The sequence below is a fragment of the Eretmochelys imbricata genome, chromosome 13 (assembly GCF_965152235.1).
Source record: "Eretmochelys imbricata isolate rEreImb1 chromosome 13, rEreImb1.hap1, whole genome shotgun sequence".
In the NCBI taxonomy this organism is placed as follows: domain Eukaryota; kingdom Metazoa; phylum Chordata; order Testudines; family Cheloniidae; genus Eretmochelys; species Eretmochelys imbricata.
Genome location: NC_135584.1, coordinates 20,649,362 through 20,776,595, shown reverse-complemented (window position 1 = coordinate 20,776,595; position 127,234 = coordinate 20,649,362). Strand labels below are relative to the sequence as shown.

The following is a 127,234-nucleotide window of genomic DNA, read 5'->3' as shown; positions in this document are numbered from 1 at the left end:
AATGGGAGAGAAATCACCCTGTGCAGCCTATATTTATAATACCCGACATACTTCACCTTGCAAGACAGCGGACTCGGCATGTCAGTGTCTTGGCATTGCATGGTATTTATCATATAAATACCCAATTAACAGCCACCGTCTCAACAAAGAAGCCTCTTCCAATGCCTGTCTCTGCCTGGAACGCTGTCCCAGCAAGTTGATTCCCTGCCTTTGGTGACTGATGGCCAGACTCTAGAGCCCATTTCCAGGAATGCTGCGGGTGATACAAATGCTGGCCTGGAATCCATAAACCCCTGCCTGTGAGCTGGGATCAGAACATACTTCCCTCTCGCCAGGCCCTTCCGCTCTCACCAGCCTCCTCTGGAGCATGTTTTACCCAGACGAGTCAGAGACCGGAAGCAGGGAGTGTGGGATTGTCCTAATTAGAACTGCTTGAACTACTTTGTTAGGAGCTGAGCTCTTTTTTCGGGCTAGTGATCCCAATCCTGATTTTCCTCTGAATGGATTTGCTCTTTGTAAATATTTGCCTGATAGTTTGCACAACTAACTTTCACCCTCTGAGGAGCTGTTTGGATTACAGGAGCACCTAGGGGCCCCAACTGAGATTGGCGCTCCTTTGCATCAAGTGCTGTATAAACACAGTGAGAGACAGTCCCTGCCCCAAAGAGCTTATAGGCTAAATAGACAAGATGGACAAAGGGTCGGAGGGGGTAAAGGAGGCCCTGGTAAGTAGAGTGATTCACCCAAGGTCACAGGCAGAATTAGGAAGGTGTCCTGGGTTCTAGCGCATAAGCCTAGCATCTGCCAACACACTACTTGTGTTGTGCAGTTGGTCATCTTAGTTGCATAGTATGTGGTTCTCCTCCCGTAATGGATGACTGCAACACCTGACACGAGAAAACAAGTAACATATTTCTGGAGCGATAACATTCCATGTGGACAAGGGGATCTGGTGGATATAGTGTATTTAGATTTTTAGAAAGCCTTTGACAAGGTCTCTCACCAAAGGCAGTATGGGCAGGGATGGTGTCCCTAGCCTCTGTTTGCCAGAAGCTGGGAATGGGTGACAGGGGACGGATCACTTGATGATTACCTGTTCTGTTCATTCCCTCTGGGGCACCTGGCATTGGCCACTGTCGGCAGACAGGATACTGGGCTGGATGGACCTTTGGTCTGACCCAGTATGGCCGTTCTTATGAATGTTTCAGGATAGGTGAACACTTTCATGATTGTTTAGCAGCTGTCTGGATACTTGGGAAGAGGAATAATCCAAGTCCATGGACCAAAGTGAACTGAACTCTGTGCTTTTATTTGTGGAAATTAGAGCTGGTAGAAAAATTTCCATCAAATCTTTTTTCCAGTGAAAAGTACCTTTGTGATCAAAATGAAAATGTTTGCAAAATGTTATCATTTGGATGGAAATTTGTTGTCAAAAATATTCCAAAATGGAAAAATGCTTAATTTTTTTTGAAGAAAACAAAAACAAAACTAATTAGGTGTCAATCACAGGTTGGGTAGAGCTGGGTGTGGCATTGGTGGGAATTCTGTGGGGGAAGTTGATTAGTTTAGTTACAATGTTGCTGGGTTATTTTATTTGATCAGAAGTAACTGACAGGTCTTTTTATGCACTTGTGCGTGTGTTTAATCTGTTGCCCAGGGCTCCGGAATACCAGATGGTTGCTATTTTATTGTAGTTTAGTAAAAATACAAATACATATTTATTTCTAGAGCTGTGAGCCTAGACAACAGCCGGCAAAGTGCATAAGAAGCCACGGTCCTGACTTCAGAAGCTTTCAGGCTCACTGGGACAGATCTCATATGGAGGGTATTCGTCCAAGACACAAGAGAGCCTGGAGTGATTGTCAGCAAGAAAATACAGGTAAGGAGCTGCTGTGAGTGAAAAGGGATCTGAAGAAGAACAAGGAGGGTGCATGGCACACGGGGAGGGGGAAGTTGTTCCAAGCAGAGGAATGAAGGAAGTTGCAGAGCTGTATGTAGAAAGAGACACAATGACCAGTGGGGAGCAGGAGGATTTGAGGAATGGGGCTATTCCTGTCTCTGCACTGGCATCTGCAGGAGGAGAGGATGCTGTGCCCTTTCCATGGGTGGAGCAGCAGCAGAGTTCCTCCTGCCCTCCGGGACATACTGTGCTAGGTCTGTCACAACTTCCTGCAGAGCTCCAACCGGGCTATACTCCTCTGTGCTGCCCACAACAGGCTGCAGCACCTACATGCCTCTGTCAAGCCCTAAATGGCTTGTTTATCACCTGCTTACAAATTCAGGGATAGACCCCAGGTCTCCTGTCCCTGTGCCATAGGCACAAAGGCATCCTTCCTCTCTTCCAGTGCCTGAAAGGATCAAACCGGCAGCAGGAGGCTGACAGTGAAGGAGAAGGAATCTAACTGCACATGGAAATGATAAGGGATGAGAGATGAAATGGAAATGCAAAATAATACCAAGGACCGTGTGGGCGAAGGAGAGTGAACCTCGAAGATTCATTGGAGAGTTGTGTGAACGGGATTGGTCCTGCTTCGAGCAGGGGCTTGGACTAGATGACCTCCTGAGGTCCCTTCCAACCCTGATATTCTATGATTCTATGATCCAGGTCTGCAAGGCCGGGCTGCATATCTGACCAGCACAGGCAGGTTTGTCTATCCCTAAGGACAGGCCATTGTTTCTACTGTTGATCATTGATGGAGTGCCATAAGTGCATGTGGCACTGCATAGACATGATCCCTGGGCCAAGGTGCCCAAAATTGAAATCTGAGAACACGGTGATGACACACAGCAGCGTTGGGTGTATTTGTGCTTTTGATAGACACAAAAGGGTGAAGATCCTCATGGACGAATTGTGTTTTAAGGAGCTATTTGACTGAGGAGAGGAAAGTTGTTTGGGGAAAAATGAGTAGGAAGGTATTCTGGGCATAGGATCTGATCTCTCTGCTATTGATGTTTGTTTATTATTGTAGTGTCTGAGTCCAAGTTATGAACCAGAACACATTGTAGCAGGTGCTGTGTAAACACAGAACACAAAGACAGTCCTTGCCCCAAAGTTAAGCCCCCACTGACTTCAGTGAGCGCCGAATCAGATTCCCAGGGAGCAGGATGGCACTATTAATTACTGTAAACAGTTCCTCAGCCTGCTTTCTGGTTTCCCAGTTTACAGCTGCTTACACTTCAAACCTGCAGGCTGGGTCAGCCTTCAGCACTGTTTCTATCTGTTGTTCTTTTGGAAGTGAAGCAGCTTGACCTAACTTTAGAACAGAACTGACTGTTGGCAAAAGAGGGGACTGAATCCACCTTCCAAAGAGGGGACTGAATCCACCTTCCAAAGAATTCTTGCCTCTTAGAAACCATCATGTCAGCCCCATGAAGACCCTCAGAATGCCAGGGAACCGAATCAGGGACTTACTCCTGTGGGACAGAATTATAAGGCTTTGGTTTTAGGTTTACACTGCTGTTTTCTGGAAGAAGCATGCCCCCCTCCCTGATACCCCAACATGAATCCTAAATTATATCCATCCACTTCTGATAAAGAAAATGAGGGTGATCTATACACTCCAAAAGGAGCGTTAGCACCCAAGTCTGGGACAGTGTCAATCAATGTTCTTTATATTATGAACAGCCAAACCACTGCGAGAGCATGGCAATGGGGTTGCATAAGTGCAACCAGGGGAGAATATAGCCCTTTGCTTTTCCCTTCCTTCCCGTTTGTATTCCTAGGGTAAGACACCCCGCCACACATGATTATCCCCACTTTCACTCTATATCCAGCTCCTCTTTTTTCAGTGCCAGGTGTTCCTCCAGACTGTTTTTATCCCTTTTGAAATTTTTATTCCGCACCTCTCTGACCCTATTAGTTTCTTAAAGAAGCTTTTTTGATTTTCCTTTTTCTCTCCTCATCTGTTTTTACCTTCCTTATCTTCTCTTTCCCCTCTCCACTCTTCCATTCTTTCTCTCTCTCTCTCTCATCCCTTCATTTCTGTCCCCTTGGTCCTCTCCCCTTTGATCTTTCTCCCACCCCATACACAAAGGATACTGAACCTGAAGTCCTGCTTGCCTTCACAAGTGTGGGCATTATTTCAGAGGGTGAACAGAAGAATGTTTAAGTTTCACACTCTGAACATGGCCAAGTTGACAGCCCTGGAGGGTTAATTTCACTTCTCTGCTTTCCATTCTAGCAGTGGGGGGCAGGGGAATTAATAAATTTTAAGATGAAAAGCATTTAATGTTATTGTAAAAGATAAAGCACAACACCCTCCCAACACCCCCTATGAAATTTCAATGTTGCAGTGTTTGTGAAAATACTGATGGATCGATTAGCTCGATCACTCCTTCTGTTCCTTACTGTGTCTGGGATACATGTCTAATCAGTCCTGAAAATACTGCTGTGGGGATGCAATGAAACCTTAATCACTCCTGCAGTCTGATAAGGTTGACTTTTATACCGTACTATCTTGCAATTAAAAGTACAAAGATATTTCCAATTGCTTCCTCTGCTATCCTGTAATTGGATTTGTGTTGCCCGTAAGTCTTTCAAATTTCTATTCATCCCTTTGGTTGGCTCAACTAAATAGTTATTAATGGATGAGTAAATTATTGGTTTTGTGGTGGCTTTCATCAATGTTGTAAGAGCAGGGAGCAGATTCTGTGCCTGGGCTCATAAATTTCCAAACTGTTTTGCAAAGCTGTTCTATAACATTACTTTGTAGATTTACATGTATCAGACACTTCAGTTACTAATAATTGTTTCAGTCTATAACTTAAGCTACAAAGCCCTTTGAGATTAGTACTGAGGCTGCTGATAAATGCCAAATCTGATTGTGTTTTAGTGTAATTGAATTGTCCCCAGTTTCCAAATAGCAAGTATCTTGTTAAAACACACATGCAAAGGATCAAACTTACCGTTCCTTGAGGAAATGGGATCTTTCCAGCTCTCTACGTGCTTTCCTTTCCCTGTTAAAAATACAGCTTCTTTCTCTCTCGCTCTCTTGATAGCTTTTGTTGCTTCAACGAACTGGACTGGGTTCCTTCCTCCTTAGTTCTTTACCTGTGCAGGGTCCCAGTGGACTGGGACCAAGACTTGTTCAGATGTCCCCAACTACCGTGGCAGTCGTCCTGCTGCGAGAGGTGCACCTTCTCTTTTTATACCTGTGCACCCTTAAGAGTTCTGTGGGCTTCTCAACGTCAGAGGATCAATTACCCTCCAGTTGTTCAAAGGGCTGTGTTTAGCATCCCCTCTTTTAGCGGATGAGGCTGCAAGCAGGGAGGTGGGAGGTAAGGGGGGGGTGTGTTATGCCTGCACTTTGAGGATGATTTGCATGCTTTCCCTTTATCTTACAGATATAGAATAACAACAATAATTTGGCACAATGAATGACCAATTAGCTTTACAAGGTAAACTTCTCTTCCCTTTAAAATGTCATTTTTCCTTGTAACCCACAATGGGGGAAGGTTAACCATTAATATTCTCTCCTGCTGCCTTTGTAGGAAGGTTTATCTCTTGGCCTTTTTCTTTTCCTCCCGATTATCAGGCTTTTCCTCCTTCTCCTTTGTTGTTGGCACCTGCTGTCGTTAGCAGGGCAGTTCATGCTTCAGTCCCTCGCAAACATCACAGCCTCACGCCAGGCAAGCAAAGCATCTTTCTGGAGAACCTTGCTCTGTGCATGTGCACTGTGAAAAATCAGAGGTCCTGCTCCATTTGCCATGTCCTCCCTCCATTTTGGTCTCCGGTGGCCTGTTCCATTCCTGTAGGAACTGTTAAGGAAATGCTTTTTATGAAGCCTCATTTTGGAGGGAACTGGATGGCTCTGGGAGCTGGTAACAAGACTTTCCTTCCTCCACGACCAGTGTGAACCCAGACTAGAAAAGTGTTACTACCAAAAGATTGGAAGGAATCTAACCCCTCCTTCTTCAGACCATAAGCCAACCTCCAGCTATTTTGGGTGTTAGGAGGAAACTTTCTATGGGGCAGGTTATCCCAGAGCTGCCTCCTGCAGAGTTTCTTGCACCTCTGGAGCAGCTGTGTTCTGGCTACTGTCAGACAGGATGCAGGACAAGATGTCCCACTTGGTCATCTCTGGTATGGAAGGAGGGGATTTTCAAAAGCATTCAGTGTTGGCCTAACTCTACTCAGTGGTCTCTTTCCTAGTGGCTCAGCAGCCTCCTCTCAAAACACACCATCCCAATAGACACTAATCCTCAGTCTTCTCTTGCAGCCATGGTAGAGGGAAAGGACTAAACTCCTCTGTCGCTCTTAGAGGTGGTCCCTCTGTCAGGGTTGATGCACATTGGCAGGGTGGTGTGAGGGAAGCTTGCATTGCCACTGCCTGGGCTGTACCTGCTCTGTAGATAAATATAATGCTTCCATTCCTACGACGGTCAAACCGATGACATGGGCCCAATCCAACTCCCAGTGAAATCAGTGAAAGGCTCCCATGGCCTAAACAGGATCTGTCCCTAAAGGGGATCTATGTAATATACTTGCACTTCTGTAAGGCTTTTGACTTGGTACTGCATGACTTTTTGATTAAAAAAAAAAACAAACTAGAAAGATACAAAATTAACATGGGATACATTAAATGGATTAAAAGCTGGCTGATAGGTCTCAAAATGTAACTGTAAATGGGGAATCATCATTGAAGGGGTGTTCCTAGTGGGGTCCTGCTGGGATCCCTTCCTGGCCCTAGGCTACTTAACATTTTATTAATGCCATAGAAGAAAAGTGGTAAATAATCAAGAGGACAGGTCACTGATTCAGAGCAATCTGGGTTGCTTGGTAAGCTGGGAGCACACAAACGGTGTTTTAATATGACTTAGTGTAAATGTCTACGTCTAGGAACAAAGAATGCAGGCCATACTTATAAGATGAGGGAGACTATCCTGAGAAACAGGGCCTCTGAAAAAGATTTGGGGGTTTGGTGAATAATCAGCTGAACACGAGCTCCCAGTGTGATGATGTGGCCAAAAGGACAAATGCGACCCTGATAATTAAACATGGGAATCTCGAGATGGAATAGAGAGTTTATTTTACCTCTGTATTTGGCATTGGTGCGACCGCTGCTGGAAACCAGTTCTGGTGTCCACAGTTCAAGAAAGATGTTGATAAATTGGAGAGGGTTCAGAGAAGAGCCATGAGAATGATTAAAGGATTAGAAAACATGCCCTGTAGTGATAAACTCAAGGAGCTCATTCTCTTTGTTAAGCTAAAGAAAAGGTTAAGTGGTGATTTGATTAGTCTGTAAGTAGCTATAAAGGAAACAAATATTTAACAATGGGCTCTTCAGTGTAGCAAAGAAAGGTCTAACATGATCCAATGGCTGGAAGTTGAAGATAAACAAATTCAGATAGGAAATAAGGCACACATTTTTTAAGTGAGAGTAATTAACCATTGGAACAATTTACCAGGGTATGTGGTGGACTCTCTATCCCTGACCATTTTTAAATCAAGACTGGATGGTTTTTCTAAAAGCTTTGCTCTAGGAATTATTTTGGGGAAGTTCTCTGGCCTGAGTTAGACAGGAGATCAGACCAGACTATCATCATGGTCCCTTCTGGCTTTGGGATCTATGAAAATAAAAATATTTCTTAAAATGTGATTCAGGTGCACAGCAACTGTGGGAAGAGCCCCAGGAAGAATTATTCTCTTTATTCCAGATCTGAGTTAAAGAAGTCTCCACTCAAACCTGTTCAGGAGGAAAAGGTCTGCTGTGCAAATCAGACATTTGGATATAGATATTCCTGTTGTCTTAACACCAAATAAGGGAAATGTTCTGAATACCACACAGCGGAGCTTTAAAAATCAATGTGCTGGGCCACACAGCTGTGTGCTGTCTTTCAGCACTGCAATGGGATCGTTCAGCTCTACCTTCATTGCCAGCGTTTCCGAAACACAACCTCCTGCTCTTTCATGGGTGAGACTGGTAGCACCAATTTTTCAGCACAAATTGTTTTTCCCCGGCTGTGAACTGGTGCTACGCATCCCTGCCCCTCCACGAATCACTATTTTGTTAAGCCCTGTACCACTCTGGAGCAGTTATCAGCTGTCTCAAGGTATTTATTTGTGCTTCTCAACCATTCTATTTTATGAGGGAGTTTCATATCAGCCTTGCCTATTGCCTGAGACCAAGCTGCTGCAGATAACTGACTTGTACACTGACCCTCTGCACAAGGAGAATCCATGCTTATGAAGGGTGTTATCTGTTTAACTGCCATACTATTAGTTATCCACCAAGCATTTCGGATTGGGGGCTTAGCCTCTGTTTTTATTTCAGATCCCAACTGCTTTCCAAGGAAGGTTTTAAAAATCCCATTGTCTTATTCTGCACAGCTGGACCCAGCTGGGAGCCCAAGTTAAGCAATAAGCAACCCCCTCAAGATTTCAGATTCATGTACAGGTTCCAAACAAAGTAAAACAAACATACAGGGTCTCTGAGCATGTTCCCTTCATGCCGTTTAGGCGTCTTTAAACAAACAATATAAAGGCAGTCGCTCTTATATTACCCGCACTTCCTGTCCCAGCTTGTACTCAGAATCCCTTCCATGTTCCCAGAACTGAAAGGAGTCAGCCTAAACACCCTTTCCTGAATCCTTGGTCTTACCCTCTGGCTAGACACTGCAGGCTGCAGTAGGTGCCTGGATACAACTGGCTGTGATCTGTATTGTTGCCTGAAGTTCTGGCTTTGCTCCTGAGCTGGGGCTTATCCAAACAGGGGCTTGGATCTCAAGGATCTGTGCATTTCGCCTTAATCCACCACAGCCTATGAAGGGGTGTGATCTGGTTCAGAGCCTGACCTGCATTCATCCCTGCTGCAGTCAGTGGACGTTCATCACTGAGAGCATTTTATGATCACTGTTTTAGTGTTTAACTAAAATAGTGGCAAAGGCGGATCTGGCACCGCACAGACCTATAGGAAAACCCCTGCTTTAAGGGGTTTAGGAATCAATCCTGCAAGCACTGAAGTCAACAGAAGCTTTTCCTTTTGTTTCAGTGGGTGAAAATTTGGCCATTAAATGTGACAGAGGTATTAATGTATTTTTTTCCTGATAAGTAGTTTTAGAGAAAGTTGTATGGTGTATGTCTGCAGTCGTATGATTTCATTTGTACCTAGAACTTTTCCCCTCTTGCCCCACCTCTCTCTTTCTCTTGATCTCCTTCATTTCATTAGAGTTACAGCCAACCCCAGAGCACAATGTAATTGATGTGGCAACTTACCTCCCATAATTCAGCAGTCAGGCTAGGTGGGTGTTACGGGATATATTACTTCCTGTACACAATGGGCCAGCTCAGCTGGTGTAAATTGGCTCAGGTCATAGAATCATAGAATATCAGGATTGGAAGGGACCTCAGGAGGTCATCTAGTCCAACCCCCTGCTCAAAGCAGGACAAATCCCCAATTTTCCCCATATCCCTAAATGGCCCCCTCAAGGATTAATGGTTCTACACCAGTTTACACTGGTAGAGGATCTGGTTCCCTTTCTGACTGAAATTCTGCTGAAGTTTGAAGTTGCATTTGCTTACACCCAGTCTGATTGTGGCCCACAGTGTGAGGCAGACACCTGCTGCAATTATGTTCTATTTCCTGTTCTTCATTGACAAAGGGCAGAGCCTGAAAATCCTGATGCAATTCCCTAGATATTGATTCCCTTTTAGCCTTGCCACCTACGTCCTTCATGCCATGTTTTTAAAAAATAGTTGCTGTTCACTCCCTATGTACCATATATGCTCCCAGATTATTTTACCTACATGGTAGATGACCCCCCTCCCCCCACTTAGTGATGTTAAAACTAACTCCATTGGGTATTCAGCTAAAAGGCCAGAAAAAACTTCCCTGGACCTTGTTGCTATCTCCAATTGTCCTAGCCTTTTCTCCAGCCTCCCCAAAGCTTTCCTGAATGTGGCAGTTGGCTCATGTCTCCTCTGATCCCCATTACCCCCTATGCAGCAGCTCAGGACTTTCCAAACCCCATGTGGTTTTTCTTTTCATCAGTTAGTGAGGCAATTAAGTTACCACAAATGACTTGTTAGCCTAAAAAGCACCCATTAAGCTGACTGGGAGACCTATTTTAGCATCCATTTCTCATCTTACATATGAGTACAAATGGTAGAGCTATTGCACATCATCAAGAATTTAATTATATTTCTAATGAATTGGTATTTATATACTACGTTTAATCCAAGGGAGTCTAAAGTTCTTCACAAGCCATTGGAATGTAGCAATGCGGCACTTCTTGGTGGGGGACGGGACATGGCAACAACCCAGCACACAAGAACAAAAGGAGGGAAAAGAAATATTGGTGAGGGCCATTGGGAAACATCCCCTGTTCTTCCAGAGGAGCCATAGAATCTGTAATGTCTAAGCACAGCAAGCAGGATGTATTTTTTTTAATTAAAAAAAATCCTTGGTAAATTGTACTGGACTCCGTTTCTCTACTTTGGAAGGATAAAGGGCCAGGATTTGGTGGCTGTGGATCCTTGGAATCTCCAGATTTGATGCTTAGAACACCAATATATTTCCCTTGATGAATTTGGGGCTGGAGCACAGTGAATACAAGTATTTAAGAAAATAATCTCCTTAGAAAAGGGTCACCATGGAAGAGAAGCAGCCAAGCTCTTGGCCATATACTTTGCGTTTGTAATCATGAATGTGAAACAATGTATCAGATTAAAACCTGACAGAATAAATTGGTGGCATGCAAAAAGTAAAAGAAGGGGCTAGCAAAATGAAGGACTGTCTCATACATTTAAAAGCCTGTTTGAAAAGCCTGCTTAATCTTCACATGTTAAGATATCACTTAGACCACAATAGAGCAAGTGGCACCAGCCTGCATGATGTGAATCTGTCAGGAGCCCTGATGTGGCAGTGTGAGCGAGATGCCATTTTTAGTGCTTGTGCCTGTCTGGTTCTGTTTATTTTCTGATGGAACCACAGAAATGTTTCACCAGCAGGTGGGTGAAATGCCCCCAGCATTGGCCAGCAGATGTCAGTATTCTACAGTCAGTTCTGTATTTCAGCCTTTCAAAATGACTCATTACATGCATCCTCTCCTCCTTAGGGAAGGAGAGAAAATTCAGGTCCTGGCAATGCTTCTCAGACGATCAAGAATTGTACTTGACTCTTCATTCTTATTGACAGGTTTCAGAGTAGCAGCCGTGTTAGTCTGTATTCGCAAAAAGAAAAGGAGGACTTGTGGCACCTTAGAGACTAACAAATTTATTTGAGCATAAGCTTTCGTGAGCTACAGCTCACTTCATCTCCCCACTGTATTTTCCACTGAATGCAGCTGATGAAGTGAGCTGTAGCTCACGAAAGCTTATGCTCAATAAATTTGTTAGTCTCTAAGGTGCCACTAGTACTCCTTTTCTTTTTTCATTCTTATTGCAATTTTGAGAGATAATTTTCCAAAAAGCTGACAGGTCCTAGTCCAGCACTGGACTGGGAGCTAGGAGATCTGAGCTCCTCTTGCTCTGTAACCTTGCCCATGTTTTCAAAACTGGCCTCTGATTTTGTGTTTCTCAGATTTTGGGAACCCAGATTGAAAGGCCTCGGATCGTGGTTTTCAGAGGCACTGACAACCTCATATACAAACTGAAAGTCAATGGGAGCTGTGGGTACTCAGCCTGTTTAAAAATCAGGCCCCAAAGGTCTCAGGCTAGGGAACCAGAAATAGAGCCCCCTCCCAAATCAAAGGCTGTTTTTCAAGATGTTGGCAGAACCGTGTTGTGCCTCAGTTTCCCCATCTCTAAAAATGCAGATCTGAATACCCATCTTTGGAAAGGTTTCAGAGTAGCAGCCGTGCTTTGAGAGCCTCAGATGAAAGGTGCTATTTAAGTGTCTGAAAAGTATCTGAAAAGTAAAAGTCAAGTTTATGGACAGAGAATCCTCTCAAATTTCCCAAGACTTTGCTAAGCCATCATTCACACAGTATATTCAATCTGATAAATGCCCTCCTTTTTCTATATTTTTAAAATACACTTCAATTGGTGGGTTCTATTCCATGTCTGGGTTTCTATTGAAGTGTCAGGCTGCTAGCTTACGGAGTGGATGGGGCCTTTCCAAAACCTGCAGCTGTTGTCTTGATATTTTGCCATGGCAAAATGCTGGGGGAGGAGAAGCAGACATTGGTATAAAGTGTGTAAGCTGTAATATAGCTGCCTCTGCTCAGAGATCTCCCTCTACAGGCATCTGAAATGCTGTTACCAGAGAGAGCTCTGATGGTATTAAGGTGATATGGGAACATGAAGATCCCATGGAAATTGTTAGGGCAGGAGATCCAGGTTAAAGTTTCTAAAAGTACCTAAGTGAATTTAGGAGCCTAAATCCTATTTCCAAAAGTGACTTAGGCCCAGATCCTCAATCAAAGGTATTTAGGTGTCTAACTCCCAGTTGAACTCAGTGGGGAGTCAGGTACCTAAATATCTTTGAGGAGCTGGCTGTTAGGTATTGAGGAGCCCAAGTCCTACTGACTTTTAATGAGATGTAGGGTCCTGTGGGCATAACTCACTTTTAAAAATGGGATTTAGGCCTTGAATAAACAAGTTCCTGTGCCGAGTTCTCCACTGGTAGAATTGGGATAATCATCTAGTTGTGAGTTTTAGTTTTTATGCGGCTTTCAAATCCTTGGATGAAAGGGATTATATAAATCCAGAGTGGTGATTCTTGTTATAAATGCAAGACCTGGAAAGGTAAACTTTGGTTTTCTGAGTCACGTTGACTTCCATTTGATATTTCAAAACATCTAGTTGAATTCTTTTTTGGAAAAAAGACCTTTTGCCTGTAGTACCTGTTTGCATCAGACTGAACATAAGCAAACAATAGTGTATTTTGCTCCCTTTAGCCAGAAATTTCTGATTCTGAGAGCCAGATTCTCAGGTGGTGTAAATCTGCAGAGCTCTATTGAATTCAATAGATTAGGTATCTTTACACCAGCTAACAACCTGACCCTGAGTCTTTTCTCAGTCAGGAATGTCATCTGGCCACCTTTGCCAGGACATTCCTTGATCTCCATTTCCACAGAATTATTGGTAAAAGGATTTCTCGGTCCCAGAGATAATTTTTTTTAATTCAGTGTTTTGGGTCAATAGTGGCAGATCTCACTGCCCTCCCCAGTTCAACTCTAAATGTAAGCAGCCATGGGTGATGTCAGTTCCCAGAATTGTTTCTAAGGTAGGGGTTTTTTTCCTGAATGTTTTTCACGTTATACATCCAGGTGTCCTATATACCCTTTTTAACATGGATATCTCTATGGAAAACCCGAGAACTAGTAGGACTATGACATCTCAGGTACCAAATAAGTGAAACCTGTTACATGAGGGAGGAAGTGATTTTTATTTGCCTGTTTTTACTAACACCTATTGAACTCAAAACACTTGACAAGCAGTCATTTATTACAGACTCAGTTGTCTGACCCTTCACAGGGCTCAGAAAACTCCCCACACCCATTTAGGATAGTCAGTGAGTTCTCAGAAGGAAAAAAAACCAAAACAAGGAAAACTAGATTTGACATTACTGATATTTCAAAGGTAAAAAATAGGGAGGAAAAGAAAAAATCTTTCAGACTTTTTATACGTGACAAAGAAGCGAAAAAGTTGTTGTTTTTTTTTCCCCTTACCTTTCATGATTGGGCCCTGAATCTGGGCAACTAAATGACAGAGAGATTCCTTGGACGCAGCACAGACTGATGTGCAATTCATAATGGTTGTGCCAAAGCACTTTAAGGAGACAAGCTCAGGAAAATTACAGGTAAAAAGAAGCCTGTGAAAAGGGAAAAGTCAGGTGATTGATCATAGATGGGAGGGTGGCCTGTGTTAATTATTCATATATATTTAGATAACACAACAATCTTGAGGGGAACATGTAGATTGAGGAGGCAGCACTGTACAAGATTTCTTCCTTAGGCAGTTTGTTGAATACAGACAACAGAATCACAAGCTATTTTGGACCTGGTATTTGGAAACATGCCCTTCTGGATGTTACTGCTCCACAGCTGGCCGCAATGTACAGCGTTCAGGCTGAATGCATGGTGGAAAAGAGAAGTCTTGAGATAGTGGTCCTATTTGAATGTGAAGAAGCAGAGGGACTTCAAAGTGACTTTACCTGCGTATTCAGAATTATGAAAGGGTTTGATATAAGACAGAGCCAGACTAGAAGGGGTTTCCAAAACCACCTGCTTTCTGAAAATCAGGAAAGTAGCATTAAACAGGGTGCCAATTATATACAGAACAAGACACATCTGGAATAAATTGCCTGAGGCCACTGAAGCAAACAGTAGAAATAAACTTAAATGACAGCTAAATATTTTGAGGGTGAGATAAGGGATTGCAGAAGCGGAACAATTGGGTGGAGATGATAAATCTAAAGGAGACAGGCTGCTGCATCACCTGAGCAAACCTATGAGAGGGAAGAAAGAGGAGGGACCAGGAATTAGGAGTAGGAAGAAAGAAAAATAACCCCAAAACGAAGGGAAGGGGGGGATAATTAGGACCCCACTTAGATTTCGCATAGTATGTTTATGGGACAGAGTTAAACCCTTTGTTCTATTCCGGTTCTCTGATGTCCTCCTCACCATAGTACAGGGGTGGCCAAACTTACTCACCCTCTGAGCCACATACGATAATCTGCGGAAGCTCGAGAGCTGGGTGCACCTGCCACGGCTCGAGACTTCAGCCCTGCGGGGAGCACCTGCTGCGGTTTGGGGCTTCAGCCCCACTTCTGCTGAAGCCCCGAGCCCCAGCAGGTGCCTGCCCTGGGGCTGAAGCCCCATGATCCTCCCCATCCCCACAGGGCAGAAGGCCTGAGCTCCACCTGCCCCAGTCTGATAGGTGGAGAATGGGGGGCAGTGGGATGGGGCTCCGCGAGCCCCACTTAAAGGAGCCACCCCTGCAACAGTGCCTGAGTCTGCGGGACGCCGAGGGCCAGGACAAGGGTGGAGGAGAGAGCAGGCTCAAATATCTCATTTTAAAACACCCCACTCTTGGAATAGCACTGGCGCACACAACCCCGCCCTTGCCCCCTGGGGGGCTGGCTGCAGGATCGGGGCCCCAGTTGAGTCCGACCCCTGTACGTGACACCCGGGGCTCGGGCTCTGAGCGCGGCAGCACGGGCCCAGCTCCACCCTGCAGACTCGGTCCGGGCACAGCAGCGCCGGGCCCGGGGTAAGGACCGGCCCGGGGCTGTGCGCTGAGCGCGCGGCCCCGCTCGCCGCTGGTGGCTGCGGGGTCACAAAGCAGTTAAACGCCAACAAGGCTCGCGGCGGGGGGCGGGTCACATGCGGCGCGGCGGGGTGTGGGACGACCCTAGCAACGCCGGACCGGAGCTGGTTGCTACGGGAGGGGAGGGAGGAAGCGCTTCCTGCGGCGCTGGGAGGAATCACTTCCCGGGCGGCGAGGCCTGGCCGCTGGCGCGGGAGGTGAGAGGCGCGGGGGTGGAGGATCGGGAGGGAGGGGGAGTGTGAAGGGGCTTAGAGGATGGGACGGGGGTCAGAGGATCGGGGTGGGAATGAGGGGAGGCTCAGAGGATGGGACGGGGGTCAGAGGATCGGGGTGGGAATGAGGGGAGGCTCAGAGGATGGGGTGGGGGTCAGAGGATCGGGGTGGGGATGAGGGGGGCTCAGAGGATGGGGCGGGGGTCAGAGGATCAGGGTAGGGATGAGGGGGACTCAGAGGATGGGACGGGGCTCAGAGGATGGGACGCGGGTCAGAGGATCAGGGTAGGGATGAAGGGGGGCTCAGACGATGGGGCGGGGGTCAGATGATCGGGGTGCGGATGAAGGGGGGCTCAGACGATGGGACGGGGGTCAGATGATTGGGGTGGGGATGAGGGGGGCTCAGACGATGGGGCGGGGGTCAGAGGATCGGGGTAGGGATGGGGGGGCTTAAAGGATCAGGGTAGGGATGAGGGGGGGCTCAGAGGATGGGACGGGGGTCAGAGGATCAGGGTAGGGATGAGGGGGGCTCAGAGGATGGGATGGGGCTCAGAGGATCGGGGTAGGAATGGGGGGGCTCAGAGGATCATGGTAGGGATGAGGGAGGCTCAGAGGATCGGGGTAGGGATGAGGGGGGCTCAGAGGATGGGACGGGGCTCAGAGGATCGGGGTAGGGATGAGGGGGGCTCAGAGGATGGGACGGGGCTCAGAGGATCGGGGTAGGGATGAGGGGGGCTCAGAGGATGGGACGGGGGTCAGAGGATCGGGGTAGGGATGAGGGGGGCTCAGAGGATGGGACGGGGCTCAGAGGATCGGGGTAGGGATGCGGGGGGCTCAGAGGATGGGACGGGGCTCAGAGGATAGGGGTAGGGATGAGGGGCTCAGAGGATGGGACGCGGGTCAGAGGATCAGGGTGGGGATGAGGGGGCTCAGAGGATGGGATGGGGGTCAGAGGATCAGGGTAGGAATGTAGGGATTGTGGGGGTGCTCAGGACAGGTTGGGAGGGTGAGATACAAATTCAGGATGCTCAGAAAGGTTTTTGTGCAGCTGGGGGTGCAGAGGAGAGCACTGTGCCTGGTAGGAGAACGGAATAAGGAAGGGGTCTGAGTCACCACAGCTAAATCAGGAAGTGATTTTTGTTTTTAAAGTAGGGATTGGGGGACTGGAAAATGTCTCCCCTTTGTTTATTATAGACAGGAGAAGTCTCATCAGGTTAATGGGAATCCTCCCGCCCACCCCGTGCATGGCTCACAATTGAAAACATGCACCAAATGAATCCCCTTGCTTCGTTTCTTCTTTATAATCTGCCTGGGACCAGGTGTCCTCTTAACCGACTTTATCAAAGACTGAATAGACACACCCTGAACGTGAAGGATGTCACTCAGCTACAAGGCTGCTTAGCTGTTTCCATTAAAGTCCCAGGCCAAAACTGTCAAACATGGGTACCTAAAGTTAGGCCCCTAAACCCATAGCTGTAAATAGAAGTGGTCTCATTTTCAGAAGAGCGGAGCACCTTGAAATCCCATGGAAGCCAATGGAAGCAGCTGGCTCCCAACACCCTTGAAATTCAGGCTGTTTCTATTGAGGGGCCTACTGACTAGCTTCAGATACCCAGATCTGGCCAGATCACTGGAAACATTCACCTTTTGCTCTGACACTGTCATTCTTTGTCTTTACCCATAGATGGATGTATGATGCATTGTTTCTTAGTGGTTTTGGTGTGCGTGGTGCTGTATAGCTATATTGTGGTAGGCCCCAAATGAGGGATTGTCCTCCTCCCCCTTATTTTAGGCACTATACAAACATCATAAAATGACAGTCAAATTCATTCCCTCCTCTGTAGAGCTCATAACCTGTGGTCCTGATTCTGAAAACTCTTAACCACTGGGCACAGGGCCTGATCCTGCACTCAGTGAAGTCAATTGTTACACCTTCCATTGACTTCAATGGATGCCAGATTAAGCCCATGGTATCCACTACTTCCAGTCCCCCAATCCCTACTTTAAAATCCACTATGTGTGACTAGTTCCTTGTTAGCTTCAGGGTTACAACTCTGTGCCTATGTCTTCGCTTCTACAAAAATAGTGTGTTTTTACATTGAGATAGCTAGCTTGATGTAAAATCCTAGTGGAGACAAGTTCATGGAGGATAGGTCCATCAATGGCTATTAGCCAGGATGGGCAGGGATGGTGTCCCTAGCCTCTGTTTGCCAGAGGCTGAGAATGGGCAACAGAGTGGATCGCTTGATGATGACCTGTTCTGTTCATTCCCTCTGGGGCACCTGGCATTGGCCAATGTCTGAAAACAGGATACTGGGCTAGATGGACCTTTGGTCTGACCGGTATGGCCATTCTTATGAGACAAGGCACAGCTAGTTTTTACCTTGATGTAGCTACTTGATGTAGCTAGTTGAAGTCAACCCCACGGCTCGCTAGGGTTTAGCTTGACTAGCGTTTTGAGATAAAAACTACTGTGCCTTGTCTTCACTAGGATTTTACACTGAGGTAAAGACTTGGTGTAAAGTAAAGGCTTTACATTTGGTGTAAAGACTCACTTTTTTTGCAGTGAAGACAAAGGGCTGGAAGTGTTCTGCCAAGCAGTAAGGCCCTGATCCTGCAAAGACTTATACGTGTATTTAACTTAGACCCTCTGGGAGTACTAATGTGTGTAAAGTTAAATGCATGTATAAACGTAAATGTTTGCAGGTTTGGGCTTTATGTTAGATGCAGGAGCCTTATCTACACTAGAAAACTTTTCTATGGTGGGATTTTTTTATTTTTTTAACTGTATAAATTAGATCTGCTGTGAGCAGATCTAGTGGCACAGTGCTTAAAATGGTGGTGGCAGCTGATATGCTTCCTACACTCGGGCTCCTGATGCTGCTAACACCCCGGGGAAATTTTTAGAAAACTTCCCTAAGCCACAATGAGATATGAAATAGATAAGTAGGGATGGAAGGGAGATTTGTGCTGTATGAGATCAGGAGTTCTCTATTTTCACACTGTATGTATCAGTTCCCTTTTTTGGTTTATTTTTGCACATATATTTTTGGTAGGTTGACGTATCAGTGGGGGTTAGTGGAAGTGTGTTTAAAAATAAAAAAAGTTATTGTTGTTTGTTGAAAGCTTGAGCAAAAACCCTTTTTGCTGTTTTTCAATTTGATGAGAAGGATGAGGGCAGGGAATACAAACTTTAAAAAAAAAAATAAGTTCTAACTTTTTTTTTCTTTTTTAAACAAAGCCAGATAACAAAATAACTGAAGTTTAAAATTTTCCCTGCCTCAGTTCTTCACTAAGAATTGCTGACTTTGCTTGGTTTGCGTGGTGATTTTAAAATAAGAAAGTTGAAAAAAATTACTTCTGAGCATGCTTGCTTGACACCACCTTGGACTTAGTCCTGCATTTGGATCTGCATAGGTGCCTGTGTAGAGCCCCATCAGCCCTGCTCTGAGGGCAGATCCAGCTGAAGGACTGGCCTCTTGTATTTTAAACAGAGTTTAAAGAAGCCATTTACTCTTTTGTCATATCTCTCCCAGTCAGACAAACACAGAGGTTGCTTTGGGGATAACTATCTAACTAAAACACACCTATAGCGAAATCCCGCAAACAAACTGCCTTAACATTGGGGACAGGAAAATGTTGTGTGCACAAGTCAATAAATCACCGGTCCTACTGTTTTAGACCCTGATCCTGCACATGTCTATGGACATGGGAACCTTTTAAGTTGACCTTGCCCCTTTAATGTTGTATGTCAGCATAACGGGATGTCGTTAAATCAGCTCTGCCGAGTAGAAATAGGAAAACTGTGAGCATGCCTCTCAGGGTGCTGATAGCATCTCATATCACTTAAGCTTCACTCTTGTGACTACCATGGCAGGTGCAGCCTCTGAATTTATCAAGCAATTCTGGCAAGAGACTTAATCATTATTATAGAAAGCTGTTTCCCTGATTCACAAAATGAATAGGCTTCTCCATTAACAAATGATTTGGAATAAAATTTAAGGAGAGGAAGAATGGTCTTGTGGTTTAAGCACCCAGCTGGGATTCAGGAGATCGATTCCCATCTCCACCACAATCTTCCTGTGTGACCTTGGACAAGTCACAGAGGTCTCAGTTCAGCCAAGCACTTAAGCATGTGAGTAGTCCCACTGACTTTATGGGTCAACTCACATGTTAAGTGCTTTGCTGGATCAGGGCCTATCTGTCAAATGGGGATAATAATACTCTGTGTTGTCTATTTAGCTAGTACGCTTTTCAGGGCATGGACTGTTTTGCTATGTGTATGTACAGAGTCTAGTACAATGGGGCTGTGTTCATGGTTGAGACCTGCACGCTCTCCTGTGTGCAAAATGTAAGTAGTAATAAATGTCCAATCACATGTTCCATTTCAGGGGTAAATATATACTTGCTCATTGCTTTCCCGCTATCACTGTATGGCCAGCACATACGTGGCAATTTGTTTAGCCTCCTCCCACCCATAAGCAAGCTATTCTGGTCATCGGAAGGCTATTCTGGTCAGCAGCTTGCAAAAGATTAAGGCGTCTGAAGTGTGAATTTCAGTCCCCTCCTTGTTATTGACTCTGAAGCATGACAATGCCTTTAGAGGCACCAACATCATTTATTCTGTGAGGTTGTTTTTTAATGGAAAATAAAATTGACTGAATTCTAGAAACTATGCCTCAAAGTAAACAATCTTCTGTCATTATTTCACTGTAGAAACTGACTTCTTGAGAGTATTCATGAAGGAGGAAGGAGCTTCTGCCATGGCTACCGAGCTGGATTTCTCTCCCCCTGAAGTCCCAGAGCCCACATTCATGGAGAACCTGCTGCGCTATGGACTCTTTTTTGGAGCCATTTTCCAGCTGATCTGTGTCCTGGCCATAATCTTCCCAATTTCAAAGTCCCATAAGACAGTAAGTTGCTCTCTACAGTGCCAGCATGAGTGGGCACAATCGAGTGGTGGTAGCCAGAACCTAATGGTTGATCAGTAATTCTGTAGTTCAGTGCATTTCCTGTCTTTTCTGCGAGGATCCCTTTCCCTCTCTTCCGCCTTAACAGTCCCACGTCACTGCGACCCACTCCCCAGCCACAGAAGGTGGGAACAGCTGAGCCTGCCAGGGCTTCTCTGAGCATCAGCACAAGGGAGCAGCACTTTTCATGTGGGCTAAGTGTCCTTGCCTCTGCATTGCTTCCAGTTTCTTCCAGCACACAGACAAAGGGGTGACTTCAGTCTCAAATCTACATTGCCATATTAGTATTGGTCTTGTCCATTCTTTACCCTGTTGGTCAAGAAGCCAATCAAGGCGTACCCTCAGTAGAGTCTGCCTTTTCATAATCCTTGATAAAGGGTAGCGCTGCATGTGATACAGCTGAATTTCCCGGTGTTTGCTGGCACCAGCAACACAGCTCTCAGGACTGACTCCCACCTCTGTGCAGACATGTGGAAGGCCACCTGGCTGTAGTCCGCACAAGTGGGGGATGATAATGTAAACTACAGGGCACAAAGCAAACGTGAGATGGAGTTAAAATGTAAAATATGGGCTAAACTGGAGTGATCAAAGTCCAACTGGCTGTTCTGATAGAACAAGATTCAAATGCACTTGGTAACCCATGTATTTGTAGGGTCTTTAGTCATTACACCAACTTTTCCTGATGGCAATCAGACCGCAATACATAGTGATTTTATGTATATGTATTTGTCTTGATGTGTAGGGTGGAGGCCAGTATTTACTGGAACAACTTAACTTGGGAAGTTTTGTTCTCTTTACTGCTGGTAATAGATTTGTTTAGAACAGGGGTCTGCAACCTGCGGCATGTGTGCCAAAGGTGGCATGCGAGCTGATTTTTAGTGGCACTCTGCTGCCAGCCGGGGTCCCGGTCGCCGGCCCCACTCAGCCCGCTGCCAGCCTGGATGGACGGAACCCAGAGTTGGCAGCGGGCTGAGCAGCTCAGTCTGCTGCCGATCTGGGGTTCTGTCTGCTGCCCCCACTGCCAGTCTGGGGTTCCATCTGCTGGCCCCGCTCAGCCCACTGCCAGTCTGGGGTTCCAGCCGCCGACCCCTGGCATGCAAAACCTTAGATTACAGTAAATAAATGGAGTACTTGTGGCACCTTAGAGACTAACCAATTTATTTGAGCAGGAGCTTTCGTGAGCTACAGCTCACTTCATCAGATGCACTTGTAGCTCACGAAAGCTCCTGCTCAAATAAATTGGTTAGTCTCTAAGGTGCCACAAGTACTCCTTTTCTTTTTGCGAATACAGACTAACACGGCTGTTACTCTGAAACCAGTAAATAAATGAAGACTTGGCACACCACTTCTCAAAGGTTGCCAACCCCTGGTTTAGAAAATCTGATTCTTGTTGTGAAAGGATGAGGGGTATCTTTATCACAATATTAACTCTACTTCGTGTGTCTGAAGCCTGGAACACCACAATAATGCATTGAATGTAAAGTATCTTTAGATATATTTCTAAGATGGAAGATGCCGAACCTGCTCAAGGTGTGTTTGTGTGTATGTATGTGAGAGCAAGCTGCAGCTTGAAGGGAGATGTGGTTTCTTTCATTTTCTTGATCCTGTTACGTTTGGGGGGGAACGTTTAATGGCCTGAACTTTGAAAGTGAACAATAAGGAGAGTTCACACTTTGTCATAAGGAGCTGAAAGCCAGGCACTGAATGAGAGTTGTAATGCTTAAGGAACCATCCCTTGGTGTGCACATGCTGTGTTTAAATTTTCAACACACATATGCTGCCCTCTTAGAGAAGCTGCATACAAGTCCCATATGATCAATTTACAAGCTAATAAACAAGAATAGATGTCTCTGGTCATGGGAGTGACACCAACTGCTTGAGTCTGTGTAGAATTCAGAACAGCCTCCTGCACTTGAGGAGGCTTCAGGCTTTGAAGACTACCTTGCTTTGAACATTAGAAGGCAGCAGTGATCATCGTATGGCAGCAGTGAACTCTGTGTCCCTGAATAGGAGCTGCATAGTGCTCTATTTCTCCACAGTATTGCTGTACTGTTTCCCAGCTCCCCATGCACCGATTACATCCTTCAGCAAGCCAGCCAAGACTCCTCCCTTGGAAGGCCACACAGATATGGATAGTAATAGCGCAGCAACTTAAGAACCATTTGAACCAAGCTCATTGTAACTTGAGAAACATTTGAACCAAGCTCATTGATCAAAAGGATACTGTCAGCTACTCCCCTCCCCCTGCATTATCTGTAACTCTCTCTTGGAAGCTTAAAACTAACACATCTTTCTCTGCCATTTTTGTGTGTCCTTTTCCAGTTGGCACATATTGATTGATAGAAACGTAGAAGCATAAGCAATATTTATGTCCAAACTCATCTAATGAAACGAGGCAATCTGCATGTGTGTGCCTTCTGGGATGAGACTGGCTCTGCTCCCTTGCATTTTTCCAAGATGACTAGAGTTTGGTTCCCATAATAGAAATGTTATCTATCATCTCCCTTGAAGGAAGAGATTGGGATGTCTCTAAGCTATCCTTCTTAGTCCAGGTGAAGAGAGCTTTGTCTCTAACTTCTCTCCTAGATCTGGGGGCTTGATTACAAACTCTGAGCTTTAAATTCCTGCTGCTGGTTTGTTTTTGTTTTTTTGGAGGAGTGGGGGTTGTCTGATGATGTATGATGCATGATGATGTTTTTCTTTTTGCAAAATCCCTGTTGAATGTTTCAGCACGTGTTCAGCTGATTTCAGAATTCTTTTTCTGTTCTTCCCATTTGGAATTTTTTTATTTTCACTTCTCTGTTTCCTGCCCTCTGTCCTTTTGTTCTTCCTCCTCCAAGTGTTCCCTAAAGGGTGTAACAAACTCACTGGTAATGGAATGTGGTTCTGCTTGGCTTCTGAGGTCTGGTCTATACCCAGAGTTGCATCAGTAACAGTGTATGATTTTAAACCAGTGTAAGAAACAAGATAGATACTCCTAAATCAAATTAAATCTGGATAACAAGGGGTTAGCTTGCATCAGTAATTTACAGACTGCATGTTTAAACCGATGTGACTAGGTTTAAACCAACAGGTGCAATGTGTGTGTTGACAAGGCCTTACATTAGTTGCTTGCTCCTTTTGGTATAGATACTCAGATTCTGAACTGGGATGAGATGTGAAATACAAATCTCATGCCTGAAAACATTACTGACTGTTCCTTTCTTAATTGACTGTTGTAGGACTCTGACAGTTTTGAGTCTAAAAGTTCAGAGGTGGTGAAGAAGCCAAAGGGGGCTGCTCCGCAGCTGAGCAAGAAACCCAAGAAGGAAACCAAGAAAAAGAGATAAAAGGCCTTGTAAAGGAGCATTAAAGACAAGTGGACTGCACACAGCCAGATGGTTAATTTAACTGTCCTAGTCAGCATGGATCATCTCACCTCCGATGGGGAGGGAAAGCTTACACTTGCATCTCCTCCCTGCTGGCTGGGATGTGAAGTGAGGGCATGGAATGGGGGGCATGTGTTGTGCCACTGAGGATACCTTTTTCTACGTCATTCTTTTAAAGACCGATGGATCAAGGACATCACACCACCCAGCTTTATATTCACTTGTATTGTTGTTACATCTAAAATACATCACTGCATTTTATGGCTTAGTAGTAATGGCTTTGTTACGTTTTTTTTAAAAAAAAATTCTCCTTAGGTAATAAGTCCCCTGAGTCCAGAGTCGCCCAGCTCAGGGCTTTCACTTGCCCCTATCGCTACCACTCTGGGACTGCTTTCTTCAGCCACTCTAGTCATGGAAACACCTTTCCCCTCTGCTTCCAACCTGAAAGAAAAAAATATGGAAACCTCAACTTTCTGTGGTCAGAAGGGCTGAAAAAATGCAAGGACTAGGTGATTACTGGGCTCTTAAAAATACAGAGATGTTCCATTATAGGAAGCAGCAGCAGAGAGGTTAGGAGTTTTGCAAACTGTCTGCCCACAACAAACAGAAACTCTATGTACCATGTTCTGCTGCTAGCAAAGCATGGAAATCATTCTATCAGACCTCCCATCTATAATGCTCTTGGGCAAATTTTGGGTGTGCATGCAGCTTTGCCTAGCATGGTATCCTGTGTCTCCTCTCACTGAACTCCTTCTGAAGTCAGCTATTATCCTGCCCTGGGGAAAGGAGGCAATGCAAAATCCACAGGACAATAAGCTCGCTATGAAACACAGCATAGATGATGATGTGTGTTGCTGTATAGCCATGTACCTCCAGGGTCTCACTTTGAGGCCAGAGACCTAATGTTAGATTTAAATGTGGCTGGAAAGGATTAGAAACATACATGGTGATACAGCAGCAGAGCCTCAATAGGGCAGCACTACCCCCTGATGAGAGCTCACATGCCAGCTTGTTTGATCACTGGTGGGTCATTAGTATGAGAACCACTGCTTAAATGCACTCAGAATTCAGAGCAGCACTAGGATCTGCTTTGAAGGAAAGTGTTCTATTGATTAATGCCTCAGTCCTGCAGTCAGATCCACGTGGGCAGATCCCTGCCACTATGCAGCATCTTAGTGATGTTAATGGACACAGGATGGATCCAGTTGCAGGACTGATGCCTGTGAGTGGGTATCAGATATTACACTGCATTTGGTCTACAACGTAAGCAAAACAATATGTTTGCACTTCTACAGATTACCACTGCTGAAGAGAGAGACTGAACCGTCTGTTCCTTTTTGTGTTTCTGGGGTTTTTTTGGACTCAGAGGGGTCTGACTCAAACTTCTGATCGCTTCTCAGCTGTGCTGTAGGTACTGTCCCAGATGCTCTGCCTCCCTGCTTACACAGAATGTCACTGTCATTGGTTGCTGGAAGCACATTAGTGGTGGTTAAAACCTGACTTGGAGAATCCTTCTGTGAATTCACTCTTCATTTGTTGTACAGACAGTTTTCAACAGAGTACCGAATGAAACACTAATAGACAAAAGAAGACCCCACCCACCCTCTACCCCAACTCCAGAGCTAGAATGATCTCTCGATGCAGCAAAGAAATGTTATGAAACAGACGATAGAGAACAGTGATCTTTGTAGGCCACAAGTTCCTTGTTTTGCTCCATATTCCTGCCCAGAGACTCCAAGGGAATGAAAATAATTGTTGCTGTCCCAGTGTAGGTGCAGTTAGGGTTTGCCATTCTTTTTAAAATGAGGACAGATCTGCCCAATGAAGCAGTCCCGCTTCTTGTGATTTGATGGGTTTTTTGATTTGTTATAACAGAAGCACAAAGTATTTGGTGGTAACATGCACATAGCTGGAAAGGCAGAGGCTGTGTTGCATCCTAAATAGCATGCTAGTTAATGGGGATTGTATGGCCATTGCCCTGAAATGACAGGCCTCCATGTCAACCCATCATTTTATTGCCAGTCCGAATTTTAGTCACTCTTTGGTAAACAGGAATCGTGAATATTTAGTTGGTTGTTTTTTAAAAATAGATGAGGTTCCAGTCTATTCCTTAGAGTAATGTAGTTCAGCCCTCTGATTAGCTAAACATATAGTCTCTGCTCACAGATGAGTAATACAATATGTGTTGTATTTTAACTTCTCTTGAACTGTGTATGTAATAAAGATAACTGGGAAAATGCAGTGACGGACTTTTTAGACTTTGCTGCCTCCTCTTGAGCATTCAGTGTGAAAATAGCCATTGATTTGGGAGTGAGTGGGTAGGGGCATAAATAATGTTCGTCATAAGAATGGTCTGACTGTTAGAAAAAAGCTGCTCAGATCCCCTCACCTGTAAGGAATTCGTTAATTGATACTGTAAGGTACTGTAGATGTTTGTGTTGAGCTCCTTTTGAAAGATGGCAAACGGTCCTTTAACCCCCCGAGAAAGGAAACGATACCATGACTAAATTAATTTGTGTCTCATGGGATATTTTTGCTCTGAGAGCTCTAGGGAAGGTGTAGTAATGATTAAAATACTGCTTGTTAATGATACTGACTGGGGATCGGATGGCTGAGTAGATTGATAATGGGGATTTTTGCCTCTAGGTCCCTGGTTTGAATCTAGACCAGTTTAATAGTGGCTGAAGTATAGTACTGGCTGATGGCGGTTCATTGAGTTGGATGGAAATAGGTAGTTCAGGCAAGGTTCTGGTGACCATCACCGCTCAAATCCTCAGCAGAAAAGCTAAGAGAAAGGGTACAAAGAACAACTGCATTTATGTGGTAAATCCTTTAATCCCTGAAGTCTTTCCTTGTGGTGGGTTTGTCGTTACCCTCCCAAAGAGAGCTGAAGACCTGACTAAGTCACTGTTGTTTTATGTAAAGGAAACTTTTAGAGCCTGCCTTCAGATAGGAATATTGGTCCAAAAGTCTGAATCCCAATATCGATCTCTGCGCAGAGCCCTAGTCAGCACCAGAGTGTCCTGGCAGCCCAAAGCCCAGGAAGTGGCAGCTGGATGCCCTCAGTTAATTGTGGTTGCTGAGTTCCCTTCACTCCATCGGGCAGGTCTGTGTTTTGTAGAAATACATTTGTGAGTTGGGATTGTTTTTTATTTGCCATTTGGTTGTATTAGAGCAAATCCATCCTAGCTTCCTCCCCTCATTTGAGAGCTGCAGCGGCTGCTGTCCCTTTGAACGCAGGTATTACACCCACAATACATCCTTGTACTTCTCCAGTACAAGTAGCACAATCCCTTGAGGCTGGCTAATAAGTAGCTCATGACCGAAGTCTCTGTTCGCACAGTTCAATTAAATCCCTATTAATCTTATTCAGACCTAATTTACTTTCATTTTAATGCACACACTTCTGTTCGCCTCAGATACACCCCGGTGAGCTTCCCCACTGATAGGAAATGAACTGCCTGGAGCCATCTTTGAAGAATACTGATGTCTGCCCAGATCCGCCCCCTTCCCTATCAAAAGGTATGGCCTGGGATTATTTCCCCGCCTACATTTCTGCTGCTAAGAATGTAAAAATATGACTCAAATGCTGGGATGTGCTAGGCCTGGAGGTGATACACATGAGGAAATGAGGAGACACAAGAAAGCAGACAGGGAAAAGACCAGGTTAGTGATCTTGTCTCTTCCAGGGGCCACTGCTGAATCATTCCCTATTGTACATTGCTAATATTTTGACCACCATCTAGACTGAAATGTCCCAAAAGTGATGGGGCTCCAAGTTCTTCCCTCAGGAGACTGTTTTACAGTCTAATACCTCCCACCAACTCAAAGTTTCCCTGATATTCGCCTCCATTTTGAGTCCCAGTTTCATGCCATTCCTCCTAGTTTAACCTTCCTTGCATTATCCTAATTAACTCCTCTCCCCCTCTTGATGTCTCCACCCATCCAATATATGTTAACTGTTACGTTCCCACTACCATCCTCCAACTCACGGTTATTGCTTAGCCAGAACTTTACTCTGAGAGCCAGATTGTGCCACCCCCATTCATGCTGAGTGGTACCTGAATTTGCAAGTAGTCCCATTGATCCTAAATGCCCTTATGATAACTAGCACTTTCCATTGTCAAAGTGCTGTCCAAATAGCTCATTAAGCCTCATGGCCCCACTGTGAGGGGGTATCAGCACCCCAGTTTCACTAACTGGGGCACAGGGAAGCTAAGTGACTTCATAGACTCATAGACATTAGAGCTGGAAGAGACCTTGAGAGGTCATCTAAACCAGTGTTTCTCAACCTTTTCATATCAGGGACTGGATTGCTGCCTTCCTAAACTGTCAAGGAGAGCTACAGGACCAATGCTGGTCCATGGACCCAGCGCTGAGAAATATTGATTCTAGTCCAGGTCCCTGCACTGATGAAGGACCAAGTACACCTAGACCATCCTTGACAGGTGTTTGTCTAACCTGTCCTTAAAAACGTTCAAAGATGGGAATTCCACAACCTCCCTTGGAAGCCTATTCCAGAGCTTAAACACCCTTGTAGTTAGAAGCTTTTTCCAAATATCTAACAGAAATTGTCTTTGCTGCAGATTAAGCTGATTACTTCGTGTCTTACCTTTAGTTGCCATGGAGAACAATTGATCACTGTCCTCTTTATAAAAGCCCTTAACATATTTACAGACTATCAGACCCCCTCTCCCCATCTTCTTTTCTCAAGACTAAACATGCCCAGTTCTTTTAAACCTTTTCTCATCAGTCAGGTTTTCTAAACCTTTCAGCATATTTGTTGCTCTCCTCTGGACTGTGTCCAATTTGTCCACCTCTTCTTAAAGTGTGTCCCAGAATTGGACATTGTACTCCAGCTGAGGCCTCATCAATGCCAAGTAGAGCGGGACAATTACCTCCTGTGTCTTCATACGACACTCCTGTTAATGCAGCCTAGAATGATATTCGCTGCTGCACCACATTGTTGGCTCATCTTCAATTTGTGACCCACTCTGACCCCCAGATCCTTCTCAGCAGTAGTGCCGCCTACCAGTTACTCCCTGTTTTACTGCTGTGCAGTTGATTTTTTTATCCTGAGCATAGCATTTTGCATTGTCTTTATTGAATTTCTTCTTGTTGCGTTCCGACCAATTCTCCAAGTTGTCAAAGTCATTTTGAATTCTAAGCCTGTCTTCCACTGTGCTTGCAAATCCTACCAGCTTCGTGGCATCCGCAAGTTTTAGAAGCATATTCTCCATTATCCAAGTCATTAATGAAAATACTGAATGGTACTGAACCCAGGACAGACTTCTGTGGGACCCCACTAGATACAGCCTCCCAGTTAGACAGCAAACCATTGATAAATACTCTTTGAGTACGGTCTTTCAACCAGTTTGGCACCCACCTTTTAGTAATTTAATCTAGACCATGTTTGCTTATGAGAATGTCATGTGAGACTGTGTCAAAAGCCTTACTAAAATCAAGCTATATGCCATCTCCTGCGTTCTCCCCATCAGTAACCTTGTCAAAGAAGGAAATTAGGATTTTCCCCCAATTGCAGAGTCATTGTCCAAGTGGGAATTAGCACCCAGGAGTTCCTGGCTCCAAGACTTGTGCCTAGGCCATGCCTCTCTCCTGCTTACATTACTACTGCCTTCTGGCTCCCAGCTGCTGTGAGGTCCATTCTAACCTCCTGTCTTACAACATACCCCTCAGTCTACCAGCAGAATTCAGTGCAATGAATCCTGTGAGATCACTGTGCAGTTAGAGTACAAAGCTGCTCCCTAACTCTGTGACTAGACTAATGCTGACTCAAGTCCTAAATTGGACAACTTCCTGTTGTTATTTGTGCACTTTGCTGGAGCTGGTTCAGTCACAGAGCTGAGTCTTGTATATGGGGCCTTTTATCACACATTTCTCCTCCTTTCAGAGGGCAACTGTTTAATCAGCTCATCTACTAATTGATGGATGTTATCGCAGCAAGGATCTACTGTTGCTATTGGGGTTTGTGTAGAGAAAGTTCCCTGAGGCTGTGTTCCCTGTGGCGCCGTTACTCCCAATCCCTTGGATCTGACTGGTTTGAGTGGCTGAAATACACGTCTGTTTGTCCCTTGATAAAAACTCTTGTGGGGAGATGCATGGATTATGCACCAGTTCAGATGTGTGATATTTGTGCTGGGTTCAGAAGAGCAATGGGGCAAAGCTGGAATGATATATTTCCTCCCTCCACCCCAAACTGTAGCTTAGATGAAAGTAGCCATGGATCCAAACCACACCTGGTTTCAATTTTACAGAACCAGAATCTAGTCTCCTCAACCCATCCCCAGCTCGAAGGAGCAATATACAATAGTTCTGGGACAACATCCTGCCTGTTCTGCATTTGGCACAATACCCAGCATGGGAGGGACGTTGGCTTTAACCCACTCTCTTGCTCCCTGACACGGCCACTACCATAACTTAGAGCAGCACTGTACTGATAGGAACCATGCCTTGGATGGCTCTGCTGTCTGAGGATTGCCGGAGCTCAGTGCACTCTAGACCACATCCATTATGCTGGAGGTGAAGGTCATGGAGGCTGGCTTCCCCATCTTTGTGCCACCCTGCAATTCCAGCACCAGAGGACTCCTGAGCCTCACTGTTCGCAAATCAGCCAGAAGGGGTGAAGATCTGGCCCATAACATTTCCTTGAGGCTTTGGTCTTGCTCTTCTCTAGCAATATTAAAGCTGGTCAAAATAAACAAATAAATAAATAAATAATAAAACTTCTGGCCCACAGGAAATTCTGACAGGTTCCAGAGTAGCAGCCGTGTTAGTCTGTATCTGCAAAAAGAAAAGGCGTGCTTGTGGCACCTTAGAGACTAACAAATTTATTAGAGCATAAACTTTCATGGGCTTGATTTTGTCTCAAATTAGGATAGAAAAAATCAAAATCTCTGAATTTTGTGCAAGCTGCAATATTTCATTTTGATCCGATGGAAATGTTTAGGTTTGACTATCATTTTGACATATATATGCTATTGTAATGTGTCAGGGAAAAGACCAGATTAATTGGTTTGGCCTTAGTGAAACAAAATGTTTTGATACTTTCCCATCAAAAAATGTGAGTGAAATCGACAGGCTCACAAAACATTTCGATTTTGTGGATTCAGGATTTTCTGATGGAAAATGTTCCACTGGAAAATTTTCCACCGGCTCTAATTGATATTGCAGGGGGAAACATCATTGTTGAGGGTAATGGCCCTTACTGCTTTCCCACCTGTAAGTACTGCTAATGACATTAGAAAGAGTACCGTGGGCTGTCATGCCACTGAAGCTCATGATAGCCTCCTTCATCCTATGCCTTCCGGACGTGCCCCACACAGCCACCGCCACCTCATCATTCACTTTGCTCTTAAAGACCCATTTCTACTGCAATGCCTGCAAGACAGCAGCAAACCAATAAAGGTGAAGTACAGGGTCATGGGGGATGCTTTATTTCTATATTATATACAAAAGTAAAAAGGGAACTAACAAGTGTATATCAACCATCTCCTTGAGCCCTTTGCTTCTGTGTTGTAATCCCTTGTCCTTTGTCTTTTTAAGCCCTCAGCCTGCAAACATAGCTCATGTCCATGTGAGGAAACTGAACAGAATAAGAGTTCACACTGAGAAATTGTGGAGCATGTTCCGCAGAAGCTAGTCCAGTCAATTTCCCATGTAGACAAACCCAGCTACTCACCAGCTCAGCTTGGCTTCAGTAGAACTACTCATGCGCTAAAAGTGAAGCATGTGCATGAGTCTTTGTAAGATCAGGGCTGTAGAGTGTAAACTCCTCGGAGCAAGAACTGCCCAGCATCTCGGACACTATCACACTCTAAATAATCATCACAATTTGTGCAGAGCTGTCTGGACTTTGCACTGAGCAAAACACAACCAGCCCAAGGGACTGGATCCACACTACCAAAGCTTTAAAATTTGCCAAGATGCTTAAAAATTAATCTGGCTCGAGTAGAATAGATGCACTGTGTAAATCCACAGCTATGGATTGAGAGCTCAGGACTCAGTGGGCTTCCTCTTACTCACTTTATACAATGAGTGAAGAAAGCTCGCATATCTATGCTCTCTAGTTCACTCCTGATCTTGAGGGCTCCTCCTGCATGGAAAGAGCATGGTTCTTAGGTGTAGTGTGTATAAGAGAGATGCTATGCACTTCAGGTCAAACAGAGGCCTTAAAAATAAGTGATGAAAACCTGTTTAGATGAATGTTAAATGGCCGTTTCACCTTGCCACTCAAATTTCTGTCGGAAAAATATATTCACCTACAATTAGTGGTTATAAGTAACACCTAGGAGGAGAAAACAGAAATACATTAGAATACATATATTTTTCTGTAGTTTTCTGCTTGTTTATTTTGTGCAGTTGACAGCACTTTGTGTATAGTCAGTTTCACTCTTCATCAGTTTCTCTCTTGGGGAAAAGACTTGTATAAACACCAGCAGGGGAGCAAAAAAACACTTACACATTTTTAAAAAAATTATTAACAAAAAAATCAGGACATGCTCTTATAAATGGGACCTGTCAGAAAGTGGAATTGTTTTCAATTAGATAGTCTGGTGGTTTGGTTTTTACATTCAAGTTGAAAGTGCCTCTTTTCTGTGTCAATTTAAACCTCTCGGTATGCCCAATTTCCCCTCCTTAGGCTTTCGCAACTGTGAATTTTATTGGCACCAGATAAAGGTGAACAGAAGAATCATTTGAGAATAAAAAAAGTTCAAATAAGAGTTGAGGGTCCCCAATTAGTAACAGAATCTATGTTTAGATTTTAAAAGGACCAAGAAAAACATTTTGAGCAGGATGGAAAGCAAACAAAAATGCTTGACATTTGGTGCTAGCAGGGGCATGAACAGCTCCAAGGGACAGCCACTGCTCTTGAGACTGATTCAGGAACGCACTGAAACACATGCTTAGCTTTAAGCACATGCTTAAGTTCCATTAATATCAATGCTTTGTGTTTAAGTGCTCTTGTGCCTATGTTGTGTTCCTGAATCGGAGCTTTAGCAAGTCAGAGAAGGAGGAGTGGATTGATTTCAGAATGTATATATTTGCAAATGTTTAAATCTACACGTCATCACCCTCATCATAATATAAACTGGGTTATTGCATGTTAAATGGGACAGAAGAACCCTTTGCTATTCTCCTTTGAGCAACACTGAACAGCTCCCAGAAGTGGAGAGTTTTGTGATGACAACACACCCTATAGTAACAGATTTGGCTACAAAAGAGAAAATAAAATTCATCTATCCAAAGGGCTCTCCATTACATTGGATCAGCATCCCTTAAAAGACCTGACTGTACAAACTCCACTTCATATTGGGCCTGAGGGTGAATCCCCCACTCTTGCTGATGAGCAGTTACTTGCTCCCATTGACTTCATTGGAACTACATGTCTGAGCAGTGAGAAGACGGGGACTCCCAATCTGGTCCTTAAAAATGGCCGGACTTAACCTACAGCCTTTTGTTACCAAAAATTCAGAAAGATGTGACGGGGAGATGAAAAGGAATCATAGCCACGGCTTATGCTGGAGGGAATGTGGAGAATGGAGAGCCTGCTATCACAATGGCATCTCTGCACCTGTATCCAAGATATTTAAAAACTGAAATGTATGTAGACAAAATCCTATCTAGCTTGGTATTTATATGGCCCTAATGATAATCACCATAGTGGTTAAGGGTTTATCATGGGAGGGGCATTGACAAGATACCAACACTCCCGATCCCAGCCAAGAATTCATCATTCAGATCTCACAGCACCTAACTTTCATACTTGCTAGTGGCACCATAGTAGCCTAACAGTCTGTCACCAAAAGATAAAGGAACCCCTGGTCATCAACTCCTGCATCAGTGAACTAGGGGAGGTGGTGGCTGGCATTAGCACAGCATATATGATCCTAGCCAAAAAAAACCCAACCCAAAACTCTTTATAAATCTGGTTGTTGGTTGGCTTTCAGGTAGCGAAGTAACAGTTGCTATCCAGTAATAAGCACACTTGTGCAGTGCTTCTCATGTTCAAATTGCTTTATGGCTCTGGTCCTCACAGCAACCCTGTGAACTAGGCAAATAACTAAATATTACCTGTGCATCAGTGCCTAGTAGACATCCAGGAATTAAAGGCCATGTAAGGGAGCCAGCCCTTGTCAGTGAAAAGGCGGGGGCCTGTCCTCGGTATGGCCATGATCAAAAACTATTAACTGAGATTGCAGACAGCGTGCTCCAATGATAAACTGATAAGGAACTTATCAAATGAACAGCTGCTCGTAGCTCCAAGTGACTATGTGCTGGGCACTCAGATAATGGAATTAGTTTTCGGTATGACTCCTTGTTCCTTGTGACTCACAGGCTTGTAAGCCTCCTGCTGTGTCACAGGAAATGCTTTTTCAATAAAGAAAAAGAAAAAAATCAGCCATGGAGGTATATGGAATGCTTTAACGTTTCCAACTTTCTCCAAGTGTCAGCTCCTGCCTGAAGTACTGTGATTTTTTAAAAATCAAACTACTTCAGAGTTCCATGGGATTTACGGACATGAGGTGCTGTTTGCTACAGACAACAGATTGTTTTATTCTGCCTTTGATTTAATGGTTCAAGAAAATCTACAAGTGTGGTTTAAGAACTGGACCCAATTTCTTCCTTGGATATGACAGGGAAAGATTGGAGGGAACTGTTGAAGGAGGGGTTAGTCAGCACTGTATAGATACTCATGCAGCAGGGACATGCTCAGTAAAGTAGGTAGATACCATCATTGTAATGTCAGTGCTTGAATTCAAAGAACTCCCAGGATCCTCAATAACAACAGTATGTCCGGGTCAGTAGCAAGGCACAAGGACAAGTTATCAGGGAAAAAGCTTACTCTCCTGAGCTGTATCTGTTCTTCTGTATAGAACGAGAGGAATCTGGACTCCTGCTCTGTCAATCCAAGTATCTTTCTCAAAGTGCATATAAATAATCGTTTGATGTGTCCATGTTTTGGCTTGTGTGGGAGACCTCATGGTTGCCAATACCCTCAGCTGGACAAATTTGCATCTATAAATTAGTGCCAATTAGTGACTGGGGTGAGATGCTGAAAAATTTCCCTCTTTGAGAAGATTGCATGGGCATTTAAAAGAGAAAAGGTATTAAGCTGTGTGGGTGGAATCCTATTTCAATTCCACTTCTGTTCTCACTGTACATTCAGCCCTGCACTTCCTCATGTTGATCTACTGAATGTTTCTGCCTGGCTCCAAAAAGGCCATTTCTCCAGGGCCAAGAGGAAGCTGGTTTGCCTGTCTGCAGGGGTCTTTCCCACCAGTGATTTACCAACCTCCCCAAACAGTGACCTGAAGGGGCCACGTGAGCAGAGAGGGGAATGCAGTCTCAGTGTTTACTCAAGCCTGTGAATTTGGTTATGGAGCAATTTATGATTTCCCCCTGTGGAGTCACAAAGATAGCTCGACCTTTAACTGATAGACCACAGCCTCCTGGGATGCAATGAGGTCTCCAGGTTCTTTAAATCCTGATCCCAGGTGAGTGGGGAAAGAGAATAAAGTGGAGACAGAGCGAGACTTACAAGACTATTAAAGCAGTGGTCTTAGAGATCACTCAGATATGTACCGTTACTACTGCTTCAAATATGGTGCGGTTAGACTCCCTGGCTACCTTAAAGGTAGCTGCAAAATAACATACAGTTAGGGCTGGTCTTCTTTTCCATTTCTCTATGTTGCATCAAGAAGGCCTGAAAGGTTGTTTATTTTTCCATGCTAGTTTCTAGAGGAGAGATTTTGTTTTTTACTTTAGAAATATCAGGAGCATCAAAGCTGGTTTTCCCTCTTTTGTTGAAGGTCTTTCTTGGAGGATGCAGACATGGCTTTAGATCTCTCTCAGTTCTTAACTGAAAGGGCTGGAGTAAGTAACAAAAGAGCTTTTCTTCCAACTGTTTTTTTGGTGTCAGAGTTAACTAATAAAATAAATAATAAAAACCAAGGAATTTTAAACAGACTGCATGAAAATCACTTCTCTTCTCCATTAATCAGGTTCCAGTTTTATGGGATATCCTCAACAGCGTAGTTCTCCAGTTGCCCTTCTGTGTTAAAAACCAGATACCATTTGGAATGCTAATGTAAAAGTCTAAGCAAAACCTCCACCCACACCCTTTTGGGGAACAGGTAGCTGAGGCCCTTTCAGGGGAGGTAGCATGATCTAGTAACTACATCATAGAACTGGGAGTTAGGAGTTCTAGCCCCGGTCTGCTGTGTGACCTTGGACAAGTCACTTTCCTTCTTTGTCCTCATTTCTCCTCCCTTGTCAGCCTTATATGTTTCAATTGCAAACTCTTAGAGGAAAGTACTGTCTCTAGACCCTAAACTTGTTTGAGACCTTATAATAACAATTCCAGGCCTTCTCATTACTGCTTGTGATGGGCTCAGCTGGGTGCCACAGAAAGCCCAGGAATACCCTCACAGGAAGCACTTCTGGGATACAGGATTACCTCAGTAATTACTTGGGTGCCCCTAGACACCTTAGGGAACGATAGGGACTCATCTGCAGGCAGGCTGGATTTTTTTTTTAAACACAACTCTTTATTTGTGCTCTAAAAGGCTACTTAGAGGCAAGCACATGGGCAAACACACAGGCCTCCTGCATGGGTTTAGTCTGGCACAGCTCATATTCACCAGGGAAGCTCTTTGGGGCAGGGACAGTCTTTTTGTTCTGTTTTTCCAGCTCTGAGTGCAATGAGGGCCCCGGTCCATGATGACGGGGTCTCCTAGTTGCTAGGGGAGTACAATAAATAAACAACAATAATACTTGCACTCCGGGGACCCTGGGAGGCGAGCAGTCCCGAGGTTTCCCTCCAGCCCTGGAGAGATGCAGCTGCGCTGGGGGCTGTGCAGAGCTCGCCCCAGCCCGGCGGGCTGTTCCGAGCCTCTTAGCCGCGGCAGCTCCAGCCCCGCCACCCATCTAGCTGCGGCGGGGGCTGGGGACGGGAGCTCCGTATTCTCCCCATAGAAAAGCGACGTCCAGCCCTGTCTTGCAAACATCGCCGCTTCGATCGGGACGTTGCCAGTTTCCAGCCGCTGGCAGAGCGCCCGGAGCCCTTTTTTTCCTTATTAAAAAAAGAAGAAGAAGAAGAAAATATCAAGGGGGAAGGGCTGGTTCTTTTTCCTTAATCTGTTTCCGGTTTGCTGCCATATTCCCCCTTTTGGGGTGGGTTGGGGGAGGGGAGCATTTGCAAATAAATAAGAATCGATGCTAACGTTTGGGGGTGGTAGCCGCAGAAGCAGCAGCGAGAGGAGGAGGAGGAGGGCCAGGGCCAGGGCCAGGAGCCGCCCCGGCCGTGAGAGCCCGAGCGGGGGGAGGGCTACAGCGGTGGCCTCGCCTGGCCCCCGATGCTAAATCCAAGCAGGCGGCGGCATGAATCACTGTGGGGAGAAGGTGTCTCAGCCGCAGGCGGGCGTGAACCGCTGCTGACATCACGGCTCCGAGTTACGAGCCGTCTCTCTGGCCATTTGCTAGCGCCGCAGCCGCACCGGGCAGGGGCTGGGGGACTGAGCAGCCGAGGGGGTTAATTCCGCCCCTTCCCCCGCCCCCCGAGAGAGACAAAGCCAGAGCCGGGTTTTTTGTGTCTGTCTGGGCGCGTCAACCATGAGCCGTGTGCCCCCGGCGCGGCTGCCCGGCTCTCGGCCGCTCCGCGATGGTGTCTCGCAGCGGCGCGGGCGAGTCCTGTAACCGCTGGGGCCTGGGAGCCTGCGAGCCGCCCAGGGCTTCGCATGCGGGGGGAAGGAGCGGAGCGGAGCGGAGCGAGGGAGCCGCCGGGCTCGGGGGGTTTTTTCCCGCGGAGAGACAAGGTAAGAAACCGCCCGGCTGCAGCCCGCTGTGCGGTAGCGGCTGCCCGGTGATCCGCTCGGGGATCTTGACTAACCCGGGGATGAAGCGGACCCGGAGCTTTGTTCAGCTCCCGCCTTGGTGGTATTTGCGGGGGGGGGGGGGGGTTTGCTGGGGTCGTGTAGGCGCGTTACACTTCGCCTCTGAACAACAAACCGCAGCGATTCCTGCCTGTGTGTGGCACCGGGGGGCTGCTTCCTTTCGGCTGAGGATGAACTAGCTGAAGCAGCTAAACGCGAAAGGTGTTGTCTGGTGGGGCTGGAAAGGGAGGGTGATGCGGCCGGGGTGTGTGTGTGTGTGACTTGTTCAGAGCCCCCTCACTTTCTTTTGTGGTGGTGGTGTAGGGCTGACTGAAACGTCGGGGCTTCTCTGTCTAGCTGAAGACTTTCTGTAGTTCATTTAATCAAATCACTGGGGGAAGCCGGGGGGGGGGGGGAGCAGGAGCTGTATGTAGGCCAAAATATGAAATATTAATACCTCGGTTGCTTTGATGTCTTCTGATCCATTTCGCGTTTACTATTTGTTAAATATTAATTTCAGTGGGATTTTTTTCTTTTTTAAACCACGCAGCTGCTCTTTGGGGGTTTGTGTGTTTACATCACTTCAGGGAGTGTAGGAGAAGCTCTGCTCCTCACTCTTTCTTTCTTTCTTTCTTTCTCCCTCTGTCCTTCTAACCTGGTCCTGTCTTAACTAGTGTTTATTTTGTGGAAGACTGGGAAGCCGTTTGTTACTTACCAGCCCTGTAACTTCTGCTTCTTCAGGTTGGTAGAACACCTATATAAAAAAGAAAGTAACACGCTAGGTTTTATAATTCAGACCATGTCTGTAGTAATCAGTTGCTGCCATGCTAACCACTGTAGTCCTAGGTACACAAGGTGGGGGAGGTAATATATTTTATTGGACCAACTTCTGTTGGCGAAAGAGATAAGCTTTCAAGCTCCACAGAGTCCTAGGTCCTTCTTCTGAAGCCAAACACCTGGGGTCAGAGCTGGCAAACTTCAATTGGCTTTTGTTGTTGTTTTACTCCCCAGCTATCCTGGGAGTATGGGATGTGGGTGGTGCACATGCTCTGCTTTATCATTCTGAGACACTGTAAGAATTCCAGCTGTGATCTTGGTTTGCTTATTTGTACCTGCTGGAAGAAGATGTGTTAGTGGACCCAATGGAAGGGGCAGTCAGGAGGTGCTTAATACATCTTGGCACTGGCAAGGCGTGAGGTGCCTCTTCTGTTGGATGTTCCTGGCACTGTGTGGTGTCTACCAGCAAACTTCTGTATGGCTTTCTGCAAAAAACGAATGAGAACCTGCTCCTGTCTCTTCCTGTGGATCACTCCCTTGGCTCCCCCATTTCTTCCCCTCCCCATCCCAGAGTACTTGTGCAATGACTTACCCTAGCTTTGTTGGGGGTATTTTTACCTAGAGACCAGCAGATGTTAAGCCCTCCCACATAGGTTTCCATTTTTATAAAACCTAGGGATTTAGAAGCCCATTTGTTAGTTTCTTGTCCTGTGGTGACTGACTGCCCTTGGGGGAATAGGCTGCATTGGGAACCCAGAATTGTCTCATACAGTCTCTTTGTACTAGAATAGACTAGGAACAGCCACCCAGTAGTCTACATTCATAAAGAAAGAAGAGGGTCAGTGATTGTGGGGTGTGTGTGTGTGTGAAGATGGTCAGTGATTGTGGGGGGTGTGTGTGTGTTCTCCTTCCCCAAAAGAGGTGGCTAACTATTTTACCTGTTCCTCAAAACAGCTAAACGGCAGATGACCCACCAGACCGTGAAGGGTATTTTAGGTCATCCCACAATGCAACAAATCCCTGGTAAAGTTTGCCTCTGCTGGCTTGAAGCAGGTAGCTGCTCTTGGCTCATGCGGCAGAATGCTCACCTGGAGGTGTGTGGGTTGGCTTTCTTTTTGGGCAGGCCTGTCTGCTGCCAGTGAGTGTTAGCTTTCTGAATGCTCCCCGGCATGCTGGGCTTGTGTGTGGGAGCTGCAGGGTGGAGAACTCAACCTGGCTGCTGTGCTTGGAAGTCTCCAGGATTCTAGCCCTACTTGCTATGGGATCATGGGTGAGGCACTTTGTGCCACCTACAAAGTGCTGCTGGTGGGGGCGATAACAAACCTGACCCACACTAGTAAAACAACTTGAGAACCCCCCCTCGCACCACCAACACATACACCTGTCCCAGTGTTTCCAAGTGTAGAAGCTGTAGCATGGACAGAATGCAGGCATGTCTTGCAGCTACTCTGTGAGCTAGATTAGGGGACATGATGGTGAAATGCCTGCATCCTGTCTACACCACAGCCTTCATGGTGGTCCATACCAGTGCAGGTAACCACTTACCAACTTCTTCAGTATAGAAGCAACCAAAGTTTTTGTTTTTTAATTTCTTTTCAAATACTGTATTGGAAAGCCATTCATGTCCTATCTGCCAAGCCTGGAGTTCCCCTTCAGCAGGTGATAGCTCTATAAATGTCTATGGCCCTCATTCATCAAAGCACTCAAGTACATTATGAAGTTCACCTTTGCTGAAGGGGGGCCCCCCAAAATTGTATGGGATGTCTGATGATCCCAGTGCCATTACCTGTGTTTGGGGGAGGTGCAGAAGAAGACAACAAAGCAGTGGCAATTAAATATAAATATGTCATGTTTAAGTTTGGGGACTTGGTCCTGAGAATTGCTCAGCACCGACAACTTGTTAGTCAATGGGCCGGATCCTTAGCTGATCTATAGTGACAGACTCACCAAGATCCCAAAAACAAGCAGGGCTAGAACCTTGGAGACATTGAAGTCAATGGAGCTATACCATTTTTCACCAACTGAGGATCCAGCCTGATGAGAGTTTTGGCTACTCTGCACTCAGGCCTTTAATGATTATGGATGTTAAACAAAAAGATGGCCTGAGCCAAACCGCTTTGAACTGTAGGCGGTTGGAGTTGGAATCTGCTTCCAAGTTGTGAGCAAGGGAGGCAGGTAAGGGAATTTCTCTTGCAGTTCCACTTAGTCTGTGGCTGCTGCTGAAATAGTGGATCAGCCTGACATTTTAGGAGGCTGATTTGTGTGTGGCCATGTGCCGGACTTAAGAGAAAGATATGGTATGCCCTGCCCATGGATTGCCTTACACTAGGCAGGCATGGTGGGCTTGCAAAATGCCAGGGTGCTGTGCAGAATCAGGAGAGTTACCTGGGCAGCTCATCAAGTTTTAGAGCTGCTTTTGAAGCATGCTGGTGGTGGGGGCCTAGCAAGTACCTAGATACACACCTGGAAGTTAAAGTTTCTCTTTTGAGACCTAGAAAGGGGGTATCAGTTAGAAATGACCAATGTGCATGGGAAGCGTGGCTGGTGAGACAAACCAGAGGAGCGGCTTCGTTAATTTCTGTAGCCTGGTTACACAGGAAGGGGTGTATGTTCAAAGGTCTAAGCGTGTGAAACGAAATCTGCGTTTAATAGGCACAGTCACCTCTCTTGTACTAAAGCGTGTGGTGGCCTTTGCTGGTGGACACGTGTTGAAATGTAATAGCATGTGAAAGTGATGCTGTTGTCGCTGCCACAGCAGCACTTGATGCCTGAAGCCTCGCTTGTTTCCAGGTGGGCCCGACCAGGCCTTAGTGGGCACTTGTCCACTTACCACAGTGGCTCCCCAGTTGGACTTGATTGAGCAGCCTCTGAATAGCAGAATGAAACCTGCTCCATGGCAGCTGGAGCTGGAGAAGCTGTGGCTGTTGCTGCCCATTTGTGTATTGGCAGAAGTGTGGCTGGAGGGGGATGGCTGAGAGCTGCCCAGTCTCTGATTGCACTGTTCCTGGCGGGAGCTAGGGCTAATGATGGGATTAAGCCTGGACTTTGAAGTCATTGGTAAAACTCTCTGAACATGATCTAGAATAGAACCACTGGGCCCAAGTGTCTCTTAACTACCCACAAATGCAAATAATGTTTTGAGTTTGGGGCGAACCATAGACTGAAGTGGACGACTTCAGTTCCTTAGTCTGCTTCCTCTGAGTGCTTAACACAAAAAGGCAGTGTCGTTTCTATAAAGGTCTGTATTTTTGGCATTCTGGGGATGTTTGAAAGCCTATCTAAAGCACTATTGTTTCCTGTACTGTCTGTCTTATGGCCTGATTTTTAACATGTTCCTTTTTATCTCATGGAACAATTTCCCATATGACCTCACTTCCTCAACATGCGGTGTCTCGTTTCATAGAACCCAGTTGGATATTCTTCCGATGCATTTCACTTACTCGGGTGCAGAACATCCCAGAGTGAAACAAGTTCTTCCCCGCCCCGCCTTGCCCGTTTTGCCACCCCAACCTTCCCCTCCGTGCTCAGTGAAGAAAGCACATGAGGTACCTCCACCCAAGTTGCTGTGTTGTTTGTGTTTGTTTGTTTTTAACAGGGAAGAGGCAGATTCATTTAAGTTGATGCTTGTAAATGAAATATGAGCTTAAATCACTTAACATGGAAATAACTGTCTCTGCTAATGCTATTCATGCTGCTCTAGTTAAAATTGTCAATGTTTCCATTCCAATAAAGCCCTGTTTTCTGAGACTTATAACGTTGGATCATTTAGCTAAACAAAACAAAACAAAAATCCCTCCAGGCTGAAATTCGCTAGCAAAAGTCTGCCTGGGAGCAAAAATTTTAAAGCATGTGGTGCTATTTAAACCAAACTTTACAAAAATAATTACTCTTGTCTTTAATTTTTTTAAATGGCACAGAACCACAAAATAACTAGAAGCCTCCAAGCTCTCCCTAGAAGAGAAGAGTAAGCCTGGGGCACTGTAGTAAAATCACATGTAGATTTCTTTCTTTTGTGCGGGAGGGAGAAATTAGTTGAGATTCAACTCTGAAATGCAGCTGCATGTCATCTAGTTGCTGCTCTTCACCGCATTTTCCCAGGGGTTTTACCTAGATGCCCAGACCTACATCAAGGCCCTAATCCTGCAATAGGCAGAGCTCCGTTACCTTCAGCTGAGACTGCACAGATGCAGCCGATGTGGTGAAGATCTTATTTCAGGATCGGGCCTTTACTCTGTGCCGCAAACTGACTGGGCTGCAGATTCTAATGTTCAAAATGTGGTTTGAAAACACATTCTGGGAGGTATTTTGAGAGAGCATGGTCTGAGCACAAGGCTGGGAAACAGAAACTCCTGGGGTGTAAATCCAGCTCTGCCACCAAATTCCCTTGAGGCCATTTATAACCTCTCTGCCTTCAGCTTCCCCATGAGTAATATGGGGATGATCCAGAGGCATGGTGAGACTTAATTCATTAATGTTTGTGAAGTGCTTTGCAGATAAAGGCTAAGGATGAATATCCCCTTTGGGAGAACCAGCTGGCCTGTGCTTGCTTCCTGTCTGGCTCTTGTTCCATTTGCCAAATCTCTTTAATTAAACCAGGCAGATTCCTGGCTCCCAGGGTGTGATGCTGCAAATGTTACTGTGTTTCTGGCTTAGCGTAAAGCAGGGATATGGCCACCCCATGTGATGGGGCCAATGCAGTGAACTGTGATTCTAGAAAGAGAAAAGCAGGTGTCCATTTTTATTGAGTCCTCTGCAGAATGGGGTCCCAATGCCCCAGGGAGCCAAGCTGCTTAGCACCCTCAGCTTCCACTGAAGTCAATGGGAGCAGAGCCCCTAGTTGGGAGGGTCCCAGTGCCCTGCAGGATCAGGCATTTAGGTGACCAGCTATCCTGTGACGGGACCTACAAAACATCGTGCTTGGGGAGACTTCTCCAAACGGGAGTCTGGTTAAACTAATCCTGCATGCAGGACATTGGTGCTCCTTCCTCTTCACCACTGGTCTTGGGGAGCCTGAGACCTATCCCAAGTGAGAGGCCAGAAACTGAGGAAGCCTGGAACTGGAATAGCCGTCCGTGACGATTGTTTGAGGTTGTTTCTTCGGACCAGTTGAGGACGGGGTTGCTGTGGGGCAACAGCATATGGAGAGGAAACACAATGCCATAGAGCATCTGGAGGAGAAAACACTGGGTCTCCAATTTGAAACCCGCCCCTTGAAGTCTGAGGGTCTGAATGTCTCAGCTCAGATCTCTCTTGGTTTCATGACAAGATGCACTGAGATAGCTGTAATTACCATTGCTCCTGTATGACCAGTCTTAGCCGACTAGTTCTTGCTGCTATTCCCACTCTGGGATGAATTGGGATAGAAGGCAGATGGAGATTCTGGGGCTTGAGGGGTTCTAAATCCTAACTGAACTGAAGATGAGGCCCTGATGTTATTTTGAGGGGAGGGAAGATGTTCCTTTCCCTGGTGCCATGTATGTTATGGGCAGGTTGGTTAGCTCCAGGGACTTGTTCAGTAAAGATTAGTCCAACTTGCTTCTATGCCCTAACCTTGCAGGTTACAAATTCCGTAATGTAAATGGTTCTCCCCAAGGCAAGTATGGTAGCTGGCTCCTGGTGTCCTGTCCAAGGGGAACTGCAAAGGAAAATGTCAGCTCTTCTCTCAATAAGAGGCATGCTAGTGCTCAGATATCCTTGTGGGAGGAGCTTGTTTTGGGTTTGACAAAGGTGGAAGTTCTGATCTCTTGTGATACTGAGTTTGTCTCCAGCTTAGGTTTTGCTGGGTCATTTTCTCTTCTTGCTTGTGACTTCAGTTGTGCAATATTTACTCCCTGATTTTCCTCTAGTACTGTAGGAAAATTCTGGAGGCTGGCTCTAAATTTCTCAGCCCTGTCTCATGTTTGACCTATTATGGTCTCATTTCCGTGACTGTAAACTTTACTGGCCCGAGGCTTGCTGTGCTGTGCAAACAAATGGGCGAAAACCTGACTGCACGCTACAGAAATAGCTTCCACACTGCATGTCTCCTTCTCAGCTTGTGGTTTCTCACTGACACTGCATGACTGCTGGTCTGTGGCTGGAATGTAGAAGCAATGAACTGAGGCAGCTGCAAATGAGTTTTACTTTGCATTTGTCAGACTCTGAAACTCTTGTGAATCAAAACGTGGGGAGTGCAGAAATGTGTCCTCGACGTCTGCAAACTGTGGAATCATTCTCTGTTCTGCTGTGCGTGGCTATGCCCTCTCCTCATGCGGGCCAGCATGAAACTGGGCCTGTACAACATGAAACATGCATTAGAAGTGAAACCCATGTGCCTCTGTCCCTGCCCTGCTTTATTCCTGTTCTCTCATGTTCGGCCCTGGGGTTTTCCTCCTTCCTCTGCAGCATGTGGCACAGGTGTAAATAGTGGATTCTGTGTAACTTGAAGTCTATAAACCATCGATTTGAGGATTTCAGTAACTCAGCCAGAGGTTAGGGATTTGGTATAGGAGTGGGTGGGCAAGGTTCTGTGGTCTGCAATGTGCAGAAGGTCAGAGTAGATGATCATGATGGTCCCTTCTGACCTTAAAGTCTGAGTACTGGGTGCTTTGAGCCCTGGCTGGCTGCGTGTCAGGGAAATGCAACAGGAAAAACTCTAATCAGCAGGAAACCAATTGACTTTATAGAAACAGCTACAGCCCTTGAGCATTTGTCTGTTGTAGAATTCCTACTGGTGGGCTTGAATCTCACTTCCCCCAGAAAATGATTGTAGGAAGATGGGACACTGGACCAGGAGACCTCGCTTCTAATTCCTGGCTATGTCACTGCTTGTGTTTGTGACTGTGGCCAAGTCACTTAACTTCACTTTGTGTCTCACTTCCCCATCTGTGAAATAAGGTTAGTACCTGCCATCTCAGAAGTACTTCGATGCCTACTGACGAAGCTCTAGAAATGCTTGGCATTGCATAGGGTGCTTCCATAACGTCTGTGCGGGGGATGGAATCTGTTCTACTCATGAGACCTGGGACTACAGCAAAGAATGAGTGAGGGTGGATAGTGGTACTGAGGTGACTGGGGCTAGAACACAGCCATGTGCAGTGTTGTCCTCCTCTGCCTATTCCAGCCTTGCACCAGGATCCTCTGTGCAACCCTCTGACGCTGCAGAAGCCCTGGAAGCCTCTGATGGCAAATGACAGCCCCAAGCAAGTGGGACTGAGGGTTTCCTGTGGGTACAGCCTGCTTGCTGCTTGTAGCCTTGTTCTACTACACCTCTCTGGAGCCAATCTGATTTATATGGACAGGCTGCTTCTCCTCCTCCCACCTCTTCCCCCCAGCAGAGCCTCAGACCGGTTTGACCAGACAAATGTCTGTGCTGGTGGCTGATGTCCAGCCTGGAGGGGGCTGAGCGAGTGTGTGGGGCTAGGAGAGCCCTTGTAAGCGGGATTAGGTTCATGCTCCAATGTCATGGGCAATTGAGTTCTAAAGCAGGCAGAGTGGAAATACAGGGCCCGGGAGGGGGCCCTCTCGCTGCCACTCTGGTTTGATAAATGTCTGATCGTTGGGTGAGATGAGCACAGGTGACGCAGCTGCCAAGGCATGTGACTTCAGAGCAGTGCGTGGAGTCAAAGAAGAAGGCATGTCCTGGCAGAGGTCTAGAGGGGGCCGACTTGCTGAGCCTTGGGAGATGGGAAGAAGTAACGCTGGGGAAGCTCTGTGACCTCTTCCTATGGCAGGGGACCCTGCCGCATGAGGGGAAATAGCTGTATGCTTCTCGGCCGGCTCCTGAGATTCAGAGCGTGCATCTCCCAGGCTGTGCTGCTCGGTTGCCTCTCTGTAAAGTCTGGTGCAGATCTGGCACTGTTCTTGCTGCGGAGTTGGGTACTAACAGCCACGTAAGGAGGGCAGGTTTGACCCTGTTTGCAGTGGCTGAGTAGACGTCTCTGTCTGCCTTTCATGTTGCACCCCTCCTCCCATCCCTGAGCCTTGAAGGGGATTGCAATAAGTTAGGCCCTTCCCTTAAGGAGAAATCCCCTTGATTTGTGATGGGGATTGAGATTGACCCAATAGGGCTCTACAGAAATGAGCCAGAACCATCCTGTGGACTCTGAGAAGAAACTGGATCCCGATTATAGGCTGGCTTAAAAATCCTATGCCCTTGTATAGACTTCTCCATAAGGGTTCATTTTAACTGCACTTTAGCAGTCTGACTGGGAAGCCCCACTGGCGTTAACGTTCGTTGTAGGTATTTGAGAAACGCCAGTGAACGCTGCTCTTTGTCTGCCCTGCACCAAAACAATCCTGGGTGCCCTTGTTCACCTTCAGCAGTGCTAGCGGCAAAGTGCTCTCATTAGAGCTCATCAGGGATACCAGGGCATAATCTAGGAGGGATGGGAATCTTAATGCATTCACAGCCCTCCCTCCGAGTGCTTGAGCAGCTCAACTCCTGGCCTGCCAGGACCCATTGTCATTCAGCTGCAGACTGGGGGGTGGGGGAAAGAACTGAGGCAGCAGTATTAACCCTTGGGAGACTGGCTGATATTGTGAGGTGTGCATGGGGGGAGGGAGTTTTCTCTCTTCAGAGAGCACAGTAGAGCTTCCAGGCTGTGGAGAGTGGCTGCAGAGGACGTGCATGGTGCTGCACAGAGATCAAAGAGCCAGTCCCGGCCCTGCGGTGCCTGCTTTGCCATAGCAAACAGGATGGGCGGTGGCCCTTCTCCTTGCACGGCTTCATGGGTCAGCAGGGGTTTTTTGGAAGCCCAAGAGGTGCAGGTGTGGCTGTGCTGGGCACAAAGGACACCATGAACGAAGGCAGCAGAAATGGAAGGAGACACAATGGAGGGAGTGGTCTAACAAACTCCTCACCCACGCGGTGCCCTGTTAGCCAGTGAGCGTGTCACAGCATGTCCCGATTAGTGCAGAAAGCCGTAAATACCGGGACTGTCAGGGAGAGAGGCCATGTCTGTAGCCTGTCACTGCAACTCTCATCACCCCACAGGTTCCAGCATGTTGCCAGCCCCTATGTAGCAAGCAGCTGCCATTGCCAGTTTGGTGAAAGCTGTCCTGGTTAAGTGATTGTTCACTTCACTTAGAGAAACCCTTTCCTCTCTTCGGTTCCAGGCAGCCCTGTGCTGCTGGAACCTCTGGATCTCCTGTAGGTCCTGCCACAGCATCTACTGGCTGACTCATGGCTGTGGCTGGCACGGTAGCCCTGAGTGTCTTGCGTTTGGGAAATTCATGGAGCTGACCTATCTTGGAGGAGGGGTGGGGTGGAAAAGAAACGAACTCTCAGCTTGTCCAACTGTCTCTTACTCTGAGGTTGGCCTGGTCACGCTCTGGTACAGCCTTCGCTGCCTTCTTGCCTCCCAAGGCTCTCTAAGCCAGAGCAGCTCCGAGGAATCTGATGCAACCAGGATGTTGATTTGCTCATCTTAGGAGCAACCATGATCTGCTAGAGATGCAGGTGCTGGTGGGCCAGGATGGCCTATGCACCTGAGCTTGTGCTGTCTCTTAACAAACAAACCGCCACCAGGGCCGGAAAGCTAGCTCAGACAAGTCCGTCTGTGCTATTGTTGCAATATATGAAAAGATCTCTCCCTGATACAGAGTCTGAGGGAGTAAATACTGCACATGTGGGGAAATACAGGCAACAAACACGATGCAAAACAGAGACTAGAGGCCCCAGCTAAGATCAGGTCTTCTATGCTTGGTGCTGTACAAATACATATGTGACAATCCCAAAGAGCGTACTGTCCAAATCAACAAGACAAGCAACGTAGAAGCAGCATCTGAGACAGGCCGAAGGTTGCACAGCTGGCTGGTGGCAGTACTGGGAATAAAACTTGGGTCTCCTTGCCCTACCTACTGGCTCATGCTGCTCCTCAAATTGATTTCACTAGCTCCAGCCTTGAAATAGGCAATCATTGTGTTGTCTGTGTTGTAATGTTACCTCCATATTACCATGAGATCAGGGGCAAGATGTTCACTTTTACCCAGCCACTTGCGTACCTAGAACCCCCTTGAAGTCTGCAGCCAGGGGATTCTTGGCTTATGTAGTTTTGTACACAAACACCCAGTGGTGCTGGAACAATTTGTACGGTGGGGGTGCTGAGAGCCATTGAACCAAACTGTAAACTCTGTATTTTTCCAGTCAGGGGATGCGGCAACGCCCCTAGTTCCAGCACCCCTGCAAACACCTAGATCTGATTCCCTTTCTCTCTCTCTCTGCATGTACAATATTGATTTGAAACTGGCTGGTTTATGCCTGTGTACCACTGCCCTGTACTGGGGTCTGAACTGGATATGTGAAGCTCTACCATAGACCTCACACTACCACCAGCTAGTGGAGATTCTCCTCCTTGTTTCAGTGGAAGAGGCCTGTCCTCTTGAAGGAGGAAGATCTGTGTTCTCTCTGCTATCACTATGCAAAGAGTCAGTGGCCACTTAAGGGTACTAGGTGGTCTCTGTGCTGCACTGCATTGCCATTCAAATCTTCACTGCACCCATATCAGTTGCCAGAATTGTCTGTTAATTACACTTGGGTATGATATTGGCTCCTCTGATGCGTTCTGGAGGCTAGGGATGTATAGGATAGAAGAGACACTGAAGAATCAGGCACTAGATGTAGATAAGAACGGCCATAGTGGGTCAGACGAGACCAATGGTCCATCTAGAGTCCAGTTTTGCCCAGGGTAAGGGGCAATATTGGCAGCTTGCCAGGGCCTAGAACCAAATGCAGCCATCCCATTCTTAGGGTGGTGATGTGGCCCATGGAGATGCAACACTATAGCTTGACCTGAGCAACCTAGCAACTGGAGTCTGATTTCTAGGCGGAGCGGCGTGGATTTCTGTTCCTGAGGCAGAAACTTCCTTCCAGTACTAACTAGTTCCCAGCTGTAGGAGAGAAGCAAATTCCACTTGCAGCTGCTTCGACAGAGCTGAGACCCACATGCTGGCAAGCTCTCTCCCAGAGTTAGTGACAGGAACCCACAGGGGAAGCATCTGCTTTCAGTCTGAGATGCCTTCCTACACCTGAGAGCTGTGGAGAGCACACACTCCGAATGAGGGCGGAAGTGACTCAGCCACAGTATTACCCGTGGGCAGCCAAAGTGCTGCTCTCTACCTGTTTGAGCAGAGGTGAAGCGCCAAGAGGGAATGACACACCAGAGATCATTGGAGCCACTTCGTATTCTTGAAAGCCTTGTGCCAGAGCAAGGATACCAGCTCAGCCAGGCAGGAGAATCCTTTGAGGGGGAGGAAGAACCCGGCCATGTCACTGCCCAAGCATTCCAATACCAGAAACCAACCAGGCCAGTCTGACAAGGAGAGGAACTCCTGCAGGCTTCAAAATCCTCTGCTGGCAACTCCAGCTCTTAGAGGCATGCATGCAGAGATGGGGGAGCACACACATCACAAGTGTGCTGATCCCTTATGGAAGGGCCCTATAGACTTTAATAGGGATTAAGACAATAGGGATCTATAGGACTTACTCTTCAAAACCTGATAGCGGAGATAAAGATGATCCCAAAAGGACATACGGTTATTGGCTATTCCATTCTATAGGGAAGTTGTTCTCGGAGCACTCTATCCTCTGTGTCATGTGGGTTTAATGCAAGTCACGTCTCTATTTGCCTCTCCTGCTGTGTGGCCTTGGCCCAGATAAGTGACCTCACTGCCTCAGTTTCCCCCTCTGTATAAGGATTACAAGGCCACCCATCAGCAGAAAGCACGCAAAGAATCTCAAAGGTGCTACGCTGCACATGCATCGCACTATGAGAGCGCTGCATTCGCCATTAGCAGGTGACCGATCCAAATAGAGGTCACCGCAGAGACAGGCGACTTCTGAACCCTACCAAATTCCCCACTAGGGCGTGAAGAACGTTTTCTGTTCATAGGGTCAAGATCTCACATCGCAGGTGCCAACTAGCAGGAATCAAAGGGAGCTCTGAGCAGCTTTGCGCTGACATGAGCAGAGCGAGAGCGGGCTCCAAACAGGAGTGATACACCTTGTCGCTGGCGGCCGCGGGGTGAGGAAGGGCGAGTCGCCAGCGGAAATACAACACAAGGGCAAGGGAACCCTGCTAGAGGCGCAGGAATGGGTGCAGCAGCACAGCTGCTCCTCACAGCAAACCGAAGAGAAACAGAAGGTGCCGGCTGCCAAGCAGGGCTAGTCAGCAAAGTGTCCCTCTGTGCATTGAGAGCTTTAATTTACCACTGACAGTCGAGCTCCATTTGCCTATGTAGCAGGTCAAGGTGAGCTCCAAGGGCGGATCCATTCCTGATCCGGCTCTCAGCAGCACCTCGCAGGCCCCTCCAGCCTTTCTGACCCTGTCTCCTGAGAGGGGAAGAGAGAAAGCGGATTCGGGGGTGGGGGGAGGGGAATCAAGCATTGGACTCTTCCGAGGCTGGAGCAAAGGGAGAGATGAATTTGTGCACAGGGCTCTAGCAAAGAGAACCATGAAATGCCCAAGGAGCAAGCGGCTAAATTGCTTTTGCACTAAGGAGCACAGGCCCCTTGGATCCTCCCTGTAGATTCCATAGGCTTTGGGGGAGGGGGAATATTGTTAGTTCAACTAGGGCTTTGGTCACCCAGCGGGTTCCCCATGGAAACGGGTGGGGGCCGAAGGGAATCGGGTGCCATAGCGATGGGTGTGCCATAAAAACCTAATGGAAAGAATGGAGTGAACCTCGAAAGACCCCAGGTTCAGGGATGGCTGGAGCTTCGAGGTGGCATTCTGTGAGGGAGCATAGTCCAGTGTTCGGAGCACAAGGCCGGGGCATGGAGAGTCGGGCTTCTTGTTCCAACGCTGCTGCTGGCTCAATATGGTCCATGGTGAGTCTCTGCAGGTGCTCAGCCCGGTCCTAAGCCAGGCCACAAACCTCTTCCCCCATCTGTGAAAGGAGGATGGTGCCGTATTCACCTGCCTCACAGGAGGGCTGCGAAGACCGTTTGTTTGCGAAGGGCTTTAAACATGCAGCATGCTAGAAGTACATGGGAGTTATTTATTTCAGCTGGCTAAGCATCAACTTGCTAGTGGAGATGCCCCCTTCAAGGAAGAGGCTAGCTTGCTCCATTAGGGCCCTTCCATCTCTTAATGACTCTGACTTGCTGGAAGTGAGCTGGTCAGAATTTTCCTGGGGTGCAACTGCACGGGGTGAGCTCACCATGCTGCTTTTGGTTGGCTTGCCAGGCCAGGCGAACGGGCTTGTGCTCTAGTCTCTCTGCCTTCCTGAGAGTGAGTGTAAACGGGGCTGTGCCAAGCCTGCTGGATGGGGGTTCCCTTAGGGGGTGGAGGAGGAGTTATGGGAACCCTTGCCAAGAAAGCAGCAATGATGGCTACCATTAATGGGGGAGAGGGGATCTCTAAGGTGGCATGAGTGAAATCTGGGTTTAGCTGAGCTGTGCACATTAGTAGCGTTATGGCCTGCCTTTCAATTCTGTATTCCAGCTCAGAGATCAAAGCCTGCATGCTGGGAGGAGGGGAAGGACAGAGTGGGTCCCCCCCCCCCCGCCTTTTCTTTTAATCTTCTGCAGTAAACAAGGGGAAAGAAAGCCCTATTGTCCGGCCCTTCAGCAAGAGGAGATGCTCCAGATTTGCTCACAGCAGGATTCCTCCACAGAGCTTGTCTATGAGGGCCTCAAAATATCAAGTGCAGCCTTCAAGGAGCTCTTTCCTGCCCTCTGAATGCATTCCACTCAACAAAAGCTTCATTAAAATGAAAGGGGAGGGATAAGAAGGCTTGAACTGGTGAATTAGAGAGAAGCTGCTCTGCCTGCACGGAGTAAATGAGGTCACTTTTTACTAGCGACAGAGAGTTACGCTCGTGTGTTGGATCAAGGTGATTCAGGGTTTGATTTCAATGTGTGGCTGGCTGCTATAAGCTCTCAGGCTTCGCAGTTCACACAGCTCCCTGGGAGGAGCAAAGGGGCAGAAGAGGTCTCTTCAATTGAACACCCCTCCTAGGGAGGGAATATTGTTACAGTACCACCAAGAGGCACTAACTGGGGATCGGAACCCCCTTGTGTCTGTACAGTACCTAGCACAGAACAAAAAGACCGTTTCTGCCCCCAAAGAGCTGACAGCCTGCGCCTAAGACGAGACAGCACCTGGATACAGATGGGGGGAGCACTAGAGTGCAGTGAGATGATTGTTATGCTAATCATCATCAGTGGACACCAGCAAAAATGATGTGGGTTGCATTGAATGGAGTTACTTCTCTTGGCTTTTCACACACATGTGAGATTCTTGCTTGGCATACTAGTGCCGCTGACAGAGAAGGGACTGCCATGGCCAGAAACTGAAAGTGCTTCTGTTTTATTTTGAAATCCCCAGGTCTGGTGGTGCAGCTGACTGAGCTGCAGTGCACACTTCCCTGTGCTGTCTTGCTTGCAGGTGGCCCCCTGACCTGAAGGACTGGGGAAGTGGCAGGAAGGAAAGGTCCCTGGATCTTGCATAACCCCATTTTGGCTGGTGAAGTTTGGGGGGGTATGGGGTGTCTGCTCTGGGCTGGGCTGAGATGACTGAACTCACTTTGCTTGGAACTTGCATCTGGATTTGCTCCCCAGCCCTCTCCCCACTTCAGGTGAATGTCTGTGACCTCACTCAAGCATGTAAAATACAGTCACAACTCATTGGGGCTTCAGCAGTTTCCCCATGTGCCATGAGGACCAGTATTCAACTCAAAGCTTGCACTGATGTTCTTCTTTCCTCTCTCGACCTTGAGTGGACAGACTTTCTAAAGGTGCCCTGGGCGTGGTTCCAGAGCCTGCTGATGGGCATGTTTACAGGGCTGGGAAAGCTCATGGGCCTGCTAGTGGAAAGTGCCAAAACCTAGGTCTGCTATCTGTGCCACTTCTCCGCTCTGGGGAGAGGGGGATGGGGCGCCTCACCAAGGAAGTGTGCTCTGTCTGGTGTGAATGGTGACCAGGAGATTCCTTCTTCTAAAACAGCTGTTCTCAGACTATGGGGTGGGCCTCTCAAGGGAGGCACTGGAATGTGTCCAGGGAGGCACTGGAATGTGTCCTCTCAAGGGAGGCATAAGGTGTGTGCATGGTTTTTTGTTTTTTTTTAGGAGCTCTGGGTGTCCGGGGTTTATACAGAAGGACTCTGTGCACCTGGGAGGCCAGGATACATGGGACAGCCAGAGCCCCACCGTCCCTCACCGGGAGGTGGAGGGGCTTCGGGTATCTGCCCCAGGGTGGCAGCAGCAGCGCAGAAGTAAGGGTGGCAACGGGGCGCTGGCATGGCACTGCCTTCAGAGCTGGGTGGGGGTATATGTACTTTGGGGGGAGGGGCTGAATGACTGCAGCCACAGGGGAGCCTGATCAAATAAGCTTGAGAACCACTTTTCTAAAGGGAACAGAGTGCCAAAATCTGAGTTCTGAGATCTGTGGTTTTCTCTTTGAACAGGTGCTGGGAGGGCTCCCTCCCCAGACACAACCCATCTGTGCACCTTAGCCCTGCCCTATAAGGAGTGCCTAGCGGAGAGGAAAGCCCCAAATCCAGAACCTAGCCTACCTGTGGCCTCTAACCCTGCCAACAAGAGTGCCCATTGGTATCTGAGAAAGAGGGGTGTCCTGTGTGCGGTGTGGACTACTCCTGGACTGCCCTAAGGACTCAGCTGCTCAGAATCTCAACAGTGCTGCAGTTCCCTAGGCCAAGGCTTGCAAGGACTTCCTTGGAAGGCTGTCCACTGCAGCTCTTGCACTGGGGGAATCCTTGCCTAGCCAGATCAGAGACTGTTTCAAGCCCACTGATGCTTCTCTAGCTCTTTCACCTAATGTGACAGGGTTGGAACTTGAAGCAGAGGTGAGACACCTCCTCTGTCCAAATCACCACCAACTGGGTATGAAAATCTCAGTTACAAAGGCTCTAAAGCCATCTGCCCTCAACCCTCCCCTCAGGCACTAGACTAATGACCTGCAGTAACCAACATGTCATTGGGGCTAAAGGTCCCAGGTCACATTTCCTGCTTTTCCTCTAGGTTTGTGTATGTTTTCCAGTCACACACTTGTTCTTCCTGGAAAACTTGTGGCACCCTTGGCATTACTGGCATGCACCATCTGCTTGAGGTGTGACAGGAGCTGGGTAGGCCCTGGAGGAGTGAAGACATGGGGAATGGGAGCTCATTATTAGGAAGGCAAAAACTGGGGAAAGGAAATGGCTAGAAGAGAAACAAGAACAAAATGGAGGTTTTTCTAAACATAGCTACATATTAGAGGATCCTGAGTGCAGGGCCCACTGCTTTTTGTCTGGCGTCTGTGCTCTCTGGTGGTCTGAATGGGCCGCTTCTGTTCCTGGCATTCCAGAGCTGCTCTTAGACAGGTTTATAGCTTCCCACTCCTGGCTGTTAAAGCCTGTCTCCTGAGATGATGCTCTTTAAAGATAGCTTTGCTGGCCCGTCAGCTGTTCCCAGGCAGCTGGGCTTTGCAGAGAGCCCTGCAAAATGTTTTCATAGTGAAATGCAAGAAACTGGGTCTGCTTTAAAATGTCGTGAGGCAGGTGAAACTCAGATCCTTGTGGATCACTGGGCAGGCTGGCAGATTTCACTTCAGACCCCTAAAACGACTCCTGGCTTGGCCAAAGTGGCTGAGTTTCACCTGGCTTTGTGCTGAAATTGTTCAGTTGTGTGTCCAGACCTGGAACTCTGAGCAAAGCTTGTGACTTTACAGCCTTCCTGGTTCAAGCCCAAAGACTGCTTGGCTTGATGATGGGGGAAATTCCCACTCCCCACCTTTCCTACCCTCCAAAAATCCATGCCTAGTAACTGTCTCACCCTGCAAAGACTCTTCTCTCTCCTCCCTCTATCTCGTCACCTACTCTTAATCTTCCTCACCTAGGTGGTATCTAGTTGTGTCTGGCTCACATATGTGGGTGTTGTGTGGGTTAGATTAGCTGGTGTCTGCAAAGAACTTGCATGGCTGCGTGCACTTCGCATATGTAACCCACACACATGCTGGTGTGGTGTACTGGCCCATGAGACCACTTAGAGAGAGAGAGTGAGTCTGCTATATAGCCTTAGCTAAGGGCCGTATGGCTTTTAGCTCATGTAGTAGAGGCTCATGCATATAGCTCCAGAGGTCCTAGGTTCGATCCCACCCGCTGACAACTGGGGTCTGTCAGTGTTACACATAGACTGCTTTGCCAGCACACAGCCCCCTGGAGGGAAACACAGTCTCTGGGAAACACCCAGGGGGCCGTTTCAGTGTAGCCTGGCAGTTTGCTGGGAAAATGCGTTAGTGTTGCCTGACCTGGTAGAATTGAAATCGGGCAGAGTTCATGGCTTCTTTCCCTGCAAACGCAGGAGCAAGGAGGCAGCTCTGTCTAGGCAACAGCCAGCTCCTTGGATTCCCTTTAGTGATCACTGACTCGATCCTCTACAGAGTATGAGGGGCTCAGTCTTGGCACCTTGGCACATAGAGACCTTAGGGGCCTCTCTTCCCCCTTCAAAAACCATTGCATCAAATCTTCCATCTTCAAGCCCCTTGTTAAGTGCACACAAAGAGCCATTGAGTGGCACAAGGGCCTAGCTTCCACTATTTCATTGCTCTTTAGCACCAGTGTTCCATCCATCTCTCTGAACTCTGTTGAAAGGAGAGAAATTCAACAGTAATAAGTCACCAGGACCAGGTGGGATTCACCCAAGAGTTCTGAAGGAACTCACATATGAAATTGCACAACTGCTGTAACCTATCACTTAAATCAGTCTCTGTACCAGATGATTGGAGGATAGCTAATGTAATATTGTGGGGGTGGTTTTGTTTTTGTTTTTTTTTTTTTTAAAGGCTCCAGAGGCGATCCTGGCAGTTACAAGCTGGTAAGCCTAACTTCAGTGCTAAACAAATTGACTGAAACTACAGTGAAAAACAGATTTATCAGGCACACAGATGAACATGTGTCGGAGGAGTCAACATGGCTTTTGTAAAGGGAAATTATGCATCACCAATCTATTAGAATTCTTTCAGGGAATCATCAAGCATGTGGACAAGGGTGATCCAGGGGATATAGCATACCTGAACTTTCAGAAAGCCCTACAAGGTTCCTCACCAAAGGCTCTTAAGCAAACTAAGCAGTCATGGGATAAGAGGGGAAGTCCTCTCACTAATCACCATCCAGTTAAAGACTGGAAACAAAGGGCAGGAATAAATGGTCAGTTTTCACAATGGAGAGGTAAATAGCAAAGTCCCCAAAGGATCTGTACTGGGACCAGTGCTGTTCACCATATTCACCCCTTTCCCAGACCATTTATGAACCGTGAGGTGGCAAAGTTATTCAAGATAGCCATGTCCAAAGTTGACTGTGAAGAGTTACAAAGGGATCTCACTAAAGTGGGAGACTGGGCGACAAAACGGCAGATGAAATTCAATGTTGATAAGTGCAAAGTAATACACATTGGGAAAACGTAATTCCAACTATACATACAAACTGATGGCGTCTAATTTAACTGTTACCGCTCAATAAAGAGACCTTGGAGTCACTGAGTGGATATTTTCAGAGAACTATCCACAATGTACAGTGGCAGTCAAACAAGCTAATCATGTTAGGAACCATTGGGAAAGGGATAGCTAATAAGACACAAAATATCATAATGCCACTGTGTAAATCCATGGTACACCCATATCATGAATATTGCATGTGTTTCTGGTTGCCCCATTTCAGAAAAATATATTGGAATTATTAAAGGTACAGAGAAGGGCAACAAATGACTTACTGGTATGGGACAGCTTCCCTGTGAGGAGAGATTAAAAAGACAGAGACTGTTCAGCTTGGAAAAGTGATAACTAAGGGGGTTGGGGTGGGGGGGGAAATATGATAGAGGTCTATAAAACCATGACTGGTGCAGAGAAAGTGAATAGGGAAGTGTTATTTACCCCTTCACATAACACAAGAACCAGGGGTCACCTGGTGAAATTAATAGGCAGCAGGCTTAAAACAAACATAAGGAAGTACTTCTCCTTGCAACACACAGTCAAACTGTGAAACTCATTGCCATGGAGTGTTATGAAGGCCAAAGGGCTCAAAAGAGAATTAGATAAGTTCACGGAGGATAGGTCCATCAATGGCTACTAGCCCAGATGCTCAGGGATTCAATCCCACAGTCTGAGCGTCTCTAGCCTCTGACTGCCAAAACTGGGACTGGATGATGGGATGGGTCACTCAATTGCCCTGTTCTGTTCATTCCCTCTGAAACATCTGGCATGAGCCTTTGTCAGAAGGCAGGATACTGAGCTAGAAGGACCATTGGTCCGACCAGCATGGTGGCTCTTATGAGGAGGGGGAGAGACTCTGTGACTGCTCTAAGTGAGGGTTGGAGGTACTTGGGTATGTTGGAAGCAATTCCAGGAAGGCTTGTTTTCTAACTGTCATGGAATCTCCTGTGGTCTCTAATCTGCATGTATGCACTAAACAGTGGCAAGAGGGCTGCTTCTAAAGGCGAGGGTGACTATTGACTGAGGCCTGGTCTACACTATGGGGTTAGGTCAAATTTAGCTGCGTTAGATCATTTAAAAATGACCCCGTCCACACAACCAACCCCGTTCCATCGACCTAAAGGGCTCTTAAAATCAACTTCTGTACATCTCCCTGATGAGGGGAGTAGCACTAAAATCGACCTTGCTGGGTCGAATTTGGGGTAGTGTGGACGCAAATCGATGGTATTGGCCTCCGGGAGCTATCCCAGAGTCCTCCATTGTGACCACTCTGGACAGCACTTTTGACTCCAATGCGCTAGCCAGGTGCACAGGAAAGCCCCGGGAACTTTTGAATTTCATTTCCTGTTTGGTCAGCATGGTGAACTCAGCAGCATAGGTGACCATGCAGTCCCAGAATCGCAAACTCGGTCCATGCTGGAGCTCAAGGGAGACACTGGATCTGATCGCTGTATGGGGAGAAGAATCCATGCAGGCAGAACTCTGATCCAAAAGAAGAAATGCAAATATATTTGCCAAAATCTCTCGGGGCGTGTTGGACAGAGGCTATAGCAGGGAGACACAGCAGTGCTGCGTGAAAGTTAAGGAGCTTGGGCAAGCCTACCAAAAGACAAAGGAGGCAAACGGTCGCTGCGGGTCAGAGGGAAGAACCATGGTTTGTGTGGTGACTATAAAGGACTGCAGAATATCGGTTTCTCTCCTTGAGTGGGACTGGATAAACAAGGCTGATACACTAGCCTTCTGCTTCTACAGATCTGAATTCAAATCCCTGAGTAAGACCAACATGAAAGGGAAGGCTTCCTTAGTGCATAGTGGTTCTCTGCCTCAAGCCAACCCCAGTGGCTTCATGCCCTGCCTGTGCTAGAAAAGTAGCTTGATGTTGACTGTTCATTAGCAAAGGCTCTCCTTGCGGGGGCTAGTGTGGATGGGCTCGATCTCTGTGCGCTCTTCAATGGACTTTGTGTGGCGGCGGCGGTGAATGCTCTCTGAGAACGGATTGGTTATGTCTACAGTAGCAATTTAGAGGCTGCTTTCAGCACCCGCCTGAGGGGATGGGTAAGCAGGGTGTCGGTGGCTGACAACCATTGTCCGCAGCACATAATTTTCCTAATGTAACTGGATCTCCAGTGTAGCAAGACTGGCTAGCTCTGCCCAGGGATGGGGATGGGCCCGTTACAAAGGTGTGTTGACAGAGCTGGGGTAGCATTAATGTCCGTCTGGCTTTCTCCACCACTGGGAATAATCTGGGGGTAGGGAGTGGTTCCCCTCTGCCCCAGAGTTTTGGGGTCAGTTGTATTTACCCACTATCTTTTTTTGACCCCTATGGCTGATTGCAGCATGAAGTACAAGGAGGAATCAGCAAGTCTGGGCAAGGCCTGTTTTTAAAAAGCTGGTGAGTCAGGTGTCTGAGGTGGGAATCAGCCACTCGTCACTCAAGATTATGTCTCAAACCTCAAGATGGTATGTAACGCTGTGTTTAACATAGGAGAAAGGCACAGGCATGCCAGGGTGTGTGCTCGGTGTTCGCCAATCCTGACAAGTTCTCTCGCCGAGCGTTCTGCTCCGAGTGTAGAAGTTGTGAGCTCTCCAAACAGCTGTGCACAGTACAGCAGCTTCCCTGGTTACGTGACCCTCCTTGGCACTTGTGGGGCTTATAACCCCTGGCCTAAATTTTCAAAAATTACTTTGGGGGCCCAACTTCAGGTTCCTTGTAAAGGGGCTTGATTTTTTTCAGACATAAAGGGCTTGGGTAGGGTTACTGTACATATGGGTTTTCCTGGACATTGCCTCTTTTTTGATCCTCTGGCTGGGTGGCTTTTTCAAATAAGAGGCAACGTCTGGGATTTTTGCAAGCAGACGTTGTGGCTCAGCAAGAGAGCCGATTGGTCCCTCCCCTGTATCTGCAGCTGCCAGATCCCTTCCCAGGGCTGGGAGCCAGGGGGGAAAGAAACAGAGGCACTGACAGACGGCTGTCACTGTAACCTGGGCCTGCGTCAGCTGCCCTGACACTGTGACAGGAAGCGATGCTGCCCCCTACCTCGAGTGAGAGGCTGAAGATATTTCTTCCCCTCTCCCCCAACTGTGGTTTTTTGGGGGGGGCAGGGAGGGAATGCGATGGCGGGGCTCCAGCTGTCCCCTTTATCCTTGCTTCCCAGGTGTGCACAGCCCTTCTGTGCAAGCCCCAGCCACCCAGAGCTCTTAAACACAAACAAACAAACAAACAAACAAACCAACAAAAAACACCCAGCTCCTGGAGTCATGGGATATGAGAATCTTGTATTCCTGCCTCTTCCCCCCGCCCCCAAACCCCTAAAAATTCTAGCCTGCATGGTTGTGGAGTAAAGCTCAAAACATAACCCTGGAACAAACTGCCTAGGGAAGTTATGGAAGCTCCTTCACTGGAGGTTTTCAAAAAGAGGCTGAATAGCCATCTGTCTTGAATGGTTTAGACACAACAAATCCTGCAACTTGGCAGGGGGTTAGACTAGATGCCCCTTGCCGTCCCTACTAGGATTCTAACCCCTAAGGGCTCAAAAAGCAGAAAGCATCCCCCAGATTTTTTAAATGTCATGACCTTTAGGGTCTGAGCTAATAATCTTTACTTGTATGGGCTTGGCAATATTGCATACAATAAAATTCCTATGAGCCCCTCAAAGCCCTTTCCTCTCCCTCTGAGTCTTACGCACCTGGCCCATGCTTTGAGACTCTCATTCCACAAATTCCTGCTGGGAAAGGAACCCTCCTCCAGACTAGGATAGTGCATGTTTCCCTGCCTCTTGTTTTCACTTGGGTCTCTGCCAATTGCAGTCAGTGCTGGGTGTTTACAGATAACTTACATGGAACCCTGCCTGCCTAGGCAAGTAGTTTCATAACTTACTTGACAAGCCAAAATAACTGCCAGGATTGGCCCAGAACCTACAAAGACGACACCTGCTCATGCAATAGAGGAAGATTCCAATCTGTTGCTGCCTGATTATGCAGATTTGTGTGTGTTTGTGCTCACGGTTTGCTTAGTCAGATAAAGCATCCAAAACTCTTGATTCAATCTTCAGTCTTATTTTTTTAAGGCATTTAATTCCTTCCCATTTCTGAATGTCCCTCTTTCTCCCTCTGTGGGGAAGGGGATAGAGTGAATTTGCTTGTTTAATTTTAATTATCCCTTTCCATAACCCATTGGCCCCTGCTAGGTTTGGCTATGTAGCTTTCATTAAGATGGTTTTAAATTTAACAGGAGCTGACAGGACTGGTGGGTGGGTCTGGGTCTTTAATACACTAGTCTGGGTCTTGTGGGAGGTGAGACAGCTCCAGGAGCGTAATTTACCATATTCCCCCACCCTGTCTATTTCTTTTATCTTGGAGAAATTTTAGCTGGATTAAGAGGGATGGGGGAGGAAAGCTGCATTGTCAGGAATGACTAATGAATGGAGTTCCTTCACTCGCATCTTCGCTGGGTAACTGCTGAACATTACCGAAAGCAGAGCTCTCGCTCCAGGCAGCAGCACAGGGAATGGTGGGGTTCATAAGGAAGCTGGCTGTTTAACTCCCTGTTGCCCACCTTTGCGGCTTTGTGAGCCTTGTAATGTTTGGTGTGTTCTTTAAGCCCTAGCTCCTGGAGTCAGCAGAGTCTCCCCGAATCACTTTGCATTTGAAAAATAAAGTTTCTAACCCGTTACGGTTTTGGAGAAAAGCTGGTATGTGCCCTGAGTGCCTTCGGGTCTGAGCCTGTAGCGAGCAAAGAGAAAGAAGCAATTTTTCCTCTAAACACCTTGTGGTATTTTGGGGCCTGACTCATGAATTTTTTGAATGCCTGGGGTTGGCCATACTGTGAACATCATGACGTGGTTTGTAATGTTTCTTGGCACAGATTTGCATCCCTGCCAGTCAGTTGACAAGGTCAGAGTGGAGTCTCATCAGCCCCGTGTGCCTAGTGAGGCAATGTGATCTTCTATCTATGGTACTTGCATGGCCTCTATCACCAAAGTAAGTGAGGGCCTCGCAATCTATAATGCAGTTATCCCCACAATACCCCTGGGAGGCAGGGCAGTGCTAGTCCTCCCCATTTTGGGAAACTGAGACACCGAGACTAAATGACTTGTCCAAGGCTACGTCGGAAGTCTGTCGTGGAGCAGGTAATTGAACCAGGTCTCCAAGACCCAGGCAGCAAATTAACTATTGGCCTATCCTTCCTGTTGGACTGAGCTAGCCATCATGATGATGCGCGAGAGGTTGGGAACAACCCACTCTACAGATGACTCTGGCATGAGAACCCTTTGACCTATCATGCGGTTTTGTCTCTTACTGTGATGGGGCTGGTGTGGCCCTTCCCCTGGTTATGGGCTGCAAAGTGTGGATCTAAACTTGCCCAAAGGTCTTGGCAGCAGCTTAGATACAAGCATTTAGTTGAGAACCATCCAATGTCTTTGACTCCAAGCACTCGGATGTCTTCATGGCAGGTGAGAGACCCTGAAATGTTAGGGACTGATGCTGAAAGCTGTTAACCCCAACTGCATTCTGGAACAGGATAGCAAGTTTCCAGTTGCAACACTTCCCCCTAACAAATGGCCTGCAAGACCAGAAGACCTAAAAATGTCTCTTGCCTTGGAGCCACTGCCTTGGATGTTGTAAGAGCTACACTGGGGGGATTGGCACCATGCCAACCTGTAATCGGAAATCCTGCCCTTTAATTACACACTGTCCACTTTGACAGGCTAGAGTTGCTCCAGGCAATTCTCTCTTCTGGCCTCTTCTGCGAAGACTGAGACCCAAACAGGCAAAAGTTCAAGATTTAGGGATGGAACAGAAGAGATCAGCCAAGCAACATCTGGAACTCTCTCTTGCATAGTTCTTGCATGCTGAGAGTGTGGGTGAGAAATACCATTCCCCCCGCCCTGCCCCCAATCTGTTGCCTCAGACTCTGACTTGTAAGACTTGTACTTTCACTCGCTCTTCCATGGAGACCTGGACTACACTTAAAATTTAGATCAACCTAGCTATGTCATTCCTTGGGGTGGGGAAATTCACACCCCAGAGAGCCAGAGCTATGCTACCCCGGGACCCCAGCATAGATGTGGCTAGATCAATGGAAGAATTCTTCCACTCATCTAGCCATGGCCACTGAGGGAGCTGGATTACTTACAGTGACAGTAAAAACCTCCTCCTGCGGTGTAGGAAATGTCTACATAGCGCTTGTAGTGTAACATAGCCATAGTCCCTTCTGTCCCTCTTGCCAGCCTAAAAACTCCCTTCTTAGTCTGGCATGAGGCAGATGCATTTATTAACCTCTGGTATTGCAAACCATTGAAGGGAAAGCCTGTCTCAGTTTGACTGTCTGTACTTGCCTTCAGAATTAGGCTCTGAACAGGACCTAGCTAGTAGTCATGCACACTGTTCTCTTTCCGCATCTCCCATCCCAGGGATGTGGAGACAGGGGGATGTAACTGCTCTAATTTTAGTATTACAGCATGTGACTTTAGCATTACAGCCATCTGATCAGTGCTCAAAACTTCCCAGACATCAGTTAACCAAAGAGCTGAAGCTGCTCCTATTAGCCAGAGCCTACTGTACAGGGGTAGAGCTGGGCTAGAAATTATTTTCCCATCCTGTGAACATCTTGAGATATCTGAAACCATTCAAATTTGAGACACAAACTCTCAACCTCACACTGAAAATCCAAAAATAAGCTTTTAATTTGGATCAATAAAAACATCTCTGCTTTTATTTTTTAGTCTAATTTACTGAAGTTTCAAAATGAAGTCATTCACTAGAAAACCAAGCTGTCAAAGCCTCCCATTCTGACGTTTTCCTTTCCAAAAAGTTTCCAAGTCACCTGATGGTTTGTTTGTGAAACAGGGTCAATTTCAGTGTGGAAGAATTGACACTTTTCAGTGAAGAGGAGTTTGTCAAATTCCCAGCCAGCTCTATCCAGAGGCAATCTCTGCCTTTGTGAGAAGTCTCTTTTCTCTCCATCCCCTCACAAAAAAGCTGTGGGCAAGAGGGAGATCCTCAGGGGTGAAAGTAAGTTAGAGGACTTACCGGTATGCCGGAGTCCTGAGCAGGGGGCGTGGCCTCAACCGGAAGAGGCAGGGCCTTAAATCCCCAGGCCCTTTAAATCTTGATTTAAAGGGCCAGGGCTCCAGCTGTGGTAGTGGTGGCTGGGAGCCCGGGGCCCTTTAAATCACCCCCAAGCTACCAGCTGCGGAGGCGGCTGGGAGCCCCGGGGCTCGGGGGCGATTTAAAGGGCCCAGGGCTCAGGCTGCCACTACCGCAGCGGCGCCCCGGGCCCTTTAAATCACTGAGAAGCCCTGGGGGCTCCCGGCTGCCACCGCTACCCCGGGGCTCTGGGCTCTGGCACAGCTTTAAAGGGCCTGGGGCTCTGCTGGAGCCCTGAGCCCTTTAAATCCCCGCCGGAGCCCTACTGCCCGAGCCTTGGGGTAGCGGCGGCGGGGGCTGGAGCTCCAGGGCCATTTAAATCCCTGCCACTGCTACCCCAGGGCTCGGGAAGCAGGGCTCAGGCGGGGATTTAAAGGGACCCGGTGGGGGAGGGTAGTGGGGGGCTGGAGCTCCGGGGCCTTTAAATCCCCGCCACAGCGCCGCTGCTACCCCAGGGCTTTAAACTGCCCTCTGGGAAAGACGGTCCCGGTACGGCGCACCGGCTCTTACCGGTACGCTGTGCTGGGGCATTCCGGCTTACTTTCACCTCTGGAGATGCTGCAGTTCTTACCAGGGTGCTGGCCCTGGACCCTGACTGGGGGCTCCATCCTCTTCGGGGCTAGCAAGTGTGTGCTAACTCAAAAACTTCCTCTCCGCCCACTGTCTCCCAACACCTGGAAAGGTTGAGGGTGGTCTCATTCCCTGATCTCCTCAGCACTGGGGAGGGCAGAGGGTTTCTCCATCTCTATTTCGCACTCCCTGGCTGCTGTAATAGGCAGTGTCTTTGCTAATACCGTGGCATTTTAGAGGTCATCTCCAGTGCCTGCTTTAGCTACTGCTGGGTGATTAGTTTCAAGTGGAACTGACCCTTTGCCTACAGGGTTCTTCTGAATAGCAGCCATGACAACAGCAAGGCATTGGTAAGGTTTCACTCTGCTGCTGCTCAGAGCTTTCCCAGGCTGCAGCAGAGGCACTTGAGCTGCTTATCTGCTGATTCAGGAAGGCAATGCTACATCCGTTCACACCTGGCTCCCATATATAAAGTGTCCCTGGCAACCCCTGGGGGCTAGAAACATGGACTTTTGGTTAGCAGAAAGCTTCAGTTCTGCATAGGCTGAAGGCACAGGTTGCACTTGCCAGTAATGAGGAGAGAGGATTTTCATGTTATGCATAGGATCCGCATACTAGTGCTAGGATTCACGCCCCCGGCCTCTTAGGTACAGTAAGCTTAGCTGCTTTAGGTACAGTACCCCAAAGGGAGGAGCATGATCCCATCCTTTATGGGGCCTAATCCCCACCATTCCTAGTGCTTTGGGACTTTTGCTTTGATGACACTATTTCCCAAGGCCTCTGCTTTCCTGTAAGAGAAACAAGAATGTGGTATCTCCAGATCTTGGTCTGGTAACATGGTCTGTCTATCTCTCTCTCTCTCTCTCTCTCTCCTCCTTAGCCCTTCTGGAAAGGAGACTGTTTCCCCTCCACCACCAGTCTGGAAAGCTGTAAAAGCCACACTGATACCACTCTGGCCTTGAGATATTTGGGTACAAGGAGCCTCTCTACTTGGGAGTGGTGGGCGGGCGAGTCTTTCTCAAGGAGACAGGCTGGCTTCAATGCAGCTGGATTTCCTCGGGCTGCAGCTGGTGAAGTGTGACTCTGCCAAGGGAGATGTAAGTCACTGGGGTCATTCTCTTGCCCCTTTTAAACTCCTGGGGTAGCAGCTCCAGGGGAAATTCAGGGCAGGAGATCCTGGGTCAGTATAAACTGCTGGGAGACTCTCCCTTTCATTGCTCCACCGTGGGGTGGCTCTCAACTTGTACGGGAAGTTCTCTCTTCCCTGTGGGCTCTGTAGGAGGCACCAGATGAGACCCGTAGGCACCTAGCCAGCCTCTCGCCCCATGATGAATACATGCTGTAGTGTGTGAGTGCAGACTGCTGCCCTCTTGACTGTGCCATAGGCCCCATTCTATTACCAGCTAGTGGAGATTCCCCTAGGTTCAGGTGGCAGGGGTACTGCTTTGGAGCAGGAAGCTTTGACCCCACTGGTGACCGTTATCCGCATGCTGCACACCAGAACTTCTAGGTTCCGCTGTGTCTGCATCCACCCGGGGTCTCTTGCAAGCTCTCTGGGGTGGAGACTGCCTTGTTCATGTTTGTGCAGGTCCTGGACCATGACTGAGGCTCCTAAGTGCTACCACAACACACCTAGCTAATGGCCATGGATTTGCTAGTGAGATCTTCACTTCAAAGTGCTCTTTTTCTCACCCTCTCCACCATTTCTCCTTCCTGGGGCTATAACCGTTGCTCCCATAGCCTGTCGGAGGGGAGCGCACAATACAGCTCAGTGCGTCCATCTCCTTGGTGGGAAGCTCCATGCCACGTGTACGGAATCTCTCTAGAACAAATGCGGTGATGGGCTTGCAGATGGGATGCAGAGCACAAACAGAAACGCCAGCCGCTCCGGGGCCTCTGGGCTGGCCGATCCAAAGGAGTGGAAGCAGCGCTGGCCAGGTCTGGAGGCGTTCCCGGACAGTTAATTTTTACTCTCCATATGCCAACGCTTTCTTTTCACGTCCTGTGGCTCATTCAATTAACAACCCCACAGCCTTCCAGATTTGCCATGGATGAAGCCAGGGGGAGGGCAGGAGGAAGTGCTGTCTAAGCACCATGATCTGAACCAAGCTGAACTACGCAGTGGAGTGCCTTGTTTTTAATTGCTTTTTTTTTGGGGGGTGGGGGGGCGTGGAGGCCATTTGCTAAGATCTGTCTTGGTCTGTCTCCTGAGGGCAGGAATTGCATGTCTCAGCTTATCCATTGCTTCCCCCTCCAGCTCCCTCCCCCCTGTTTGGTCTTAATCAGTGCCACAGCTTGGGGTGGGCGGAGGGTAGTGGATGGAGGGAAGAGCTGTGGTGAAAACCTGGAACTGGACGTTAGGCAAATGTTCCTCTTGGCTGCTGGAAAATGCTACAGAGCTCCAGGGAAAGGGCAATTCTCATGGATCACGAACTCCTTCGCTACTTGGTATCTCGCTTCCCTCCTGCTCCTCCAACAGTGTCTATGGGAGCTGGCCATTTTAAGCCTCTTGAATAGGGGATTGCAAGCTGCCACTGTTTGGCAGAGTAAAGATGGGCAGAGCAGGCTCTGATGTCTTAATGCCAGGCAGGGTGGTAGCATGGTTGTCTGTCTGGTTAGAGCACAAGACTCAAGTTGGGCTACTGCCTGTTCTAATCCCGGCGCCATCACTGCTTTACTGTGATATTGGGCAAGTCTCTTAACCTGTCTGTGCCTCAGTAGATTTCTGTGTAAAATGTGGATCGTGCTTAAACCTGGTGGTGGTGACTAATCCGCTAGTTTGAAGTGCTTAAGATCCTTGGGTGGAAGGTGCTAGGGACGTGCGTGCATTATTTGTTAGTATTGCTCTGCCTATCGACCATCCCTAATTAGAATGGAGGTCTTTCAAGTTCAGCATAGACCAACTTACATCTGTGGCATGGTCTGGTGGACAGCTGCTGGGCTGAATTCAAGGGCCGTGGGTGCTGATCTGAACCCAACTCTGCCATTGATGTAGTGTGTGAACTTGGGCAAGTCATTTCACTGCCTCTGTTTCCCCTTCTGTTTTTAAAAAAAAAGGGGGGAGGGGGAACTTTCCAGTGCTTTGAGATCTTGGGATGGGCTTTTGTCACTTGGCACCATAGATACACGAAGCAATATTCTGTACACTGGCTTCCTCTGAGCCTAAAGAAGAGTCCATAATTTCTCAAAATCCCCAGACAGGATGGTGCAAAAATTTGTTTCCACACCTCCAACCTGAACTGTAAAGAGTGGACAGTGCAATGCTAGTAAGAGGGAAATTCTGAAAAGGTGTTACCATCTGCCCTGGAGTGAGCCCACCTAACCCAGGAGTTAGAGGCACTAAGGATGTCCGCTTCCAGAACATGATTAGCCTGGTCTATGCTAGACAAACTTCGCAAACACTTCCCACTGTGGCTGATGCCAAACAAAGAGAGACCATGGAAAGCTAGTGTAGGCAATACTTATGTACTCGTATAGAGGCTTCAGCAGTGCTGGGGTGGGAGGTGTTGTACAGCTCGTCTAGGGTTTTCAATATTATCTACTGTAACTTCTTTCCTTCCTTTGCCATCCTCCCACCCTTAGTAATATTGTGTATCACAGGAGCACCTAGAGGCACTGAATGGACTTGGTGTGGGGCAGCCCCTGCCCCAAAGAGTTACCAATCCAGACAAGAGACACAGGGTAGGAGGGTATGAAACTGAGGGGAAGTAACTTGCAAAAGGTCACACAGCAGGTCAGTGGCAGAGATGGGTATAGAACCCAGGATGAAATCCTGGCCCAACTGACTTCAGTGGTGCTAGGACTTCACTCCAAATCTTTAGAGTCCTAGTCCAGTGCCTGAATTGTTACTACCTTGCCTATCTTCCCGACCAGACCTGTAATCCATCTCTTTTCCCATGGATGCTTTTTCTTCAGTGTCTTGGTGGAATTTTTTTAATATCGCCTCATTCACTGGTGGCACGTCATCAGATCCGACACGCTGATCAGCTCAAGCCATGAGGGTTTTTTGTAATGTGATTCAGACTAGTCAACCATCTTGCTAAATACAGTGAAACTGTAATACTGTCTTTAAAAATAAAATACTAAGCATCAGCCAAAAAAAAGTGCAACTAGGAAGTTTCCCTTTCCAGAACTTCACTGTGGCTCTAACGGAATCAGACAGAGCCAAGGGATGCAGCCTCCGAAGACCTGTCAACTGCAGTGGAGTATGGATGTGGGAAGGGAATCTTATTTGTATGTACTGCAATCCTGAGTTGAGACACTAACTTGAAATCCATGCATCCTGCTGTGCAATTATTTCTAGCAAATATTAGTCAAGTACAAATTACAAACTGTTCTGTCTTAGAGAGCTGTCAATCAAATGCTGCTTGTTATCCTAATCAACCTCACTAAAAATAGTGTCAAAACTTATTAGCAGGGAGAAGGGAGAGATATCAAACTGCACTGTAGAGCATCTACAGCATGTTAACCAATGTACTCAAACTGCCAGCCAAAATACCCCAGTGGGACTGGGAGGAGATGTTTGGTTGGCTGGGTCTGCATAGATCCTGGCAATAAAATCCATTTTTTTTTCATATCCACCCCAGTGCAACAGAATATTAAAAAACAAAAACAAAAATCCCACGACTTTAGCCTTTGCCATACCCCCTTGTCTTGGGATCCTTTTAATTCTCCAGCTAAGCGGGGGCTGGGTCAGGTCTTTTATGGAAGATCTCAAAGGCAATCTTAGATGCTCAGGATCACTGTGTGCTCTCATTTGGTCCTTGTCTACACTGATTCTTTCTAAAACCTTTGACCTGTGCAGCTCTGCTAGTGGGAGTTCCCAGGTAAAACATACAGGCAGCCACTGGTATTGAGCCCAGCTCTGAGCCAAGTTAAATACACCAGTGACTGATCTATTCTAGTGCACTCGCCATTGCTTCCTGGCTTTGTCTACACTAGTTTTTCTAATACAGGTTTTGTCATTTGGATGAAATGTGAAATCATGGGCCTGGCCATTTTCTCATGACAAAAGATCCCATAGCACTTTGAGTAAGGATGTTGCCCTAGCTAAACCCCAAATTCAGTAGTTATAGTCTGAGTTTCCCCTAAATTTTCATATAGGTAGTGTTGTTGTACCTCCACTAAGTTTTAAATTGTTGAGCGTTGTTATAGCTGCTGTGTTCACCCCAGAAGTGGCTGCATTTCAGGGTAGCTTAAATATTCTCTGTATATCCCCCCTCCTCTCCTGTGGATTGAAGATGTGTGTGGTGCTTTGAGATCTTCTGAACGCTGCTATAGAAGTACAAAATGAATGACTTGTGGATTTATTTATTTTTTTAACTCTTTGTGCCCCTGTTGGGGGGTGAGGGTTAGAGGAATAACTCTCTGAAAGTGGAACTCCAACTAATGACTACTCCAGGGAGTGACCTTTGTGGAAATGATGAGATTGGACACACACCATGTCTGTGAGAGTACTGGTGACACTTCTGAAAGGATTTGCTTTCAAACTAGAATAAATTCAGCCGAAAGGGGTCCAAGAGCCTGAGCATGGTCAACAAATGGAAGCTAGGTGGTAGAAACCAGTTAAGACCTGAGCCTCCAGTTTACCCAGGGGTTTTGGATGGCATATTGGGCATATCTGCTCTGCTGCTACCTGTGCTCTCTCTGGGGGCAGGACTTGCGGCATCTCTCACAGGCACTATGATGTCCTTGCCCAGCCTGCCCAGTAGGAAACCTGCATCCGTGCACAGGGCTGCTCTGGCTGCTCTGTGCAGGCTAGTTGCGGGGTGGGGTCGGATCTGTGTCTAAATGCTCTGAGATGAAACCCACAGTTCCTCTGAAGAGACCCAGCAGCTCTAGGTACTGCGCTGGCCCACCTAGCTCATGCAGGGAGCAGTTTCTTACACTGGTGACAATGCAGACACCCATTCAGGTAGACGCTCGCGTTGGGTAGCCCTGGGCTGCCACAGACAACCTCCCCTTCCTTACCCTGTTGATCTTGATGAAGTGGAGCGGAGAATCGTCCCCTCTTTACACATGACTGATCAGAGAGGCAGAAGTTGGCTGGCTGTCGTGGACTTCAGAGACCCACCAAGCTAGAAAGTTCTTGGGGAAGGTGAGGAGGGTGGAGATCACAGCCTCCCTGGCTTTGATTAGCCCTTCCCATAAGCTCCTCTTGGCCAGATGGGGAGGCTGATGGGAAGCCCCCCTTCATGGGAGGGCGGGGGTGAAGGGAGGAGGTGTGAAACTGATCTCAAGCTGGAGTACTGAAAGCTGCAAGCATGGGGCTATCTGTGCTGGGAAGGTGCCCAGGCAACATCACTGCCTATGGGGCATGCAGTAAGCAGCATGTTGAGAAGTCTGTGGTAACCTTTCATTTTATTTGTGTCTCAGATTCCTGAAGAGCTGAGGTGACTTCACATACAGCCACTCCACCCCTGTAGAAAGGCTGTAGCTGGACACATTGAGGTAAGACCCTTTTCCTTTTTGGGCAGAGGGGAGAAGAGGGTCTGAGAGTTCTGCAGTGACTATTCAACAGATCACAAAGTGAAAGCGAAATCTTCTACTTAGAGGCACTTAGATCCCGAGGCAATAGGCACCTTTAGCGGGGTGGACTTTAGCTAGGTCCCAGGTCAGGTACAGTGCAGCGTGCATGGGAATGACGCACATAACCCGGTCCTGCCAGAGTAATATGTGTGGTTCGGTGCCGAGTGCAATGGGCTGCTGCCCTATGGAAGCCATGTGGAGAAAAGTGCAGCTATTGGTTTGGTTTGTCTTCATATCAGCTGGTGCTTCCAGAGCAGACATGACTGACTGTGCTAAACTGGGCATGATGCTTTTAGTTCTAACTGGCCTGTTGGAGACACAGCTGAGGCCTTAAACTCATCCCACCAATGGCCTCAAACTCATCCATTGTGATTTCTTCCCTTGAGCTGAAATCATCAGAGAGCTCCAGCAGGCCTGAACTTGCCTTCTGTGCTAATCCAGCTGCGGAAAAGCCTGCCTTATTCTACCGTGTCTAATCAGCCAGGAGCAAGCGTTTGCGAATGCTGGCTGCTTTTGCACTTCACCTTTGTATGGAGAGGGGATGGGGGGCTTTCACATTAAAGATTCTGTGAGATCCTAATTGCTCACAAACCAGATGTGAACTGGAACCACAAATACATTTTTCCCCATGACAATGTAGCGCTACCATTGTTTTGTTTTTTTAAACTGGGGGAAATGATGTGAAAAGCAAGAGGGTTTTTGTTTTGGGGGAGGATGGGCGTGAGAGGCAGGAAATGTACAAGTCAACAGATTCTGGTCCCTCTCCTGAAAAGTGACAACACTTTGTTCCCTCTCTCCCCACACAATCTGCTTCTCTGTGTCCTTATTGTATGGCTCTGCACGTGGTTTGGAACCCATATGAGACAGGCTGTAATTCTCTGGGGTAGGAACCATCTTTTTTGTTCATATGTGGTACGGTGCAGTGTGCACTGGGCTCCTGCGTCAGGATTGGGACTCCAAGGTGCTACCACAATACAGGTAGGCTGTAGTAACGGCTTTGGGGATGATGATTTAGGCAGCTTCCTTCTTGCACCTGAAGCTTGGACCCATATTTGCAGCTTCCAGTTATCCAAGCAGATCTCCTTCGTAGCGTAGTGGGAGCCTGGAAAACTACTAGATACCAGTGCAGAGACCGTGGTGCTGTGCAGATGTTTGTCTCCTGCCATACTCACAAGGCAAAAGGCCTCTCTCATGAGGTGAAAGCAGCCATGTTTAGCTGCAACCACACTGAAGTTGGCACAGTTCTGATCTTGTGGCTAGGACTAAAGGCTCCCCAGGGAAGTGTCCAATATCTGTTTCCTGCTGGGGCTGATATTACAAGCTTCTCAGCTTGGTAGCTTCCTTTAAGCCCAGTAACTCATTTAACAAGGCTAGAAGAGCTGGAACTAGCTGTGGGAGGGAGCGGAGGAGCCAGCCTCCGGGAGGCTCTAGGCTAACCGGCAGTAGATTCAACTAGCTGTATTCTCTCCTTCCTCCCTGCAGCCTGTCTTTACTCCCTTCTCTTTCGTGGCTCATTCTTTCTCTCCCCCGCCTGGCAGAGTGTGTCTGATCTCTCCTTAACTCCGAGACCTTTGCACACAGCACATTCCCTGACAGGTCATTAATAACTCCTTTCCCCCAGGCCTCCCCTGTGCCACTCTTTTTAGCAATACAAATTCCTTTGCTAGACTAATGAATAGGCATTGACCCTCCTGGTTTTATCAGAAGGGGGTGGCTGGAGATCTCCTTGTACAGCTGGCTTTCACAACACTGCTGCTGCTTCCTCCTGGATTGTAGGCAGAGGTTGGAATTTTAACCCTGTCTTTGCCTGAGCGTGGAAGCGTGGCTACCTCCAGCTATTGGCAGTCAGGTTTCTGCCAGTGTGGCTTCTGATTGCCCACACCCAGCTCTTGGTGGGCCACCATTAGCTGGAGGGTGGGTGTTGCCTCTCGCTCTTTCAGAGGCACAGCTCTTTCTCCAAAGGTTGATTCGATGACTCAGCATGCCTTCTATTTCGCACAGGGAGGGAAGGAAGAAAAATGTTTTTGGCAGCATCTCCAGCAGGGAAGAGTGACGTTGGGGCACTACCTTACAGTGGGCACTGGGCCTGCTTAGAAGCCAGTGGGCATCCAAGGAATGTTGAGGCTCACTGTATCAGTTGCTGCTGGTACGTTGATCTGATGGCCCTTCCCTATCTATGCTGTGATCCTACAGAGTGTAACTGGTGGAGGTTTCCTGGGAGGAGAGGAATGGGGGATGGGAGGGTGGGCTAGCTGCCTGCCCCTCATATAGGACTTACAAATCGGGCATTATAAAAAGCACACCTGAGTGAACTTGCCATTCAGTCCTTCTCTCTGTCGCCCCTCCTCCTAGTTTGGGTTGCCAGTGGAGGCTGGGCTCCAAGAGAGGACCTGCTGTTGGATCGGTAGGGGTGGCCAGTGTAAGGGGAGCTGAGCTGGTGGCATGGGGGATGGGATCGAACACGGGGCAGAGGAGACCTTGGGAAGTATGTAGTGTAAGTAAAGGAAGAAGGACCCAGGACAGGTCTGAGCTGTTCACCTCTCCCCCACCACACCACTGAATTCTGCCCCACTCTGAGCCTGCTGTCTGACTGACTTTTCTTCTGTGCCTCCTGGCCAGTGGCCCCGTATGTGCCGTTGTTTCCCTCTCTCCAGCTGAGCAGTAGAACGAAAGACAGAGCCCTACGACACTTCCTTTTTTGGTCTGTGCGTCCTGTCTCTGCAGTCAAAGCCCACGTGAGCGCGAGGCCAAATTAGGCCTCATCAAAGCAGTGCCGGCTGTGGTTCAGCACGAGTCTGTGGGACCCCTTTTTCAAAGGGGTAAACCCGTGGAGGGATGGGGGTTTCCAGCACTCGGGACTCTCACAAGTGCACTGTTTGTGCCTTGGCTTAAAGGTGCTCGGGGTGGAGCCCTCCCTCTAGAGGCTAATTTGTGTCCTAGACTCTTGGCCTGGATAGTCCCTGACTTGGAGACGCCGGATACCCTTCTACACTGGCTAGTGTGCTGCAGCTAGCTTCTTGCTCTCCTAGGCAACTTCCCGACATAGGCTCCAAGGTACGCCAGCCCAGCATGGCGGCTTTCTCAGCTGGAGCCTGCCGGCGGGGCTCGTGACGTGGGGGCAGTGGTTCAAAGTGGGTGGGGGAAGGGAAAGTTCGGGGGGACTCTCTCCCAATGAAGTCCCTGAAGATAGACAAGGACTCTCTTGAGAGTAGGGTTGCTGTAGTGTGCCCCACTTGTGAATGGATGGGGTGGGGGAGAAACACCCCCAGGAGTCTGAAACAAGGGCATCAAAACTCCTGCTGCCTGTTTGGGGCCTAAGCAGATCAGAAAGTGTCTCCAGAGGTGACAAGTAACCGTGGGTCTAGCCGTGTCGGAGTGGCCATTGCTGGGTGCTTTAGACGAAGACCTGCCTCTTTCCCCTCTCCACGCCCCCCCCCCATACACCAGTTCTCTGACACAAGGTGTGGGGTTGGCTCCTGAAGCAAGGGGATGATTGGTCTTGTTCAACTGTATTTTAACTAGTGCAACTGCAGGGGCGGATCTTACTCATGTAAAAAGTCTGGCCCTTTTCTGAAGCCCATTTCAATGAGTTGTGGTGATGTTGTACCCATGAGCGCCTGTGGGGACCCAACTGCTGTGTGAGCAGTACAGTGTCAGTCCCACCTCCTACTCCCGTTGCCCATTGTCTTTCCCAGGAGTCATTCTCTCTGGGCCAAGTTCACAGCTAGTGTAAGTGATTTCAGCAGAGGAAGAAAGAATTTGGCCCATTGTCTGTCTTCTCCTCCCACTACACACTGATCTGGGGAAGTCCTAGTGAAATACTCTGACACTAGGCTCTTGTGGGACTCTGAAAAGGGACACTGCATTGCATTACGGCACGGTTAAGTTAGGCCCATTATGTCTGTCTTTCAGATGCTCGCTTGCTCGCTCACCAGGCCAAAAGAAAGTGACTCAGAATGATTAGGAAAAATCACTGCTCTTATGCACAGACCATGTTACGAGACTCTGTCTTTTTCCGTTTGGGGAAGTGTTGTTTCCAGGGGAAATTCTGAGCTGACTTGGGTACTGTGACTGCCCATGTAATGGTGGAAAACAAGCCGTGTGGTTAGTCCCTGTCCTGCATTGCGCGTGTCTCCTTCTCCCTTTGCGCATAGATGGAATTTAGCAGGGCAGAATCTAGTAACGGGAACACGTGGCGGGAGACCTGAATCACCTGGGACAAAGGTAGGAAAAAATAAAAGGCTGAACTGGGGGCAAGAGGGAATGTTTCTGTCTTTCCCTGTCCGATTGTTATTAACAAGTATTCCAGAGCATGAGGAACAGCAGTCTCCTAGATCATATTTTCTGTATTGCTCTTCTGCATGATTTATTTTTAAAAGACCCTTATTCCCTTGGTCTCTGGCTCCTGTTTTTCCTCCATGCACAGGCAAGCCATGACTTTGCCTCCCTTGTGAGATGCCATTGCCACGGAAGTCTCTTGGCCTGCCCAAGGATTCTGTTTTGTGTTCCTGTTGTGCCTTCAGCCTGAGGGGTCCAAGCACTTTGCACAGCTTAATGTTTGAAGTAAAGAAATGCTACCCTCACTTCCCAGATGGGGAGGAAAAACTGAGGAGAAGTGACCTGCCCAAGGTCTCCCAGGGTCCGAGTCCAAAAGAAAACTCTGGTCTCCTGACTCCTGGTTCTTTAGCTATGGATGAGGGCCCCGATCCTGCAAATGTTTACATGTACGCTCCACGTTACTACCCTGAGTAGCTCCATTGATTTCAATGGAGCTATTCAGGATAGTAAAGGTTAATAATGTGTAAGTGAGTGGTTTTTGGTTTTGTAGAAAAACAATTATGCTCCCTGGATCTAGAGGTTGGAAGTGAGCAGACGGCCTCAGCTTTTTCAGAAACAAAGGAGTTTATTTTGAAGACAAGATCTAATAATAAAGACATGGGGCTTACAGAAGCAGAACTCATTCCATTAGGAGGAAGGATTTTCCATTTAAGGGGTAGGTAGCTCCCTAAAGCAAAGGCCCATACACCCACGCCTATCTGATCCCACTTTGCAGAAATCATAAGTGGAGATGAGGTTCCTCAACTGGAACACTGTCTCAGAACCTCCTTGGCTCTGTATAGGTGTGTGGTGTATTCCAGACAGTGCTGGAATTGCAAGCTGTCCCTTTAAGAGAAGGGAGATGGACAGGGTTCCTGACCCTGCTTGCAGGTTAGGGAGCTCTGTAGCAAAGCATGTGACTGCAAAGGTGCAGCTGATTGGCATCAGTCTGTTTTAAAGGAAGGTGCAGTAAGTTGTGCGTGGCTACCTTGAGGGAGTAGCCCGTTTTCTCTGTTTAGGTTCTTGTGCGTTATTTCTGAATTCTAAGAAATAAAGTAGTGTTACGTTGCAACCTTCCAGCCAGAGTATTTTGTTTTTATCTAATTTCTCTGTCTTGACATGACCATCACAGTGTAGACTTGAACTTGTTGGCTCACACCCTTTAAGCTTCTGTCAGAGAGAAGTTTGCTCAGAAAAGATCATTCTGGGCTTCCAACCTGGCTCCGTGCATTTTGCAGAATCCCTTGCAACTTCCTCCTGCACTGCTTCATCTAACCTGCTCTCAGATTTCTGCCCCACACGTGTATCTGCCATCTTCTCTGGCCCTTGCACAACTGCTTAACTTATTAAGAACTGCCCCTCTCCCCCAAAATGAACTAGCCTAAATACTTCCTTCTGTAGCTTCAGGACATTGCTATGTATCCTGCCATCTTCAGAGACCAAAATAATTCCCTTCTTTCATGTATATCGCTATTTAGAACATATTTATAGAATGTGATCCTGAGTTGAAAAATGTTGTTTTTATTTATATATATATAATATATAATATCACACACAATATTATTTTTATATATATATATAATATATCACACACACACGGAGCTTAGCTACTAACTACCTAAAATGCTCAGAATCGGAACTCTGTGTGTGTTGCATAAGAATATAAGAATGGCCATACTGGGTCAGACCAAAGGTCCATCTAGCCTAGTATCCTGTCTTCTGACAGTGGCCAATGACAGGTGCCCCAGAGGGAATGAACAGAACAGGTAATCATCAAGTGATCCGTTCCTTGTTTCCCATACCCAGCTTCTGGCAAACAGAGGCTAGGGATACCATCCCTGCCCATCCTGGCTAATAGCCATTGATGGACCTATCCTCCATGAATTCATCTAGTTCTTTTTTGAACCCTGTTATAGTCTTGGCCTTCACAACATCCTCTGGCGAGGAGTTCCACAGGTTGACTGTACATTGTGTGAAAAAAATATTTCCTTTTGTTTGTTTTAAACCTACTGCTTATTAATTTTATTTGGTGACCCCTAGTTCTTGTGCTATGAGAAGGATTAAATAACTCTTCCTTATTTACTTTCTCCACACCAGTCATGATTTTATAGACCTCAAGCATATCCGCCCCCCAGTTGTCTCTCTTTTCCAAGCTGAAAAGTACCAGTCTTGTTAATCTCTCCTCATATGGCAGCTGTTCCATACCCCTAATCATTTTTGTTGCCCTTTTCTGAACCTTTTCCAATTCCAATATATCTTTGAGATGGGGCAACCACATCTGCATCCAGTGTGTGTGTTAATACTCAACTGTTGCATCCCATGGGCTACTTATGGGTAGTAGGGTGTCTCCCACAATTTTTCGGGATGTTTAAAATCCCATCTTTCCAGTGATGATCCAGCACTTGTGTCTGAACTTCTGATGTGGTTATAACTTGTGTAAGATGATCTGACTCCTCTCTTCCTGCTCATAGGTGCTGGAACAAAAAGCGCTGGGGGTGCTCCACACCCCCTGGCTTGAAGTGGTTTCCATCATATACAGGGTTTACAGTTTGGTTCCATGGCTCTCAGCACCCCCATCATACAAATTGTTCCAGCCTGCTCCTGCCTGTCCCCTAATAGGGACACTGAATGTAGCGTTTGTATGCAACAGTCTCCTGCTGGATGCAATTACTTCCCTTTGCTGTGTCCCACGTAACGTTTTTGTCGATCACAAGGCGGCTGTTGCAATGTGGGGTGGCTGTCGTCCTGGTGAAGTGCCAGTGACGCCCCCGTGGTCTTGTGAGTCCTGCTTTCAGAATGCTGGGCTGCCTCTCTGAAACGGAAACTTCCTTGCTGTTCGGACGACCTTTGTGGGAGAGGTTTCAGGGTAGCAGCCGTGTCAGTCTGTATTCGCAAAAAGAAAAGGAGGACCAGTGGCACCTTAGAGACTAACCAATTTGTTTGAGCATAAGCTTTCGTGAGCTACAGCTCGCTTCATCAAAAGCTTATGTTCAATTAAATTGGTTAGTCTCTAAGGTGCCACTAGTCCTCCTTTTCTTTTTGTGGGAGAGGAAAGTCAAAGGAGGATTATGGAAAAGGCTTATTTTGGAAGCCAATGGTAGTAGCACATCTTGAATGGCTCTAGGATTTAGAGACGCACCTCCCCAGTGCCTGTCTGGTACCCTATGAGCAATGGGCGCTGGCTATCCTACCTGCCCCCAAAGGAAATGGTGAACCTTAGACATCAGCTGAGCATTCTGAATCTGCTCCCAATGTCCAGTTTTCCCAAAGAGTAATGCACAGCCATGATGGGACCCGCAGGCCCTCTGCTGGGCGTGTGTATGAGGGGATGCACTCGGGAAAGTGGGCCCACAAGGGAGTTGGTGTCTGAACACTTCATGCTGAGTGGGGGTGGTCCGAGGGGAGCAGCAGAGTTCAGAGCTGTCTAATGTTGGAGCCCAGCACTTGTTTTTTCCCTTAGCTGAGCTAGGGCAGACGGTCTTCAGATCCTCTACCTGAGGTCCTGATTGCTTGTAGGCCTTAAATTTCCCATAGAATTCCTGCGGTGCCTAGTCCTATTATTGCACGGGCCAAATTTGAACTCTGGTAAGTACGTTCAGCTTAGTTGAAGTGCTTGCTGCAGTGTGAAATTGGATCTTCTGTAGCGTTCTTCTGTGTTTGCTGATGCATCATCCCCCCTAGAGATGGCTGCTTGGCAGTGTTGGGTGGAGAATGATCTCCATGTAGTACAGAGGAGTCGGAACGCTTCTGGACTCTGGACCTGATCTTTGTGGCTAGGCTAGTCTGTCTAGTTGGTTACTTGTGAAAGGCACGTGCTCTGCATAATTCATTCCACTGCAATGCTATTGAGTGTGCTTCTCTTTGGTACTTGAAATATCGCTTACTAAGTGCATTGAGTCTATTTCACTAGCTAATACAGGGAAGTGGGAGACTGTACCTGAATATAATGAGGTGGAGCCCATCCCCGGGTGGTCATGATGGGAGGTTTGCCAGCTGGACAGTGGTTGGTTGGCCAGTACACAAGGGGTCTGGAGGAGTCCGTCCAGACCCTAGCGGGTAGACGTTTGTGTCACCCTGACCACAGGGATCTGCTTAACCCCACTGTCTTCTCCTCCAGTTTTGGACCATGGGGAGCAGCAAGAGCAAACCCAAAGACCCCAGCCAGAGGAGACGCAGCCTGGAATCTGCTGAGAATGCCCACCATGGCGGCTACCCTTCCTCTCAAACACCCAGCAAGACGCCTGTCCCCGACCCCCATCGGACCCCCAACCGCTCCTTTGGGAGCATGGCTGCTGAGCCAAAGCTCTTTGGAGGCTTCAATACGTCCGACACAGTCACGTCCCCGCAGCGCTCGGGGGCTTTAGCTGGTCAGTATGATGTCAGCTCTGACCTGCCAGAGCGGGAGGAGCAGCTGGAGGTTCTGGGGGAGGGAGGCTGTTAGAAGGGAGCCATGTGCTAGATGAGGAAGAACTGTCTCGCGGGAGTGCTGGACCCTGAGCCTTAGGCTGGTGGGGGCCGTATGACGGGTTGGTGCCATTTTTGCCAGCTGTGAGGAAGGCTGCAGTGGAGAATCCAGCCTTGCAAATGCCATGAGGAAAGCAGAGGCTGTGCCGAGCATGGCTCATGGCTAATTGCCATGGGGGAGCAAATGCTTCCTGGAGCGGGAGTGTGGCTAACAGGATGAGTTTGGGTCTGTTTCAGGTGGAGTCACCACCTTTGTGGCCCTCTACGACTACGAGTCACGGACGGAAACAGACCTTTCCTTCAAGAAAGGGGAGCGCCTCCAAATTGTCAACAACACGTAAGTGTGTCTGCCTGCTCGCTGGGCTGGGGACACCTCTGCTGCTTGGGCTGGCATTTCCCTTGGAGAGGTTCCGACCCTTCCTGCTCAGGGGAGCCCCGCTGGTAACATTCCTGCCTCAAAACTGCTCTTCTCCCTCTTGCTTCTCCTCTTTCTTCTATGTTTAAGCCCCGACTGGTCATGACTGTTGCCTGGGGTTTGCACGTGGTTCCTCTGGGATCCTTCCCTTCCCAAAGCCTGGTAGTGTGGCTGTCTGCCTGTCCAGCTGCAGAGGGGTGGGCTGTGCCTCCTGTGCCAGCGAAGGGCCCCTGAGCTAGACCCAGGGGATTTATCAAGAGTACCACAAGCTGCTGTCCCTGCCTCTGGGGCTGCTGCCCGATAGGGAGCTTCGGGGCCATGGAGCAGCCCGTGCAGCACTAGGTGGTGAGGGGCAGCTAGGGGGATCCTCCAACTTGCCCCATTCAAGCAGCCTCCCTTCTTACCTCCCTAGCCCTCCGTCCCAGGACTGGGGAGGGCTGGGTATGGTTCCCTGCAGCGCTGCCCAGAGCGCTAGAGAGGCTCCAGTCCCTCCCTTCAAGGAGGTAGTGAAGGGAAGCTGACCTGCTCTAAGGAGCATACCTGTGACTGGAGTCATGTGGTGGGTTCTCCCCTGCTCTGTGACATAATGGTGCCGCCGGGTCTCAGTCCCCAGCGTCCTGCCCACCCCTTGAGGACTGGATGTGATGTGTATCTCGGGGCAGAGGCAGTGAATGCACCTCAGATGGTTTGACAGGCATCCTACGGTCCATGCAGAGGATCTTCCATGGAAGTGGGTAACGGACACCTGCTCGCCCTGCCGGAGGATCCACTGGGAAGATTGTGAAGCCCTCAGTGTCTTGATGTGACGCCTTCCGGGGTTTAGGTGCCAAGGGAACTGCATTTACCCAGGCAGCCTGCGCTGCGGGAGCTGGGCAGCAGAATGAGGCATTTGGGAAATCCTGGGGGTTACTGAGTTAGTCCCCCTCTCTTACTAGAGCTGGGTCCTGCATCTGGCCTGCTCTCCCCAGTGCTAGGGCGGGGTTGGTGTTCTGGAGCTAGAGGAGGCCTATCTTGAGCTGTGAGATGTTCAGGCAGTCTGAGCTCTGGGAAGGTCCAGGAGGGGAACAGCAAAAGGGTGCTGGGAAGCACCGGGAGGTGAGCAGCGAGCATGCAAAGGGCCCCCTGGTTGAATGCAAGTGGCGTCTCCCCTTAGAACTATCACTAAAGTCACTGCAGTCCCCTCAAAGCGAGACACACAGAGGTTAAGCGATGTGCCCAGGGCCACAGAGGGAGCAGGCGTCTGACTCGGGAGTCCCTGGCTCTGAGTTCTGTGCTTGGATCACTTCACAGTTCCCCTCCGTAAGCTAGGAAACGGCCCTCTGCTGTTGACGCTGTGGAGAGGGATTGTTGGTTGTTTCTCTGGCTGCTCGGAGCATCTAAGGTGTCTGTGGCAGAGCGAAAGGTTAGGTGCTTCCTGGGGTGAGCCAGACCTAGAGGTTCTTATTGAAAGATGCATCGTCAGGATCACCTTTAGTTTGACCTAGTGTTGGGGCCAGGCTCTAGGGTGAACCAGAGGGTTCTCTCTAGGGTGAACCTGCCCTACCACCACCACCACCACTCCCCAAAACAAACCCCCATTGGGAAGTATTGTCCTGTTACTCGTGGTGCCCCTTGGCTGCCAAATCTCTCCTCTGCCTAGTGGCATCAGCCTCCCCAGTCTTTAAATAAATCACACCTCTCAGGGGGTTTATTGTGCTTCCCTGCTTTTGGCTGACAGCCTCAGCTGAGGCCACAGGATCTCAAATCCCTTTTGATTGCCTTGTGAGATCTCTCCACGCACACTTCTTTCAGTTCAGCAGCACCAGCGCCCGTGCGGTACCTCTAATCTAAGCCCTGTCTCTTTCTCTCCTGCACAACATGCTTTCATTTAGGAGAAAAGTGGATGTCAGGTGTGTATCTGTTTTTACTTTTTTGTTTAAAGCCAGCTTCCTTCCCGGGTGGGCTAAAGGGCAGCTGGGGAGGGGGTTGCTTCGTGGTCCATTTATGGTCCCTGGTCACAGTTGCACTTGGATCCCTTTGTTTTGTTTTTCCCCCCAGTGGAGCTTTTATAGGCTCATCTTCTAACTACTAAATAGCCCTGCCTAGATCTGTGTGCCAATACTGCGGTGGTCTGAATTCAGTCCCCTCTTCTCATCCAGGTCTGGCACCTTCTTCCCCCATCCCTTCCCAACAAAGCACTTCCTACCTGTTTGTTTTCTCTCCCCCTTTTTTGTTTCTCCCATTCATCCAAGCCACCAGTGCACCAGTCTTTCTAATGGCAATGGGGGATGCAGGCAGGACAGAGTGGGGACTGCTTCCACCCTGCCTCTCTGAAATTCCTGGTGCTGCACCCCTTCATCTCCTCAGCTCCCCCAGTGGCATTCTTGCCAGCTCTTTACACTGCATGTCGCATGCAGTTGGAAGTAGGATAGTGCAAAGGGCTGCAGAAGGAGAGGTGTTGAATTTGTTCTTCGTTGGAACCAAGTGTGTGCTTTTTAATAAGTGTGCATACACTGACAAGCTTATCAGTAGATACATTTCAGAGCTCTTACGGTGCGCCGACCAAATAGCCATGCTTCAAGGAATGGGCATGCTCTTCTGGCAAAGGTTGTGCTGTGGGAGACACATCTGTCCGGGTTCTTACACTTTCCCCTGCCACTTTCTTAAAACTAAGGAAATTTAAAATGTGAAGGGAACGCTTAAAGATTGCAACATCAAGCACTGGCAGGTCCAATAACTCCCTGACTGTGAGGTTTCTACTGCTATGTTACTTGTGTGGTGTTGCCCAAATGGAACTTTTCAGTTCCCAACTCCTGTGTGTTTTTGGTTATTAACTCAAGCCATAAAATCTCTCTAATGTGTGAAGTGGCTAAGTTCAGTGTTGCAGAAGAAACCTCAACTTTGGGAGTTTCCTGACCCCTTTTTGAACGTTTGACTTTTGGAATCTTAATTTTGTACTAATGCTAGCTTTGGTTTCTAATGAGTACTCTAAAAGGAGGAATCTGCCTATTGGGGATTTTGGATTGTGCAAATGTCTGTGAGAGGTTCCCCCTACTCCCGTGCACAAAAGGCAACTCTGCTTTCCATCTGAATTACATTTGCTCACTATTCCAAAGTATGTGTGTCTCCTTTGTACATGCCGCAGGGACTCTGAGAACAAAATGGCTATCTCTGCAGGCCAGGTAGAGTGCTTGGAAATCCTAAGGTGCACTATGCAGGAGAAAAGATCTCCGTTTCAAGCTACATACCCCACAGTATCCAGTGTAACCGCATTGCTGTGACCTTCACTTTATCAGAGGAAAAAACCATCTTTAGAAAGCAGCTTCATGCAGTGCTGTTAGGGGAGTGACCGGGGTGAAAGTAACTGAGGACACTTACCAGTACAGCGCTGGGGTGGCTCTGGCCCCCAGAAGGGGCAGGGCCTCCAGCGGAAGGGGCTGCCTGGCCCATGCTGCCCAGGGCTCCCGTGTTGATTTAAAGGGCCCAGGGCTCCGGATGCCGCTGCCGCAGTAGCAGCGTCTGGAGCCCTGGGCCCTTTTAAATCGCCAGCCCCAGGGTAGCTGCTCCCTTTGGGGCCCCCCCCGCCCGTCGGTGGCCAGGGGGCAAAAGGGGCAGGGACGTTAAAGCGCTGCATGGCCCTTTGCCGTGGCAACGCTTTAATGTCCCTGCCACTTTTGCCTCCCCTGTCGGCGGCCCTGCCAGTACGGACACTACTGGCAGGGCTGCTGACAGGGTGGGGGAAGGGGCAGCGACATTAAAGCTTTAACATCGCTGCCCCTTCCCTCCCCCCTCCGCCTCCTACCAGCAGGGCCGCCGACAGGGGAGGCAAAAGGGCAGCACTTTAATGTGGTGCGGGTTCTTACCGGTACATAGTATCGGCCCGTACTGGCTCACTTTCACCCCTGGGAGTGACTAACCTACACGTGTTGAATGATTGAAAACACTTAATCTTCTGCCTAACACACTGAGATGTGCAGACATTCCTGGGATAACCACCCACCTTGTCATGCGTTCTCGCTGACCACGCAGTGGAGCTGGCATTCTAGCCACATGTTCTGAATGCAGTTAGCCCAAAACTAGTCATTTTGTTTTCCTTTTGCGAAGTATCATTAGAGAAATATGTGGCAGATGGAAAATCCTGCCTAGCGATACATCCAGGCCCTTTGGTATTGGAACTAGAGTCATGTAACCTCTCAGGAAATGCTTCTGGTTGAGGTAGGTTACAAACTCCCGCCCACGCCTGGTTTTGAGTCAATCTGAGTTGGTTTATGGGTTTGCTTCGAAACCACACAGAGCTCGGTGTCTTCAGCACTTTTTCTTCTGGAGTCGCTGATCTTGTTTCGACTCAGTTAAACTTGAGAAGGAGCCATAGGCTTGGAGTGAGAGAGAACTATTGCGTGGACCTCTGTGGAATGAAACAGCCAAGTGTCTCCCATCCTTCGGTTAAAGAGGAGGGACTCAGATGGCGAGCCAGGAGGTGACTACACCTTTGCAAAGCTGGGAAGGTGGTAAGTGGCAAGGCCTCTCCTCTGCCTCCTGAGCTTTGGTGGCCTATAGCCAAAGCTCATATAAAAGGTGTGCGGGTCTGTCAAAGTCACTGGGGAATAGCACAGCAACTTGGTAACGAGAGCTGCCCTGCTCCACTTCTCACACCCCAATGAGAGCCTAACGTCAGGGCTGACTGGACCATTTAAAATGCTCATGATACGCACCATAGAGATGGCCCCCAAACAACCCCCCACCCCCATATGAATAATTGGATCTCCCAAACTTGATGTGGTTAGAAATCCGCCCCGGTTCAGAACTGCCAGAATAATTTGTGTTCTCATAGCACCTAGGAGCCCTGTCCATGGACCTGTTGTGCTAGGTGCTGTACAAACACACAACAAACAAAGCCCCTGCCCCAAGGAGCTTCCAATCTAACTGTATAGTGAGCTAAACCTACCGATCAGGATCGCCAGCACCTCACAGTTCAGCTGCAGGTCTCTGAGACTCAGGCCCCATTCTGTACCATGGCTATAACTGATGACACTGTCATCCCTGACCTGGTTACAAGGCAGCTTAAATTAACAGGCCAAGATTTACAAAAGTGGCTAGGGACTTTGGCTGCCTCCATTTTTGGAGGGAGGGGGGAGGAAGACGTTTGTAAAGTTTTCAGAGGGTGGGAGCTCAGCACTTCCTGAAAAGTCACACCTCTGATCTGCCTCAGATATTGAGGCCTTCATGAGGAGAAGTCACTTCTAGGAATCTTGGCTGCAGCATACCCAAGGCGTAACCTGGGACAGGTTAAGGAACCTTGATACAGCTAGAATCACTTGACATCATTGTCTCCATGACAGACAGACAGCAAAGCTGGACTTTCCTGTCACATTGGCTAGGCTGGAAAGATTGAGGTTTACCCTGCTCATTTGTTAGAGCTGGTCAAAAATTTATCTGACGGAACAGTTCTCCATTGGAAAATGCTGAGTCGATGAAATCGAATCGCTCTTGCAAAATGTGGTTTTTTTTGTTAGTTTCCCTGTCAAAAAACATTATCTAAATATTTTATTTAGATTTAAACATTTTTACTCAAACTATCATATAATTGAAACAATAAAAAACATATTTCAACCTTTATCGAAATTAAACATTTTGGGATATTTTTGTTTCATGGGGAGTTAAAAATCAGATTTTGGGGTGGGTTGGTTTGTTTGTCCCAATGTGGGATGAAACCAGATTTTGAAAGCTCAGAATTTCCCGTCTCAGTTTCTCTTTTCAGCCAGCTCTTGTTCATCCTTGTTCCCCAGTGTCTGTCCCCTCTGTAATGGATTCAGTACAGCACGGACCCATGGCTGGCACATCAGCTTAGCACAGGGGGAGCTGTGGAATCCCTTGAGCTATTCCCCATGCCTTTCCATGGAGAGGGATCTCTCTTCAGAGTGGCCCACTGGCAGCATACCTACCTACTTAGGCAACAGTTTGGTAGGATGCCACCATCTGCCAACGTCCTAGTGTTACAGCGGAGACAGAATCCCGATCATGGGTATGTAAGCAGTTTGCCTGGGCCTCCCAGCTCTCTTTAGAAAGAGCTCCCAAAGTGCATTGTCCCCTGTCTTGCTCTACATGCATCTCCTAGAATCATAGAATATCAGGGTTGGAAGGGACCCCTGAAGGTCATCTAGTCCAACCCCCTGCTCGAAGCAGGACCAATTCCCAGTTAAATCATCCCAGCCAGGGCTTTGTCAAGCCTGACCTTAAAAACTTCCAAGGAAGGAGATTCCACCACCTCCCTAGGCAACGCATTCCAGTGTTTCACCACCCTCTTAGTGAAAAAGTTTTTCCTAATATCCAATCTAAACCTCCCCCACTGCAACTTGAGACCATTACTCCTCGTTCTGTCATCTGCTACCATTGAGAACAGTCTAGAGCCATCCTCTTTGGAACCCCCTTTCAGGTAGTTGAAAGCAGCTATCAAATCCCCCCTCATTCTTCTCTTCTGCAGGCTAAACAATCCCAGCTCCCTCAGCCTCTCCTCATAAGTCATGTGTTCTAGACCCCTAATCATTTTTGTTGCCCTTCGCTGGACTCTCTCCAATTTATCCACATCCTTCTTGTAGTGTGGGGCCCAAAACTGGACACAGTACTCCAGATGAGGCCTCACCAATGTCGAATAGAGGGGGACAATCACGTCCCTCGATCTGCTCGCTATGCCCCTACTTATACATCCCAAAATGCCATTGGCCTTCTTGGCAACAAGGGCACACTGCTGACTCATATCCAGCTTCTCGTCCACTGTCACCCCTAGGTCCTTTTCCGCAGAACTGCTGCCTAGCCATTCGGTCCCTAGTCTGTAGCGGTGCATTGGATTCTTCCATCCTAAGTGCAGGACCCTGCACTTATCCTTATTGAACCTCATCAGATTTCTTTTGGCCCAATCCTCCAATTTGTCTAGGTCCTTCTGTATCCTATCCCTCCCCTCCAGCGTATCTACCACTCCTCCCAGTTTAGTATCGTCCGCAAATTTGCTGAGAGTGCAATCCACACCATCCTCCAGATCATTTATGAAGATATTGAACAAAACCGGCCCCAGGACCGACCCCTGGGGCACTCCACTTGACACCGACTGCCAACTAGACATGGAGCCATTGATCACTACCCGTTGAGCCCGACAATCTAGCCAGCTTTCTACCCACCTTATAGTGCATTCATCCAGCCCATACTTCCTTAACTTGCTGACAAGAATACTGTGGGAGACCGTGTCAAAAGCTTTGCTAAAGTCAAGAAACAATACATCCACTGCTTTCCCTTCATCCACAGAACCAGTAATCTCATGATAAAAGGCGATTAGATTAGTCAGGCATGACCTTCCCTTGGTGAATCCATGCTGGCTGTTCCTGATCACTTTCCTCTCATGCAAGTACTTCAGGATTGATTCTTTGAGGACCTGCTCCATGATTTTTCCAGGGACTGAGGTGAGGCTGACTGGCCTGTAGTTCCCAGGATCCTCCTTCCTCTGGCACTGTAGCCTCTGCTGAGGCAGGATGGCATAGTTGACCTGAGTTTCCCAGAATGCACTGTTGGTATCTATCTTAGTTACTTATTTGGCCCCCATTCCAGTGTTATGTAAGCCCCTCACAATCTTCAGTGTATGTGTATGCCACACCCCTGAGAGACAGGGCAGTGCTAATCTCCCCATTTTGCAGGTGGGGCACAGAGAGAAAGTGACTTGCCCAAGATCTCATTGGGCAGCGTGCACTACATTGGCCTTCTAAATAGATGTGCTTGCTAATGGGGCAGTATTGGTGCATCTGCAGGTGCACAATATTTCCCCATTATACAGAGTGAAAACACCTGTAAAATGGGTCATGAGATGGCCTGAGCTACCAAAGGCTGAGGGATCTGGATCCAGGTTTTGGGTTAGGCCATTGTGCAGGGAGGGACTAGCAGGGGATCTGAATTTCCCCAGGGTTTGAGGCAGAGGGTTCAGATCTGGAAAGATGTGTGGTTGCGTGTCTTTTTGTTAAGCTCAGACCATCTCTTAAAATGTGCCTTTAAAAAACCCCTGAAGTTATCCATTTATTTGAAACTAAATATTTATTTATTTGTTCTGAAAATATGAATCCTCTGGTAAAGTATCTCAAGACCCTTATCAGGAATCTGCAGAGTTCTTTGTAGATTTGTTTATCCTGCAGTCACAGTAAATTAGATGCAGGCTCTTCCTTCCTCCCTCCCATCTGACTCTGACAGAACAGTCTCTGTAATATATGACTGCCATCTCCCATAGAACAAAACTTCCCCAGTCTTCGGGCATTCCTTTCTGCTTGTGACCCACTTACAAGAATCCCCCGGACACCCCAGTGAAAATCTGGGAACTGGTGCGACAAAGTCGTTGCCCTGGATTTGTTTTCTCACTTCACCAGTCTGCTTATCCCAAGAGATCGCTGCTAATGGAAATGACGGCCGTACTTTATTGTGACAAGATGGTGGGCTTGACTATCCCGTTATCCATCTCAGAGCCCCTAGATGTGCTTAGACCCTAAAGTGATGAACCAGAACAATCTATATAGACTCTTCTCAAATTCCAGCCTTGTAAAATTGTACTTGGGGCAAGTAACACTTTTGTGGGCATATTCATTGGATCCATCCTCCTGGTGCAGATGAGCAAGTATACTTTTTAAAATAGATTTTAACAACTTCTACATCTAGTCACTAAGCCTGTGTGCACTGTAGCAGTAATTGTACGTGTAAATGGCTATGCATAATCCCATGGGCAAATGATGCACTTTTGCCCATGCAGTTAGGAATATTTGAGCTTTGTGTCTGGATTGGAAAATTTTCCTGTCCATTTTCCAAGGCTGCCATGTGCCATCTGATCTGTGTATACACTGTGTTAGGGGTACACACACTCGTTCCTTTCAAAGTGCAGGGAGGTGGTCTTTTGCGGGAGTCTGAGACACCTCTGTTCTGAGGAAATGTATTCTCAAATCCACATGGAGGGTTTGCCAACCCAGCAGCCGTGGCTTCACTTGTGAAATTCTGCAAGATAAAGACATTCCAAACCACCTTGACATTTGGAGTGCTTTCAGGGTTAGCTCTTTAGAGAGAGAGGAGCGCGTACCACATGGAGCAGGAGCCTGCTCCTCACCTCTTCCCTCTTGCTCACTTCACATAAAGCTTAGGGTACTGCATCTCACCAGGGCTGCACCAGCAACTTGTGCACGGCCACATGAATAACTGAGCTCCGAGACAGCTTCTTAAGGTGACTCCTGGGATAACACCGCAGTAGCTCTGAGCTCCCCGTGCAGCCCAATACTGAAGCATGGATCCATAGGCACCGACTTTTACTTTTCCCCAGGGTTGCTCCAGCCCCTCCCACGAGGCCACATCCCCTGCTCCATCCCTGCCCTCGCTCCGCTTTTTCCTGGCCCCAGCTTGCTGTTCTCTGCCCTTCCCCAAGCTGCCAATCTTGTGCCAAACAGCTGTGGCTGGTGGGTGCTGAGCACCCTCTATTTTTTCCGTGGGTTCTCCCCACAGAACAGAGTCGGCACCTGTGCCTGGATCCACTTCTGCTGGGAGAGCCCCTCACCCAATCATGTAAGCGCCTCATACAGGATCAGTGATAGGGAGAGATTACATGAAACCTGACGCCAATCATGACCGTCCTTTCCCCACTGAATTCAAAAGGAGTTTTGCCGCCAAAATAAATGGCAGTGCCATTCAAGCCCTGCTAAGTGATGTTCATGCCTCAATCATTTATTTTTCACGCTCTGTCCCTCCCCTTTTTTCCTCTCTTCCTCCTTGTTGCTTTTATGTGATTTGCATATAACAAACAAGTCTCCTTTGTTTGGCCGTCTTTTCTGGCACACTTTTTTTTTATTATCACAGACATTCTGCTTTTTTCTTTTTCTTTTTCTTTTCCTTCTCTGCTTCCCTGTTCTTTCTGCTCTCTGGGATTTCCAATGCTTCACACTTCAGACAGAATTGGTTCAAATTCAGATGGCTCCAAAGGTATTTTCAATGGGTATCTGATGTGCCTTTTTAAGTAAGGAGTTTCCTTATTTAAAAGGCTATTACCTGTGGAGTGTGTATGTGAGAGTGATCGCACAGTGACCGTGGCCATCGCATGCCTTATGGGATCAACATGGTATCCGCACTGGAATCTCTGGTCAAATGGCATTTCTGAATTAACTTAGGGTGCCCTGATACCGGAGCAATTTGATCCTTGTTGCCAATATATTTCCTAGAGCACTTGGTGCCAAGGCTGTCATGATGGTCAGTGACTATATCTAAGCAAATGCTTAGATTCTTGTGGCTGTGGAGGGACAGACCCCTTTCCAAAGCTCTGCCTGTTGAGGGTTCTGCACTCTGCCTCTTGCTTCGTGCAGTAAATCCAAGCCCAAAAGAACAAGAGCCAAATCAAGGTGCTGAGCAACTGCCCGTGTTGATGGGAATTGCAGGTGCTCGGCACCATAGACTCAGCCCTTTGTGAGCAAAGCTCCGTTATTAGTTCCCCTGCCAGCTTGGCTATTGCCCCCAGGGGTTCTAATGGTCCCTTGGAGAGGGTACTTCAAGGTGAATTTCTAGTGACTGTTGTGGGGAGCAGTTGTAGTTGATGGTAAAAATAATATTGAGAGCAAAGAGTGATGCTTTCTGTGGCCTAACAAATTCCTGTGCTCATCTGTAATGTAGGGTTGCCAGTTTTGGTTGGATGTATTCCTGGAGGTTTCATCACACAACAATCTTTAATTAAAAAGATTCATCTTTAATTCCTGGAGACTCCAGGACAATCCTAGAGACTCGGCAACCCTACTAATGACCGCAGGAAACATGGGAAGGTGGACATATAGTAGGGCTCACAGCACCCAGCCCCCAACCTGAACTAACTCGCCCTGAACCTTCGAGAGCTTGTCCCTTGCCCTGTTGACTCTAAATCCAGTTTCAATCCAATCTGATTGTAGCTTTGGGTCTCTGAACATCTCCCAGTTCAGTAAAGCTGTGGGCACCCAACAGTGACCTAAGCAAAACAATCCAGAAGAACTAGCTTGGAAATAACCCTGGTGCCAGTGACCTCCCTGAAAGGGCTGGGTTGCCTGTTGGCAATACCTCCAGCCCAGGGAGTCCACTCTTGGTTGACAGATGCTAGAGAAGTTCCTCTTTTTGAATGTCTGTCTCTCTTTATTTCTCTTCCAGGGAAGGAGACTGGTGGCTGGCTCACTCCCTCACGACAGGACAAACGGGCTACATCCCCAGTAACTATGTCGCACCCTCAGACTCCATCCAGGCTGAAGAGTAATTGAAATCTTTTTAGACGGTTTAAAAGAACAATGCAAACAGCCTGCCAAGTATATTTTTTTCCGACATGTTTTGTAGCCTCCTAAAGGCCTTTGTGGGCTTTCTGAGGTTGCCACTCTGTTAAGCATTTTGTTGTTTTCCTCAGACATGCTCAAAGCCAAATGTTAAGACTAGATATGTTTTCGTGCCATATACAGTGAAATCCGTCTTGAGCAACTGCCCAGGGATGGCCTGTGTAGTAGATGTGGCCCTAAAGGATCTGATTTTTTTTTTTTTTCTAGACCAAATAGGCATTTAATTGCATATGCAAGATGTTGACTAATTTGCTTATGCAAATTAGGGGCAGCATGCCAATAGGCACATTTGCACCCGCAGTGGCCCTATTTGTGTATGCAATCACGCTCGTGGTCTGTGCAAGTTAGGCATGTGCAATTGGCTGCACCACTAATTTTTATGTAAATCTACCTTGACGGGTTGCACGCACCATGCTGGAAGGCTAGACAGGGCTAACCCCAAATCACACAGACTCCCATCTGAACACTGCTGCAGGCACTGCACTGTGCTGTGAAAATAACACCCGCTTTCTGCTCCACATGTGGCGGGGGGCAGAGTTCTGGGAGTAACACTGGGCTGGGATGCCTGGGGGACGCCTGAATTAAAAAAGACAAGTGACTGCCTATGACACAGAATTGCTCTGGAGGGGTGGGAGGGGAGAGGCTTTTGCTGTTTACCTAATTATATCTTTCCGAATAGATCCCTGGCTGTTGGGATTTGAGAACTCTGACGAATGCCTCTGGCTGTTAATGCAACCCTTGGTTCTAGCAATGAGTGCTGTGGGGGAGGGGATGTTGGGGCATCCCTCTTTAAAACGTGGTAGCACTAATGAAGAGGGTCTAAATCCAGGGGGTTTTCCTTGTGCTGATCTGTTGCTTGCTCTTCCAGGTGGTATTTTGGCAAGATCACTCGCCGGGAGTCGGAGCGGCTCCTGCTCAATTCTGAGAACCCCCGAGGAACCTTCCTGGTCAGGGAGAGTGAAACCACCAAAGGTAATTGGATCCCCGGCAGGCACTTAGGTCCATGATGAAGGTCTATAGGGTGGTTAAGTCTTGGAGAACCATCCCTATACGGTGCTCCTGTCAGGATCTGGAGGCACAAGGCAGTGGGGTGGCCAGTCTGCTGGGTCCAGGCGTCTCCCCAGGCTCTGCGCTTCCTCTCACAAAGATAGAATGAGGAGATGCTAGCTGGAGTTGCTGAGAGGTCCCCACTTCTCTGTGCGCACAACCCCTAAAGTGCCTCCTATCCTATGCCTGGAGGGGCAGCCTGTCTGCAGTACACCCAGAATCCTTGTCCTGTACCAAGGTGACCCTTAATCGGTGACCATCTTGCTTTTAACCCTTGCGCTTTTAATTTGTCCCTGCTCAGCCAGCCTGTTCCAATGGGCGGTTCCCCCGACTCTTTCCCCAGCCGATTGGCTGAGAGCTGGGTGGGATTGAAAAGTCTGGTGTAAACAGTCTCCGATCTTGTGCTCGCCTCTTTTATTTTTTTTCCCCTCCAGGAGAACTGTGCAGAAACTGGGTCACTGAGCTGGGAATAGCTGGGTAACCAATAGCAACGGGGAACTCTGCCGTTCCCTCCTTCCTATAGTGCCAGGGGCTGTTGAGCTTGAGCTGCTTCATGGAGACTGTGTGAGGACCTGGCTGCGGGGCGGAGCAGGCTAGCCTATATCCGGGCAGCAGTGGCCTCTGCATCGGCAGAGAGCCTGGCTGTGAATTACATCTGCCCTGCATGCTTGTGCTTGCTAAGATTTCATCAGCCTTGCTCTGACCTGGGTGCGCTCAGTGCAAGCAGCATAATTGCTCTGAGTCAGACAGAGATTGAGACTTGGGGGTGGGGTATTTAGTTAAGATAACTGGGGAGGGGGGGCTGAATGTTGTGTCTCTGACATGAGTGGATTCTGGTGCTGTCTCCAAGCTGGTTTGGAGCGTGCAATCCAAGGCCCCAAACAGCTCTCTGCATGCTGACGTGAGATGTTCTGAAGATGGTGGGTGGGATGGTGAAGTTTAGGACTGGTATAAAAGGGGTATATAGTAACTTACGTAGCAACCTCCCATCTAGATGGAGTCCCATGTGCTTCAGGTGTAGGCTCCGTCTGTGCTTGGAGCTGGGCGCGTCGACATGCTCACCCTGGCTCTCATTGAGCTAGTGCGCTAGAAGTAGTGTAGCCGTGGAAACACGGGCGAGCTGCCCTGAGTTCGTACCCATGGGGTCCGGAGCGGGTTTGTCCCCCTCGCAGCTAGCCCGTGCCACTGCTCATTGCTGCTTGTGCTACTGCAGCTAGCTCAGCGAGAGCTAGCGTGAGTCTACACAGAGAGTCTCAGAGCCTGGGTCAGACTCTGGCTCGTGGGGGGTCAGGTCACTGAATTAAAAATTAACTGTGTAGACGTGGCCTGGAGCTACCCCCATCCCTAGGCTTCAAAGCCCGATCTCCTGCCAGAGCTGCAACATCTCCATGGCTTTTCTTCGCGTCGTAGCCCAAGTCAGCCTATGTGTAGCAGGCTCCCTTCCCCCTCCTCCGTTGTGCACTCATCTCTGGGGTGGAAGGTGGCAATGCTACGCAGTCATCATGCTTGTAGTGCCTCGAGATCTTGCCCAAGCCTTGCACAAGGGCTGTGTGGCAGGCATTGTACAAACAACATGGGAAGGCTTTAGCCTTTAAAGAATTAGAAGAAGGGAGATTATCCCCATTTTGCAGAGTCAGAACTGAGGCCCAGGGAGTTGATCAAGGTCACATGAGATGTCTGCGGCAGCTCAGTTCCTGGCTCTGCATCTCCCAAGTTCCAGGAAAGCATGTTCAGGAGGGGAAGTTCAGACTAACTTCCCCCACTTCAACGACCGGGTGAACCTATGTGAACAGAGGGTCACCACCCAAATAAGGATTAGGCCAGGGCTCTAGGGCAGGGGTGGGCAAACTTTTTGGGCTGCGGGCCACATCTGGGTGGGGAAATCGTATGCAGATCCGGGGCAGGGGGTTGGGGTGCAGGAGGGAGTGCGGGGTGTGGGAAGGGGTGCAGTGTGCAGGCAAGGGATTGGGGCAGAGGAGGGGGCTCAGGGCAGGGGGTTGGGGTGCAGGGTGTGATGGGGCTCAGGGCAGAGAGTTGGGGTGCAGGGGAGGGCTCAGGGCAGGGTTGGGGTGCAGGAGGGGTGCAGTGGGGACTCAGGGCAGGGGGTTGGGGTGCAGGGTGCAGCAGGGGGCTTAGGGCAGGGCGTTGGGGGGGCAGGGTACAGGAGGGGTTCGGGCTCCAACCTGGCGCCACTTACCTAAAGCGGCTCCAGGTGGCAGCGGCACGCACCAGGGCCAGGGCAGGCTCCCTATCTGCCTGCCGGGGCCCCATGCTGTGCCGCTCCGCTCCGGGAGCCCCAGGGACCATGGGGGGCAATCCCACAGGCCAGATCCAAAGCCCTGAGGGGTCGGATCCGGCCCGTGGGCCGTAGTTTGCCCACCCCTGCTCTAGGGAGTCTGTCTGTCTGACTCTTGCTGCAAAAAATCCATTTAAACCAATAAAAAGAGGAAGCCTGGAACATTACACTGCTTGAGAGTCGTCTTGGTTTGGATTGTGTTGAGGCGGATTTTCGATGCTCCACAATGGCACAAGTTTGTTGAGCAGGTTGCCAGTAGCTCACTAGGTCATGCAAGTTGCGAATTTTATTTTTGTGTGTGGAGGCCTCTCTGCCCTGAAATGAGTCCTGTAAGCCAGCAGGGTCTCTTCCTATTCATACCGCATCCAGGAATCACACAGGGAGGCACCTTTTTCCTCTTACTCTCACTTCCACACAGGGAGTGATGGCAGGGCCAGCTGATCCTAGACACCTCACCAAAATAGTGTGCATCTCCCTGTACGTTCCACTGAAGAGCAATGTCCCCATTTCAAGGGAAGTGGCTGGTTTTTGTGCCTGCCCTTTTGTGTACTCCTCATTTTGGTGCTACTCATGTCACGTTTCTTCCCCTCCACTCTCATTTTGCTGCCTTGTTAAGCCAATCCACAAAGATTACGTGCTGTATGGGCCAGAGAAGTAGTCAGGGGTACACCTATATGAGTAGGTGTGATGGATACGTGTGATCTTGTGGAACTCTGGGGTGGAATGTGCTATCTGGGAACACCTTTCCTAAACTGCTGTATAGTACTGCTGGAAGTGAGGGAACAGTATCCAGGAGAAACTGCAGGGGGGAATTTAGGGACGTGGAATGTAAACACACGAATTGACACTTCTCCCAAGACACTGAGGGTGAATAACCCCATCTTATACTGCCGTTGGACCTCCTGTGATGGCGTAATGCCAGGTCTTATGTTTCATCCATGACATCTCTGACAAGCCCCACAGTGCATCCTAGCACCACGCTGGGAAACTGGCTTGGCACTGACAGGGCAGTAAATCACCAGCATCACTGCCTTAGTGTCTAGGTGTTCTGTGGCAGTCTCCCATCTCCAAGTATTCTCTTGATCCCACACTGGTTAGCTTATGGCGCTTGACAGCCTCACTGCATCAGCAAACATAACTGGAGGCCACAACTGGAGTTGGCCTTGCCTGCTGCTTTGTTCAAAGGACATGATGCCTCTACACTTTGATTTCCCCCAACCCTTCCCATGGTCCTGCTGTGAAGTTGCCGTCCTGTTGCACTGGCATGTCCAGAATCTCTTCCAGGGACACAGGATCAAGGCTTCCCAGCGGGATGGGACTGTACGCAAGGCTGTGTGTATTCCCATGCCCTGCGGCTGTACAGCTCCAGGGAGAAAGCAACGTGCAGCTGTAACAACCAATAGTTGTTTGCATTGGTTCTCCCCTTGTCTTACTCTGTCACACTGGCTACCTTAGAGTTGTTCAACTTGTCCCAGTCTTAGAATGACACATCAACCGAGTTACATCTCTAAAGAGCATGAGTGCCCCTGCCCAGGCCCCAACCCCACCATTCCCTTTCTATAAACCTCAGAGGAACGAGGCATGCGCTTCTAATGTACCCTACTCAGTCATTTTCCCGCTGCTCTTGGAGTGTTCCCTCAAGGGCCTGGGCATAACCAGGGCAGGAGGACTGAGGTGCACTTGCTCTCCCCACAGGTGCCTACTGCCTCTCCGTCTCTGACTTTGACAACGCCAAGGGGCTCAACGTGAAACACTACAAGATCCGCAAGCTGGACAGCGGTGGCTTCTACATCACCTCTCGCACGCAGTTCAACAACCTGCAGCAGCTGGTGGCGTATTACTCCAGTAGGTGTCGAGAGATCAGTATTTGCGCCCTGCATTTGTACAGAATGCAGCTGAACCCATTCCCTGCCCTGCATTCCTTTATGGCCTATGCAAAGTAAAGTGTAGCCAGGCCTGGGACAGGAAAACCAGGGCCTGTGGGTTAGTAATGATGGAGGAGAGGGTGTATTGCCCCAAGAGTTGGGTTTGAAGGAGGGGAGAGAGGCTGCTGGAGGTTAGGGCGAGTGTATGGGGCCTGTGGAACAGCCTGGTAAAAGCACAGCATTGAGAGTGGGAGAAGGAGATAGAGACATCCGAGGGGGGTGTACGGAGGTACAGAGATGTACGCCTTGATGTGAATTGAGGCTCTGTCTGCCTCCCTCTTGGCAATGGGGAGGGGGAGAAGATTGGTGCAGCTCCCTAAGTGGCTGCAGTGGTGGGACCCTAGTGTGGACAAGGCTCCTGCAGCTTCTGGTATTCAACACTGTGTCACTCTAGACTTGCTCTGATCAGGTTTTTTAGACCGGGCTGCTGATCTCTTCTATCTTAGTGCTTCCGTCCAAGCTACCACTGACGCAGCTGCACCATTGTTAGCAATGTTGGGTAACTTTGCCAATAAAAAAATCCCCAGTGTAGAAAGCCCCAGGGCTGCATAGTGGTAGGGGTGAGAGGCCTGGGCCTTCATTTTGGCAGGTCGAGCAATCAAAAAGAGAAGCCAAAGGTCTGTTTCCACTTCCCTGAAAACATACAGGATGCCAGGAGACTTGGTGATTTTAGATAGAATGAGTAAACGTGAGGCTCCCTCCTCTCTAGCCCTTGTCTCCTAAGGAGATGGCGCATCTCAGCAGGGGAGACGGATACTAGATGTTAGGAGGGAAATTATCAAGGAAGGAAGACCGTTTTCTCCCTCCCATCTGCAATGCAGAGAACAACCCCCTAGAGACCTATGGCCTAAATGCCTAGCAGGTAAGCAGTGAATGGCAGGCCCCATTTGAAGTGGGCAGGGGATGTTGTCTTCCACATGGATTGTAGCACTCTAGGCAAAAGGGTCCCAGGCACCCTTCCCACTGAAATAAAATGGAGAAGAGCCAAATAATGGGATTTTAAGTAAGAAGAAAAGGGATGATGATCAGAACAGACTCTGCAGCTTTTGAGGCTGGCAGGACTTCTGGTGAAGATGCCGTCTATCTAAACTCCCCCGATGCCTGTCTATCTTCCCCCTTGCCAGAACATGCTGATGGCTTGTGCCACCGTCTCACAAACGTGTGCCCAACTGCCAAGCCCCAAACTCAAGGACTTGCTAAGGATGCTTGGGAAATCCCCAGGGAGTCTCTGCGACTGGAGGTGAAACTGGGGCAAGGCTGCTTTGGAGAAGTGTGGATGGGTAAGGATTCCTCCAAACACACACGCCTACGGCACCGGCAGCAGGTGCCTGGGCCATGGAGTGTCTGCTCATCTTGACTTCTTAATGAGCCAGCTGGATTTCTGACAGCCAGGGCTGGATGAGAGAATAGGCATTTCAGCCTTCGTTATTCCTTGCAGCGATTTGAGTAATCTCTCCTTCCTGGCTGGTGTCTCCCACCTGGGTGGGAGTAGGGGTGCTCACTGGAGTGATGCAAAGCTTCCCCAGCGCTGAAAGTGCCCCCCAGGGCGCTCTGAGGGAGCATCTCTGCCCACCAAACAGGCCGTATAAATGGGATGGGAGGGAATAACTTCTAGCACCGGCAGAGACCCGTGGATTGTGGCCAGTGCACTGAGCATTGGCCAAGGAATGCTGATGTGTCAGAAAGTCGGGTGGGGCGCAGTGAAGTCCGCAGCTCTCCCTGTGCTAGTCAGGCTCATGCACTTGGGCTTCCACGCCTGGTGCAGCATCATCCCTGCACATCCTGTTGATAGTGTGTCATGGTATAATCCGGCTGTGCCGGGGTGACTGGGTGCTGGGCACCACGCCCCTGAAGGCGGGGTGCTAGGTGAGCGCCTGTAAAGGCAGCACCTAATCCGCCAGGGGCTGCTTCATAAACTGTCTCTGGCTTCTGCTCCAGGGACCTGGAATGGCACCACCCGGGTGGCCATAAAGACTCTGAAACCCGGCACCATGTCTCCAGAGGCATTTCTGCAGGAGGCCCAGGTGATGAAAAAACTCCGACATGAGAAGCTGGTTCAGCTGTATGCGGTGGTGTCAGAGGAGCCCATTTACATTGTAACGGAGTACATGAGCAAAGGTCAGTGCCTGGCACCCAGGGGATAGGGCTGGGGCAGTCATAGGCTGTGATAACTGAGGAACTGCTTCCTATTTGAAACTGAACCTACTGTGTGAGCAGAGAGAAGCGCGTAGGGCAGGCTGCACTGGCCACCAGCAGCAGCGAGATGCAGCCACCTGAGGGAGCTGGAAGGAATCTCTCCCCTAAAACTGATTCCATAGTGCTCCCACACATGGAAAGCCGGATCCTAGTGGGCGGAGGTGGAGACCTAGCCAGCTGAGCAGTCTTACCCATTCCTCCATAGGAGGCGTGTTGGAGATTTACCGGCGGCACCTGCCATGGGCAATGTGCAGTTTCCCGACTAGAAGGGATAGAGTTAAGGGAGCTGGGGCCCACTAGCGCGCAGAGGGGTAAGGAAACGGCCTGCTTGGGAGCTGACTGAGGAGGGGGAGGGCACAGGTTGTGAAGAGAGGAATAACCACACCCAGTTCTGGGCTGGAACTTCCTGCCTCACAATGTTCCCACTCTGCTGCCCTCTCCCTGATGGAACCGGAGCTGCTCAATGTGTCATAGGCCCCATCCCGCTAACAGATTGGTCTTCAGCTCAGCAGGCAGGGGCCTGTGCTTTTTGGAGCAGGAGGATTTGGATTCTGTCCTTACTGTTGCCATGGTGTTCCAAGTGGATGTAGAGCAATGAAATCCCAGGTGGCTACAGGTTGGCTTAGCACAAGACTCCTCACCCCACCCCCTTCCCATCATCTCCTAACTCCAAGGGCAGCTGCATGAGGACACCTCTTTGCTATTCTGCTCAAACACCGTCAAGTGGCCGAGTCTGGTGTCTGCTCCTTCCTAACTGCAGCTGATGGTTGTGCCTTTCCACCCTAGGGAGCTTACTGGATTTCCTGAAGGGGGAGATGGGCAAGTATCTGCGGCTGCCCCAGCTGGTGGACATGGCAGCTCAGGTGGGTCTGGCTCAATGGAGAGCTGCAGTTTGAATTTCCCTTTTATCTTCTTGGCTGCTGTGGCCCTTGGACTTCGGGCCTGGTCTGGGTAGGGTGTGGGGCTCCAGCTGCCAGAGAGGACAGGACCATCATACTAGCCTTCACGAGTGCGATCCAAGGCCAACAGGAATCTACTAGCACCAAAGTGAAATGCCCTCCAGAGTTTGAGGCGCTGCCTCAGATGTCCTTGTCCTCTGAATTTGGGGATAACCTGATCCAAAGCCAGCAATCCCATGGGGGCAGGGTGGGCGGGGAAGAGAGGAAGAATCTGTTCAGAATGGGAGGGCCTCTGTCCCACTTGCCCTTATCTCCTTTCTGTTTCTCTGCCACAATTGCACTCTCACGCGAGGCCTGGGAACTGGCTGGTCAGGGCACAGCCAGAGCCATAAAGTGCTAGACTTTGGATCGCCTACCTTCTGGGGTCTTTGCCAGCAGCTGTTGGTGTTATGGCAACCTCTGTGGTGAAAGGTCAATAGCAGCCTGCCCTAAGCAGATTTATAGGGCTCTGGAGGGTCACCAAATTAGAGATGTACTCCGGAAAACTGTGAGGGATCCTGTGCTAGATCTGTAGCCCTGAGTCTATGGTGCATACACAGAAACAAAAAGCAGCTATCGTCCCTAGCTTGGCTCCTGCCACTGGACTGGTCCTATCAGGTTTTACTGCCCTGACCTGGCTGCTATAGAAAAGGACCCCAGTCTGGGGCTCTGTGCAGTATTTCACATAGAATCTCGGAGAAGAAAATCCCTCATCACTGCCAGGCTTTTGTTTCTCCCCCATCGGTGTCTTATTTATGGCCACAAACCTGCATTGGCCTGACGAAGTGTTGCAAAATAACTCCAAGACCCTTCCAAGTCCTATCAGCTCAGTGTGGCCCAGCCCCCGGGCTGATGTTGGGTTGCCACTTCACCACCTCCATTCCACCTCAGCCAGAGCCTCCCAGGACGCTGCTGGAGTGCCAACTGTTTACCATGCAAGCAGCTCTGCATTCACACGAGCACAGTTGTGAGGTCTAGTGTTTGGGCAAACTCTGTCCTGCAGCATCTAACGTTCTCTGCGCACTGTCCCATGTGTGGGCTACAGATCGCATCTGGAATGGCGTATGTGGAGAGGATGAACTACGTCCATCGGGATCTCCGAGCTGCCAACATCCTGGTGGGGGAAAACCTGGTGTGCAAGGTAGCCGACTTCGGCTTGGCCCGGCTGATTGAGGACAATGAATACACAGCCAGGCAAGGTATGGGGAGTGGGAGGGTGCGCGTTGCCTTTATGTGCGGGTGTCAAAGGAAGCTGTGGAAAATGGAAATGAGCGAGGCCCAAACTGCTTAGCATTGCAGAGCAGGGCAGGTGAGCGCAAGGTGGCACAAGCCATTGGTATGTGCTCCTAGGTTCAAGTCCAGCCCAGCCCAGCTCAGGAATGACTCAAAATTGTTTCCTTCCAGCCACTGTTTGTGGGCCTGTCGGGTTCCCTGCAGATTGCCCCACTGGCACGGGTGGCCTCTGCAGAGGTGCCAAGTACTTAAACAGGGCATGAAGGCTGAAGTATCCCTTGTCCCAAGCCGGTGAGGGAGTCTGCACAGCAACAGCCCAGACTGCAGGTGTTGAGGGACACAGCTCTGCAGGGCTCTTGATCCAGCACTTCTCAGGAGTCTGCAGTCTCACTCCTGTGCTCGGATGTGTATGGTGTGACCCTGCTGCTCCATATTGTGTACTTTTAAACCAGCACTTTAACTCCCGTTCACCTGCTTCTACCCACCCTTCCCTGCTGGTGCTATTGGAAAGTGAAGGGGATGGGACTTGGGACCCCATCTTATGCTCAGACTTACTCCTGATGCAGGCTCTGTCCCCGCCTAGGTATGAAACTTAATAAGGTACTTGCTGTCCCTGTAAGAGGTGAGAGGGGAAGCAATCACCATCACTAGTGCCACGGACTGCAGATGGGGCAGACATTACTTTTCTCCAATGCTAGTTCTGTAGCCTAGTCCTCTGAACGGAGGTCTGCAAGTCCGGCTGGTGAAACCTCCCACCTAGAGTAGCTCTCAGCTCACACCCATTGTGGTATCACTATCCCTCCGTTCTCCACGTGTAGGCTCCTCTAGTGGACATACAGGGTGATTGCATCTGAATCTTATTTTCTGTCTCTGTTGCTTAGGTGCCAAGTTCCCCATTAAGTGGACAGCCCCGGAAGCTGCTTTGTATGGCAGGTTTACGATCAAGTCAGATGTCTGGTCCTTTGGAATCCTCTTGACTGAGCTGACCACGAAGGGCAGAGTGCCATACCCAGGTAAGAGTGGGTACCGACTGTAGACACCAAGAGGTCCTATGCAGTCGCTGGCCACTGCAGGCTCTGATATCCGCTCCGGCTGTGGCAGATCCCAGCTGATCTATGGAGTAGTGTTCTGTCTAAGTTGCCATGGTGACTCCTAGGCTCATCTCCTCAATGGAGAAACTTCCTGTGGGGTTTCTGCCACTGATTAGGGATGGGGGTGGATAATGAGGCCTTCCCCATGGTGGGAAAGACCTGAGGGGATCTTGTACTTGGAAGAAGACGTTCTCTGAGCCTTGAGTCAAGCCCCACACCTCCTGCCTTGGATCAAGTTCTCCTCCCATTCATGCTTGGAGTGAGTGACTGGCTGTATTTAGAGCTGAGGAAGATCTAGCTAGCAGAAGATCAAGGTTCAGTTCCTAGCTCTGTCACAGACTAGCTACATGATTTTAGTCAAGTCAGCTAGCCTTGGTATGTCTCACTATTCCCTCTCTTGGCTATCAGGTATGGTTAACCGGGAAGTGCTGGACCAGGTGGAACGTGGTTACCGGATGCCCTGTCCTCCAGAGTGCCCCGAATCGCTGCACGATCTGATGTGCCAGTGTTGGAGGAAGGACCCAGAGGAAAGGCCCACCTTCGAGTACCTGCAGGCTTTCTTGGAGGACTACTTCACGTCGACAGAGCCCCAGTACCAGCCAGGCGAGAACCTATAGACCTGGGGATGGCTCCTGGTGCCAAAGACCTTGCTCTCCTCCTGGTGTGTCCACACACGTCACAAGACACGCGGCATCTCAGGAACTCCTTGCAGAGTCTGGTTCTGGTGACTAGCCCTTCTCCCAGAGGGTGGCACTAGGTGCTTTTTAGCCCCGCAAGGTGGAGGGGGGCTGGGTTCTCCTGATCACTAATTACTGATTTATGGTCTGTGTTTAACAAAGTGTGGTCATTTGACCTGGAGATGAGTCTGAAGGGAATTGGCTGTGTGCAGTGACTGGGGGTTGGAGAAGGAGCCTTTCCAGAAGAAACCCAGGAGGGAAGGTTTGTGCAGAAGCTGGAGGGACCTTCAGGGGTCTTCCTCCTAGTAGTTCTGAAGTGCAATGAAAGGCATTAGACAACCTCTGTCTAACAATGACCTAGACTTCCTCACTGGAACGCTTGGATCTGCTGGGATTGGATGCTAGTGCTACAGATGGACACCTTTCAATCTCCGATTACGCAGCTTCCAGCCTTTCTCTTTTTTCTTTTAAACCAGCACAAGGTTCCCCCATACCTCTCTGCTCCCTATGCCTGTTCCCAGAGCAGACTTGGCTGCAGTTCGCTACAGGAGTGTTTGTGGTTTCAGACTGAGAGACTCTTCCAGAGAGGACATTCACATTTCAGTGCTCGCATGACTCAGTCTCCACTGCCCCATCCTGCTGGTGTACAGGGCTGTGGCATTGAGACACCAGCCCCAGCCCCCTTGCCTTGCTGCAGGTCCCAGGCACAAGTGAGTTTGGATCAGGGATGCTGACTGTGCCATATAGACCTGGAGGCTCTTGAGGTGACTTTTTCTCCCTGGGCGAGGCTCTACTGGAGAGCTAGAAGGACTTCATGGCTGAGTTGCACATGCAGCTGCATTGGGCTTCAGTGTTGCTGCTCATGGTGCTAGTGACTTCTGACTTGTTTCAGGACCATGTTAGATCATGAGCTGCAGGTTTCTGTCTTCCAGTCTCATCTGACCCAGCAAAAGGAACCTTTAATCTAGATGACTACTTCTTAGAGACACACTAAGGCAAATGCCAATGGGGCAGGATACCCCTCCTTTTTCCTACCCTTGCTGCCAACCCCCTATTGTTTGAGGGGTATTCTTCAATGAAGTACCCCTGGTCTTCCAGCCACCACCCTAAGCAGCACATGTGGAGAACACCTAGCCAGACCCTCCCTACCTCTCCTCATTCCACTCATTCAGTTGTATCTTAGTTTACTCCAAGGTTTATAGTGCCAGAGAAGCAGGGTCGGTCACTCTTGGGACACTTTGGTGTTCATGCCAGCTCTGCCACAGTCAGGAAAGCCTCTGCCCAGCAAAGGGCTCTTTTTGTCTGAATCAAGGCCTGATGTGGAGCTAGCTTACCTAGGGAATTGGGGCCCTGGCCATGCCCCATTGTCTTATCCTCCGCAGGCTGCTGAGCTTGGGAGAGCATCACCCATTCCATGGGGGCATGGTTTCAAGAACTACTTATGGATGCATTTGGGGTAGAGGTGAAGTCTCCATTCTGCCTGAGAGCAGAGGGGCCTTCCCCTCCATCTTCACTCCATAATAGGTCTTGAGCTACAGGGGGCATCACCTAAACTCCAGACCCTGCCTAAAAGTTAAAACTGTGGAGTCTCCTGCTTTAGCCCAGCTTCCATGGCTGTTTTCTCTGGGTGCAGGTGAGGGTCTGGGAAAGGGCTCCCATGGGGAAGATCACTAGTTCAGGGCTTCCACTCAACCCCATTCTTCAGCAGCTAGAGCTGAGATCTTCTGGAATCCTGGTGAGATCTTTGTACCTGCTCTGTGTGCAGCATGGTAAGGTAGGGAAGCAACCTCCTTGCCTCATTGTGTATTGGTGTCTGGCCTAGTTGTGCCCTTGCTGCAAGCTGGCCTTGGGCCCCTGAACGCAGAAATCCTGCAAAATCTCTATTCTAAGCCTTGGTGGGGAAAGGGAGGAGGAAGGGCCTGATTCCGTGAGGTGCTAAGAGCCCTCACTTCCCACTGAAATCCTTGGGAGCTCAGGTTGCTCAGCACTCTGTGGGATTGGATCCTATGTACTTTCTTCAGCAAACAGCTTGTTGCTCCCAGTTAACGCTCTCTGATGGTGCATGTGTGGCTTCCATGCTTGTATTTATGCAGCCAGGTAGCAGAGGCTGCCTTGACAGCAGCTAACACACAAGTGGCTGGTTGTATTTTTTCATCAGGCTTGTGAATAAACAGCAGACTTAAGTTTGCAAGCTTTGCCCTGTGTGTATATAGTTGTTAAAATCTCTAAGGAATCCCTTCTTGCCAGATCACTGCTGATCATCTCTTCTCTCCTGCTGTCTCCTCAGGTGGAGAGATCTGGTGGAAGGCAGATTCAGATACCAGTTCTAGCTCAAGCTGCTGTCAAGGGGAGTTTTCTGGTGACCCTTACCCTGACAGAGAAGCTAATAGGCTATTTACAGCCAAGTTAGTCATGGTGCAGGAGAGATTACAGTAGCCACGGGTCAAGAGACAACTCTCCATCTGCTTTTAGCTGACAGGCAGATGGGATGGATTGTATGCAGGGCAGTAAGAGCTGGGCTGGCCCAGCACTTGGATGCAGGTCATTAGTTGCACTCTAGGACAACACTGCAAATGAATGATCTGTGTCTCAGATACTGGTCCCAAATGGACAAGGGAGGACTGCTGTGCTGAGATCTACAGCGGGAAGTGTTAAAATGGAGAATGAGCCTGGCCTTTCAGTGACTGTGCTAAGCAAAAGGACCACTCTCTTCAGTGGTGGAAGGAGGGAGGAAACCTCAACTCTCGTTAACTCCAGAATGTCATGGGGCTCCATCCCTGTTAGTAAGGTGCCCTAATGCAGCTGCATGCTGGCAGCGTGCACCCCCGTTTTGGAGGTGAGGCCAAAGCACTGCCAAAGGAACAGCAGGCCCACTTCTCATTTGGCTGCAGAAGAAAGGCTCCATGCTGCTTTTATCCCTCTTTGGGGTGGACCTGGAATGTCCGAATGAGAGAGACAGGGAGGTGGGTGGAATAGCAAATGGTGCCCATGTGGGCAGTGTCATTAATGGGCAGGTGCTGTGCCAAAGACAGGAGAGAACGCGAGAGACACTGCCCCCATCCTTGGCCAAGACAGCTGGCTGGTCTTCGGCCCAGATCTCCAAATACGCCAGGCGAGGTCCCACCTGCTCTGTCCTTAAGGATTTCCTCATTCTAAATGAGTTCCAGTCATAAAGCCCCATGTGGTGTGGGCCCGTCCTTGGAGCAGGACCGAGATGCGCTTGGCCAACCTCTAGAAGGGAGGGTGCTCGGTGGGGTGGCAGAAGGGGGCCGCAGGACTGCCCTCTCCTATGCCACATACAGGGGCTGGAAATGCTTCTGAGTTTGACCGTTTTCAATGACCGATCTCGCTCCTGCCTTCCCCTCATAATGGGTGATTCTTTAAACAAACTAGAAAACCCAAGCAGCCACCGAAGCCCTATTTCAATCGCCTCTTTGTAGCAAAGTTACGCTGTTCAACTGGGGAAGCCCAGCAGCTTTCTGTGGGGTAATGGCTTCTTAAAAGGGAGAATGTCTAACGAGCTGTAAAATAGCCTGGTTTTGTACATAGCCCTCGACTCGCCTGTTGAATTAGTTGCATGTGTTTTTTCTAAGGTAACGCTCGTGTCTGCAATTGGATGTAACTGGAATTCTTTGCCATTTGCCCGCAAGGCTTTGGTTATTGTCATCACTCACTCGTTTTTGTCTGTATTTTTGGATGCTCTTCAGTGTGCCAAAAATCCCCACGGACCAAATCCCTTTGGCAACTGAGGGACCGTGCTCTAAGCCCAACTTGTGGCCCACTGAGTCCATGCATTATTCAAAGAGTTTAGCTGTCCCAAACAGGTGCTCTCCCAATTGCTTCCTTTAGGTGGCATCTGTCCTGTGGGGCGCTTTGGCACGCTGGCTGAGAGTGACTCCAGAATTGTAGGCTGGCATCATGGTTCGAAATGATCCATTCTGCCCAAGGCTGGGTTTGGTCTGGCTCAGATGCCCATTCTTGATGCGGAGGAGAACTTCTTTTCTGGGGGGGTGGTAAGGAGTGCTGGGCAGGCACAAATCCTTCCCCTGCAGAAATGCCAGCTGGGGAGAGTGAAATCTCAGAAGCACATGGGATAAAAAAAAACCTTGAAAAGCAGGAGGCACAGCTACGCGGGACATTGGAAGTGGAAGCAAGTGATTTGATTCTGATGTGCCCCCCCCCCGACCATCCCAGCCTGTAGGATGGGGTCTGGAGCAAAATGGGGTTTGGTATTTTTCCATACATTTTCTTCCTCCATGACCCTAATGCTTTTCCAATGTTGGGATTGTTCCCCATCTTTAGGGCAATTGAGCCAAACCACCACCATGTGCCAGGTCCTTGTGTATCACAGTCGCAAGTTGCAGAAATGTCTTAGCAGCAGTGGTGAATCCCCCAGGTGGAGCTAGTGGGGTGAGAGAAGTGTCATGGGGCATTCATGGAGATGACTGGCTGCATGTGAGCTAAATCCTCCTTCCGCAGCCATCTGTGCCAAAACTCCTGTTGGCTTCAATGGGATCTGTCCTTCAGTCCCCTCTACCTCTGCCTGGTCATACTACAATGCAAGCAACCTTGGGAGATAGTCTAACGGTGCTGGTATTTATAGATCATCTTTAACTCACGTATCTGGTCTGTATTGCTGGTATGACTTTGTGATTAAAAATCATTAGGGTCAGAAAATTAGGTGGCGTGTGACTCCACCCTGGCTTGTAGACTCTTTTGGAAGCCGCCTTCTCCTGAGCTCTTGCAGCCATGTACAGGCCCCACGGAAATCCAGGACACAACTCCCATTAACTGAAGTGGCCCCAGCCTTGGCCTCTCAGAATAAAACCCTCCCAGTCCAGCAGGGGAGAAGCAGGTGCAGAGGGATGAGATCATTGTGACTTCCCAACCTGTCCCCTTAAATGCAGCTAGAAATTTAGCTTTACGGCCATTCTCTTCCAAACCTGGGCATGGTGGAAGGGGTGGTTCCTTTTCTCCCAGAGATGCTGTGACCCAAACAAGAATCTTCCTTTTAGGCATTTTTTTTTTTTCTTTTTTTTTCCCCCCTAGGAGCTCAGGGAAAATGGGACTGATGAAAACGCAAACCCAGCCCTGCATCTCACTCTTATTTATTAAACCTGGTTCTCTCCCTCTCTCTCGAAAAAGCTGAGTTTCCACTCCTCTCCAAGAAAAGTTCCTACCTTTCTTGGTTGGAAGAAGGTTAATTTTCTGTAGTCTTTTAAATGAATTTTGGACTTGGACCTTTTAGTTTTTCTGCACAGCACAAAAGTTGCTGTGGCGAGATTGCTGCATTCGTGAGCCGGGACTCTCGCTCCCTTTGTCAGGTTCTGTGTCTTTTTGCCGACGTTGAACAGTTGGGGAGAAATCCTCATTTCTAGCGAGATCAGGTTCCCGTCCCCATTTTTGGTAAGGTTTCTAACATGCAGAGAAAGTGTATGGGGGGGGGACACATTAAGCGTGTGTTGTGCCAGTGATGCTTGTATAATTGATATAACTTTACACACCTACCACCAAGAAGAAATCGTTGCTCCAGAAACAAAAATTGGAATATGCTGAAACCCAGCAGGCTGGCAGGAGCTGGGGAGGGGAGGCAACGGCAGCTGTACAGCCCGAAAAGACTTTTTTTCAATATGTACGTTTTTCAAAGAAAGATGGGGGAACAGAATGACTTGAACACTGGTTGTTTCCAGCTCTGTCTGATTTTACCACAGCTGGTGTAGCAATAATGACGATTAATAATGTAAGTGAACACAGGATGCTCTTGTTCCCTGTCTTTGGCGAGCTTTGAAGAAGAATAGAGCAGGATTCCTTCAATTCTTTTTTTGTCCCAGGTTCAGAGTAAACCCTTCTCCACTGTGCATGATCTCGAGTATGGTAGAGCAGGGTAACCCTCCTGTGTGTGAACATGACAGACCCTAGGTCCTCTCATGTCTCAGGGCTGGATACTGGCTTTGGAACCGACTAATACCCTGGAGACAGCAGGATGGGGAGACTGTCCTCTCGCACGAGTGTGTTTTGCCAATTTTACTTTTTAAGCCAATAAACTGAAGAGGAATCTCTTTACCTAATGAGTCTGATGCTCTTTTGCATTGATTCAGGGAAATAAATAACACCGTACAAGGTATTCTTCTGCTATTGTAACTTGTTAACAGTGTTTTGTAAAATCTCCGGCTGCTGACTATGCAGAGAACAAGGTGATCTGCCTCTCTTCCCTGCTCCCCACCCCACTGCCTTTTGAGTGTCTAACTATCTAGTTCTTCCCCCCCCTCCTTTTTTTTTTTTTAAATAATAAAACTTTTTGGAAAAACCTCAAGTCCCCAGATTTGTGGAGGGGGACGCGGGGGTTCTTTGAAACTCTGATATTGGTGTAAATACTTTGCAGTTTGTCTGATTAAACACACAGACCTCACTAAAAAAATGTTGTATCTTGTGTATGAATGAAAAGATTGGCTTTTTGTGTGTGCACTAGTGGGGAGCCTTCCATGCCACTGCACGTCCTGTAACAAACATGAGCGCCGCCCTGTAATATCTGAGCACCTCTTACAGATCTCGGGCCAGACTTTAGCTGGCACTCATTGGTATACCTATTATTGACTTTAATGGAGCTAGGATGTTCTACACTACTTGGGTAGCTGGCCTCTGGCCCACAATAGCGCTCTCTTTAGGTAACCTCCATTCCCCCCCCCCGCCCCCCCCCCCCCAATCCATCAGCTTAAATTTTCAAGGAAGCAAGTTCTACCAGGCATTATACTACCACGGCCCATCAGACTATTAGCCAGTGCCCTTCTCAACAGCATGTCTCTAGCCAGCGACACTCAGCCCTCTGGAATCCATCACAGTCTGCTGAGACAAGAACTCCTTCCTTGCAAATGAACCCCTGGGGGAGTGGACAGCCTTAGTGAATCCCTCTGCCCTGCTAGGAATGGGCTTCCAGAAGGCATGCAAAAATTAACTCTGCTCTATCATATAACAGACAAGCTCCGTGCGTAGGGTAATGTGAAGTCCCTGGAGTCTACTAGCAGCGGAGCTGGGTTATTATGTACAAATATTAAAGCAGCTGGATCTACCAGCAAACTGAATCTCAATTCCTTTTGCTGCTCTACAGGAAAAAGGAGAGGGCTGACTAGCACTGCTCCTACAAAACTTGGTTTCTTTTTGTGTCATCTAAATGTTAATGCAGGTTGGAGCTGGACCTTAACACTAGTAGCTGCTTCATCCTGGATGCACAGCCTGCAGATAATCACATCCCTCACTGATTTATAGTTCTTCCAGCTGATAATGGGACATGGGTGTATATTGAAGCTTTGGAAAGAAGCTGGATCTTGATAGGGGAATCTTCCCTCCCCCGACACATTTGGATGGAGCTGGTTTTCCTTTAAAATAAACAACATGCTTGATGTGCTCTGTGCCAGAGGCTCTTGCTGCTTATTTTAGCATCTCTTCCCATCTGCGTAACTTCTTCAGTGGGTGAGCACAGGCCGTCCTGCTGGCCATGTCACAATAGAATGCAGATGAGGGAATGATTGGTTTGCAGCTAACCTCCAGCTGCTGCTCCCTGTAGCACCCCAACAAGACTGCTGACTGAAGACAGCAAGTCACATGTATGTTAATGTACACAAGGTGTACACAAGCAGATCTGTGCTACTTAGCTTGCTACATTAACTCATGCATCTAGTGGCTTTGTCCTGCCAGATAATAAGAGTCACACTAGCCTGATCACAGCTGCATGTGAATTTTCCTGGCATGGAAAAGGGGGCTGGAGACATTGACTTTAGAAACCGGGATCAACGGCAAAATTTATCAGTTTGCAGGTACTGCTCCAAACAGATGAACTTTGCAGTTGACCCTGGTTTGGATGATCCTTAATCTCCACATGCAACTGCTTCATCAGTCTAGTGCAATTTACAGTAATGCCAGGGAAGGCGGAGCTGGATGAGCCCTGATGGCATTTACATTGCTAGCGATTCAAGGTATTTCAGCTCTGATCTTTATACCCTGAGCCATCCCCTGGATTTGTGCTGTTGCAAAGGGTTGCTGCATGTGCCTTTTGCATGCACTGGAAGGGGTGACCTAAGGCCTATGAATTTAGGGTTGCCAACCCTCCAGGGTTGGCCTAGAGTGTCCAGGATTTAAAGATTAACATTTAATTTAAAATTGTCATGTGCTAAAACCTCCAGGAATACGAGAATACGGGAATTGGCAACCCTACCTATAAGGGAAGGCATGTCCTGAGCTCTGCTTTGTTGTGAAAATCCCCATTTGGTTAGGGGCCCAGGTGTCATTGATACAGTGCTCACTGTTTGCTTCCCTGCTGCCCCCTGGTGGCCAGGGACTGACCATCACCAAAGCTAAGATTTTTTGTGAGGGGTATTTTTAGTAAAAGTCAGGGACCGGATGCAGGCAGTGAACAATAAATCACAGAAGCCCAAGCCCCGCCCCCCGGGGCTGGAGTTGCAGAGGTCACGTAAAATCACAGAAGCCGTGACTGACTCGCAGCCTTGCTTGTGGTCTGTGCAGGGCAGAAAAGGCTGGTGGTACTCGGTGCAGAGCAGTCCATTCGCAGCCGCGTGCTCTGGGCCTGAGACCCTGGATGCTCCTGATGCATCAGACTCTTGTGAAAACTACAAGTCTGCCAAGATGTTGCAGAGAAAGTTCCCCTCTGCCATTCCCCCCTCTAGGAGTGATCCTTGTGTATCCATCAGCCAATTGGGCGGGACTCACACGTGGCTGTGTAATCCTGTAACAAGATTACCCTGGGCCAGGATGGCCGGTGAGCTAATCTGTGCTATTGTACAGTAAACCCTGGGATCCAATTACCTTCTGACAAGATAATGAGGCAGCAAGCCCAGCGATGGTTGCTCCAGGGGGTGTGTGCTCGTCACCCTACTGCCTAGACTTCCCTTCTGTTTGCCTTTGCTCCCCTCTCATCTGGTGTCCTTTAAGATTAGATGTTTGTGTTAATCTGTGGGATCTTTTACCCACCAACAGGCTCCACTCTCTTGCCTCGCTGGGCAGTCCAGGTTTCACTCCCACCAGCTAGCACAACCTTTTGCCTCCCGTTCAGCCGGCGATGTTTCCCATGGGGGGACTTGTACAGACCTTTTCTGGTGCCTGCCAAGTGCTTAGCTGGCACCCTGTTCTCTGCAGTCCCTTCTCAGCCACACCAATACATCTAGCAGGGGAAGTAGGACCACGCATCGGGGAAACTCCTCTCACGAGTTGAGGCATTCCACTAGCATTATAATTAAATCGAACACACCTATGCTAATGGCTGGGATTGGGACCAACCCCTGTGCCAAGATAAGGCTTTTCATGATGAGTTCCTTAGCACTGTACAGGCTTCTTCCAGTCACTGCAGCCTTTTTTGTGTGAATAAAACAAGATTCTAACTCTTAGCCCCGATCCCGCTTCCCTGCCAGTCCCCCTTGTGTTTGCAGCACGCAGCCTCCTCTGTGCTATGGACACCAAGATCCCCGCACTTGTGCCAGGGCCATCAGGGAGGGTGGCTAGCTTCAGGCTCCTGCCTTTATTTTCGGAGCCCTGCAATCACTGAATGGCTGCCAGGTCGGTTATTTGTTGCTTTTCCTTTAGCAGATTTGATATTTTCTTTTCCCCCCCATGTGAATTTCAGGCTAGTGAGAGGTGGCTGGGGACCTGATTCTGAGACCCTCCTTTCCAGCCCCAGAGCTGGGGGAGCCTGGGCACTGGCAACCCAAGCTGACCCATACTCTACCCACCTTACCCGTGTTCAGGAGGAGCATCTGGGGATAAGATGGAAGTCCAGGCTCTGCGGCCTGTCCAGTCCTCGGCCCCTCCTCCCAGTGGTGCTTGCAGGGATGAGCTGTGGAGATGGCGGTGGATTTGAAAGGCTCTATGTCTCACGAGCTAGTTTCCACTTCCCCAGGGCACCAGTCTGAGCCAGTCACAGCCATCACTGCAACTGCACCAGTGTGAAGCCCTAGTGCCGACAGGCCAAGCTGCTGTTTGCACTGGTGCAGTTCTCCCCGGCTTCAAACTGGGGTAACCCTCAGGAGAGCCGCTAGCAGTACTAGGCCTGCTTTGCTCCCAGTGCAGTCAGTGGCCACAGTGCGGAAGGGCTGGGATCTGATCGCCACTCCATGAGGGGCCTGTACCACTGCACCTGGACGTCGAGAAATCCCCCAGGCAGGCATGGCCGCGAACGGAAACATGTCAGAGCTTTCTCTCCCCTGAGCTAGAGCCCTCGGGCCTGAGGAACTGTCTGAAACAACCATCCCATTGTTGTACAAAGAATCGCAGCTTCCCCTTTTCTCCTTATGCTGCGGCCCTGTCTTTGCTCGGTGGCACCCAAAATACAGTCAAGGCACTGGATCATGCTGCTCTCGCCAGGGATAGAATTGCAGGGCCCGGGCCCAGCAAGAATAACCTCACCCACAAAGTAAAAGAACTGCCCCTCTACCTCTCCCCCTCCCTGGCCCCAAGGAAGCCAGTGGGGCAGCTGGAGGCTTTAACCAGATCCATAAATGTGTCTTCCTTTCTCAGTGGTCTCCCACATTGGGCTGAACAGAACCCAGCCACTGAAAAAGCTCTCCTTTTACTTTGTGGGTGAGGTTATTCTTGCTAGGCCCGGGCCCTGAGATTCTATCCCTGGCAAAATTCTCACCCTGGAAAGGCAGCCAGGGATTCCCTGCAGCTTCCATTGTAACAGTTTAATGGCTCACAGAAATATTTCCGCAACAATCATTGCACATTATAACAGCTAGTACAGGGGTCTCTTGTTTATAAGCCTCTCCTCACTGGGTAGTTCATGGAAAGGGACGGCGTGGCCGCTGTAGGGGAAGTGGGGCTGGACAGTCAAGGCTTAGGGGGAAGGATGGGAAGCTGTTGGAGGCTTCTTTCTATGGAGTTTCTGGGCTAACTACCTGGGCTCCTTCTGAGTCAATTACAGCTGTTGGCGACTCGCCTAGTCAGTCAAAAACCAGGAGCCATTTACAAGACAAGAAATTGTTTTCCCACAAGGAAGCAAATCTTGTGGCTCTAGCAAGAGAAATAGCCGTTTGGATCCTGCCTCACGAGGGTGGCCGGGGGGGGAGGAGGGAGGGTGTGCGGGGAATGTTACTGCAGAGCGACCAAGAGTTGGAACCCAGCCACTAGGGACAGGAGAGACAGGAGCTAGAGACAGTGGAGAGAGCAAGAGGGGAGACCAGTGGAAGGCAATTTTTGTGGCAGGAAGAGAGATGCCAGCAGTGCTGGGAGCAGGGAGATATGGGGGCTGGCAGACGGGAGCTGCTGACATTTTCTGGCAAGAGCTGGGCTATGACCTGGGAATTACCACCCCTTGCACATCCCAGCACCCCTGCCACCTTCCCTCCTACTGGTCTGCAGCCAGGGACAATGCTGAACAAGGTACAATTGACACTAACTGCCATTCCCTTCAGCCTAAGCCCTGCCTCCTCTCTAGCCCTTGGTAAGGTTTGGGAGATGGGGGCGGAAATCCTGGGTCAGTTCCTCCTATGCTTGGTGAGAAGGGCTGTGACTAAGGGTCTGCACTCTTTCACGTGAATACCCAAATCACTAACAGCAGGGGTATGCTGATATCGGGTGTTCTTCATCTCTTATTGAAGCTGTTCCTCTTTAATAAAAAAAAAATTACACATTCATTGGGCCACAGAGAGTGTAAGAATCCCGCTATAGTCCAGCATTTTGGGTACTCACCTAGACTATAGGAGCATTTGGGTCACACCCCCTGCTCTTTGCGGAGCTGGGATTTAAGCAGTGTTCTCTTACAGCTCAAGTGAATGGTTTAACTGCTGCACTTTGAGGTTTTTCTGAGGTGGGGCTCCCTCAGGCTTTCTTGTTGAAGCTGCTCTACTTAACTAACTCGCCAAATCGAGATGTTAAATGTCAGAAGCACTCTGTCACCCAGTGGTTAGGGCCCTCCCCTGGGCTGTTAGTACCCTGGTTCAAGTCTTCTTTGTGCCTGATGAGAAGGGCTTGGAAGAGTGGTTTCCTTCTGGCCTGTTGATTCTGTTTCGCTTTAATAAACTATTAAAAGGCCAAAGCACATTCTGAGTGTGAGAACCCCTAGGTAGCATAGTGGTTAGGCTCCGCAGCTGAGCTGTTGGATATCCTGGTTCTATCCCACCCCGTGAGAGGAAGGGTTTTGAACAGGGTGCTGGCTTAAATGTGAATCATTCTTTTGTCCCCTATGGGTAGACTACTCACTCAGGCTGTGGGAGAGTCCAGTTCCAATCACAGGGATTAGCCACCTCCCAGAGACAGTGGCCTCTCCCCCGACCCTTCCCACACACACCCCTGCCCCACTCCCTTCACACACCATCCTTCTCTCACCCCAATCCCACCCAGGGACAACATTGCAACACAAAAAGGAAGGTGCGTGCATCACTGAACCCCTGTCTGTCAAGCCCCTAGGACTGTGCTAGGATGCTGCAAATTTAGTGCTGCATTTAGACCACAGTGTCTATTCCAGGGCTGCTGCAACGAAGGGTGTCTGTGTCAACCACTAGGGCAGGGTTTAGAAAGTGGCTGGGTAATTTTATCAGCACTAATAACCCATAGAACTAAACAAGTGAAGAGACGTTTTCTCTAATGATTAGAGCAGGGGACTGGGTATTAGGAGACCTGGCTCCGCCACTAATTCACTCTGTGATCCTGGGCAGGTTACTTAGCCTGTGACTCTGCATCACCAATTATAATATGGTGATACTAATTCTGACCCAGTGTCTAAGAATTTTGAGCCCCCCCCAGCTAGAAGGCACACACAGACTCATTTCACCTCTGATGCACATTGCACACCTAGCCTAATGGACTATGGGTTTTGAGGTGGGTACTGTACTCGATGGCCCAGCATTCAATCTGTTCCAGCCACTCTTATGTTCCTGTTACTGACCATCCATTGCTCATTTCCTGGGGTGAGGGAAAAAAGTGTAATCAGAAACCAGCTTATTCATAAAAACAGTAATCTTTTTAAAATGGTGTTATGAGGAAGGCAGTTTGGTGCCTGGTTGGCAGACACACGGTCAGCTCTACCCTGGGTGGCCAGCCTGTCCTCTCCACGTCAGTCCAGGCTCCTTTGATTTTTGAAAGTGAATCAAAAAGTAGAAACTGGCAAAAGCCTTATTGCAAAAAGACTAGCTGTTAGTGGGGGGGGGGGGTGTAGCAGGAAGGCATGCGATCATGAATCCACTTGATCAGCAATCTGATAAGTGACAGGCCTGCTTAATTAGGGTAATTAAAAGGGATCTGATTGGCATCAAACAGATTGGACAATTGATACCAGGCCCACCCATAGGAAAAGTCCATTTAAGGGCAGACTGATGCCTGATGACAAGGCCCACGGGTGAACAATGGAGGAATTGGTATGTTTGCAAATATGAATTTTCTGAGCGTCGGCGGCCTGTCTCCTGCCGTCTGCTTCTCTGATCTGTTATGTTTGGTAAGTGAGACAGTCTTGTCTTTTTAAATGTTTAATGTTTTGTAGTATACCTCCCGTTAAAGCAATTCATGAAATGAAAGGGAATATTTCTCAGCAGCAACCGTCTTCTGTAAGCCTCTGACATCCAGGCTGATTCCTTAACTAGCAGCTTTGTTTCTACTCAAAAGCTAAAGAGGATTTCTGGCCTCAGTTTTCCCTTTTGGAATGGTTATACACAGGGGCTGTGTGACTACAGGGAGAATGTGGGGCACATAGCCAGGACATTTAGACTGTTAAATAGGAGGCTTTTTGCCATCTAATTCACTAGGTGTGGTTATAGGATTTTGCTTTGGAAGCTTTTAACTGTGCCTGTTAACAAGCATCACCAGAGCTGTAGCACAAGGGCAGCAGCCAATATTGCTCTCACACTACCAGTCAGGCTTTCAACAGCCTTCAGCAGCTCTAATGGGCCTCAAGAGTCAGGAAGAGTTTCTGTTGCTGCTGTGCACTTCTGTAAATCTGGGCATAAGCATCGATGAGACTCCCTGCTCCACTGCTGTCCATAGAAAATATATATATCTCAGATCTAACAAACACCAAAGAAGGAGGAAATGCTAAATGAACGACTGGTTAATTACATACATTGATTCACCCCTGGGTGGGGCAAAACGACCACCAACCATTTCCATTTGCCCTCTTACTACATTATGGAATCCTAGACAGGTGGGGCTGGTAGGGAGCTTGAGACCATCTAGTCCAGCTCCCTGCACTGAGGCAAGACCAAGTAAACCTAGACCAGGCCTGCTGGGTTTGTCCAACATGTTCTTAAAAGCCTCCCATGAGAGGGATTCCACAACCTCCCTGGATACAAACTAGTGTTTAGGCTCACTTCACTAGGTGAGGTGAAGGCTGCTTTTTTAAACCTATGCCTTCTGCAGGTGCCATTTACAAAACAAAAGGCCCCAGTTCTTAATCTGAACTGGATAGCCAGCACAAGTGCTTCACCGCATCCTCAACTGGGGCTAGATTCTTCAAGAGCGTTCAGCACCTGCTGTGCTGGGCTCATCTGAAAGTCTGGCCACCTGTTCTGGTGACAAGGGGCGTGCTGAGTTCTCCTGAGAATCAGGCCTGGGGACTGATACAGTTAAGGACACTAGGCAGAGTGCAGTGCAGCTGAGTAGAGAATAATCCGGGGGCCCGGGGAGTCTCTCCTCTGTTTCTAGTGAATGAGGAAGTGTCCCAGCCTAATGGAGCATATGAACAATCAAGTGTTATTTTATCAAGAAGCATGGCTCTTCTTACCAGAGGGGTGCTGCCTAGAATGCCCTTTGGGCTTGAAGCTGCTTCTAAGGCCTTGTCTCCACTGGCGGTGTGTAGCATGCACATAGCTACGCACCACACTGAAAAGCGGGCTGCGTCCATGCTCACTGCAGGGTACAGCTACATGTGGCAGAGGAAGGCTTTGGCAAAGGCCAGGCAGCGGGACACTACACTGCTAAAAATAGCACTGTAGCCAGGAGTGGCCCTGCTTGACAGGGGAGAGAGCCATGTAAGGTGTATACCACAAAGTTCTGGAGCATTTTCACTCACCTAAGCAGTGCCTCACCCTCTACACTGCTATTTATACCCATGCTGGGGGGCCCACAGGGTCTATCCTCCACACGCCACCATCCGTGTAGACTCAGCCCAGCAAGTGTCACACAGGAGATGACATAACCCCACTTCTTTGAGCCAAGATCTGCACGGAGGAACTAGGTTCCTCATTCGCCATCACCTGCCTCTCCTGGTTTGGGGAAGGAGCTGCGCCAGGGGGCTCGGCCAGCAGCAGAGTCATCCTGAAATTTCTCACACTGTGAAAAAGTAAATGTTGCTGTCACAGCAACCTCCTCCCCGCTCCGGCTGCAGCGCCTGATGTGACCTGGCACTAGCAGCAGCAGGGGACATGACCAAAATGTGGCTGCCAGTTGTACTCACACACTTCTAGTTACCTCTCACCTCCACGAGATATCTGCTAGTGATGCTTGTATCGGGTTGGGGGGGCGGAGGGGGGGGAAGCAAAGGGGCCTGGCTCATAATATTGAGGCAAAAGCTGCAGGCCAAAATTCAGAGTGATACCTCCCCAAATGCTCCCCAAGAATTCCTGGGATTGTTTCAGTAACCCCCCCAGCTCCTAAGAGGACAGGGGCCATGCTACGGGGATGCCAGTCTGTGCGTGTTTCCATAGCAGAAATTTTCTCTGCGCTCAAACTGACATGAAGCTGTCCACACGCTCCCTGGGCACCGAGGAGCTGGAGGGGGCACCGCTGGAGGAAACCCTGGGCTCTTTTACATCTTTCCCTTGTAAAGTGCCTTGAAAACCTAACTGGTGAGCTGCTTGCTAGGACTGAATGGAGTCTGCGGCCTGGGCTCCACTGTTGCAGCAGGAGGCGGGCAGGGACTGAACAGACTCTCTCCAGCTCTAGAGCAACAAGGGGGGTGGGGGAATATCTTTTATTGGGCCAACTCTTGTTGGTGAGAGAGTTTGTCTCTCTAATATCCTAGGAGCAACGCAGCTACAACCTCTCTCCAACGCTCCCATTTCTAAAGGAAAATGAGTCCGGTAGGGAGATGATGCCTTGGGATACATCCCAAACCTAACTTCTCCCTAGGCCAGCCATGTCCACTGGGACATGAGCAGGGTGGGCAGGAACTAGTGCCGTTGGGGATTGGGAATCTGCAAAAGACCACTTTGCAATCCATCCAAAAACATTAAGGCCTCCTCTGCTCCTTGGAAGCGTCAGCCCTCTGTTGGGTGCACCTGGCTGCTAGACCAAGGGCACTCCCTTCTTGGATTCCCCCAGTAGTGCCCCCAGGGTACCTGCATGACCTATCCCAGAATCCCCACTCCAGCAGCAGACCAGGAGGAGAGGAAATTAGACCAAGTTGCTGCTGCACTGAAAAGGAGCCAAGCAGTTTATTTTGCTTCCCATTCGGTGTGACACCTCCCCTAGCCCATCCCAGAGGCTGGTACAGATAGGAAGCCAGGAGTCCTGTTCTGCCACCCCCCAGGCAGGGGAGATGTGCTCCAACCCCACCCCCTGGAAATGTACCAACATCAAGAATCAAAGGAGACCTATTCTTTGCCTCCCAATCCAGCCCATCTCCCAAGGGGAGAGTCACGGGAGCCCAGAGGATTTGCTTCTCTCTGCTGCAAGGAACTCCTACCAGGTAAAGGGAGATACTGAGAGGTCTGCGGAGGTCTCACATAGGACTGCTGGATTTGGGAGGGGCAGAAACCATGGCTAAGCTGGTAGGACAACATATGGAATTGCTGGACTCTGGGCAGTCTGGAGAAGAGAGGCTGTTGCATGTATCACCAAGTGGGCTGGGATACTGTTGAAACCCTGTATGAAGCATAGGTGGGTGTAAATCAGGCCCACAGCATCCTTCTGTCAAGCTGCAGCCAGTCACCCCACTCTGCCTTCCCCTCCCCCCAGCTAGAGAGATCCCAGCAGAAATTCCTCATAGCTGCCAGACTTGCTTTGGCTAAGCCTCACTCGGACTGGCAGATGCGCCTTGGGGGATTACACACGGTAGGCTCCTAAAGGAATTAATCTCACTGTTTGTTTCATGCACTTGCTTCTCCCCTGATCTCTTTGTAATCTAGGCATGGGATTTGGGAGTTACACAAATACAGGGAGAATGAGGGCAGAGGAAAGTCAAAATATCGCTTCCACGCTCTACATTCTGAACTCTTATCCAATGGCCGCGAGACAGCAGTGGTGAGAGGAGTGAAAGCGTACCAGACAGAAGAAGCCCCATACCCAGTTGACAGTTTGCACTAACTACATTACAGGCTAATGCGTAAGCCAGCCACATACGTAGGAGATGCCTGACCACTTGAAACCTCCCTCTACAATCTACCACTAGTGCTTGACTCTTGGAAAGATGGCATTAGAAGTGGCACAGTTGAGTTCATAAAATCAGCAGTTTGATACTATTGAGCCTGATTTGTAGATGGGCAAAAGTTCTAATTCCCTGATTCAGTTTCCCCAAAGCTCTGTGTAAATACCACCCTTAGAGGTGACTGGCAGAGCAAAAAAGAACTTGAGTTCTGCCCAGGTTTCTTCACTGAGTGGTCCCACCTTTCCTAAGGCAGGATGTACAGAAGTACTCTTCAGCTAATACTTGTGCAATTCTCACCCCACTCACGAAATACTCAGTGCTACTTGCTTGGCTGGGGATATCCAGGAAAGCATCACGGATTGCACTGAGGATTCTGGGATGCCTTTTGACTTTTGTAGCAGTAGCAGGAAAGCATTTTTAAAAGACTGGTTAACACAATGGCTGTGCTGCAAGCCTGGTTAGCAGGAACATGGAGCCCGCATTCCTGAGTTCAGTTCCGTTCCATTTACTAAGTTACAGCACCTCAGCTCTTTTTGAAGGTATCTTTCCAGTGCCCGCTGTGCATCTCTTTTCTGCTTATTAGTAAAGGACAAATAGGGAGCCGTGAGCATAGCCTGACAAGGAATGAAACCTGCCTTTCTCAGGAGGCCAAAAGGTTGTCACTGTCTTAGCTAGGGCCCTACCAAATTCACAGCCATGAAAAATGCCTCAAACCGTGAAATCTGGTCTCCCCTGTGAAATCTGATCTGGGGTGTACTTTTACCCTATACTACACACATTTCACAGGGGAGACCAGTGTTTCTCAAACTGGGCGTCCCAACCCAAAAGGGGGTTGCGAGGAGGGTCGCAAGGTTATTGTAGGGAGTTCACCGTATTGCCACCCTTACTTCTGTGCTGCTTTCCGAGCTCGGTGGCCGGAGAGCGGTGGCTACTAGGTGGGCCCCCAGCTCTGAAAGCAACACCGGCAGCATAGAAGTAAGGGTGGCAATACCACAATGCCCCTACAATAACCTTGCAACCCTTTTTTGAGTCAGGACTCCTACAGTTACAACACCATGAAATTTCAGATTTAAATATCTGAAGTCATGAAATTTATGATTTTTAAAATCCTGTGACTGTGAAATTGACCATAAGGGACCATGAATTAGGTAGGATGCTAGTCATAACTCACTAACGAGAAACAGTCTCTCTGGTGGTAGAGATGCCAGCTTTGCTGAGCAAAGCACAAGAATGGGAAATTCATGTTTCCATAACCACACACCCCTAGTGGCCCTTGATGCTTTGGAATAACACCCTGGGATTTCAGAGTTGGATTTTTTCCCCCTTTCAGCACAAGTCCATTTATCTTTAAAATACTTGTATTTGGGGGCAGATGTCAGCTGAGCTTTCCAGTCTGCTGAGCAATTTCAGAGAAGAGACTGCCAGGATGAGTGGTTCTCACAGAGGAGCTGAACATGATAATACTCTTAGCAGATGCAGTAAGCAGGACTCCGCAACGCTCCTACTTAAAAGGGACAGATTTCAAGGAGATGATCTAGTAGACAATTAATCAGTTTGTTCTAAAAAAATTAATGGTGAATTTCATCCTCGTTGGAGTGGAAGAGATGGAGGCTGAAGCATCAACCTAGCCAGGTGCCATGCAAGCTCCTCTCACCTTGCTCCTGACCCCCAAGACCACAAAAGTCACAGCAAGATACAAGTACAGGGGGCAATACAGAGAGAATTTAACTGGCTGGAAGGGAAAAAGAAATACAATCTAAGTTTTGCTCTGTTATATCTTTGTCACTCCATTGAATCAAATGGAGGTCTGACTTCACACCAGGGCACAGTGTAAAGCAATTGCTTCAATCACGAAGTCATCTCTCTCCAGCTGCAACCTCCATTCCAGAACACTTAACTCATTGGCCTACCTGCCATTAAGACCCATTTTAACTCAACTGTTAGCAATGCCCCTTAGAGCCTTGTCATGTGAAAGCAGTCTGGATTTCCCTTTCTGGGGAATATCAATATAGTCGCTACTAGGAGAGCGGAGCAGTTAGGATTGTTTTGATCTGTCCATTCACCAGGCTCTCACCATAGGGACAGGATGAGCAAAGCCGCACCACTGTGCTACACTTTCAAAACTAGCTTTCCGCATTGGAAGAACATAGCGAAAACAGAAAAGTGAAAGCAAGTGAACTAGCAATGCTCTTATAGACTGCCCCTTCCAGAGTCTTCCTGTTTCTTTCCTCCCCTGGGACTTTGGCCCCAAGTCAAAGTGGCTGCCTGCCATTCTCTATTTCCTGCACCCCCATTCACAACTGCAAGCAGAGCCAAAGGGCAGATTAGCTTGTCAATATAATCCCCCAATCAAATTGAAAGCAACGTGGCTGGTGGAGATTAGGAAGAAGAGCATAGGGAAAACTCACAGCTTCTCTATGAAGTTCACGCCAGTGTCTTTGGGGGTAAAGGAATGGTTCAAGATTCTCTATTCACTGTGTGCTTAGCAGGCTGCTGGAGCACATGTCAATAGTCTTAGCCCTGGTCTACACTAGGACTTTAGGTCGAATTTAGCAGCATTAAATCTATGTAAACCTGCACCCATCCACATGATGAAGCCCTTTTTTTTGACTTAAAGGGCTCTTAAAACAATTTCCTTACTCCACAAACTGTCTGGCGTTGCAAGCTTCCACAGGGCTATCGCCACTCATTTCTCAACTGTGAGGGCTGCTCTCATCTTGGCATTCATGCTCTTCAGGGCAGGGGAAAGCAAGTCAAAGTTCTATGAAAGTGCCCTTACGCATGCGAAAGTTTCACAGCCACTGGGAATCGTCCCAGACCCACAACACTATGCGGTCCCACCAGTCTGTGCTTGTTTCCTGAGCCCAGAATCGGCGTTCCACCGCATGAACCTGCCCCGTTAGCACCATGCTTTCAGAGAACTGTGTCCATGTCCTGATCACTCACGTGATCGCGCTGACATCGCCTCCTCGCCCGGTATCGCTTTGCCAGGTTCTGGTGCTGCATATACTGCTGGATAATGCGTGTGGTGTTTAATGTGCTCCTAATTGCCAAAGTGAGCTGAGCGGCCTCCATGCTTGCCTTGGTATGGCGTCCACACAGAAAAAAGGCACGGAACGATTGTCAGTCGTTCCTCTGACTGGGAGGGGCGACTGACGACATGGCTTACAGGGTTGGCTTACAGGAAATTAAAATCAACAAAGGAGGTGGCTTTACATCAAGGAGTATTTCAGGCAGAACTTCAAGGAGGGTTCCAATAAGAAATGGTGCACCTAAGTAATTGTTCTTATTGGAACAAGCAGGTTGGTCTGGCCTCTGATTGATACATGGCTAGATTTACCTCGCTGCACCTTCTCTGTGAGTGATTCCAGTGTGACCTAGAGGAATGAGTCCCCTAGACGGCGGCGGGGGGGAAGCAAATGAGTACAAAACAAATCTGGTCTATTTCTTCTTTTGAGCCACTCCATCTATCTTTTACATCTTTGGCTGGCAGCAGACGGTACAGAAGGACTGCAAGCCATCCACATCTCATGGCTGGTTGGCAGAAGATGGTAAATAGGACTGCTAGCAATCCGTATCGCCTGCCTGCTCACCATCAGATGGTTCAATAGGACTGACTGCAGGACTAAAGAGAATGACCTGGTCAAGTCACTTCTAATGTAGTCCCTGCGCCCATGTCTGCCCAGGCGCTCCTGGCCGATGTGGCCAGGAGCACCTCGGACATGATGATGACTGCTACCAGTCCTATTGTATCGTCTGCTGCCACAAGGCAATGGGTTGCTGCTGCTGTGTAGCAATGCAGTACCATGTCTGCCAGCACCCAGGAGACATACGGTGACAGTGAGCTGAGCGCGCTCCATTCTTGCTGTGGTATGGCATCTGCACAGGTAACTCAAGAAAAAAGGCACAAAACAATTGTCTACTGCTGCTTTCACGGAGGGAGGGAGGGAGGGAACCGGGGCCTGACGATATGTACCCAGAACCACCCACGACAATGTTTTAGCCCCATCAGGCATTGGGATCTCAACCCAGAATTCCAATGGGCAGCGGAGACTGCGGGAACTGTGGGATAGCTACCCACAGTGCAACGCTCCGGAAGTCGACTCTAGCCTCGGTACTGTGGAAGCACTCCGCCGAGTTAACGCACTTAATGCACTTAGAGCATTTTCTGTGGGGACACACACACCCGAATATATAAAACCGATTTCTAAAAAACCGACTTCTATAAATTCGACCTAATTTCGTAGTGTAGACATACCCTTACATTGCAAGTCCTAAACCACTTGCTCTGCTATAGCTCCTTCCATCCATGGAACTCCAGATGGTGTCCAAGGGGTGAATTAAGCCAGACAAGGCTCCTGTAAGATAAATTATCCCTGTTTTACAGATAGTGGCGAATTGGGGCACAGACTTGCACGAGGTCATAGTGCAAGTTGTCATGGTATTATGAAAATTAAAGAGTAATTTTTTGCTTACAAGATATCCATAGTCACATTTTTCTACACATGCCCTAACTGCAGAGTGCACTGTATGCATAAATGCTAATGAGATATATTCAGAATCACATTAGAAAAAGAGGGTACCCAGAAGGGGAAAATTGAGTTCCCTATGGGAAAACTTCAGCAGGACCCATTCCCCTCCTGATGATCAATTGGCAAGGCAGCCATCAGACCTTAGAACATCCTTAAGGATGTGAGTATGACTAGATTTGTAACTTGTGCACAGGTTTTCATAGAATTCCTCTATGCTTGGAAAAAGAAAAGGAGTACTTGTGGCACCTTAGAGACTAACCAATTTATTTGAGCATAAGCTTTCATGAGCTACAGCTCACTTCACTGGTTAGTCTCTAAGGTGCCACAAGTACTCCTTTTCTCTATGCTTGGGTAATCATAACTTTAATTGAAGATTTAATAAACTTGTAAAACAGACTAGACTTTGTACTTGTGAAATCTGTGTGTGGTCACTATCCTTGGTCTTTGTGATCCCAGGGACTCTAAATCTGAAGCAAGTAACTAATATGACTTTCATTCTGACCTTGAAACCATAGCAACCACAGCCAAACCCACAGTGTTGTAATACAACATTATTAAATTAACTTTACATTAAAATTAAAGGCTACAAGGATAATAATCCAAAATACAAATATTAAAGAAAATGTTTGCCACACAGTGGCCCAGTTGTGTACTGCAATGTTAGAATGGTACTATAACCATAAACTCTCAATCCATGTCTCCAGGGCTAGCCTAGTGGGTTTTTGTTTTGTTTTTTTGCGGGGAGAGCATGTGCATGCATGTGTACATGGACAATATATACAAGTATATGGCAGAGAGACAGAGGGAGACTTACCTTGTCTATCATTTCACTATCATTTCAGCTCTCCCTGGCATATGGCATTCACTGGCAGCTAAGGAGTTCTTAAGAGAATATGGAAAATAGCTTGTCCCTCTGAATAAAATGGTTTCTTATAGGCATCTTAAATTAGATCAGTGCTACTGGATTCAGAAGAACCCTTACACAGATCTGGTCAGCTGTGTATAGAAAGGAAAGACCCTATGGTTTAGGGGTTTGAGCTGGTATCCTCCATATCTCAAGCCTCACTGTTCTATACAGTGTGGTGGGCTGGTTGGTAGACCCTCCACCCAGGGCTGGACTTTGGTGGTGGTCTACAGTGAGGAAAGAGGGTCTGACTAGTGGTTAGGGCATGGGACTCTGAAGACACCGGTTTAATTCTCTGCTGTGCTATAGATTTTCTAGGTGACCTTGACTTAGGCCCAAATCCTCAGATATTTAGGTATTTAAATATCTTTGAGGATCTGGGCCTTAGTGCTTTGGTGTCCCATCTGTAAAAAAGGATAATACTTCCCTACACCCTCACAGGGATGTGGTGAGGCTAAGTACCCTACAGACTGTAAAGGACTGAGATACTATGGTAATGGGGACCCTGTAAGTACCTGAGGGAGGAATATATAACTGTAAACAGCTTTGGGTTGGGACTCAAAGTATAATTTTAGCATCACCCCAACTCATGCACACACAGATCTATAGTGCTGCATGGTCAGAACCTCATTTTTAAATATTTGATTCAAGTCTGATCTAGTCTTAGAATGAAGAAATTCACAGCTGTCTCACCTGCTATTGTATTCAAAATTGTATGAAGGAACTATTGTGAACCAGCTGTGCAGTGAGCTGTGGCAAAACAATGGCCAAATCTTGTGTGCCCTTAAGATTGTGCATGTTCTAGTGCAAGAGAAGGCTTTAACTTTACAAATATTTAAGTAAGTCCCAGAGTGAAACTGGCCATAGTTAGCAAAGACCATCCAAGTATTTTTTTTTAAAAAAGTTACATGGTCTAATGCAATCACAGCTATAATTATTATTTCCAGAGCAAAAGCATTGGTTTTCATTCACTTCACATCATAACTGCCTAACAGCAGGCATTTCACTAGTACTAGGCCTGTTTCCTATCAAGATTTACTCACTAAGCAGAACACAACTCCCGGGGCAACAGTGTTATGTCTTCATTTGGCCAGTTAGATATGAGTGAGCTAGCATAAGATTATGGCAGGAGAACGCAACAGCGCAGTCCTGCAATCAGAGGACAGATGCACTATGCCCCCTTGGAGTATCTGCATATGGAACAGGTGATGGTGGCAGGGTTCTTTCACCTCACCAATGAGAAGGGCCCCGGTACCTTGTGTTAGTCAGGAGGATACTTTAAATTGGTAGTGCTGGCATAATCATGCTGCAGCCTTGCAGCTTAGCTTCATGTATGTGAAGTTATTACTATAAAGGTGTCAGACTGGTGGTTCCAAGAACTGCAATCCTCTGGTAACTGGACAGGTACAGGTGAGCAATTTTGAAAAATCCTTCTTGGTGCTTTGCCAACATACTTTGATTTTCAACTGGAAGGGATCACACTTTAGGAAGCA

The 127,234-nt window shown here is 48.4% G+C and overlaps 2 protein-coding genes and 1 long non-coding RNA gene across 4 annotated transcripts; 2 read left to right on the top strand and 1 right to left on the bottom strand.

Annotated features, from left to right (window-relative positions):
• Window positions 1-15,304: 15,304 nt before the first annotated feature.
• Window positions 15,305-25,919, top strand: MANBAL (mannosidase beta like). Its single transcript, XM_077831597.1, has 3 exons — window positions 15,305-15,408; window positions 20,140-20,336; window positions 23,615-25,919. The coding sequence occupies exons 2-3, from the start codon at window positions 20,163-20,165 to the stop codon at window positions 23,720-23,722; spliced, it is 282 nt and encodes a 93-aa protein (XP_077687723.1). The 5' UTR covers window positions 15,305-15,408; window positions 20,140-20,162; the 3' UTR covers window positions 23,723-25,919.
• Window positions 25,920-36,242: 10,323 nt separating this feature from the next.
• On the bottom strand, window positions 36,243-63,903 carry LOC144273124 (uncharacterized). 2 transcript variants are annotated; one of them, XR_013347733.1, is made up of 4 exons: window positions 63,869-63,903; window positions 38,766-38,915; window positions 38,369-38,407; window positions 36,243-36,854 (listed from the first exon to the last, which is right to left on the bottom strand). It is a non-coding gene; the product is annotated as an uncharacterized LOC144273124 (long non-coding RNA). The 2 variants fall into 2 exon arrangements; XR_013347734.1 differs by lacking the exon at window positions 38,766-38,915 and having other exon boundaries at window positions 63,869-63,901.
• A 9,200-nt stretch (window positions 63,904-73,103) lies between these two features.
• SRC (SRC proto-oncogene, non-receptor tyrosine kinase) lies at window positions 73,104-103,974 on the top strand. The gene is made up of 12 exons (XM_077831973.1): window positions 73,104-73,229; window positions 79,518-79,767; window positions 80,102-80,201; window positions 91,428-91,526; window positions 92,472-92,575; window positions 96,642-96,791; window positions 97,996-98,151; window positions 98,810-98,989; window positions 99,854-99,930; window positions 101,051-101,204; window positions 102,120-102,251; window positions 102,738-103,974. Exons 2-12 carry the CDS (start codon window positions 79,527-79,529, stop codon window positions 102,944-102,946), a joined length of 1,602 nt encoding a protein of 533 aa, XP_077688099.1. The 5' UTR covers window positions 73,104-73,229; window positions 79,518-79,526; the 3' UTR covers window positions 102,947-103,974.
• Window positions 103,975-127,234: the final 23,260 nt, after the last annotated feature.

Excerpts from the sequence above, each read along its gene's own strand:
- SRC (XM_077831973.1), top strand. The coding sequence starts at position 79,527 with ATGGGGAGCAGCAAGAGCAAACCCAAAGACCCCAGCCAGAGGAGACGC. Across the intron at positions 98,152-98,809 it reads CTTTGGAGAAGTGTGGATGG|GGACCTGGAATGGCACCACC; the intron begins GTAAGGATTCCT and ends CTTCTGCTCCAG. Across the intron at positions 101,205-102,119 it reads TGAATACACAGCCAGGCAAG|GTGCCAAGTTCCCCATTAAG; the intron begins GTATGGGGAGTG and ends TCTGTTGCTTAG.
- MANBAL (XM_077831597.1), top strand. The coding sequence starts at position 20,163 with ATGAAGGAGGAAGGAGCTTCTGCCATGGCTACCGAGCTGGATTTCTCT. Across the intron at positions 20,337-23,614 it reads TTTCAAAGTCCCATAAGACA|GACTCTGACAGTTTTGAGTC; the intron begins GTAAGTTGCTCT and ends TGACTGTTGTAG.